The 108,280-nt window shown below is 53.9% G+C and overlaps 6 protein-coding genes across 13 annotated transcripts; 4 read left to right on the top strand and 2 right to left on the bottom strand.

The window, feature by feature from the left end:
* Positions 1 to 2,485: 2,485 nt before the first annotated feature.
* C26H1orf116 (chromosome 26 C1orf116 homolog) lies at positions 2,486 to 10,233 on the top strand. 3 transcript variants are annotated; one of them, XM_056511399.1, is made up of 4 exons: positions 2,487 to 2,995; positions 5,586 to 5,715; positions 7,716 to 7,878; positions 8,444 to 10,233. In XM_056511399.1, the coding sequence occupies exons 2-4, from the start codon at positions 5,629 to 5,631 to the stop codon at positions 9,463 to 9,465; spliced, it is 1,272 nt and encodes a 423-aa protein (XP_056367374.1). In that variant the 5' UTR covers positions 2,487 to 2,995; positions 5,586 to 5,628; the 3' UTR covers positions 9,466 to 10,233. The 3 variants fall into 3 exon arrangements, with proteins under 3 accessions (XP_056367375.1, XP_056367374.1, XP_056367376.1); XM_056511400.1 differs by lacking the exon at positions 5,586 to 5,715 and having other exon boundaries at positions 2,486 to 2,995; XM_056511401.1 differs by lacking the exons at positions 2,487 to 2,995; positions 5,586 to 5,715 and adding an exon at positions 6,241 to 6,900.
* A 2,549-nt stretch (positions 10,234 to 12,782) lies between these two features.
* LOC130263641 (polymeric immunoglobulin receptor-like) lies at positions 12,783 to 23,303 on the top strand. 4 transcript variants are annotated; one of them, XM_056511304.1, is made up of 10 exons: positions 12,783 to 13,983; positions 14,715 to 14,810; positions 16,980 to 17,318; positions 18,322 to 18,651; positions 18,745 to 19,068; positions 19,568 to 19,949; positions 20,969 to 21,081; positions 21,655 to 21,781; positions 22,203 to 22,248; positions 22,812 to 23,303. In XM_056511304.1, the coding sequence occupies exons 2-10, from the start codon at positions 14,774 to 14,776 to the stop codon at positions 22,845 to 22,847; spliced, it is 1,734 nt and encodes a 577-aa protein (XP_056367279.1). In that variant the 5' UTR covers positions 12,783 to 13,983; positions 14,715 to 14,773; the 3' UTR covers positions 22,848 to 23,303. The 4 variants fall into 4 exon arrangements, with proteins under 4 accessions (XP_056367279.1, XP_056367280.1, XP_056367281.1 ...); XM_056511305.1 differs by having other exon boundaries at positions 22,793 to 23,303; XM_056511306.1 differs by having other exon boundaries at positions 21,655 to 21,777; positions 22,812 to 22,854.
* Positions 23,304 to 25,509: 2,206 nt separating this feature from the next.
* Positions 25,510 to 40,743, top strand: PIGR (polymeric immunoglobulin receptor). Of its 3 annotated transcripts, none has more exons than XM_056511140.1 (11): positions 25,510 to 25,710; positions 29,117 to 29,212; positions 30,370 to 30,699; positions 30,837 to 31,166; positions 31,740 to 32,063; positions 32,901 to 33,215; positions 34,598 to 34,718; positions 35,184 to 35,308; positions 37,239 to 37,340; positions 38,152 to 38,273; positions 40,591 to 40,715. In XM_056511140.1, exons 2-11 carry the CDS (start codon positions 29,131 to 29,133, stop codon positions 40,615 to 40,617), a joined length of 1,878 nt encoding a protein of 625 aa, XP_056367115.1. In that variant the 5' UTR covers positions 25,510 to 25,710; positions 29,117 to 29,130; the 3' UTR covers positions 40,618 to 40,715. The 3 variants fall into 3 exon arrangements, with proteins under 3 accessions (XP_056367115.1, XP_056367114.1, XP_056367116.1); XM_056511139.1 differs by having other exon boundaries at positions 25,564 to 25,710; positions 40,640 to 40,743; XM_056511141.1 differs by lacking the exons at positions 38,152 to 38,273; positions 40,591 to 40,715 and adding an exon at positions 37,425 to 37,444 and having other exon boundaries at positions 25,564 to 25,710; positions 37,239 to 37,364.
* Positions 40,744 to 42,544: 1,801 nt separating this feature from the next.
* On the bottom strand, positions 42,545 to 45,261 carry LOC130263573 (interleukin-20-like). The gene is made up of 5 exons (XM_056511167.1): positions 45,060 to 45,261; positions 44,912 to 44,977; positions 44,367 to 44,519; positions 43,918 to 43,992; positions 42,545 to 43,820 (listed from the first exon to the last, which is right to left on the bottom strand). Exons 1-5 carry the CDS (start codon positions 45,216 to 45,218, stop codon positions 43,743 to 43,745), a joined length of 531 nt encoding a protein of 176 aa, XP_056367142.1. The 5' UTR covers positions 45,219 to 45,261; the 3' UTR covers positions 42,545 to 43,742.
* Positions 45,262 to 58,590: 13,329 nt separating this feature from the next.
* Positions 58,591 to 64,094, top strand: IL10 (interleukin 10). The gene is made up of 5 exons (XM_056511161.1): positions 58,591 to 58,759; positions 59,995 to 60,057; positions 60,282 to 60,434; positions 62,423 to 62,488; positions 62,741 to 64,094. Exons 1-5 carry the CDS (start codon positions 58,601 to 58,603, stop codon positions 62,831 to 62,833), a joined length of 534 nt encoding a protein of 177 aa, XP_056367136.1. The 5' UTR covers positions 58,591 to 58,600; the 3' UTR covers positions 62,834 to 64,094.
* A 9,358-nt stretch (positions 64,095 to 73,452) lies between these two features.
* On the bottom strand, positions 73,453 to 101,010 carry MAPKAPK2 (MAPK activated protein kinase 2). The gene is made up of 10 exons (XM_056511151.1): positions 100,553 to 101,010; positions 81,163 to 81,302; positions 78,104 to 78,168; positions 77,437 to 77,516; positions 76,635 to 76,761; positions 76,357 to 76,432; positions 76,136 to 76,260; positions 75,498 to 75,583; positions 75,088 to 75,168; positions 73,453 to 74,657 (listed from the first exon to the last, which is right to left on the bottom strand). Exons 1-10 carry the CDS (start codon positions 100,799 to 100,801, stop codon positions 74,514 to 74,516), a joined length of 1,173 nt encoding a protein of 390 aa, XP_056367126.1. The 5' UTR covers positions 100,802 to 101,010; the 3' UTR covers positions 73,453 to 74,513.
* Between the last annotated feature and the right edge of the window lie 7,270 nt (positions 101,011 to 108,280).

The following is a 108,280-nucleotide window of genomic DNA, read 5'->3' as shown; positions in this document are numbered from 1 at the left end:
CCCCAGTGCTGTTTGCCCTTCTCTTTGGGGTGCATGGGCAGAGCAGAAGTTCCCAGAGCCAGCCTGGAGCTCAGAGCTGGGGGAGTTCCTGAGCAATCAGACTGACACACGAGTGCTGAATCATCTGTGTTTGGCTGATTTCACTGCAGAACCCACCCATGGGCCAGCCCTGGGAGCCTCTCCCTAACAACTCTCCAGAAGAGGAACTAAAAGTTGTCAGCTTGCTGTTTGGAAAATTACACCTGCTGTGCAATTAAATGTCTGCCTGCATTTTAAATCAAACTTTACATCCAGCTCTAAAACTAACCCTCAGGTTTGCTCCAAATAAAACTCCTTCAAACTGGGTGAAGGCAGTCCTGCTGTTTCAGCTGTCTGAGCCCCAAATGCTCCCTGAAACAGGAATACACTGGAGGAATTAACAAAATCAGATTGTCCAGGATCACAGTGCCCTTGTCTATTATTTTTAATTAAAGTATTGAGGAAAATGTTGAGGAATTATTAAAGCTTGAGAGCTGCCTTCTCACTTCTGGTGTTAATGGCAAGCAGGCTCTGGGAACACCTCACCTCCCTTCTGCAGCTCTTCTCTGTAAAACACAGATAATAAATAGAGCTCCTTGGCCATGGGAGGTTTAATGAGTGCTGTGAACAGCAGGCATTAACTACGTGCTGTTTGATTTGTCAGCACACAGCCTGTGCCTGCAATTTGGGCAAAGGAAAGTGCCCAAAAGTCCCACAGAGTCAAAGAAATGTCCTTACCTTGACAGGAATCTTATCAGTGACGCCGTGTGGATGCTTCTCCTTCAGGGCCAGCCTGAGTCACTGCTGCCCTCGTGTTTAGGAACAGGGTGAGGCTCAGCAGGGCTGTGAGGCTGCCAAAGTCCTTCCAGGGCACTGGGAAGTTTTCTCTGCATCATTTGACTCCTCACATACCCTTCATGCCATCTATGTGAAATCACACCTTATTTTGGGTTGGAGCTATTTATATTTGTTGGAGGGAGAGGAATGTGGAAAAAGAGCCGGGCTCCTGATTCAGAGGAGCTGGAGATCTCTTCTAATGGATGGTGACACTGCCCTGCCCCACAGAGGGCTGCAGGCAGCCAGCCCTGCCTGTCTGACTGCCCAGGCTGCAGTGCTGCTGCTGGCAGGACACCCCTGCCCTGCTGTCACTCACACCCTGCTGGCAGTGCAGGAACAAAATAACCTGCCTTGGGTTTCCTCCCTGTCTCAGAGCAGCCTCAGCACCAGGCACAACTCAACAAAACCTGTACAACTCAAAAGCTTCCACTTAAAATTATTAATTAATTTAAAATCAAACCCACTTCATAAACTAATACCACATTTAAACTCTGTTGGTGCTGTGCCATCCAGCACAACTCCTGAAGCTCTGGCACCAATCCTGCCACTGTCACAATGCTCTGGCTGCTCCCAAGTGCTGCATCCCCATCCCTGCCTGCTGCAGCCAGCCTGGGAGAGCAGGAGGGGCTGCCTGGGGCTGCTTTGTTGATTTGCTCTCCAGCACACGTTCCCTTCTGGAACAGCACTTGGCTGGGCTCAGCACTGCCGGTGGGAGCCTCTGGCTCATCTGCTCTGTCTCCATCTTCCTGTGGCTTTAATTAGCTGATGTTTCCACTTCCCCCTTCTGTGGAGCAGGGAACATGTGTAGCAACACAGCCTCCTGCTAAAAATACAAATTAAAGAAAAAAAAAAAATCATTGGAGCGTTGAAATGTGAATGAATCCGGCAGCTGTGTCAGCCCTGGAAATTTCCTGCAGGGTGTTTGCAGATTTGCAGTGAGCAGCACCTTGTCAAGCAGGTACAAGTCCATGCTGTGGGGGGGAATGGCCAAGCCTTGTTCAGCAGCAGGAAAAGCTCTGATTTTAATATCAGAGCCCAAAGTCAGGGTGAGAAGGAGGCTCTGCTGTTCTCTGTGCACCACCTGGGCTGGGGCTCGGTGTCACCCTGCACAGGGCTGGGGACATCTGGAGGAGGCAGCAGAGGCGGCACCTTCGGCTCAGAGCAGGAGATTCTGCTGGAGAAATGTCCCAGCAGAGCTTCTGAGGAGGTGTCAGTGTGAAAATGAGTCTGATGGGCATCTTGGGGGGCTTCTGCTTCCACCAGAGCTCCAGCAACTGCCTGGGGAAGGAGTCCCCACACTGGGAAGGAGCTTGCAGAGGGTTTGGTGCCCGCAGGGAACGGTGCCAAGTGGGGCAAAAGCAGCTGCAGGTCGGGACAGGCAGACCTGGAGCTGCACAGAGCTGGGCACCCCGTCCTGCAGCACGTAAATCAACCTGTGCTGAGGCTTCTCTTCCAAAACCCTTCCTGCCTCTCTTTGCCTCCTCCTTCCTTTGCAGGCAGCAAACTTTTGGCCTCTGGGAAGCTGCGGTGAAATGCAAGCAGCGACCTGTCCCAGCCCAGGCTGTTTTGAGAGCCGAGCAGGAGGCGCCGCTGGGACATCCCTGCAGAGAGCACCTGAGAGCAGAATCCTGCCGAGGTGACGCTGCTGGCTGCGAACGCCCAGCCAGGGACGTAATTAGCGTGTGCAGGGCTGGGGTCAGGCTCAGCCCCTGTCAGGCAGCAGCTATGCAGCAGAACAGGATGTCGGATTAAGGAGTCCCCGTGCCCAGGACAGCAGGGGACAGCAGGGAAGGGAAGGAGCTGGGTGGGACCGGGCACTGCCAGCTCACACCCAGCGCTGGCAGGCAGCAGCCACGACCCTGAGCTCGGCTTTGAGGGGCTCGGCCGCGCCTGGAACAGCAGGGAAGGTCCTGGCAGGGCTGCAGCATGAACTGCACCGGCCCTGGCTGCAGGTGAGGGGCCAGGGATCACCTGTCAGGACGGACCTGAGAACCCACCTGGGCAGCACAGCCTTATCTGCAGCGGGGAGCGCAGTTAATGTGTAACCTGGCTGTGTTTGGTTAGCCCAGAAAAGCAAAGAAGTGCTGGGAGAGGCACGGCCGGGACAGGAATTGAGCAGCACGGAACGACGGACAGCCTGGTAAAACAACAAAACTGATTAATAATCATTTCTGCTCCTGTTTTTTGCTTTGCTCTCTGTGCTTTTCCTGCTGGAGGGGCTGTGCTGAGGGGCTGAGGGGCTCTGGGTTCCTGCAGGGCTCTGCTTTGGAAGGGTGAAATGTGGTGGGGGATTCACCAGCAAAGCTGGATGAGGTGGTTTGAAGGTGGTTGGAGGAAAGCTGGGGAAAACTGTGCTCAGGACACCAAACAGCTCAGGCAGCTGCTGGGGGGCTTCATTTACCTGTTGGAGATAGGAGGAAATTCAGATCTGCCCCCGACCCCTTTCCCCCTGAGCTGGGATCCATCCCCGGGTTGGTGCCTGCAAAGGGGGGTTTGCTTGGGGTTGTGTTTGGGGCTGGCCAGGGCAAAGCCCTTTGCCAGGCAGGAGGGGTCTGGCTGCTCTGCCCCAGACAGCAAAACCGAGCTCTTCTAACCCGGGATGAAGAGCTTGGAGTGGTGCTGGCTGAAAGAAAGTAGCCTCTGCTCTAAAGCAATTAGCATTAATTGCTACCCGGCACCTCTTTGATGGCTCCGTGGGCTTTGAAAGGACAGTTATGGCAACGGCCACAAGAGCTGAGGGACCTGGCTTTGGGGTTTGGATAAAAAATAACTTCTTCCAAATAGGTTTTTAGTTGGGGAAGAGAGCTCCACCACTGAAAGCTCTAAAGCAGCTTCTCGAGCTCCATTAAATCAAACGCTCAGTCGCGATTTTAGTTTGGGGCTGTTACTCACCGCAAAGAAGGAACTAAAATCCTTCTGAATCATTAAAACTGAGGGTTTCAACACTGATTTTTCCCTTTTCCTGAGCTGGGTGAGTGTGCTAGAGCTGTAATCACATCAGAGGACTAATGGGCAGGAAAAGGAACTTCTTGTTTCGGAGCAGATCCTCCGCAGCGCCAGCGGGCTCGGGCTGAACTTTGCCTCCCATGGGCTGGGGCTCGGTGGGTGCCAAAGCCTTGGCAGCTCTTCAGGTCCCTGCAAATGCTGTTTGAATGGAGAAAATAATTTCTTTAATGGACTGATAGTGGGGGGAATCTTCATTGAGAAAATGCCTCCCTGCTGGCCCCAACCAGCTGCACACTCGAGTTGCAGCAAGGCTTTCACTTCCCTGAAATCTGGGGGGGAGGCAGCACAACAACCATGGTCAAGCCTCCTGCTACTTAGGAGTCACATCTATAAATCTGTATCTCTAGTTTTGATAGAAATCTAAATGTTACATTCTGGATGTTCCAGTGCACAGCAAAACCCTGCAGAGGCCTGAATTCCCCCGAGCTCAGCTCTGCTTCCCCACAGCTCAAATCCCTGGCTATGAACAGATCTGAATTCAAAGAATCCAGAAAACTGCTGCTCCAAAGCCACCACTTAGTGCAGCGTCACTTAAGCAGTAAATAATGCAAAGCTGAGACTGAAATATTAAACTCCTCCTGCATGGAAGGATTAGATCTGTCAGGGCGTGGGTGTTGAAATCTGATTTTTGCGGCGTATTCCAATTACAAAGGAATTCTTTCAGGGTCTAACGCTCTGAACAAGCAGCCAGTTCTGCTCACTTATCGCTGGATCTAATTCCCTGATCCTGCTACAAGAAAAAAAAAAGCAGCAGTGTGTTCCTGCCTGCAGGTTACAGCACAAAGGGCTCCTCTGTCTCCCGAGGAGCAAATCCTCTCGTGTGGGTCTGTGAGTCCTGCAAGGGGTGTTGGTGTTTGTTTTGCTGCTCCCTCTCACCCCCACAGCCCAATTCCCTCCCCAGGAATGGGGTGGTGCAAGTGCAGGAGACTAATTGGTGCTGCCTGGAAATTTTGGGAGCTTTGCATCCATCAGCAATGACACGTTCTGTGGGTGCTCAGCAGAGCTCTGTGCAGGGATAACTGTCCCCTGTGCCACTCTGTCCCTGTGCCAGGGCTGGAAACCCAAATCCAGGGTGTTTGTCAGGGTCCCACTGGTGATGGGAGGTCTGGGCTGCACCAGGGGGACTCTGCTGTGGGCAGAGGGGACATTGGGGTGCTGCTTGAACCTGCCCTGCTGCCCACAGGCTGTGCCCAAACACACCCAGGCGTGCCCCAAAGGCCTGGGGACACCTCCCTGGGGACACCTCCCTGGGGACACCTCCCCAGGGCCCCCAAGGAGGGGTGGCAGAGGCAGCTCCTTGCCAGGAGGAAGCTCCTGACAGAGGGAGGATGGGAGTAACCAGCAGCATTTTGGGCCAGCACGTTCACGAGTTCAAGCTGCAGGGCTGGCACAGGGTGTGGCACAGGAAAGAGGTCCCATGAGTCAGGGCTGGGGCTGCTGCTGGGCTTTCTGAGCCTCTGTGGGGCTGAGCCGGGCTCAGCTTTGTTCTTGTGCTTTATCCGCCCCTCTGAGGTGATCACAGAGCCACCAACACCAGCTGCCTCTGCAGAGGTGACCCTGTTTCCAATTATTTTGAGGAAAACGTCAAGGCTGATTTTTAAAAGCCCAGCTGTGCCTTCTCCTGGAGACAGCAGCCTGAGATGGGGCACAACTCCTCCATCCAGCAGCTCGTGTCACCCCAGGGCAATCTCACAACTTTCTGCTTCTCCTTTCTCCTGCTGCAGCCGGGCCCTTCCCCCCGTGCCAGCCTCCAGGGCAGCCCCTGCTATGCCCAGGAAGGAGCTGGGGATGGCTGGCTGCAACTCTGGCAGCTGTGACAGCATGGTCAGCACGGCCTCCAACCACTCACAGCGGGTGAGTAACCCCGGGCTGCCCAGCCCAACCCGCCCCTCGGTTTGGGGCAGATCCCAGCCCAAATCTGCTCTCCATCACTGCTTTGGGGGCAGCTGGAGGCTCTGAGACAGCAGCAGGACTAGATAATTCCTGCCCCAGAGCACTGCCAGTGCTGTCCTGCCACGTGTGTGCTGCAGAGTCCTGTGCTGCTGCAGGGATCACACCAGTTGGGTGACTGGGCACACTGGCTGTGAGCAGAATCAGTGCAGGGATCACACCAGTTGGGTAACTGGGCACACTGGCTGTGAGCAGAATCAGTGCAGGGATCACACCAGTTGGGTAACTGGGCACACTGGCTGCAGGCAGAGTGGCTTCACCTGCAGGAGACAGCGAGCTCAGGTGGTTCCAGTTAAGGCAGGGGTGGGTTTGCACCCAGCTCCTCCTGCCTGGCTCTGGTGGCTCCCAGTTAAGGCAGGGGTGGGTTTGCACCCAGCTCCTCCTGCCTGGCTCAGGTGAGTCCCAGTTAAGGCAGGGGTGGGTTTGCACTCAGCTCCTCCCTGCCTGGCTCAGGTGGTTCCCAGTTAAGGCAGGGGTGGGTTTGCACCCAGCTCCTCCTGCCTGGCTCTGGTGGCTCCCAGTTAAGGCAGGGGTGGGTTTGCACCCAGCTCCTCCTGCCTGGCTCAGGTGGTTCCCAGTTAAGGCAGGGGTGGGTTTGCACCCAGCTCCTCCTGCCTGGCACAGACAGTTCCCAGTTAAGGCAGGGGTGGGTTCGCACCCTGGGTGGAGCTGTGTCATTTTTCACTATCTGCCCACTAAAGCTCGTTTGTCTCCCAACGCCGATTCCGAGATTGATGGGCTAATTACATCCTGCCTGCCTTGGAGCTTAATTGATACGTGTGAGAGCAGCACCCAGAGCTGGCAGCTTCTCCATTTGATGGATTGCAAACCAGAACCAAACCCTCCGAGTTTAATGGCCATGGAAGAACTGGTTGTGATCCTGCACGGTGAAAGATTTGGATCAGGTGTCTCTGCAAAACAGCCCCACCTGGGATGTTCCTGCCCCGTGCTTGTGATCTGATGCACATTCCATCCTGTCCTGGCTTTCATTTTGTTCAGGACAGATTGCAGGAATCACCTGGATATCTGATATTGCAACAACACATCTGGTGCTCGCAATACAACAAAAATTAAACAGCTCTTGCTCAGGTGTGAATGGAGAACAAGGAGAGTTCATCCCCTGCACAGAAACCTTCAGTTTTTATTGTGTGTCCTGGGATTCAGCATTGCTGAGCAGTTCTGGTGTCTGTACCCACAGATTTGTTACCCATCTGCTCACATTTCAATTTAAGGAACTCAAAGTTAGAGGCCAAGTTCCCAAGTTCAGAATAATCCACCTTCTGAGCCACAGAGTAGGGTAATATAAAAAAGGCTTGAAGTGTATATATATATTTATTTTTAGAGGAGGTTGTCTAGTTTTTTGAAGATGTAAATACTCATTGCTGAACAGCCACTGGCCAAGCAGCTCTCACAGGCTCTCTAAACTGCCTGGACATTAAATACAAATATATAAAATACTAAAATAATGTAGACTATATTATTGCAGAGATAATATTAATATATATAAGGTTATATATATAAAGTTATATAAAGTTACATATATATGTAGTATAAAGTAAACCTCTTTATATATTATATATTATATATTATATTATATATTATATATTATATATTATATATATTATATATTATATATTATATATTATATATTATATATTATATATTATATATTATATATTATATATTATATATTATATTATATATAGAGGTTTACTTTATACTATTATATATTATATTTATATATTATATTTTTATATATTTTATATATTGTATGTAATATATTTATGCAAAATATATGTAATATTTTTTATATTTTAATATATCTATAAAATATATATTTTTAAAAATATATATGGTATAAAGCAAACCTCTCTTCCTTACCTGCTTTATCTCCATTTTTCCAGAGTGACAACAGCTATGATTATTTATCTGTGGAAGAGAAGGAGTGTTTGATGTTCCTGGAGGAAACCATTGGTTCCCTGGATGCAGAGGGGGACAGTGGGGTCTCCACGGATGACACCGACTATGGGGAGCCCCCCAAGCCCAGGAAAGGCCTCGTGCCCCGGGGTGAGCTGCAAACCCTTCTGCATATAAGATTTTAATATAAAAATCGATTTATTTCTTTCCTAAATAGTTTCATACAGACCTTATTCTCACGTAGAGATATGTACAATGCATGTCCTATCTAGACATGAACATTTGACAAAATTTTCCGATACCACAACTCGATGGCTTTGAAATTCCACAACTTGCAGGTGTCCTGCTCAGTAATCACGGAGGTTTTGTCAGGCCCAAATTTCCCCAGCAGTGATGGATCAGGGTGGCCCTGGGTGCCTGTCGTGACCGGTGGTGCCGGCCCAGAGGGGTGAGGGCTGTTGGTGTCCGTGTGCAGTGACTGCAGCTCCTCTCTCCGCAGATGTGAGCCGGGATCAGAGGGGTGAGGGCTGTTGGTGTCCGTGGGCAGTGACTGCAGCTCCTCTCTCCGCAGATGTGGGCCGGGATCAGAGGGGTGAGGGCTGTTGGTGTCCGTGGGCAGTGACTGCAGCTCCTCTCTCCGCAGATGTGAGCCGGGATCAGAGGGGTGAGGGCTGTTGGTGTCCGTGGGCAGTGACTGCAGCTCCTCTCTCCGCAGATGTGAGCCGGGATCAGCGGCGTGGGGCTGATCAGAGCAGCGCCCAGAGCGTCCCTGCCTCCTCCAGCGCGGCGCCAGGCCTGCCCAGGAGCATCCCCGCCATTGTCCCGGCAGTGCCAGCAGGGAGAGCTGCCCAGGAGGTGCCCAGGGAGGGCCGGCTGCCCCAGGCCAGCGCAGCGAGCCACCCCAAGCCGGTGGTTCTGCACCCCCCAGACCCCCTCCAGGGGGACCTGCAGTGGTCTCGCAGCGCCGAGGGGGAGGCGGCCAAGGAGAGCAGGGTTCGGACTTGGTGGGGCCACGCAGAGAAACCCGGCCCGGACGAGCCCCCGCAGGACCCCGAGGCCAAGCGAGCGCCTCCCACCGCCCCCAAGCCGCGGCAGCTGCCCCCCAACATCATCCTGAGGGCCGGCAGGAGCGGCGCCGAGCAGGGCCGCAGGGCCCGGGCAGCCCCCGCTCCCTCAGGCAGCCCTCAGCCCGGCCCTGGCGGCGACTGCGCCGCGGAGAAGGGCAGTTCGGGCCACCTGGACCCCCGGGAGAAGGAGAAAGCCCGAAGGGAGGCCCTGCAGAAGCTGGGCCTGTCCCAGGACAGGAGCGAGCCCGGCGCCCACCTCCATCCCCAGCCCGGCCAGGGTTCGGCGCCGGGGCTGCGGCCCTTGGCCTTCAAATCCAACACGCTGGAGCGCTCCGGGGTGGGGCTGGGCAGCTCCATGGGCAGCAGCAGCAGCAAGGAGCAGAGCTGCAGGAGCAGCAGCAGCTCCCTGGGCAAGATGTCCTTCATCGAGCGCCTGGCCCCCGGCTTCCTGCGCGGCCGCGGCCGGCCCGCGGCGCCGGGCGCGGGGAAGGACTTTGCCGGCCTCAAGGAGCAGGAGGAGCAGGACAAGAGCAGCAAGAGGAGATCCCACCCTCTGCCCGGCTTCCCCAGGCCCGCTCGCTCCGCTGTCAGCGTGAAGATCTCCCCGAAGGGCGCCGCCGACGAGAACCGGCGCGAGGCGCTCAGGAAGCTGGGGCTGCTGAAGGAGTAGCTGCTGGAAAAAGGGGGTTTGCACCCCGAATCCAGCAGCCTGCACTGCCTGGCCCTGGCCACCAGCATCCCCTGCCACCTGCCACCCAGCCTCGGGAGAGCTGCTGGGAGCTTCACACCAAATACGGGACAGAATGTTTTGTATATAGCAGATGGACGTGAGCTATTTATACCAAGGTCTCTCAGCTGGACGGGGTGTGTTCTCCTGCAAGGGCTTGAATGCATTTGGGGATTCACCAGAACAGGGAAGCCATGGAATTAGGGGTTTGGCTTGTCTTCAGAGGGGTTGCCTGTGGATAAAGCGTCTCTGGGAGGAACTGCTGGACTTTGCTGCTCCTTTAGGACTTTTTTGGGGTTTTTTTATTAATTTTGTCACAGCCTCTGAGTCCTGGGCATTCACCTGCCACATGAAAGTGCCTCCCAAAAGCATCACTGCCTGCTGGAGGGGCTGGAGGGCTGCAGAGCCACCCCACTGCCTCCCCTGCCACACTCTGCTCTCCCAGCCAGCCCTCAGCACCTGGACCCAGCACCTGGCAGAGCCTTGAACTGCAGGAAGTGACAGCTGAGGAGGCCAGAGGCTGTGCTGGTGTCACACCAGAAGAGCTGCCCAAAATAGGGCAGGTGCAGGTCTGGAACAGCTCCAGCTCCTCCCTCCTGAGCTGTGCTGGCTCCTGTCAGCCCAGCTGATGCTGCTCACCTTGGGGAACAGGGGTGGCTGCTGTCCCTAATAAACCTGTGTGTGATCAGAAAGGGCTGTGTGCTGCAGATTTATGTCACAGTCAGGCAGATTTTAATAGTGGGGATTAAAACAAAGAGTTCTGAGACAAAGGATGAGCCAGGTCAGGTTCTGCTCCTATTGCTATTGCTATTGCTATTGCTATTGCTATTGCTATTGCTATTGCTATTGCTATTGCTATTGCTATTGCTATTGCTATTGCTATTGCTATTGCTATTCCTATTCCTATTCCTATTCCTATTCCTATTCCTATTCCTATTCCTATTCCTATTCCTATTCCTATTCCTATTCCTAGCCAGCCCACCTCAGCTCCACCTGCAGCACCTGCAAGTGCCTTCCTGCAACCCAGCTGCTCCTCCTGCCTCCTGCTGCTGGGGAATTTTCTCCTCCTGCTGTACAGGTTTGCATCAGGCTGGCCAGCCCCAGAATAATTCAATTACTTGCTCAGCTACCAAGCATTTCTCTGCTTGTTTCCCTGCATCAGTGTCTCGCATTCTTGGATTCTTTCTGTGTGCACACCTTCCCTGTGGTGCAGTTCTTCACCAGGATGCTCTCTCCTTGTGAGCAGAGCATCCCCAGTGATGTTTGGAGAGGGACTGAGAGCCTGGCTGAGGGCTGTGTCAGCCTGAGCCTGTTTGGTATTCACAGAGTGTTTTGGGAAGGTGCTGCTGCTGCAAGGTCAGGGATGGGAAGGGCTGGGTGCAGCTTAGTGCTCCAAGCAGTTAATTCATCAGTAAATTGTTCTGTGCAATTGCCTCCAAAGGTCAGCCCCCCTCTCTAAAGAAACCTGCATTAGTTTGGAAATTAAATTGCCTGTAAGCAACAAAGGCTTTTGCTTTGTCCTCATCTAAAATCATGGAATGGTTTGGGTTGGAAGGGGCCTTAAAGCCCATCCAGTTTCCTCCCTTCCACCATCCCAGCTTGCTCCAAGGCTGAGTGGGGGACAAAGCAACCCAAACAAAATCCAGTCCCAGGTTCTTCTCTGGGGACCCCTGAAATCAAAATCAGGCTTCATACCCTGGCAGGGGGTGGAATGAGATGAGCTGTAAGGTCCCTTCCAACCCAAACCATTCTGTGATTCTGTGAATCTAATTCTGGGCATATTTAACTTGATTTGTGCCTGGAAGGCAAAATCCCAGCAGAGCCCAGACACAAAACAGCCACAAAGAGAGATCACAGCCTTGCAGAAACAACAGGACTCAGAAGAGCTGGTAAATGTACCCTTAGTGTCCTCATGCAGATCATCCAGACTGAGTTTGTGTGCTAGCAATGTTCAAAACAACAGAGACAACAGCCAGCTTTGCATTTTGCACAGAACATTCATCTAATTCCTGACTGTCAGTCCCACCTGGCTCAGACGTGTCATTTCCATGTCTCCATGGGCCTGTCAAGACCTCCTGTCTCAGTTCAAACCATCCTTGTGCACATCTTGCATTACAAAGATCAAATTCAGGAGCAGTGCCTGGTGGGATTCTGGCACTGACAGGGAACATCAGCAGAAATAATTTGTGTTAATCACAGCTCTTGTGCCCTGGGGCTGAGAGATGGGGAAGGTTTGGATGCTGCTGAACCAGGCTGGGGAGCACCAAACCTGGGCTGCAGGATGGAGCTGGGCTCCCTGCAGCTCGTGGGAGGTGCTGGGGATGTCTGACCCTGTTCCAGCGTGGTTTGAGCAATAAGGAGCTGAGGCTCTGCCCTTTCCTTGCTCACAAGGAAACAGGGACCCTCTCCAGCCCCACCCATCATTTTTTCTCTCTCTGTTTTTTTTTTTTTTTTTGCCCCTGTTTTTTGTTTCTAATGGAACTGTAAATGAAAAAAAGGCCCAACCTTTCCCCTGCAGCTCCCACCCATCCTCAGCCCCACAGAACCAACAACCCACAAAGAGGAGCCCACCAGGGGCACTGCAGCCTTCTGCTGCTGAGTTAAAGCAGTCAGGGTTTCTTGGTTTGGGTTTTGCTTTCCTCTGTTTGCCAGGGATGCAAATGTACCTGATAATATCTGAAACCAGAACTAGACCTGGTATTCCTCGTCCCTGCTTTTAAATCCCAGTGGGTTTGGGATCACCCTGGCAGGGCAGGGTTTGAGGATCTGCACTTCCCCCAGATCTCAGCTCTTTCCTTCCAAACAGCCTTGGATCTGGAAGTCCAGGAAGAGACAGACAGGGGCAGTGTTGTTCCTTGCAGAGGGGTTGATGTGCAGCAAAACCATCCCTGGCTGGCTGCAAGCAGGGCTGAATCATTAACCAGGCACTGGAGCAGCCAGGGGTTTGTTACCATTCGTTCATTACACACAGGCTGTGCTGAGGTGCTGGCAGCAGCTCCACATCTTGGGAGGGATGGAGCTGGTGGGATGGAGCCTCTGCCTGTCCTGGTGCTGCTCCCAGGGAGAGGATTCCCCCTCCAGTACCTTTGTCAGAGGGAGGGAGAGGAATTTCCTTTTCAAGCACAGCCCAGAAGAATAAAATCTAAAAAATTTTACTCTCGTTTAGCAGTGCAAGGTGCTCTCCTGTAATTCCATGATTTTATGATTCTCTAAAAGAACACTGACTGTTCCCAGGGGGTTTCCACCACCCCTTGATTTTACTCCTCATGATTTTACTGCTCACACAAAGCCAATCCTGGTGCTTTGCTGCTCTCAGGGCAATATCTGCCCTCAGGCAGAGCAGTTCTGTGGAGCCCAGCCAGGAGTGGGGAATTTATGGCTTGGTTTGGTACAAAACACAACGATTACTGCAATACAAGGAATCATATCACGATTAACAGCACAAAACTGCTCGGTGGAGATTTATCTGCAGCCAGGGAGATTCCAAAGTGCTTCAAGGATTGATTTACCCAGAACACAATCTGCTCTTCACACCCTGGCTGACCCCAGAGGGGAAGATCAAAGCCCTGGAGGGCTGGGGAACAAAGGGGTTCCTCTAAATCTCGCTCTGAGCCCCCATCTCCCAGCAGAGATGTTGTCCTGCAGCTCTGGGGACACACCAGGTGCTGGAGCTCCCAGAGGTGCCACAGGTGGGTTTTGTCAACCCCTCCTGATGGAAGGAAAGCAGCCAAAGCCCCTGCAGGAGCTGAAATGACTCTGTAGCTTTGGAGCCAGCACATCCAAGCTCCTCTCATGTTTGTTCATGAGGAGGAATTGTGCTCATGAAGGAACAAAGGGCACCGAGTTCCATCCTCGGGCCCCGTGGTCTGAACCCGCCTTGTTCACATTTGGGACAAAAGGTTGAAGCACAAACCATCTTTGTGACCCCAAAACAGGATGAGAACACAGACATGAGGCCCAGCAAACCCCAGGTGTCTGAGGAACCTTCAGCAAGTTCTGCCTGTGAAGTTCTCCTGGAAGTGGCTCAGAGCAGGCACACCTCACTGCACTGTGTTTTGTATTAAAGCATTTTGTCTGGAGAGCAGGGGAATTCCTCTCAAACTCTGCAATTTCTGCTCCTGACCTCTTTACCCCTTTTTTTCCCCCTTCTGTGATGTCATCACATCCCTAGATAGCTAAAAAAAACCATTTTTGGGTCTTTTTAATGACATCTCTGCTACTCCCCTGAGCATTTTTTCCATCTCCACTTTGCTCAGCAATGCACATCAAGACCTCAGAAGATTTTTAGAGCACCTATTTTAAAATCTACACATCAGTATATGAAAAAAAAAATAATTAAACATCAAGAGAAAAGCAAAGGTTGAGTGAGCTGCAAGCTGCAAAAACAACTTTTTTAAACAAAATCTGAGCTGGAGGTGGAGGAAGAGAAAATTTCCAGCACCAGAAGCATCACAGTTTAAGGTAGGTGAGCCTCAATTTGTTCTTAAAATACTGTTTGGTTTTTTTGTAGAGTGATTATAGGAGAGAGATTTCACCTGCAGTATGCAACAGTTCTGAAATTCAACATAAAAATAAAAGGTACTGACTTAGGATAATTTTTCATTCTATAAAAATAAAGGTAGTGAGTTATGTTAATTTTTCTTCCCACTATACATTTATTTTTTTTTCCCTTTTAAAGCTACAAATTAAATTACTGCACTTTTTGGCCAAGAACACATAAAAAAAAAGATAAAATTTAAAAAATTATATATATTTACATATATAAATATATATATATATGGATGAGGTAAAATGAATCCCAGTTCTGGATGGTGGCAGGATAATGGTTTAGTCAGGTGCCAAAAATGGATCCTATAAACACTTTCACAATATGAGATTGAAATAAAGGCAGGAAAAACCCCACCACACACAATTTACTCCTGGGATTTCTCTTGCTCTTTCTTGTCTCTTTCTGCTTTGTATTTAATGCCTATTTGTGGGTTAGCATTAAAAAACAACTCCTTGCCTAAAAACAAACATTAAATGGTATTAAAATGGAGCTGAGGGTTCTGAGCAGCCCAGAAATGAGGAAAAAGGGAGTCAGAAAAGATGAAATCAGCACAGAAATCACATTTTTACTGATTTTTTTATTAAAAACAAAAAGCCATTCAGCTCTTCACGGGGCATTTTTGTTGGTTCCTCACTGGCTCAAGTGCTCCAGCCTGGTGGGAATTGTGACTCTGAGGGAAAATCAAAATTCCTTTTGCTGGACATGGTGCTCCTGCTCCTTCTGGCAGCTCTGCTGCAAGGTGAGTCAGCAGGACAGGGAGTACCAGCCCAGGTAGGAGCAGGTACAGCTGGGACTGGGGGCACTGGGGGCACTGGGACTGGGGGTACTGGGGGCACTGGGACTGGGGGTACTGGGAACACTGGGACTAGGGACACTGGGACTGGGGGCACTGGGACTGGGGGCACTGGGGACAGTGGGACTGGGGATACTGGGGACACTGGGACTGGGGGTACTGGGACTGGGGACACTGGAGACACTGGGACTGGAGACACTGGGACTGGGGGCACTGAGATTGGGAACACTGGGACTGGGGGTACTGGGGACACTGGGACTGGGGGCACTGGGGACACTGGGACTGGGGACACTGGGACTGGGGGCACTGGGGACACTGGGACTGGGAACACTGGGACTGCTGGGACAGGGGGCACTGGGACTGGGGGTACTGGGGGCACTGGGACTAGGGACACTGGGACTGGGGGTACTGGGACTGGGGACACTGGAGACACTGGGACTGGGGACACTGGGACTGGGGGCACTGGGGACTGGGGGCACTGGGGGCACTGGGACTGGGGGTACTGGGGGCACTGGGACTGGGGGCACTGGGACTGGGGGCACTGGGGGCACTGGGACTGGGGACACTGGGGACTGGGGACACTGGGACTGGGGATACTGGGGACACTGGGACTGGGGGTACTGGGACTGGGGACACTGGAGACACTGGGACTGGGGGCACTGGGATTGGGGACACTGGGACTGGGGACACTGGGACTGGGGACACTGGGACTGGGGGTACTGGGGGCACTGGGACTGGGGGTACTGGGACTGGGGACAGTGGGACTGGGGGCACTGGGACTGGGGACAGTGGGACTGGGGGCACTGGGACTGCTAGGACTGGGGACACTGAGATTGGGGACAGTGGGACTGGGGGCACTGGGGACACTGGGACTGGAGACACTGGGACTGGGGACACTGGGGGCACTGGGACTGGGGACACTGGGGACTGGGGACACTGGGACTGCTGGGACTGGGGGCTCTGGAACTGGGGACAATGGGACTGCTGGGACTGGGGACACTGGGACTGGAGACACTGGGACTGGGGACACTGGAACTGGGCTGAGTCCTTCCTTGGACACCAAACAAGGGGTGCTCAGGGAGGGCAAACCCCACATCCCAGATGGATTTTCTGTGACACCAGGGGCACTCAGGGAGGGGAAAAACCACATCCCAAATTTTCTGTGACACCCAGGGGTGCTCAGGGAGGGGAAAAACCACATCCCAAACTGAATTTTTGTGACACCAGGGGCATTCAGGGAGGACAAACCCCACATCCCAAATTTTCTGTGACACCCAGGGGTGCTCAGGGAGGACAAACCCCACATCCCAGATGGATTTTCTGTGACACCCAGGGGTGCTCAGGGAGGACAAACACCACATCCCAGATGGATTTTCTGTGACACCCAGGGGTGCTCAGGGAGGGGAAAAACCACATCCCAAACTGAATTTCTGTGACACCCAGGGAGGACAAACCCCACATCCCAGACGGATTTTCTGTGACACCCAGGGGTGCTCAGGGAGGACAAACCCCACATCCCAGACGGATTTTCTGTGACACCCAGGGGTGCTCAGGGAGGCAAACCCCACATCCCAGACGGATTTTCTGTGACACCCAGGGGTGCTCAGGGAGGCAAACCCCACATCCCAGATGGATTTTCTGTGACACCCAGGGGTGCTCAGGGAGGACAAACCCCACATCCCAAATTTTCTGTGACACCAGGGGTGCTCAGGAAGGACAAACCCCACATCCCAAATGGAATTTCTGTGACACCCAGGGGTGCTCAGGGAGGACAAACCCCACATCCCAGATGGATTTTCTGTGACACCCAGGGGTGCTCAGGGAGGACAAACCCCACATCCCAAACTGAATTTCTGTGACACCCAGGGAGGACAAACCCCACATCCCAAATTTTCTGTGACACCCAGGGGTGCTCAGGGAGGCAAACCCCACATCCCAGATGGATTTTCTGTGACACCCAAGGGTGCTCAGGGAGGACAAACCCCACACCCCAGATGGATTTTCTCAGCCCTGTGTCCCCTGGTGCCCCTCGGAGCCCCAGCCCTGCCTCGCAGGCGCCCTGCTGGGCTCTCAGGCTGGCTGTGACTAACCAAACCCTGGTGCTCCTGTCCCCAGAGCCCGTTTCCAGCAGCCTGCACGGCTCCAGGTTTTTGGCAGGGGCGCTGGGAGGCTCCATCACCCACCAGTGCTTCTACTCCAGCAGCCCGGCCAACCGGCACCAGCGCAAATACTGGTGCAGGGTGGCAGCCAGCGGCGCCTGCTACACCATCGTGTCCAGCAGCTTCACCTCCAGCCAGTACAGGGGCAGGGTGGCCCTGGGGGACACCCCCCAGAACGGCTCCTTCAGGGTGACCTTGACAGGGCTGAGCAGCAGCGACTCGGGCACCTACAGGTGTGGAATCGGCAGCACCAACCAGGGGCTCCACGTCAGCCTCAACCTGACGGTTTTGCCAGGTGGGATTTGGTTTTTCTCGTGGCTCCTGGGAGAGGTTGGGGTGCCTGGTGTTTGGGATTTTGGGGGTATGAAAGTGTTGCTGTCTGGGGGGGTCTCCTGAGTCTGAGATCCTCACAGCAGGACACAGGTGGGTTAAATCTTTGGATGAAGATTCAGGAGGATGTTCTCTGAGGTTTTCAAGGTTGTTTATTGTTTCTTATCTAAGAAATTCTTTCTCTAGCTGACAGCACTCTGTTAAGCTTGAGATCCACTGCCTGTCCTTGGGGCAGGACTTATCTTTTACACTATAAATTACATACCTAATATTTACAATTACTTTCCAATACATGACAATTTTATTACACTGTCCAACGCTGTCTCAGACCAACCCAGTAATGCCAGGCTGGCACTTAACATGGATGGCATGAAGAAGAAGAAGGAAAAGACACACCCCACCCAAAATCCTCCATATTAGCTTCAAACCCCCTAATATAAACATTTCTAAAAATTCACTTTTCTATCTTCTAACAATCTAATTTATGCTATACTTGTTTTTTGTGACTTGTAATCCTTCCTGCAATATTGGTAATTTTTTTTCAGGGACTTAAATCCAGTCCACAGGAGTCCTAGGCACCATGCAGGGTCTCTGAGACCCCTGCCAGGGGGGTCTAGAGGCATCCAGGGAAGCCAAGGGAACTCCCTGGACTCCCACATAAATCACCCAGGTTTGGCCACATCAGCTGTGGAGAAATGTGAGAAAATCTCTCCTGCCTGTTGGAAACACAGATTTGGAGATTCTGGGGAAGGGCACAGGGGAAATGTCTGAGTGAACGTGTTTTGGAGAAGTAAAGGGAATAACTGGTGGAATTTCAGGGTGTGTGGATAGTTTTGAGTTATTATAAGCTAAAAGGATGAATGTTTATTATCCTAGGAGCACGGCCTGAGGTAACTCGTGCAGCCAGAAGGACGGGGCAGGTTTGGGGCTGTGTGTGCTGACAGCCCCGTCCTGCCCTGTCCCCACAGATGCCCCGGTGTCCAGGCCAGCCCAGCTGATCCCAGGGGAGCTGCACGGCTCTGTCACAGTCCTGTGCCCCTCTGGGGACACCCAGGGCGGCCAGGAGAGGTTCTGGTGCAAAGTGGGCAGAAGCAGCTGCACTCTCGTGGCCAGCTCCGGTGGCTTTGTGGGCAGGAGGTACCAGGGACGGGTCGTGATCAGCCCCCAGGACAGCTCTGGAGCTTTCAGAGTCCTGATGAACGACTTGAAGAAGGAGGATTCGGGGCTGTACGTGTGTGGGACACAAGGACCGAGGGGGCAGGAGAGCCCACAGGAGGTGGTTCTGCAGGTGGCCACAGGTAGGACAGGGCATGGGGGGCTCAGTGCTGGGTGAGGGGCACGAAATGCTAATTAATTGTGTGCCCTCATTAACTGTGTGCCCTCCCCTGCAGCCTCCATCCTGCCCAGGAGACCCAAATTCCTCAGTGGCACGGTGGGGGGCTCGGTGACCTTCCAGTGCCACCACGACCCCCGGGGCACCTACGAGCAGCAGTACCTGTGCAGGTGGGAGGCAGGGAGCTGCCCCCTGCTGCTGGACCTGCAGGGCTTCGTGCTGGAGTCCTACCAGGGCAGGATCCAGATGTCCAGCAGCGGCCCCGGCAGCTCCACGGTGCTGCTGAGGCAGCTGAGGGAGGAGGATGAAGGCTGGTACTGGTGTGGGGCCAGGAGTGGGGACTCTGAGCTCACGGCCCCCCTGATGCTGCTGATCCACAAGGGTAAGCGGGGGCATGGCCTGGGGGGTCCCCAAACCCTCCCACAGTGAGAAACAGCAGCTCTGCACTTCCCTCTCATCATTAGCCAGCAGCTGAGGTGGTGTGAAGGGTGTGGGGGTGAGAGAGCTGAGCTTGCCAAAGCAGTTTAATAGGTCTGGGTGGTTTTATTGATTGCTCATGATGCAAACCCCCAGGATGTGACATCCCAGCCTGGCAAGTGCAGCACAGGGAGATGTTTGGCTCTGGAGATAAGCTGGAGGTTACCTTGCAGTTTGAGAAACTGCAGAGTGTAAATAGATCCATGGACCTGCTCCTCTGGCAAAGGCAGGGAGAGTGGGGTTGGAGCAGGGATGTTTGCCAGGTTTTCATTAATGCTCCCTGTGGCACAGGAATGCCCAAGTCTGGTGTTTTTTCACACGAGATTCGAGGTGAAATCTGTAAATCTTTGCTAAATCTAACAAACACTTTGGGTATTAAATATTTAAAATAATGTTCTCTGCAGAAACCTTCTCCTCACGAGACCCAGGAACGAGCCCCCCTGTGAGACCCACGGCACTAAATCCTGCTGCCCACAGCACAGCCTGGCACAGGAGCGTGGCAGGGATGGGCACTGTCCCCAAGGGCACCTCGATGGGCACTGTCCCCAAGAGCTACACAATGGGCAGTGTCACCCAGGACACCACCATGGGCACTGTCCCCACGGGCACCTCGATGGGCAGTGTCACCCAGGACACCACCATGGGCAGTGTCCCCAAGGGCTCCAGCATGGGCAGTGTCCCCAAGGGCTCCTCGATGGGCACTGCCACCCAGGACAGCAGCTCCCCACTGCCCACTGCCACCCCTGGCACCTCTGCAGCCTCCCCAGGTGAAACCTTCCAGGAGAGGTGAGTCCACAGCCACATTCCTGCTGTTTTCCAGCCTGGCTGCCCCATTCCCCAGGGCCCTGTGGAAGCTGTGCACAGCTGGAAACCCCTCCAGGAGACCAGGGAAGGGACCACAGGGTCACTTTGAACTTGTCTGTGACCCTGCTCCTGTGCAGCAGATGCCAGAGTCAACAGCTGTGCCTGAGCTGCTGCGTGTTTCCCTGGGCTCAGGACGGACACAGGACCTTGGGAAATGTTGCAGAGGTTTGAGCAATAGCCCTGGGGCACGTGTGGCTGCTCCCGGCTCAGGGCAGCCCTTCCCCAGCCCCGCAGCCCTCGGGCAGCGCTGGCAGCTCGCTGCTGGCCCGGGGGGAGCTTTGGGCAAGGTTCATCCAGAGGCTGGCAGTGTTTTGGGCAGGAATTATTGCCTGGTCGTTCCCCACACCAGTTCCTGTGTCTCAGCCCAGTACAAGTGGCTTCCCAGTGGATTTGCCTCCTGTGCTCCCAGTGAGCAGCTCCAGCTCCTCCCCAGCCGTGGCCACCAGCCAGCCCTGCTGAGGGACCTGCTGCAGGAATGGCAGGGTCAGCCAGAGCCCAGCTGGGCAAAGTCCTCAAATGCAGCTCAGCACTGACATGGGCACCTCACACCACCCCATGCTGCCCATGCCAGCCCCCAGCCTCAGCTCCCTGCCATCCTGACACAAAGAGGGGAGGCACCTCCCAGAAATGTGAGTGCTGTAACAGCTCACCCAAAGGATGTGTCTGTACTGCTTGTGGGTTTGTATTCTGCAGACAGTTGTATTTATTGAGCTCATTTTCCCTTTGGAGGGGCTAATTCAGCTGGCAGCACAAACCCCACTCAGCAGCTGTAGAAATCACTTCCTCATGAGCCAAACTCCAGATCAAATGATTGCAGCTCTCCTTGACTCTGTTGACTTTCCTTTGATTCAGTCAGAGTTTACAACTCCTTGGAACTCTTTAGTGTGAAAACAGTGAGGGTGGCTCCAAACCCAGTCTAACCCTGGTGGTTCACCTTGCAGCTCCTCAGGTGAGCCAGGGCTGCTCCCTGCTGTGTTACCAGCTCTGCTTCTGCTGATTTGTGTCACCATCACCATCCTCACCCTGGCCAAAATCAAGCTTCAAAAGCAGACAGGTAAACTGGCCAGGCAGCAGATTTTGGGTTGTTTTGCAAGGCTTTGCTGGTGATGCCCAAGGCTGGAGTCTGGCCCCTGGAGCGTTTCCATCTCCCAGACACGTGTCTGTTCTGCAGCTGGGCCTGCAGGCAGAGTCCTTGGGAAGTTGTTTGGTTTTGTTTTTAAATGCAAAGCAAATGAAAGGAATGGAAATGCTGGAGCCCTGCTGAAAGCAAGGCTGGGGTTTTGTGCACAGAGGATTTGTGGATTGGTGAGGGATAGAAAATCCTGGAGGGAGGGACTTGTGTGGTGTGAGGGGCCAAATCCTGCTCATTCTGTGCAAAGTTGACAAAGACAGGCCCAAAAAATCCCTTCTAACACCTGATTTGCAAAGCTACCTGCATCTGTCTTAATCCAGACCGTGTTCTATCCATTCAAATAAATTTAGGGACTGCAAACCTTCTGCAATGACAGCAGTGAGGTTAAACACATTATTCACAAAAGGAAACTGTGAAATAATGGCCTCATTTGACACCTTGAAGAGGTGCTGGTGGGGTGCTCCCTGCAGTGCATCCCTGGGTTTTGTTTTATAGGAGAAGAAAGAAGCACCATGGGGAGCCTGGATCCAGCTCAGGCTGGGCTGAGCCCTGGCAGGGAGGGAAGGATGGAGGAGAAGCCAGGAGAAGAGCAGGAGTTCAGGATGGGCTCTGGCAAATGTAGGTGGGTGTTTGCTGAGACTGGCACTGCAGGTCTGGCTTGATAACAGAGAATAAACTCCGATTTTGAGCAGGGAATTTGTGGCTCAGTAAGGAAAACACCTCCACAGGAGAGGCACCAGGTTTGCAGTCCAGGAATTACAATCCACAGCCCAAGAATCACATCCTCCTGCCAAAACCTTGCCTTGACTATTTACCAAGAAACGTTAAGCCATGCATTTCATAAGACTTGGATTAAATCCTATATAAAGTTTATATATTTATTGTAGGCCCAATTATAATTTTTGATTGCAAGTGGTAAAGCTGTTATCACTCTTCCCACCTCTTTCAGTAAATTCTGATTACTTATCACCTTTCTCAGCATTACACAGAATTATTGTTCACTGTGTTGCAACCATGTCACTCTTCTTTGTTCTATTGTGCAGGACAATCTCTGCTATCCTTGGAAATATCAGGATGATCAGCTTCTATGTAAGTCTCAGATTGTTGATGATTCTAGAGGAAAGCTCTTGTAAAAATCATCTGAGCAAATATTTTCTGATCTGTAGGAACTTGTATTAGTGAGAAGGACCCTGCTGAAAATAATTAGTGAAATAGTGGCTCAGAAATTTGGTGATTTCATGTTCTCCAATGCACTCAGAGCCAGCAGGGGTCTTCTGGTCCTAAATATAAAGAACAGAAAGAAAAATTACAAGTCCCCTAAAAACTTGAAAATGAACTATCTGTGAAAAACTCCTAAAGGGGAGAATGAAACCCAGAAATTATTTGTGCCTTTTCTTCCCAGATGTCTGGGCTGGGGTAAAGCTTGGGATAATTCTCTTAACTGAGCAGGAGGTTGACTCCAGAAGTTCCCTCTCCACCTTTCTGTTCTCAGAACTCCTTAAAGTATCATTTAAAGTACCAAGTTTGCCATAAACCCAGAAACACCTATGAAATGACTTGTAGAAATACCACAGAGAGGCAATGCCAGATCACAGCTTCTTTTCTGTTTCATTATTTTACTGTTACCCCACAGAGAAAAATTCCTTTTCCAGGTGCCTGATGAAGACTTGAGCCAGAACCTTCTGTGAAAGCCCCTGGGTGCCAGAGCTGGGAATTTTCTCTGTGGAAAGCCAAGTCCCCAACACCTCCCATTGCTCTCCTCAGAACCCAAATCCCCTTTGCTGAGAGCTGAACCCCCACAGTGCCCAAATTGCTCCTTGTTTTGCAGAAGAGAGAATTAAAAACCACTCCTGAACCCAGCTATTTGTGGGTTGTTTCCCTGAGGGAAAAGCAAATCTGGGGAGGGGTGAGGAGGGAAGGACCTTTGTGGTTTCAGGGGTGCTCATATCAGAGAATCACAAAATGGTGTGGGTTGGAAAGGATTGAGTTCTCAAAAAAAAAAAAAAATAGGATTTTCTATTTGGTTTTCTTTTCAATTCTGATCCATGGAGTAATTTTCCAAACCACGTCTCACTTCAGTTTCTCAGACACCCACATTCCCAAAGTGCTGTTTTTCCTTCACCTCTCCTGCAGGGATATCCCCAGCTTCAGACCCAGCTCCAATCCAGCCCAAGCACAGCCCAGTGCTGGTTAAATCCACCCTCGTGGCTCATGCTGCAATCTGCACTCCCCAAATAAAAGCAATCCGAAGGTTGTTTGTTTTCTGGAGATGCCAAAATGCTTTGGAACCTGTGACTTGGCAGGGAAACACTTCCTCGTGTGCTAAAGCAAGGAAATAAATTTCAAATATATTTGCATGAGGCAAGGGAATGGTTTTACTGGAAACCTTGAGGGTGAAAAGGGGGGTTTGGTTAAAAAAACCTGTTTGTTCACCTTGGATTAATTTTTCCTCCTTGAGATGCGCCAGCTGTTCCAGGTTCCCGTATTTCTGCCCTGGGCCATCCCACCTTCCTCTGCAAGGTCTTAAAATCAATTTCCTGCCTCTGCAGGATCCAGAGGGAAGCTGATCCCGAGGGATCCGTGCCTGGGAGAGTGGGAGCTGCAAAGGCAACGGTGCCCAGTGTGCTCCAGCAGCACAACTCGCTGGCCACGAGGCAGAAACGTGATGCCAGCCCTACCTGGGCAACCTTTGGGGTGCCCAGGGAAGCTTGCAAGGGATCAGGGTTTGCTACCATGGAGGAGAGGTGGTGCTGCCTGTTCTCTGCCTGTTCTCTGCCTGTTCTCTCAGTCCAAGATCCTCACCAAGCACAGCGACAGCCAACAGCTCCTTCCTCACCCAACAGAAATTACCTCACCCCAACAGCACCTTCCTCACCCTAAGAGCTCCTTCTTCACCCCACAGCTCCTTCCTCACCCAACAGAAATTACCTCACCCCAACAGCACCTTCCTCACCCAACAGAAATTACCTCACCCCAACAGCTCCATCCTCACCCTAAGAGCTCCTTCACCCCACAGCTCCTTCCTCACCCCACAGCTCCTTCTTCATCCCCACAGCTCCTTCCTCACCCCACAGCTCCTTCTTCATCCCCACAGCTCCTTCTTCACCCAACAGCTCCTTCCTCACCCCACAGCTCCTTCTTCATCCCCACAGCTCCTTCCTCACCCAACAGCTCCTTCCTCACCCAACAGCTCCTTCCTCACCCAACAGCTCCTTCCTTACCCCAAGAGCTGCACGTTCATAGAAAAAAAGGAGCTCAACACCCTCAGCTAAACTAAAGGTATTTCCAGGGCTGGCTTTAGGATCTGACGAATCTGTTAAAGATCCCAACTCTGGGTCAGGATCTCGCTGCTCCCAGGCAGTGCAGGAGCTGCCATCCTGTTCCAACACATCAGTGCTCACTGAGTGGATGAGAAGAGCTCCAGGTGACCCCCCAGTTAGAAGGAATTCCTGCAAAACAAGGCAAAGCAAGGAACCACAGCTGCCCTGGCTGCTCGGGTCCTGGCCGAGCAAAAAGGTGGCACAAGGTACCCAAAGGACTCTCCATGGACTTGACCCCACAGAGCCACCAGGCTCCTTCCAAAGGAGGCAGAGGAGCCCTGGAGCTTTTCTGGGAACCCCCAGCCCTGGAGGGGCTGTGATGAGGAGGGTGAGCAGAGGGGACGTCCTGGAGGGGGAGCAGAGCTGGGCTGGGCAGTGGCTGGACATTGACTGGGCATTGGCTGGACATTGACTGGCTGGACATTGGCTGGACATTGACTGGGCATTGGCTGGGCATTGATTGACTGGCTGGACATTGGACATTGGCTGGGCATTGACTGGACATTGACTGCGCATTGGCTGGACATTGGCTGGGCATTGGCTTGGCTTTGGGCATTGACTGGGCACTGGACATTGGCTGGACAGTGGCTGGACAGTGGCTGGGCATTGGCTGGACATTGACTGGACATGATTTGGCATTGACTGGGCATTGACTGGGCATTGATTGGACATTGGCTGGACATTGGCTGGACATTGACTGGACATTGATTTGACATTGACTGGGCACTGATTGGACATTGATTTGGCATTGGCTGGGCATTGGCTGGACAGTGGCTGGGCATTGATTGGGCATTGGCTGGACATTGGCTGGGTATTGATTTGGCATTGACTGGACATTGGCTGGGTATTGATTGGACATTGGGCATTGGCTGGACATTGGCTGGGCATTGATTGGACAGTGGCTGGACATTGGCTGGACATGATTTGGCATTGGCTGGACATTGACTGGGCATTGGCTGGACAGTGGCTGGGCATTGATTGGACAGTGGCTGGACATTGGCTGGACATGATTTGGCATTGACTGGGCATTGGCTGGGCACTGCTGGCCCTCCCCTGGGCAGAGCTCAGCTGGCAGCTGTGCTGGCTGTGGTTCCTTTAAGGCAGCACAGGTGGAATGCAGGGCTGGAGGTGCAGCAGTATTTAAACCAGGCTGGCACTGCCACACAGGACACTCACCGCAGGTCCTGGGTCCCTGAGGGGAAAAACAAGAAGTGCCAGGAGGAGGCTGAGTGTGAGTAAAGCTGCTTTGGCACCTTGGGGAATGCACAAACTTTTGTAGGGCCATGGTGGGATGGGGAAGAACACGAGTCCTGAGCCACTTTTGAGGACCCTTCCTCACACAGGAGCAGGTTCGGAGCTGTTTCATGTCAGGGCTCACTGGTGGGAGGCTGATTTCTTCTGAAAGAACCATAGGAACAGGCTTGTGACAGTTGTAGTTTCTTCTCTGCAGCAGTTTTTAAATATTTAATTTCTGGGGGAAAAAAAACCGAGATTAATTATCATTGCAATATTTGCATTAAGTTTTAACATAAGGAATAACAGTTAATAAATGTTACTGTAGTAATCTAAATTTTGTGACTCGGGTTGAGGTCGTTACTGGCTTTTGAACCCCAATAGGCAAATTTTGAAATTTTAGAAGAGAATTTCTGCAGTTGTGTCCTAAAGGAGCTGCTTTAGAAGCTCCCTGAGAAGTTCGTACAGTTACAGGAAGAGAAACTGAACCTAAAGCTTAAATAAATGGACAGGATGTGGTGTCCTACAAGTGAAATCACTGAAATCAGAGCAGCCTGGCAGAGCCTGTCCCTGTGAGGGTGTGGGTCCTACACACCTGAATCCCCCCTCTGCAAAGGGAACATTCCTATAGATTTAATACATTTCTGAAGTACAAATAACCATCACCTAATTGTTAATGAATCCACACTGGCACCATCCACCCCTCCAGACTGAGGTGAACAAGTGCCCTTGGGCCACGGGATGTTCCTGCTCTGTGCAGGCAGAGGAGAATTAAATTAAAATAATTTCATAGTGCTGAAGTTGGTTTCACTTTCCAGCCCAAGAAACAAATGAACCATGAAGGTCTGATCTGAAAAGCAACGAGCAACATGGAGGGTCTGGAAGGAACATAAAATCAGTCTCAGTTAGTGTAGAGTGGATCCAGCAGCTGAAAGGAGCATTAGATTGGGCCAGCAGCACAATCTCAGCTGGGATTTCAGTCACTGCCAAGACTGTTTATTTGATTTCTTTTCTGAAATATGTGTCTCATATGTTTAACTGACCCAAAATTCTTAGTTCAGAGGGTCCCAAGCACTGCAGGCATTCCTAAAAACTGCTGATTCCTTGGTGAATCCTGATAATCTTCAGCAAGTTCTACCTGAGTGTTTCTGCTCACTGCATCCCCAAGCGAGCCCCCTTCTTGTTCTCCCAATATTGTAAAGGAGGCATCTGCTCAGAACTGGAAATGTTTATTTTCTGACGTGTTTGGGTCAGCTCCATCTTTTATCTAGAAGTTCATTCTTAACCCCATGAAAATGGGGTGGATTGGTGGCTTTTCCCCATTCCACTGCAGCAAATAAATCCCCTGGCAAGGCAAGATCAGCAGTGACCTTGATGGGCAGTTGAAGATGGGAATAATCCTGTGCAGGATGGAATTTGTTGCTGTGCCCTTTTTCTGGGCACAGAAGCCTCCAGCACCTCCTCACAGCACAACCCTCTCTACAGCAATTTTCATCTGAGCAGCTTCCCCTGGGTTACAAGGGTTTGAGAGGGAAAATATTACCTATATATAAAATATACAGAATATATGCAATATATTACTTCTATGTTATTATTTCTCAACTATTTTAATAGCAGCAAACATTCCACAAAAAGCCAGAAGGGCTCCCAGGCTGGAATGGCAAATGTCACAATTAAACTTTTGTGTTTTGTCAATCTCATGGCCCAACCTTGACACTGGTCATTGTCAGGAGCAATAGTTAATATCTAATGGGCTGCACTGGGCTGATCCCTGCAGCAGGAATTCAGCAGAATTTGGGAATTGAACTCTGCTGTTCCATACCCAGACAGAGAAGCTGCTGGCTCAGGTTTGGTCTCTTCCAAATCCTCATAATTCTCCCTAGGACTGACAGAATGCCAAATGTGGAAATATGGGGGAATTCTTGTAATGGATGAGATTTGGAAGAGCCAGCCTGGCCACAGAGCACTGCTGATGGAAACCTGGAAAATACCAAAATTTAGGCATAAAATAGCACTGGAGAGGAAGGTGATGGTCCCAGCCAGGTCCAGAGGAGTGTCCTGGAATTGACCATCAGCCAATTTAAAGGGTAAAGACACTAAAATCACATCTATAAGATGTGGGACTGGCTGAGGGGGCTCTGCCCTCCCCAGCACTTCACACACAGCACTGAAATGTCCTTGCACCCAGTGGAGCTGCAGTAAGGTGCAGAGCCCAGCACCAAATCTAAACAGAGAGTGTTATTCATTCTCAGGACCACATGAAGACAACAGAACAAAAAAAATTACCTGTCCTGAGTTGGAAAGCAAGAGAAAAGGTCACTAGATTGTAATTTTTCCATTTGTATTTTAAGAGGATCTGAGAAAACAGGGCTGGAGGCAGCTCAGAGCTGCAGGTTGGTGGTGCAGAGCTCAGGCACCCCTGGTTTGGGTAGGCAGAGATCTTGGTAACCCTTCCAGGTTACCCCAAAACCAGCTGAACCTTTTGAAGAAATCAGAATTACAGAGTATTATATCAACTTTGCCAAAATGGGCAAGGCTGATGTGGGTCCTGCTTGCAGCACGGGCTGGAGGGCAGCGAGGTGACATCAGGGCACAGCTGTCAGGGGCAAACATCAAGGCCCTCTTTGTGCCACGTTGTTTGCTTTCTGCAGAATTTGTCATGTTTGCCTTGCTGGCTACTTCAGGGATGTGTTTGAAAGAGAATTTTTCATGCTCAGTGAGTTAATTATTAGCCAAGGACAAGTGGCCATTGAGCAAGGAGAAATCACAATACAAGGAAGAGGCACAACAGAACACCTTTCATCTTAACAGGGAAATAAAAGGTTTTTGCTTCTGCCGGGAATTACCCTCAATAAAATTGTGTCACTTGATGCCCTAAAATCAAATCCTTCTGATTGTTCATAAGGATTTTCCTTGGCACCTCTCATCAGCTCCCGTGGGTGGCTTCTGTGAGCTTGGAACAGGCAGGTGGACCAAGAGGTGTGCTCAGGAAATTCACATCAAATCTGATTTTTGGAGGAGCAGAACTGAGGTAAATCCCTACAGCTCACTCAGTTCCTCAGCAGCTGAGGAAAGAATGAAAAAGTAGAGGTGAAAATATCACCATTTTTCTGTTTTGTGTGTCCTTGGAGAGAGCAGGGAAACAGAGAGAGTCACTAAATCCAGGCTCCAGTCAGGAATTCTGTGCCAGAGAGAATATTGGGATGAGATCCTGTTCCTGTGCAGCAACCCAGGCAAGAACAGAGATACCAGCTCCCTTTTTCCCATCCAGTTCTTCAACAGGAGCAATTAAAAACCATATTTCTCTCTACTTCCACAACCCTCATATCCTCCAAGCACGAAACTTATTAGTTGATGAACATTTTGCAAATGTGATTCTTCAAGACCTTCCACGTCTTTTCCAGGGAATGCAAGAAAAATGACTTTACTGGCGTTCCTCTTCCTGCTCGCCTGGCTCCCAGCTGGGTCTGCAAGAGCCAGACACCTCCCCAAGGCAGCCAGTGAGTGTCACCAGCCTGGGGCACAGCTTTTGGGGTGGCCAAGGGCCAGGGGTGGCACTGGGAGGGGAGGAGGAGGCTCTAGGTGATGCCTGGAACAGGCTGTCCTAGAAACAGAGGCCAAAGTCAAAAAGATAAAAGTGGATCTATTTAATGAAGAGCTTTCAGGTAGATGGAGCCTCCCAAGAGGCTACACCCAAAATGGACAATGGACACAAGTTTCTCAGATATAAGTTTGGTTTATTTGTATATCAGGGGTTCACTCTCCAATTCCAGCTTCAGATAATGAAGTCACATTCCCCCATAATTCACTTTTGTTTATACTTTTCGGGCCCTGAGGATTTGGGGTGTCCTTGAGCTCCAGGCCCAGAGGGATTGTTTTGTCTGACCAAAATGTGAAGTTAGCACTTTATATGGAGGTAAGCATGAATGCAGTGCAGGATCTGAAAAATACAAAAGCTAAAATGTTACAGCATCATGGGGAGCATCTTCACCTCACGGGTGCCCCTCATTGCCACGGGGGCACACCTGGCACCCATGGCACTCACCTGCTGGTCTGAAGGCCAGAGAGGGTTCATGAATAAGGGTTATTTCTGAAAAGTATTCTATCCAGACTGTTGGCCAAGAGGAGAAGAAGGAGAAGGAAATAAGTGGGAAAGAAAACCTGCAGCTGGGAAAAGTATCTTTAGAAAAGTCTTGGGAAAAACAGAGGTGTAGATGGTTTTACACCAATGCACGTTATGCTGATCTATTGTTGCTGCATTTTGGTGGAAAGGATATTGCAACATTGTTCTGTGTATAATGGAGGAGCAAAAGAGAGATTTTATTTAAAAAAACAGCACAGTTAAATAGGGCAGTTTGTGCATAACAGGATAGAAAAGGCTCATTGGTCCAAGAAGGCAACACCTCTTTGAAAACATGCTTCGTGCAAAATGTCTCCAGCAGTTTAATCATTGTTATAAAATCTTGTCCTTGAGCAGCCTGAGAACCCCAAGGCTTCAAGGCTGCGTTTTCCCTGGTTCCAGCAGTATCCAAAAATATTGTAACCATGAACACAGCGTAAACGTTGTAGAGGGTACAAAAGACAGCGTGCTGTTGTGTTATTGCGGGTATTGCCGTGTGAGTGTGTGCTGGCCTCACCCAGCCCGTTCTCCCCGCAGTCTCCAGCCCCGTGTTCGGCCCTCGGCAGGTCCACGGCGTGCTGGGCGGCTCTGTCACCGTGAAATGCTTCTACCCGCCCACGCCGGTGAACAGGCACGACAGGAAGTACTGGTGCCGGCAGCTGGGCGCCAGGTGCAGCACCGTGCTGAGCTCGGACTACGTGAGCCCCGGCTACCAGGGCAGAGTGGCCCTGAGCGACCACCCCGAGGCTGAGAACTTCCAGATCAACATCTCCCAGCTGGAGCTGGGGGATGCTGGCACCTTCCAGTGTGGCGTGGGGGTCAACGGCAGAGGGCTGTCCCACAGAGTCACCCTCAGTGTCGCTGAAGGTAATGACGACCTTGGCACTCCCTAAAAAAAACATTTTCTTTGGGTTTTTCCCCCTCTCCCTTCCAAACGCTGGCGTGTGCGGTGCCTGGGAGCCGCGGGGGCTTTCAGGGAATTTCATTTCTGTCTCTGCGCCCAGCCCCTCCCGTTCCTGAGGCAGCTGAGCTCTTCTACGTGAAGCTCCGCAGCACCTGGACCGTGTCCTGCGGCTTTGGGGCGGACACAGCCGACCAGAGGAGGTACCTGTGCAAGAAGGAGCAGGACGGCTGCAGGAACATCGTCAACAGCCACCAGCAGATTGATCCGGATTTCCAAGGCAGAGCTCTGCTGACCTTCGAGGAGCCTCCAGGCTCGTTCAGCGTCACCATGACCCAGATGGACTGGGAGGACACAGGCCTGTACTACTGTGGGGCTGGTGAATATGGGAAGGAAGGAAAATCGAAGGAGCTGGACGTGTTTGTCTATGAGGGTGAGCTGTTCCCAGCGTGTTTTCACCTTCTTCCTTTAGAAGCATCACAAGCAGTCTCACTTTATTTAGCAAGAGCTTGAATTTCTCTTTGTTGTTATCCTATTCTCTCATCTCCATCTTTCTATTCATTTAACCACCTGTAAGGTACTAAACCACCACTAAATACAGCTTGTATCCAGACTTCACCTTCCCAGAACTGGATAGCTCTGCTCCAAGCCCAAAACTCCAGGAGACTAATTCCATCCCCCAGTCTGAGGCAAACAAGTTGTCTCTTCAAGCCCCCAGTTCCTTAAATCTCAAACTGACAGATGCAGATGGTCCCTCTAGCAAAGGGAACAAAGCTTTGGAATATCTGTCCACAAAGCCTACAACACTCAGTGAATTTGGGAAAAAGGAAGGCCTGACTGACCCTTTGAGATCAATTCCCACCAAACATTCTTGATGTTTGCACCCCTGAGCTTTGCCTGGCCTTCCTTCAGCCACAGAAGCTTTGCTTGATCTGATAATGTTGATTTTTTTGGGAGGGTCCCCCATGGACACTCTCACAGCCTCTCATTTCATTCTTACCAACAGACAAGAATTTCCCTCAGTTAAAGACCACAGTAACTGGAAAAACTGGAAGTTCAGCAACCTTCGAGTGCCTCTATGATCCCCTAAAGAAATCCTCCACGAGGATCTGGTGCAAGTGGAGACTCCAGGGATGTGACAAGATCATAGACAACTCTGGGTTCGTGAAGTACGGCTATGACGGAAGAGTGGCCATGTTTGAGAACCCTGAAAATAAAACTGTCACCATCATCCTGAACCAGCTGCAGGCCAAGGACGAAGGCTTTTACTGGTGCATGTCAAACGAGCTGAAGGAGCAGCAGTCATCAACAGAACTGAAGGTTGTGAAAGGTAAGAGCCGTGCACTGGCAGCTCTGCCTGCTCAGGAGGTACAGAGCCACCCCAAGTGAGCCAGCTGGCTTTTTGGGGAAGAGCTCCAAGCCTGAACTCACCCCAGAAAGTTCCAATTTTGTGAGAAAGCATTCACAGAAAATCCCCATGAAGTATTTCTTAAGCCTTGCAAGGAAAGAACCACAAGCAGCATCTTTAGTGTTAATTTAGGAACACAAGGAGCTCTTCCCTCCAAGCTCCATCCTCACACTGAAAGCAGCCCCAGCAGTCCTGCTGTCCTGTTTGCCCTCACGTGTGGGGGTTGTGTTGTTGGTTGGACAGTCACTGGACAGACTCAGGAGCTCTTTTCACTATTTTCTGTTCTTCAGGTTTGTAGTTTATTATAAGGGTGTGAGTGTAAGAGAGAGTGTGGAGAGTAAGAGAGTAAGAAGTCAGAGATGAGAGCAAGGGGGTAAGAGAGAGATTTCCCCTTCACAATACAATAAGTATTCTTCTATGATGAATATTCTAATTTCCATTAACCAATTTAATAAAATATACTAATTGCCTAATATTTGCATGCAACCTATAGAAACTACTAAATTACCATGTTTTCTGGCTTTCTTATCTATAACCCTTGTCTCCAGACCTTTCCTGCCAGGCTTGGGACAGGATGTCTGTTGGTTCTTTGGTATTTTTTGTGGCATTTGGTATCATCTAAACAAAGGGAGAGGCCTCAAGCTTTCACATGTTTTCAGCATCTATGTCAAAGGATGCCAACATCTCTATTTCATCTGTTGTGTCAGAACTACTTGCTAGGCACTCATAAGATTTTTCTGTTCCCTCCCCAACACACAGGGGAACCTGCACTGAATGGGATGAAGGAAGTGGAGGCACGAGTGGGCTCCAGGGTGGATCTGACCTGCTCCTACCCCTGCCAGTATTACTCCTACGAGAAGTACTGGTGCAGGTGGAACGACACCGGCTGCACCATGCTGCCAGCCCAGCAGCAGGGGCTGCCAGGGCCAGCTGCCAGCTGTGACACGGCCACCAGGACAGCTGTGCTGAGCTTTGACCCGCTGCAGGAGGAGGATGCAGGCTGGTACTGGTGTGGGGTGAAGCACAACGGGGTCTTTGGGGAAACCATGGCCGTGAAGCTGCTGGTGAGCACAGGTGAGCTCTGGGCAGGGCTGTCCCTGCTGCTTGGATTTTGGCCTTTTCTGACCCAGAGATGGGGAAACTGGGAGGTGTTTTAAAAAACTTTTATTCCATTTTCAGTCTCATGTGAAGGGTGAGACAGTACAGATGTTATAATTCATCCATCACAATCAGAGGCAGACAATTTCCTAATTACAAATTCATCTTCAGGTGGTGATTTAGGAGGAATGGTTTGATGCCAGAGGGGGCTGGAAGTGCAGGTCAGAGTGGGGAGGCTGGGCTGGGAAACAGCAGGAGCTCAAGTGGCTCATTCCACCAGCAGCCTCAGTTCCTACACTGGGCTCTCACAGGCCAGAAGGATCATTGTGGAAAATAAAATAATTCCCAATTACAATACACTATAAGCATTTCTTGGCCTATCAGCTTTTGTCACATCATGCTGTAAAATGCCTTAAAGCCAATCATCTAAAATCACCCTCGTGGGTTCTGTTACAATGCATCTTTCATAGTTCTATTTCTCCAAAATAACAAGTCTTATTTGCAAGGCCACCCTATGAAACTCTTTTCCTAGCTCCATTTTTCTCTCAACAATATCTCTCCTATTCCATGGCATTTCTAAGTGAAGTTTGCACAGATGCACAGTGTGAGCCTTCTGTCAGGCCCTGGGAACTCTCTGCAAACCCATTTCCCACACCTGGTGCCGAGGGAGTCTCTCCATCACCACTAGGCTGCAGCAGCTCTAAACAGAAGCACTGTGACCCTGCAGCCTCCCAGAGCAGTTTGCCTTTGGTGTTTTCATTCACTCAAGTTTTGACTCCCCAGTCATGAAAAACCCAGGCTAAAACCCACCTCTCTCCACACCAGTTTTGCTTTTAACCCTGTGCTGATTAATTGTTCCTGTCACAATGTGTAGCATCATTTAGTTTAGGCAGGTGAAGAATCTATCAAGTTCAGAGATTTTGCTCCAGGGAATTTCTTATCTTAATAAACTGGAAACCAGCAAGGAGAGGCTGACACCAACAGCAAGGGGCTTAGACTCAGCTTTGGACACTTTTTTTGGAATTGAAATGGTTTTGGGGGGAGGAATATGGTTAGAAGCAGAGAAAGAGCCGAGCCCTGGGTATTTGATATTTACCCATCCTGAGTGGGTGATGGCCAGAGTGAAACAGCGTTTGGAAAGGAAGGAGCCAGGAATAAAAGCAAAGCAAGGATGCAAAATTTGATCTGGAAACATTAGAGGCAGTAAATGATTTGGTGTGAGAGCATTTCAGGTCTCCAGCCCCCATTTTGAGGAGCCTCTCATGGAAAGCCAAAAGCCACAAAGCTCCATGTCCACCAAACACACCCCAGCAGTTTGTGTGTCCAGTTCTCATGGTGCTGCTCTCTAACCCCCACAGGGAGCGATGCCAAGCACAGCCCAGAGCTGCTGGATGTGGATTCCAGCCCTGACTCCGGAGCTGTTCCCCCAGGAGGAGCTCACAGCAATGCTGAGGTGCGGAAAGGAGCTGTCCCAGAAAGGTTGGTTCTCTCCATTTATCCTTTCTCTGAGGTTTACATGAGCCCACTGGGTTTGAACACCCTGTGTGTGTTGTTTAGCAACACACAAAAAAACTTTGTCCCCAAAGAACTTCGCTCTAAATGTCAGAGAAGATAAAAAGTGACAGCAAAGGGCAAGATGACTCACAATTAATCTCCAATACAAGAAGGAAATTGTTAGACATTCCATGTACAAAGCAACTATTTGAAAGTACTTCTGTTAATATTAGAGAATTTTCCTTCACATATTTTTAACCAAACTGCTGATGTAGCTGTTTCAGCCTGACCTCAGGACTATATTTTTATTTGGGTTTAATTTTATTCTATGTGCTAGAATCCAGTTAATTGATTGAATTGCTCCATGCTCACTCAGAATTACCATCTTACCCAAGTTCAGCCTGCTGGATTTTCACATGTATCATTCTCAGTGAGATGTCTCTCCCTCAGTTCCAGCTCTGATGAAAGCCACGGATCCAACACTCTGGCCTTAGTGCTGGGCCCTCTTGCTGGCCTGATCCTGATTGCTGTGACAGCTTTTGCCATTGTCAAATACAGGCAGCTGAAGAGATCTGGTGAGTCCCTGCCTCTGTGGGCTCAGAAACAGCAGCAGCACTGAGTTATGGCAACACCCAAGTGCTGGGCTGAGCTGCTGTTCTGGTACCACACCAGCATGGGCAGGAAGGTCCCAGTTCCTGATAACCCAACAGAGCTCCAGCCCTGCTCCTGTCACTGCCCCATCCAGAGCTCCAACCCTGCTCCTGTCACTGCCCCACCAGAGCTCCAACCCTGCTCCTGTCACTGCCCCACCCAGAGCTCCAACCCTGCTCCCATCACTGACCCACCCAGAGCTCCAACCCTGCTCCTGTCACTGACCCACCAGAGCTCCAAACCTGCTCCTGTCACTGACCCACCAGAGCTCCAACCCTGCTCCTGTCACTGACCCACCAGAGCTCCAACCCTGCTCCTGTCACTGACCCACCCAGAGCTCCAAACCTGCTCCTGTCACTGCCCCATCCAGAGCTCCAACCCTGCTCCTGTCACTGACCCACCAGAGCTCCAACCCTGCTCCTGTCACTGACCCACCCAGAGCTCCAAACCTGCTCCTGTCACTGCCCCATCCAGAGCTCCAACCCTGCTCCTGTCACTGACCCACCAGAGCTCCAACCCTGCTCCCATCACTGACCCACCAGAGCTCCAACCCTGCTCCTGTCACTGACCCGCCCAGAGCTCCAACCCTGCTCCTCCTGTGACCCACCCAGAGCTCCAACCCTGCTCCTGTCACTGACCCACCCAGAGCTCCAACCCTGCTCCTGTCACTGCCCCATGCAGAGCTCCAACCCTGCTCCTGTCACTGACCCACCCAGAGCTCCAACCCTGCTCCTCCTGTGACCCACCCAGAGCTCCAACCCTGCTCCTGTCACTGACCCACCAGAGCTCCAACCCTGCTCCCATCACTGACCCACCAGAGCTCCAACCCTGCTCCTCCTGTGACCCACCAGAGCTCCAACCCTGCTCCTGTCACTGACCCACCCAGAGCTCCAACCCTGCTCCTCCTGTGACCCACCAGAGCTCCAACCCTGCTCCTGTCACTGCCCCACCCAGAGCTCCAACCCTGCTCCTGTCACTGCCCCACCAGAGCTCCAACCCTGCTCCTGTCACTGCCCCATCCAGAGCTCCAACCCTGCTCCTCCTGTGACCCACCCAGAGCTCCAACCCTGCTCCTGTCACTGCCCCACCAGAGCCCCAACCCTGCTCCCATCACTGCCCCACCAGAGCTCCAACCCTGCTCCTGTCACTGCCCCACCAGAGCTCCAACCCTGCTCCCATCACTGCCCCACCAGAGCTCCAACCCTGCTCCTGTCACTGCCCCATGCAGAGCTCCAACCCTGCTCCTGTCACTGCCCCACCAGAGCTCCAACCCTGCTCCTGTCACTGACCCACCCAGAGCTCCAACCCTGCTCCTGCACTGCCCCACCAGAGCTCCAACCCTGCTCCTGTCACTGCCCCACCAGAGCTCCAACCCTGCTCCTGTCACTGACCCACCCAGAGCCCCAACCCTGCTCCTGTCACTGACCCACCAGAGCTCCAACCCTGCTCCTGTCACTGCCCCACCCAGAGCTCCAACCCTGCAACTCCACTGCCCCACCCAGAGCTCCAACCCTGCTCCTGTCACTGCCCCACCAGAGCTCCAACCCTGCTCCTGTCACTGCCCCATCCAGAGCTCCAACCCTGCTCCCATCACTGCCCCACCCAGAGCTCCAACCCTGCTCCTGTCACTGCCCCACCAGAGCTCCAACCCTGCTCCCATCACTGCCCCACCAGAGCTCCAACCCTGCTCCTGTCACTGACCCACCCAGAGGACTCCACTCCCGGTGTCCAGGCTCAATCACAGCCCGTCTCTCCGTGGGCTTTGCCCGCAGCATCCCCTGGCACAGCGGGTTTGTTCCTTCACGCTCTCCCCCCAACCTGAGCGATACCTGATGGATTCCCTCCTCCCGGCAGAGCTGGTGTCCGTGGGCAGCTACAGGACGAACATCAGCATGTCGGACTTTGAGAGCGTGCGGGACCTGAGCGGCGCCCGGGAGAACCCCGCGGGGCCGGCCGGTGAGTGCTGAGCGCGGCCGGTGAGTGCTGAGCGCGGCCGGACAGCCCGGGCACGGCCGGTGAGTGCTGGGCACGGCCGGACAGCCCCGGGCACGGCCGGTGAGTGCTGGGCACGGCCGGACAGCCCCGGGCACGGCCGGTGAGTGCTGGGCACGGCCGGTGAGTGCTGAGCGCGGCCGGTGAGTGCTGAGCGCGGCCGGTGAGTGCTGGGCACGGCCGGACAGCCCCGGGCACGGCCGGACACCCCGGGCACGGCCGGACACCCCCGGGCACGGCCGGACAGCCCCGGGCACGGCCGGACACCCCCGGGCACGGCCGGTGAGTGCTGAGCCCGGCCGGACACCCCGGGCACGGCCGGACAGCCCCGGGCACGGCCGGTGAGTGCTGGGCACGGCCGGACAGCCCCGGGCACGGCCGGACACCCGAGGGCACGGCCGGACAGCCCCGGGCACGGCCGGTGAGTGCTGGGCACGGCCGGACAGCCCCGGGCACGGCCGGTGAGTGCTGGGCACGGCCGGACACCCCGGGCACGGCCGGACACCCCGGGCACGGCCGGTGAGTGCTGAGCCCGGCCGGACACCCCGGGCACGGCCGGACAGCCCCGGGCACGGCCGGACACCCCGGGCACGGCCGGACATCCCCGGGCACGGCCGGTGAGTGCTGAGCCCGGCCGGTGAGTGCTGGGCACGGCCGGACACCCCGGGCACGGCCGGACAGCCCCGGGCACCGCCGGTGAGTGCTGGGCACGGCCGGACACACCGGGCACGGCCCTGCCCCACGCCCGCCCCAGCCCCTCCTCTCTCTGCCGCAGGGGTCACCGGCGCCGCGGACACGCGGGACAGCGCTGCGGACACGCGGGACAGCGCCGCGGACACGCGGGACAGCGCTGCGGACACGCGGGACAGCGCTGCGGACACAGCCCCGGCAAACAGGGTGAGAGGGGCAGGAGGGGCACTGACCGGGGAGGGGCGGCCACAGCCCGGCAGCGTCCTAAGGGCTCTCTGCTGCCAGGGGCTTCATTTATACCCGTGATATACATTTATTTTTATTTTTATTTTTATTTTTATTTTTATTTTTATTTTTATTTTTATTTTTATTTTTATTTTTACCTTTATTTTTTTACCCTTTATATATATTTATATTTATTTATATTTATTTATGCCCTTTATATATATTTATATTTATTTATACCATTTATATATTTATATTTATATTTACCCTTTATATATATTTATATTTATTTATACCCTTTATTTATATTTATATTTATTTATACACTTTATATATGTTTATGTTTATAAATTTTTTACCCTTTATATATATTTCTATTTATATTTATACCCTTTATATGTATTTCTATGTATTTATAACCTTTACTTATATATTTATATTTATACCCTTTATATATGTCTATGTTTATATTTATTTAAACCCCTTATATATATTTATTTAAACCCTTTATATATATTTATATTTATTTATACCCTTTATATATGTTTATATTTATATTTATTTATACCCCTTATATATTTATATGTATTTATACCTTTTATATATATCTATATTTATTTTTATTTTTACCCTCTATATATATTTATATTTATTTTTACCCTTTATATATATATATATATTTATATTTATATATATATTTATATTTATATTTATATTTATATTTATTCATACCCTTTATATATATTTATATTTATATTTATTTTTACCCTTTTTATATATATATATATATATATATATATATATATATATATATATTTATATATGCAACTTGTTAAAACCCTTCAAAGCCACTAAAATATAAATGGTGCTAAATTAAAAAAAAAAAAAAAACAAAAAAACAAACCCACCAAGATTAGAAAACCCAAAATAAAGGTGGATGGCAAAGCTCTAGGCAGGGACCAACCTAAAAAACTCGTGCACAGCACATAAACAGCATCGAACACCAATCAAAAAATGTGTGAATAGCAATCTTAAAATTTATCATTAAAACTAAAATGTAAACAATAATTTAGCTTCTACAGAATAATATTAATTTATTATCCAAATCATTTATTTATTATTTATCATCTATTATTTATTATTTATTATTTATTATTTGTTATTTATTACTTATTAGTTATTATTTATTTCTATTATTTATTATTTTTTATTATTTGTTATTTATTATTTATTTCTATTATTTATTTTTTATTTTTTATTTTTTATTATTTGTTGTTTATTGTTTATTATTTATTATTCATTCTTCATTATTTATTATTTATTGTTTATTATGTATTACTTGTTATTTGTTATTTATTTTTATTATTTGGTATTTATTATTTATTATTTATTATTTTTTATATATTTATTATTTTTATTTATTTTTTATTTTCTATTTATTATTTATTGTTTATTGTTTATTATTTATTATTCATTATTCATTATTTATTATTTATTGTTTATTATGTATTTGTTATTTATTATTTATATTTATTATTTGGTATTTATTATTTATTATTTATTATTTATTATTTATTATTTATTATTTATTTCTATTATTTATTATTTTTTATTTATTTTTATTTGTTATTTATTATTTATTGTTTATTGTTTATTATTTATTATTCATTATTCATTATTCATTATTTATTATTTATTGTTTATTGTTTATTATTTATTATTCATTATTCATTATTTATTATTTATTGTTTATTATGTATTATTTGTTATTTGTTATTTGTTATTTATTTTTATTATTTGGTATTTATTACTTGGTATTTATTATTTATTTCTATTATTTATTATTTGGTATTTATTATTTTTTATTTTTTATTTTTTATTTTTTATTTTTTATTTTTTATTTTTTATTTTTTATTTTTTATTTATTTCTATTATTTATTATTTATTATTTATTTTTTATTATTTGTTATTTATTGTTTATTATTTATTATTTATTATTCATTATTCATTATTTAGTATTTGTTGTTTATTATGTATTACTTGTTATTTGTTATTTATTATTTATTTTTATTATTTGGTATTTATTATTTGGTATTTATTATTTATTATCTATTATCTATTAATTATCATTTATTATTTGAAATTTATTATTTATTATTTATTATTATTTATTATTTATTTTTATTTTTATTATTTATTATTTTTATTATTTATTATTTATTATTATTTATTATTTATTTTTATTATTTATTATTATTTATTATTATCCAAACGCCCTGTTTCTGCCGCACTGTCCCAGCCTGCAGACTGTTCTGGGCTGCCCTGACCGTTCCCTCGTGTCCCTGCAGCGCTGCAGGGAGGACGCTGAGCTCTCCTTCTCCTCCTTCCCGGCCGCCTGCCACCAGCTGAGCCCGGGCAGCGCCGCGTCCCCTCCCCGGGAGCTGCCCTGAGCCCCAGCGAGCAGCCCCTGCACGGCTCCTCTGCTGCTGCAGCTTCAGCTTCTGGGTTTCTGCCGAAATTCAGCTTCAGGAATGCTTTGATGCTGTTGGATGCAGTTCCTACACTGAGCTCTCCCAGCCCAAAAGGAGCATTGTGGAAAAAAAAACAAAAAAAATAAAAAAAAAATTCTTATTTTCTTTTAAAGGCAGCTGGAAACCCTTTGGGACAGCTGATGCTTTTGATTACTCGAAGTTTTGCCGACCTGAGGGCAGCACCTGCAGGGCAGCACCTCTGGAGTGTTGGTGTGCACGAGAAATTAAATCCAGCAGATTAAATCCAGGCTCTCAGCAGATTGGGGAGCTCAGGGTCTGTGGGGACCACGGGAGAGCCCGCCCAGAGAGGCAGAAAAAGGGTGGGAAAAGCTGAATATTCCACAATAAACAGTGTAGGAAGCTGCAGTGACAGAGGTGACAGGGACAGGATGGGTTAGCTGGCAAACACTGAGTTTCACTGAGGATAAACACAAATTATTCCTGAATTGTGGATTCCAAAATTCCACTGAGGATAAAACACAAATAATTCCTGAACTGTGGATTCCAGAATTATTCCTGAATTGTGGATTCCAGGATAAAACACAAATTATTCCTGAACTGTGTGCATTCACTGCTGGGATGAGCAGGGCAGCATCTCCCTCCTGCTCACGAGTTCTTCCACCCACATTGCACCTTCCTGCCAGACCTCAAGGCTCACCTGCCCCAAACCCAGGGGCCCCTCTGCACCCCCAGGGTCCCCTCTGTACCCCTAGAATCCCTTTTGCACCCCCAGGATCCCCCCTGCACCCCCAGGATCCCCCCTGCACCCCCAGGGTCCCCTCTGCACCCCCAGGGTCCCTTTTGCACCCCCAGGATCCCCCCTGCACCCCCAGAGTCCCCTCTGCACCCCTAGAATCCCTTTTGCACCCCCAGGATCCCCCCTGCACCCCCAGGGTCCCCTCTGCACCCCCAGGGTCCCTTTTGCACCCCCAGGATCCCCCTCTGCACCCCCAGGGTCCCCCCTGCACCCCCAGGGTCCCCTCTGCACCCCCAGGGTCCCTTTTGCACCCCCAGGATCTCCCCTGCACCCCCAGGGTCCCCCCTGCACCCCCAGGATCCCTTTTGCACCCCCAGGATCCCATTTTGCACCCCCAGGATCCCATTTTGCACCCCCAGGATCTCCCCTGCACCCCCAGGGTCCCCTCTGCACCCCCAGGATCCCCCTCTGCACCCCCAGGGTCCCCCCTGCACCCCCAGGATCCCCCCTGCACCCCCCAGGATCCCCCTCTGCACCCCCAGGGTCCCCCCTGCACCCCCAGGATCCCTTTTTCACCCCCAGGATCCCCCTCTGCACCCCCAGGGTCCCCCCTGCACCCCCAGGATCCCTTTTGCACCCCCAGGATCCCATTTTGCACCCCCAGGATCTCCCCTGCACCCCCAGGGTCCCCTCTGCACCCCCAGGGTCCCTCCTGCACCCCCCAGGATCCCCCTCTGCACCCCCAGGGTCCCCCCTGCACCCCCAGGATCCCATTTTGCACCCCCAGGATCCTCTCTGCACCCCCAGGATCTCCCCTGTGCCCCCAGGGTCCCCCCTCCATCCCCAGGGTCCCCCCTGCACCCCCAGGGTCCCCCCTCCATCCCCAGGGTCCCCCCTGCACCCCCAGGGTCCCCCCTGCACCCCCAGGATCCCTTTTGCACCCCCAGGATCCCCCTGCACCCCCAGGCCCCCCCCCTTTTGCACCTCTCTGCCTCCCAGCATCATTCCCAGGGTTTTCTCCACCAGGAGTGGCACCTGTCATTCCTAAAGGAATGGTGGAGATGAGCAATCAGCTCTGCTGAGCACTGCCCGAGCTTGGGGGGACGTGTTCACCTGTTCCTGCCCTGACACCTGACAAACGAACCCTTGAGAAAGTGAATTTACAGAATCAAAGCCCTGAGGAGCTTTCCTTTGGCATCAGCAAGGATCTGAGGGAGGACAGGGAGGAGTCAGAGATTTTTTTCCTCTGAAAGTGAATCACCAGATGCCACCCAGCGTGACACTCGTGCTCCAGGGAGATGCTGGGATCTGGATCATGGGTACCAGCAGCACCCAAAATGGGAGGGAGCAGAGCAGAGCTATAAATAATGCACAGTTCTGGGGACAAACTGAGGGGATTCAGCAGCTCTGGGGTCTGAGTTTGGTGCTCCTGGCGTGCCCAGAAGGATCCATCAGCCCTGGGATGCTGGAGTGCAGCATCTGCTGTAAAAGGATTCAGCAAGAATCTCATAATTCCTCAGAATTTTGACAAACAGACTCAGCACAGTTTCAAGTGGGGTTTATTTGCAGTCATCACAACCAGTTTCCACAAAACTCACTACTGAGTGTCAGTAAATTGCACAACGCACTCAAGAACCTTTTTTCTATTCAGCAACCACATATCTTGCACAGAAACCTTTTTACTGATAAGGCAGAAAATATCATCTCAAGAGGAAACACGGATTTCTAAGGCCTGACATACCTGCTAGGACCCATTCTTGGAAGCATTTCTCACTCTGTACATCCCATTTCAGCCAGACCCAGCAGTGGCAGCAGCCCTGAGACCGAGCCCAGGTTGATGCAACATCAGCTGCACCAGAGTCCTCCCAGCCAGCTCTCAGCACTCATTCCCCACATTCCCTAGACAAAAAAAATCTGCAATTTAAGCAATAATTTTATGGCATGATCACAGCTTATGTCTGCCAGCAGGAGAAACCCTTGTGGGTTTTCCCTGGGAGCATCCTTTGGTAGCAGCGAGGGCGATGCTGATTTAATTTCATCCAACTCTTTATTTCCCTCTTCCTGAAGACTCTGCTGATGTCCCTGGCTGGCAAAGCTCTCTGTGCTTGCCTGGCTGCAGCTGGGGCTGCTGAGGAGCTGCACTGACTCTGATTTATTGTCCCTCCCACCTCTGCAGAGCCCCTGCAGCTCCTCAGCCCCGGCCGTGGGTAATTAAACCACCCACTAACGAGATTTCTCCATCCAGTCTAGGAGGATGTCCAGCTCCCCCAGGGATTTCATGGCTGCAGATGTGACATTCAGCTGAAATGAGAAATGAAGGAGTGAGCTGTGAGCAGAGACCCAACACAAAGAGAATTTACATGTCTGTGTTAATTACCAGGCTCGGTCACCAACTCACCCCTTCATAGTTTGCAAGTATTTGTTTGAATTTCTCCGTGGATTCCTCCCCACACACACAATTATTCTGCTCACGCTGGAAAAGCAAGATTAATTCATTAGTCTGGGCAGACTTTTAACTTTTAAAAATAAGATTTCAGTTTCTGGTTTTGCTGGGCATCACGGACTGAGACACTGTGGAGCTGTGGGAAAGGTGCAGGACCCTAAATCAGGATTTAGCTCACAGCAGCTGCCTTGACAGACAAGGGACAGGATAAAAACTGGGCTGGAGGAGCATGGGGGAGTTTGCTGCTGGGTGGGCAAATATAGAAACATCTCAGGGGACAGAACACTGTCCACACCACCCTGCTTTGTATTCTCATTAAAACCATTTCTATGAACACTTTGCAGCTTTATAACCCTCCAGGCTGCTTTATGGATGAAATGGATGGAGCAGAACCCAGGACTTACACACTGCCCCAGTTTCCTCCTGGCACTGAGGAAGGAGTTGGCAATGCTGCTGATTTTCCTGTTCACAAACGAGTCCTCGGTCCTGCAGTGCTTGAAAACTTTGTCCACGTAGAAGGTGAAGAGCTGATGAGTGATGCAGCACCTGTCTGAAGACTTAGAAAATGAATTTAGTGACTAAAAGTTCTTCCAAAGGGGTGCAGCCTGTGGTGGCTCTCTGGGATAAAGCATCTCTGACAGGAAATTCGTGTAGCTGAGCACAGCAGGACAGTTTGACTCACAGAGCTTCTTCAGTGGTGCTCGATTGAAGCTGATAAAATAGATGGGAAATCATTTCAGCCTGATTTTCCAGGAGATCCACCCTCAGCAAGTCTCACAAAATAAAACCAGCTGAATTTGCAGCTGGATGTCAGAGGCTGAGACCCAGTGCCCAGTGCTTCGGGGTGTGGGAAAGCTGAAAATTACAGATTTATGATAGATTGCACTTGCCAAGGTCACATCCACCTGCTCCTGGACCCTGTAAGGGCTGCCCAGGCAGGACCACCTACCTTCACCTTGTGGAGGGAGTGGGGGTGGTTCAGGATGCTCAGGCTCCGGATGGGGTCTCTGGATTGCTGCGGAGAGGATGGAGATGGGCGAGGAGCTGCTGGCTCCAGAGGGGCTCCCCCAGCCCCCAGCAGCCTGGCAAATACTCACAATTTTGGCTTTAATTGCTGTGAAGCCTGCCCTGATCTCTGCCGTGCTCAGGGAAACCCTGCAGGTTCCAAAGTGGAAGATTTTGTCCCCAGATGTTGGCATCAAATTCAGCCAGCAGGACACGGAGAAGAGGCAGAGGAACAAGGGGGATCCTCTCATGGCAGCTGCCTGGGAGACCTGCCCAAGGAGGAGAATATTCCTCCTTATATTCCTAAATAACTGTGATCCCTATGAAAATACACACTTTTTATATAAAACTTGTATATCTGCATTAAAAACCCCACACTCGTTAGTAACTCTCACCCATTTCTTTTTTGCTCCCCATGAGCAAGAGGAAAAAACCAATAAAACCAAATATTTAACAGAAGAGCTCAAAAAGAAAAGGAAAAATAAATAAAATATCAGTTGAAAATGCATCTAAACAGAGTTGTTCTGAAAAAAAATGCTATCAGAAAAAGAAATACAGTGAAATTAAATGTTTAAGTCTAATGGCCCAGAAGCAACAGGAGGTAACTGACTGAAAGTAACAGACCCCAAAGTCTTGTCCCAAAAGAAAAGTTTCCCTCTGGAATAGCATAAGGCAAACACAACTTTTGTTAGCACTGAAAATTAAGGTCATTGATGAAAAAAATATTTCAGAGGTAGGAATAGAAGGGAATAGCCAAAAGGACATAGGGGATAAATTCAGTGTCTTACCTTGCTTTGGGTGTGGGTTCTCCTCTCTCACCGACCTGGAGAGCTCCAGGAGGCGTTTTTATCCTGGTACCAGGAGGAAATAACTCTTGGATTAACTTTTGGGATTTCTCTTGCTTTCCCCAGCACGTATTTCCCTTTGTAATTCGCTGAATTAATGAGCTGGTGCAAGGGACCAGCTCTCTCCCCCACAGGTGCTTCCCTCACCTACGGAGGCGGAACCCTGGCACCTCTGGTTTCCTTTTGGGAAGAGGGATGTGACCAAATCCAGGGGCCACCCTGGGGGTCACAGCCCCAGAGCACCCCCAGATGGAGCAATGCTGGCAGTCCCCTCCTGGGCAGGGCCATTCCCAGCCCATCCCTTGCTGTTGGGTGCCATCAGCCCATGGGTGCCAGTGGTCCCAGGAGTTCTGGTAGAAGGGGTGACACTCAAATCCAGGGTTCTCCATCCTCATCCTGCCATGAGAAGCCTTCCCCTGCCATTTCCAGGGAATCCTGGTGCCAGGTTTAAGGAATCCTACTAGCAGGTTCAGGAAATGCTGTTCCCACTCTCAGCTCCTGGATGTTTCTCCATCCTGAGTCCCTGGTGCTGGAGAGGCACAGAAACTCCAGCTCAGGTTTTGGAGCACACAGCTCCCACCTGGGCAGAAGAGGTTTCAGAGGTGATGTAGGTGATCATCATTCACAGCCCAAATCTGTCACAGACAGAGATTTCACTGACACCTTCCCACGTCCCCCAGCCTGGTGACATCCACGATCATCCCACCACAAGCTTTCCCTGCTGGGCAAAACTGTGCAGCCAAGGAGCAGACACGTTTTCCTCCCAGGATTTCAGCCCCAGGATTTGTCAGCTGGGGCACAGGGATGTGGCAGTGCTGCTGCAAACCCCAGACCCCTGTGTGTTGGCTCTGAGGCTGGTTTGGATGTTTCTGGAGCCCCTTTGCAGAGAGCTTCGTTGGGTCTACAAACAAAAATGTGCAGCTAAATAAACTCCCTGGGGTTTCTGGGAGCAGGAGGGACGGTGAGCTGGACTCAGAGGGCACTGGGGTGGCAGAGTCACCCCCCAATGGCAGGGGCAGCCTCTGGGGATGGTTCCTGCTGGCAGCAGCAGCCCCAGCGTGTCCCTGTGCAAGGCAGGAGCACCTGGTGCCTGTGGGCCAGGGCTGTCCTGCACGGTGACTAATGAATTTATTGATAACCAAGCTCAGTCTTGAGCGCAGATCTGTCCCAGGGGAGGACTAGGCAAATGGATTTTCTGCCCAGGCTAGTCAGGGTGTTGCACACAGGGATGCTGGAACTGCCCCAGGTGCTCCCACCGTGCCTGGAAATCGGCCAGAGGGCAGGGCCAGGCTGCAGCAGGGTGGATTTGCCCTGGCTGAGGTGTTGGAGGGATCTGGGACAGCACAGAATCCCCGCCTGCCTCCCCAAATCCCAGCTGTGCTGGGAGCAGAGGAAGTGGCAGCACTCCTGGAGCACACCCAGCCCGGGAGAGGAAACAAGGCAAGAGGCTGTGAGCTCTTACTTCATTATGTAAATGGCAGATGACATGAAAGGATTTCATTCTTCTCGGTTTTTTTTCCTTTTGGTAACTGAACTGACGCCCAGGATGGGTCAGCCAAGTGCCAGAGGGCAAGGAAGAGACCTGGCTGTGGGGGAGTGGAGGAGAGATGCTGGGAAGACACAGGAAAGGGGAAATGTTGGATTATGGGGTCCAGGGCCTTGTACAGATCTCTGCACGTGCCACTCAGCCTCTCTGTCCTGTCATCAACCTTCTGCAAAGCAAAGGAACCAGCAGGACCCTCAGCACAAGGGCAAGGAGGAAAACTCCATTGGGGTGGGGGACAACCCACAGAGATGTTAATTTTGGGGTTTCAGTGTCTGTGAAATGGTGGTGATGGAGCACCCCAAGTGCTGGATATGGGGGATGGCCAGAAGCCTCTCATTTCAGAGCAGGTGGGACCAGCAGAGTTCCCAGAATGGTTGGGGTTGGGAGGGACCTCACAGCATCTCGTGTCCCATGGACAGGACACCTCCCACTGCCCCAGGCTGCTCCAAACCCCGTCCAGCCTGGCCCTGGGCACTGCCAGGGATCCAGGGGCAGCCACAGGGAAGAATTTCTTCCCAAAATCCCATCCATCCCTGTTTAAAGCCATCAGCACATGTTGAACCAAACCCAGATGGAAGCAAAACCACCTCAGCTTGGCTTTCCCCAGGCTGCCACCAACCCACCAGCTCCAGCAGTATGAAAATACCCTCAGTGAAACAGCAAACCATCCCTCCTGGGCTCTGGGAAGGAAGAGGAAAAGAAGGAGCAGGGATTTCTGAAAGTCAGCATTGAGACTCTGCAGATGAGCTCAGTGAAATGGGAAGTGATTCCCCAGGCAAAGTGAAACCCTTCGGGCAGTGCAGCTCTGGGAATGGGGCAGGGAAAGCTCTGCTCTCCCAGGAACACTCCCAGTTATCAGGGGAGGGCTCCTCCCTCGGGATTCCGTGCTGTGACAGGGCACTCCAAGGGCAGCGATGGCCCAAATAACAGGCAGAGGCAGCAGAGAGCCTGCTGAGCCAGCTGCCCTGGCAGCAGGAGTTCCAACTCACCCATCCCTGCGTGTGGTTCACTTATCTGAGAAATCGGTTATGCAAAGTCCGGTTCTCTTATCTGAGAAATAGTTTATGCAGAGCAGGGCCACATCACAGGGCACACGAGGGGCTGAGTCAGGATCTGAGGAAATATCCCAGAGCAGCTGGAGAATCACAGCTGGAATATCCCCAGAGGAGAATCACAGCTGGAATATCCCAGAGCAGCTGGAGAATCACAGCTGGAATATCCCACAGCATCTGGAGAATCACAGCTGGAATATCCCCAGAGCAGCTGGAAAATCACAGCTGGAACATCCCCAGAGCAGCTGGAGAATCACAGCTGGAATATCCCCAGAGCAGTTGGAAATCACAGCTGGAATATCCCCAGAGCAGCTGGAGAATCACAGCTGGAATATCCCCAGAGCAGTTGGAAATCACAGCTGGAATATCCCCAGAGCAGCTGGAGAATCACAGCTGGAATATCCCAGAGCAGCTGGAGAATCACAGCTGGAATATCCCCAGAGGATAATCACAGCTGGAACACCCCAGAGCATCTGGGAGGAAGGAGCCTCTTGGAGCTCGCTGTGTCCCAGCGCTGTCACTGTCACTGTCACTGTCACTGTCACTGTCAGTGTCACTGTCACTGTCACTGTCACTGTCACCATCACTGTCACTGCTGGGTGACAAAGCCTCTGCAGGCTGGCAGAAAGCAGCAGGCTGCTGCAGGCACAGGGTTTGGGGCAGTGACTAAGGCTGGACACGGTGCTGGAGAGCCCAGGAGCGTGACAGGGACCAGACTCTGCAAGGGGACAGGACACTGAGTCACCCCTGGCTGCTTCCGTGGGGAAACTCAGCCCTGCTCCATCCCCTGTCACCCACTGGTGTCACTGGGAGTCACTGCACTCCTGAGCCTGCCCCCACACCGCTAAATTAATTCCCAGTCATGCATTTCAAATTGTTCATTTCAAATCATTCATTTCATCCTAAAAAAAAAAAAAAAATAAAAATTAAAAAAAAAAATCCTTAAAGAAATTGTCATTGAGCTGTTCTGATCCGCTCTCAAGGACTGGTCCCAGCTCACATTTAACATCAGGTTTCCAGTAAAGTGTCTGGGGTGATAAGGCAGTTTCAATAGTTCCTTTCAAGGCATTTTCTGTTCTCTAAGAAGTTCTGATAACACTCGACAGCCCAGCCTTGGTTTGACATTCTTTGTCATCTCCCCTATTTCACAGCAGCTTTTGGCAAACCATCATTTCAGATATGAGCCTGATAATGGTTTTTCTCAGGTCCCCAGAGCCAGAGAACGTGAGTGAGAGAAATGCTCCCAGAAATTTTCATAAAGGAAGAATTGAGCCTTAATAACAACATCCAGCAACAATATCTGGGCTCAGGAACCCCTCCTGATCTCCTGCAGGAAAGATCTGCACAAACTTGGCCACATGAAACCAAAACAACTGTGAGGTGTTACCCCTGCCCTGATGATGCTGTAGCTCACCAAAACCCCTGTCAAAGAGTTGTAATTCCGTTTTCAGCAGCGGAAGAAAATATTTCAGCTTGTTTTTTCTGCACTGGAGCAATTTCTGTGACACCTGAAGTGATGTAATCTGAGCCAGCCCTCCGCGTAGCTGGGTGTCAATGGAAAAGTGAAACGCACTTCTCAGCTCCTCAAAAATCAATATTTCATTGTCAAGAAATCCCCGTCCCTCCCGGCCAGAGCCCACCCCTCGTTTGCAGAGTGCTGATCTGGCCGGCAGCACCCTGCAGGTGCCACCCTGGGGGGACTCTGCCCATCAGTGGGCACTCTGTGCCATGGAAATGCCCTGTGCCAACCAGACTGCTCCTCTCGTAATTAGTGCAGCTCGTTATGGGCAGAAAGCCTGGCCAGGGCCAGCTCCAGCCCCAGCTCTGCAGCGCTACTGACAGAATTAAAAAAAAAAAAATAAAAAAAAAAATTAAAAAAACTTGTTTTTCTCGGTAAACTCAACAAATGAGTCAGAAAACACTCGGTGAGGAGGTGCTGTGAGAGGTACAGCGTGTACCCTCTGCTCAGTCACGTTTCGAGCCACAACCACTCGAATAATTCTGAAAATCCAACACTGGCTGCTGCCTCGGGGCGGGCTGGGCTCGGGGAAACGCGGGTTTTATTCACCCAGAGCAAAAGTGCAGCTGCTCTCCAGGATTCCTCCCCAGAGCTTCCCGGTGCCCAGGACTCTCAGCAGCTTTAGGGGGAGCAGAGCAGCTCCTTCCCCAGCTCTGGGGGCTCGGGGAGCTTTGGAGAGCCTGGGACAGTGTCACTCACCCCAAAATGTCCCTAACCCCAAAACAACATCCCAACCCCAAAACAATGTAATTTATCCAAAATAATGTTCCAATCCCTAAACAATGTCCTTTATCCAATATAATGTCTCTCATCCAGGACAATGTCCCTCACCCCAAAACAATGTCATTTATCCAAAATAATGTCCCTCACCCCAAAACAACATCCCAACCCCAAAACAATGTCCTTTATCCAATATAATGTCCCTCAGCCTAAGACAATGTCCTTTATCCAAGACAATGTCCCTCATCCAGGACAACGTCCCTAACCCCAAACCAATGTCCCTAACCCCAAAATAATGTCCCTCATCCAGGACAATGTCCCTTGTACAAAGCAATGTCCCTCACCCCAAAACAATATCCCTAACCCCAAAATAATGTCCCTGATACAAAAAAAATGTCCCTAAACCTAAACCAATGTCCCTCATCCAGGACAATGTCCCTAACCCCAAACCAATGTCCTTAAACCCAAAGCAAAGTCCTTCATCCAGGACAATGCCCCTAACCCCAAAACAATATTTCACTCTGAAAGGGGAAAGAAATCTCAAAAAAAAAAAAAAAATTAAAAAAAAAAAATTCTTTTTTTCACCTCCTCTTGTAAGATTCACCTTTGAGGAAGAGGAAAAGCGTGGTGGAGGATCTCGAGCATCTTCAGCTGTTCTGCAGAAAATTCATTTAGTCACCAGGGTGGAGGGGTTGATAATTGTTTCCTCTGCTCTGGCAAAATATGAACTCATGTTTTGGTTATCATAAATGGCATCTTCCCCACAGAGAAATGCATATTTCAGGCTTTCAGAGTTAAATAATTCAGCTCAAAAAGCACTTTTTTTTCACCTATCCAGCACTTGGGTTTCAGCTGCCGCCTCTGTGTCCGTGTGAGTCCCCCCAAAGTGTCCCTGTGCCCAAAGCCAGGCTGGTGATGCTGCCAAGGACCAGCCCAGCTCACCCCTGCCCGCTTCAGTGACCAACTGGGGAATTAAATTGCCATTGAGAGTTTGGGAAACGTTCATCCCAAAACTGCAACAGCTCGGGAGGTGCCCGAAAAGGGGAGGGAATCACCCATCACATGCCAAGAGCAGCAGCACAGGGAGCAGCCCTGGGGGCTCCCAACCCTGCAGCCATCCCTGATTCTGGAGAACTAAAAGCTGCTGTGACAGCAGAAGTGACTCCCCAGAAACACAGAGTCACCCAAGCTGGAGGAGAGTTTTGAGATCACCAAGAGCCAGCCCCAGCACCCCCATAACCCCCCAAACCGAATTCCCAAAAGGATCTTTTGATGGAAAACCAGGCAGGGCCCGGGGCTGGAGCAGCCAGTGGGTCTGAGAGTCCCACCCAGCCCCCGGGTTTGCCCCGAGGCCGAATGTGCTGACACTGCCGGCCACAAATGACACCTAATGAAGGAGAAACCGAGAGCTGGCTGCTACCAGCTCCGCTTTTGGGCGAGCTTTTTGGGGAGCAGATGAATCACTCCGATAGCCAGGCAGGTTCAGCTTTCACCAAAACTGAAAGCTGTGTTTCAGTAAACTCGCTGCTGCCCCTGTGCACAGCCGGGTTTCGGTTTTGGGTCCGTATTCCCCTCTCCATTTCACAAGCCCCAGGAGCCAGGGCTGGTTTCGGGAGGGATGCACATGAGCCGAGCTCAGCCCTGGCTCTGCGATGGGCAGGCAGGAGGGCTGGCTCCGGGCTCCAGCCATTCCTGCCTCGTTTGATACCACACATCCTCTGGGAAAGGCGAAAAACAGGAAAATTGGGCACTGCTTGTTTCCCTCTGGGTGTAAATTCCCAGAAAATCAGGTGGGTTTTTCCCCCTGGGTAGCTCACATGGGGAGCACCAGCTTGGCCTGCTGAGCTCAGAGAACACTGAAGGATTTTTCCTCCCTGCACAACCCCTCTGGCCATCCCTGTACATCAGGGGCTCTGAGAGGATTTTGCCTCTTCATCTGACTTTGTGTTTTCAGCAGACACTGCTGAGGAGCAGGGATGAAGTTCCCATCCCTCCTTTCCCGACAGCAGAGGAAGTTCGCTTCAGATCATGTTTTCTTTCTTTTTTTTTTTTTTTTTTCTTCTTATTTTTAAACAGTGAAAGGGGTTTTCCACCATTCAATTTTATCTTCCACTTCCTAGTTACCGTCCTCAAAAGTGACAGGGAAGCAACAACCAAACAGAGACATAAATGCCTGATGCTGTTAATGAAGTAAATCTTCCTCAAGCTTCCACAGAAAAATAAATCCCAGGGAAATTGGTGAGGAAGCTCGAGGAGAGCAGTTCTGAGCAGGAGTGGAGCTGAGACCCAAGCCCCCATGGGGAGCAGCAGGATTTCAATTGAACTCTGCTGCTTTTATCACTCAATTTCTGCCCCCAAGGCAGGGGAGTGGAAATAAATGATCTTTACAGTCCTTTCCGACTCACAGCACTCTATGATTCCATGATTTTCTTTGGGTCTCCATATTAAGATATCTGTTAGGAGAAGGAGGTTGGATCATCTGATCCTTCTGTAAAAAAACAAAAACAAAAACAAAAGAGAAAACAGAAGGGGAATCTGAACACTTCTAAAAGCCTCTGAAACCTCTGAAAAGCTCATGTGGTGGGTCATTTTTTAATTTAAAAAAAAAAAAAAAAACACAGCAAAGCTTTTGGAGCAGAAAGACCCAGCAGAAGCAGGTGGAAAATCCCCTGGCAGCAGCGGGGATGCTGCAGCATCCCTCGAGCTCTGAGGATGAGCCACCATCCCCAACCCTTTGCTCTTTGTGGGGTGGCAAAGAAAACCCAGGATTTCCAAACCCTCTGCACAGAAACCACCCCAAAACCCCAAAAGTGAGCGAAGCTGGCTCTGAAATTCACCCCAGAGCTTCCGAGCAGCGGCTTGGCCTCCTCTGATTTCTCAAACCCTGATAAGGAGTTTCTGTCTTATGACCCCTGAGCACTATAAATAGGCTGGGCTTGTGTTATTGGTCAGAGTTTTGGTGATAAATCATGACAAAGTCAATATTCACCAGAATATTCCCTCCTCTCCCCACCCCAAGCAATACCAGAACTAGAAAAAAGAAACTCCTCAAAGCAACACTTGTGCAATGAGCTGCTCAGGGCAGGAGTTGCTCAAAATCGCTTCTGTAGAAGGCAAAAAAAAAATTTAAAAGGCAGTGCAAGTGATATTTGAGCCAATGGATTATATACTCAGGGGGTTTTTGCATACTTTTACACTTTTCAGTTGTCTGCAAAGAAAGCTCACAGTCCCCACTCCTGAGGCTCCAAACTCCAAACTGGTTTCTCTAAGGACGGTGCTGTGAGCATCATAAAACTGCTGATTTCAGGGCAGAATAAAAGAGATGAAAATACAGCAACAGCCCTGTTTGCTCTGTGCAGTGGGAAAAGCCCTGTGTGGGTGATGGCAGCATCACTGACCTCACCCACAACTCAGGCCCAGAGAGGGGCTTCAAATGGCAGAACAGGTGGGAAATGGGGAATAAAGCACAGCTCACTCTTCTGGGTGGGCAGAGGGCAGCCTGGAATTCCAGGGATATTCAATCTGGATGTTATTTCATCTCTGCCTAAGGCTGCAACAGAATTGCAAATATTGGGAGGTTTCTGTGTGCAAATGTTTCTCAGTGAAGTTTGTCACCAAAACTGAATCTGCAGAGGGGAGAAAGTCTCCATCACTTGGTTCTTTCATGTGGAAATTCCAGAGAGTTCCAGCTTAATTTAGATCACATGGAAGTTCTGGACCTTTCTAAGAACTTCTTATGTAATGTTCTGTCTGTGTCACATTAGAATAAAGTCCCAATGACACCAATCCATGATTAATAACCCATTTCTGGATGAGATAAACTGGTGACATTGGTCAAATTTCCAAAGAGCAATTTGGGATTTACCTGTTGAGGTCGGCCTGACTCACCCCACCAGCTCTGACCAGGTTTCCACATGTGAAATATCTAATGTCACACCCCATCAGCAGGAAAAATTCCTGAAAAAAGAACAAAGCAGAGCAGTTGGTGCTTCACAAGGAACTGTTAGTCACCAGCACTGGGCTGCTGAGAGAGCAATGCCAGTGCTTAAACACGGGGTGAAGGAAAGGCCACCGAGTCCCCACTTCCCCCAGGGCGTCACCGGCAGCAGATTGTCCAGCAGGGATGAGAAATGGGGAATTTCTGAAAGGGAAAGAACGGACAACACCACTGGGACAGCCTGGAAATGGAGGGGATCCTCCAAGTCACATCTAGAATAGACAGGGCAGAAAATCACAGAGTCACGGATCACTGAGGCTGGGAAAGAGCTCTGAGATCATCGAGTCCAGCCTGTGACTTGTCACCAGCCCAGAGCACTGAGTGTCATGTCCAGGTGTTCCTTGGACACCTCCAGGGATGGTGAAACCACTCCAAGGATGGTAAAACAACTCCAGGGATGGTAAAACCACTCCAGGGATGGTAAAACCCCTTAAGGGATGGTAAAACCCCCCCAGGGATGGTAAAATCCCTCCAGGGACGGTAAAACCCCCCCAGGGATGGTAAAACCTCTCCAGGGAATGGTGAAACCACTCCAGGGATGATAAAACCCCTCCAGGGAATGGTGAAACCCCTCCAGGGATGGTAAAACCATTCCAGGGATGGTAAAACCCCCCCCAGGGATGGTAAAACCTCTCCAGGGATGGTAAAACCACTCTAGGGATGGTAAAACCCCTCCAGGGATGGTAAAACCCCTTAAGGGATGGTAAAACCCCTCCAGGGAATGGTGAAACCCCTCCAGGGATGATAAAACAACTCCAGGGATGGTAAAACCCCTTCACGGATGATGAAACCCCTCCAGGGATGGTGCTACACAACATCCCTCTATCCAAAAACCAATGTAGAGACCAAGAAGGCAAATAAAAAGTAGAAATTTTTTGCATCGAACCTTGCCAAGGTAAGAAAAGCCCCTGCAATCATCAGGTGATGTGCCACCTGCTCCAGTGACGGGACCTGAGGACATCCAGCCCCAAACCCTGCCCAGGACCACGTCCAGGACCAGCCTTCGCTCGTGGCACACTGTGGGAGAAAGTGTCCACCCACGGGGCTCTGTTTTAGGGCAGAAGCAGCGTTTGCTGCTCTTGCGAACCTGCAGCAATCAGGAGTTTGTGGGAGGTGGGGTAGAATCGCACCAGTGGCTTTTGAGTAACTTTTCTCCTTCCTGAGCCGATCTTCTTGGCAAGGACGAAAAGCTGTTTCCTAAAGGTTCAGCGCTCCGCCCACGCCGCCCGGACACTCTTTAGGAAAAAGGTGTTTTCTTCATTCATGAACTCGCTGTAGTAGCGCAGCCGCCGCCTTTCCACAGCGCTCAGCAGGGCTGAGTCACAGCGAAACTGCACCGTCAAGATCTCTGACAGAGAGGAAACGCAGGTAAACACTGCAGGGAGGCAGAGAATCGCCCTGCGCACGCCAGAGTTTCCTCTGCGGAACGGGCACGGCTGCCTGACGCTGCTGGCAGCCCCAAAACACAGCCCCGAAACACAGCACGAAACCCTGGGCTGGAGAAAGCGCTCAGGAAACACAGCCTGGCACGTTCGGGATGTCAGAGGTGACTTCATGGAGAGCCCGGGCGCCTCAAAACAAGAGAGGTTTGGAAACGAGCGCTCAGCTGATGGGCAGGGTGGAAGGAGCCTCCAAATTCTGCTCCCCATCTCCTGCTGCTGCCAGGGCACGTCCCCGAGGCTGGACGTTAGGAAAAAGTTTTTTATTAAAAGTTTTTACTGAAAAGTTTATATTAAAAGAGGATAAAGTGCTGGAATTGTCTGCCCAGGGAGGCGGTGGGGTCACCATCCCTGGATGTGTTTAAACAAAGATTGGGTGTGCACTTGGGGCTGTACTTCAGCTGAGGTGTTAGGGCTGGGTTGGACTCGATGATCTTGAAGGTCTCCTCCAACCTGATGATTCTGTTTGTTCTGTTCTGTTTGCTCTGTTCTGTTTGCTCTGTTCAAAGCCCCTCTCCCACGTACCCATAAACACACAGCTCCTAAACCCACAGCTGAGGCTCAGCAGCTTTTCCACTGCAGGGAGAGCCTGGGGCTGCATCCTCCCCTGAGGGGAGCAGGATTAACTCCAGGATTTCAGCATCCAGGGTTGCACAGACCCACCTCACACATCAGCTTCCACTGATGAAGCTTCAGCAGCCATCCAGGTCTTGGCACTGAAGATTTATTGACCCCTGGCAGGTTTAAATTAATGCAAAAGAAGCAAAAACCTGTCCCTGTGTGGGGTCCCAGGGAAAGGTGGGGTCCTGCCTGTGGGATTGAGTTTAAGGCTAATTTTGTCCGAGCTTTCTGCTCTTCTCCTTTCTGATGGATTCTGCTGACAGTCAAGAGGAAAAACCCCACAGCTGTGTTAGAGCAGGGGAACAAAAATGGGCCAAACAAAAGCGTGACCCAGGCCATGATTCAGCTGCACTGATGTTCCTGCAGTGATTCCCCAGGAGCAGCTTCCCCATCACCTCTGGGAGACACAATACCAACAGAAAAAAGGAAAACAAATCACAAAATCCCACACTTCCCCTGCCTCAGACTCTCCAGTCGCTGGGGTTTCATCCCCTCTGCTCTTACACACCATTCCTCTCTCCTGCTCCTAAAAATAGAGTGAAAAACTCTCAGTGTGCAGGAACAAACAGTGCTTTGCATTTTTCCAGCTTTTTTCCCAGCAATAAATTCTCTCTCAGAGGTTCACAAATTCAACTTGAAAGATCAGAGGTTCACATATTCAACTTGAAAGAAGATCAGTGTGATGAAGGAGATGAGAATTTTAGGGATTTGTTCCCTAATGGAGGAAGGCTTCCCAGCTGGAAGAATGAACTCTTTTAAAATAACGTGAGGGATTTCAAAGAAAATCCCCTGATTTCAGAAAAGCCAAATTTATCTCCCTTCTCACTTTTTTGGATGCCAAATTCCCGAATAAATAAGTGAAATCTTTATCCCAAGGAAGCAGAGGGTGTGGGCTAAAACAGATAGAGAAAGAGAGGAGAAAAGAGAGGGAAGCGGAAAACGGGGACGTCACAGGAATTCTCTGTGGCTCCAAGGGACACTTTTATCTCTGCTGGGACAATAAGTCCCAGCTAAGTCAGGACACACTGCTGCTGGGATGGGGCTGCTGCCCATTTCTAGGAAATAAAGTAAGATTTAAAAGCCTGGAAAATGAATTTTTATGACCTGCTCATGCATTTTAATGCCAGGCATCAAAGTAGTGGCACAAATCCTGGTCCTGCCCTGGAGGATCCACCAGGGACCAGAGCAGGGCTGGAATCCTCCCCTGGGACCCACTGATCCCATTGGCACCCAGCTGAGCTTGCTGAGCAGTGAAAATTCACATTAGCTTCAGCTGACATGTGCATTAACTAAAAAAAAAAACAAACCAAACGAATTAAAAATGAAGATTTCAGATGGTGATGTGTGTTTGCAGATTAGGATGCCAAAGGAAGAGAATTTGTACAGTTCATGAAAAGCAATTCTGCTGAGTGATGCTCTCTGCAGGTTTGCTACTGAGATTTAAAAGTAGCAACACCTTTTTTTTTCCCCCTAACCATACAACATTCACCTAAAAATAAAAAATGGAACTGTTAGAATAAAGTAACCTCACGCAGCACCTTGGATTCTTTGTGTGTCTCTGCAGCTTTCCTCCTCAGCCACAGCTAAATTTACAAGAAACAAGCCATGTAAAAAAAAAAAATGCAGAGTCTAAGCACAAAAAATTTGATGGGGTGTGAGGAGAGGAGGGGGGTCACAGGAAACCCAAGTTGACGGGAACCCAAGTGACATTTGGGCTTAATGAATGACTTAAAACCCCAATATTGCTCCTCAGGAAATGGGGAGAGGAAACGGAGCGATGTTTTGAGAGTATAAATGAGGGGCTCCATCAAGGTGACAGCTGCAGATCTGCTTTGTCCCCTCCTGTGGGACCCAGAGCTGAGGCAGAGGGGAGCAAGCAGCCTTTCCCCAGAGCATGAGGAGCTGCTGCAGGGGCACAGCCGTGCCCGTCCTGCTGCTGCTGCTGCTGGGCTGCGCTGCCCACGCCCTGCCCTCCTGCAGCCACTTCCCCCAGCTCCTGCCCGCCAGGCTCAAGGAGATCAGGCTCAAGTTTGAGGAAATCAAGGATTATTTTGTAAGTATCATTATTTTTTTTATTATTTTTTTTTGTCTTCTCGTTTTGCCTTTCTTGCAAAGTTCTGGGATCTGGAGGAGGAGGAAGAGCTTCCTCCCAGCAGAAATGATTTGGCTGCTCTGAGTTATGGGTGAGCAAGAGAGGCTCAGTTTTGCTGCTCTCTGAGAGAAAATCTGCAAGGTTTTTCTTCCCAGTTTCAATGACAATGAACTCGAGATTTCATAATGAACCTCTGCAAACCTTTCTAGCCAGACTTCCCTCAAAATGTTGCAAACCAAGTTAATCACTGAATTAATAGGAGGAAATCGTTTTTACTTCAGAGCAACAAGGTCCAGCCCTGCTGAGGTCAGTGCCAGGCGAAAAAGGGAAATCTTTGGGTGCAGATTTTTGTTTTGAAAGAAGCACAAAACCTGCCCAGAGTGGAGGAGCACAGCAGGCACTGAGAACCTGCACTGGTGGCTGTGCAAGGTCCCTGCTCTGCATCATCAGGGATGCAAACAGCACTCGGGGCACTCAGAGCATCTGCCACGGCTTCAGCACTGACAGAGCTGCTTGGTCACAGCTCTGCTGCTGCTGCAGCCCATGCCAATGTCTTCTAGCAATAAAACAGGATCATCCTCCAGATTAAATCTGCAGCTAATGTCATGGCTTGTATTTGTCATCAAACGAACACAGCCAGGATTTTAGAAGTGGAGCTGGCTGTCAATCTCCCAGATAATATTGGGAAGGAATATTTTTGATCTCTCTGGGTGGTGGCAGCCCACTCCACTGCAGCAGGAGAACAGACCCCCTTTTGCCCATCAACAGGAGACTTTAGGGGTGCCCAAAGCAGGGGGATGAGCCCTCCTGCCCTGGCAGAGGGGCTGGGGTGGCTCCCAGGGCTCTGACACCTCTCTGGAGAGCTTTGCTGTCTGCAAAAGCCTCAGGCAGCAGCAGCCCGTGCAGCTGGGGAGAGCGAGGGCTCCAGCTCAGCCCCAGGAGTTTCACACCAACGAATTCAATGGCAACGAAGGTTGTGATTTCATTTTCGTGCTGGCCTGACCTGACAGTCCTTGTGCTGCTCTGTGGGCCAGAGCGGCTGCTCTGCCTGGTGCCACCGTGCCCTGCTCAGGGCTCACACCTTGCCTCTGCTGCAGGGAGACCCGAAATGCAAACAAGGGTCGTTTGTTGGGGTGAATGGGAAGGGCTGAGTGCCTGCCCGAAAAAGCTCATTTCTCAATTCCCTCCTCCCCCAGCAATCAAAAGACGACGACCTCAGCACTCAACTGCTCAGCTCTGACCTGCTGGAGGAATTCAAGGTAAGAATCTCGTTCCCTTGCAGCTCCTCCTCCTTGCCCATCCCTGGGCAGGCGTTTCGTGAGAAGGGAAGCAGCATGTGCTGCTGTCACCCCGGGCTGTGCCACCCTGCAGGGACACGTGTGGCTGTGCAGGGGCTGCACGAGGCTCCCAGCCCGGCTGTGCTTTGTGCAAACCCACAGCCAGCCTGGTAACTGTCCCCAACCCCTTCCCCTGCTGTCCCCAGGGGAGCCTGGGCTGCCAGTCGGTGTCGGAGCTGATGGGGTTCTACATGGAGGAGGTGCTGCCCAGCGCCATGAGCAGCAGCTCCCAGCACCAGCACAGCGTGGGCGACCTGGGCAACCTGCTGCTGAGCCTGAGAGCCCTGATGAGGCGCTGTGTGAGTGGGGACACTGCTGCGGTGGGCGGGCTGGGCTGGGCTGGGCTGGGCTGGGGTGGCCAGGGTGGGGTCCAGGGTGGGGTCCGGGCAGGGATGCATGCAGGGATACAGGCAGGGATACAGGGTGAGATGCAGGCAGGGATGCAGGCAGGGATGCAGGCAGGGATACAGGCAGGGATGCAGGCAGGGATGCAGGCAGGGATGCAGGGTGAGATGCAGGCAGGGATGCAGGCAGGGATGCAGGCAGGGATGCAGGCAGGGATCCAGGCAGGGATCCGGGCAGGGATGCAGGCAGGGATCCGGGCAGGGATGCAGGCAGGAATGCAGGCAGGGATCCGGGCAGGGATGCAGGCAGGGATGCAGGCAGGGATGCAGGCAGGGATGCAGGCAGGGATGCAGGCAGGGATACAGGGTGAGATGCAGGCAGGGATGCAGGGTGAGATGCAGGCAGGGATGCAGGGTGGGGTCTGTGCTGACATCAGTGCCCTGAGGATGCTGCAGGAGCAGCCCTGAGAGTCAGAGCAGATCTGTCCCTTACCTGGATGCTGGAGCTGCTGCAATCACACCTGGCCTGGCCATGAGCCCATCACTGGGGTCAGATGGGACAAAGCCTGTCCCTCACAGGGCTGGCAGCAGGGACACAGGGCTGGGGACAGGCTGAGAGCCCGGGTGGGGTCACTCCAGCAGGGCAGGGTGCAAACCTGGGGAAACACTGCTGGGATCAGAGCTGGGGTCACTGCTGGGATCAGTGCTGGGGTCAGTGCTGGGATCAGAGCTGGGATCAGAGCTGGGATCAGTGCTGGGATCAGTGCTGGGATCAGTGCTGGGGTCAGTGCTGGGATCAGAGCTGGGATCAGTGCTGGGGTCAGTGCTGGGATCAGAGATGGGATCAGGGCTGGGATCAGGGCTGGGATCAGGGCTGGGATCAGAGATGGGATCAGGGCTGGGATCAGGGCTGGGATCAGGGCTGGGATCAGTGCTGGGATCAGGGCTGGGATCAGGGCTGGGATCAGGGCTGGGATCAGAGCTGGGATCAGGGCTGGGATCAGGGCTGGGATCAGAGCTGGGATCAGAGCTGGGATCAGAGATGGGATCAGTGCCGGGATCAGGGGTGGGATCAGGGCTGGGATCAGGGCTGAGATCAGGGCTGGGATCAGTGCTGGGATCAGTGCCGGGATCAGGGGTGGGATCAGGGCTGGGATCAGGGCTGAGATCAGGGCTGGGATCAGAGCTGGGATCAGAGCTGGGATCAGTGCTGGGATCAGAGCTGGGATCAGAGCTGGGATCAGTGCTGGGATCAGGGCTGGGATCAGTGCTGGGATCAGTGCTGGGATCAGTGCTGGGATCAGTGTTGGGATCAGAGCTGGGATCAGTGCTGGGATCAGAGCTGGGATCAGTGTTGGGATCAGGGCTGGGATCAGAGCTGGGATCAGAGCTGGGATCAGTGCTGGGATTAGAGCTGGGATCAGTGTTGGGATCAGAGCTGGGATCAGAGATGGGATCAGTGCTGGGATCAGAGCTGGGATCAGAGCTGGGATCAGAGCTGGGATCAGGGCTGGGATCAGTGCTGGGATCAGAGCTGGGATCAGGGCTGAGATCAGTGCTGGGATCAGGGCTGGGATCAGTGTTGGGATCAGGGCTGGGATCAGGGCTGGGATCAGAGCTGGGATCAGGGCTGAGATCAGTGCTGGGATCAGGGCTGGGATCAGTGTTGGGATCAGGGCTGGGATCAGGGCTGGGATCAGAGCTGGGATCACTGCCCATGCTGGGGAAGGAGAAGGGGAAGGGGAAGGGGAAGGGGAAGGGGAAGGGGAAGGGGAAGGGGAAGGGGAAGGGGAAGGGGAAGGGGAAGGGGAAGGGGAAGGGGAAGGGGAAGGGGAAGGGGAAGGGGAAGGGGAAGGAGGAGCAGCAGTGACAGGGACAGGAGAGGGCACAGGACAGGTCCCCTGGGGAGGACCCCTGGGGCTGAGGCTCGTGTCCCTTTGCAGCACAGATCCTTCACCTGTGAGGAGAGGAGCACGAGCATGAAGCACATCAAGGAGAACTTCAGCAAGGTGAGGACACACTCAGGGCTGGGCTGGGAGGAACCTGCTGCCACCACGGGGCAGAGGGGAGGGAGAACAGAACCCAGAGGGGCTTGAATCACATAAATCACAAATCCAGGGAGCCAGGATTGAAGGGTGGAGGTCTGGGGTTCCCAGGGGATGGACAGAGAAGCTGGAGGTGCCCGTGGAAGGAGGATTTGGGCAGAATTTGGCATTGTACATCACGGATCTGTGACAGTCACACCTGGCTTTCCCCTGCAGATGAACAGGAACGGAATCTACAAGGCCATGGGAGAGTTTGACATCTTCATCAACTACATTGAAAAATACTTAACAATGAGGAGAGGGAACTGAGAGCACCCCTGGTCTGCATTTCCCACACCAACTCCTGCTACTTGTTTAAAAATCACTTTAGGCTGCAAGAGCTCAAATTAAGTTATCTCAAGGTTCAGGTCAAGAGTTACAGGTCAATAACTTCCAGCTTAATATTGTATTTAAGAGTTTTTTTTTTAATAGTTGAATTCATTATTTATTACTTCTAATACCTCAGTGTTGATGTTTACAGTATGTTTTGAAGAAAGGAGTGATGAGCTTGTAAATTACTATTTATTGTTCAATATTGTAATATTGTTTATTGTACTGCTATTTTATTCATAGCTTCAAAACAACCAAAGCAGCATTTTTCTGGAGGGCAGACAATGAGCTGATCTTATTCCACTCCTGATTAAGAGCAAGGCCAGCTCTGAGTTCAACAAAATTTAATTTTAGGCAAATGACCCTCACCTCATATCCAATATCTCTATTTATTTATGCAATCAGGTGGTTTTATGCTTAGGAGGAGAAAAAGCCACAGCAACAGCTTGGTTGACTCCACTTTAGACTTCAGATTAGTCCAGATTAAATTTAAAAAATTAGTAATAGGAATGAAATATTTGGTTCTAATAGAACTTGAATTAAATATTGCTCAGTGTCTGCCTTCCAGAGCTGCTGGGTCGGCCACTCTGCACTTTCCAAAGTTAACCTGTTCCAGTCTCTGATTGGGTTTTACTCACTGTTTTACTGCTGTTTGTTTTCTTTTAGGAGTTTTTTTTTTTTAGGATATTTAATTAACCACCATTTTAAGGTGGCTCAGGTAATTTGCATTCAAATCCGTGGGGCTGCTCCCAAAGGTGGGGTTGGATTTTTAATCCCCAGCAGCAGTGGAAGCAGTGGCTGATTTTGGGGCTCAGCTTCCTCCTCACCCCGGTGGACACTGAGCCAGAGGAAAATGCCACAACCCCCAGAGAGGCTTTTACTTCTAATATTTAGAAGTGGAAGGGTCCCCACTGATGAAACACTGCCAGTTTGGTGTTTGCTGTGCAAGTCCCAGCTGAGGAGAGGCTCTTTACACCAGATTTATTCTTGGTGGACATTTCTGGTGGCAGCAGGGAATTCCTGCTGATACCCCAGAGCAGGGCAGGAATGCTGCTCCTGCTGAAAGCTCAGCCTCAAGGGCAGCCAAAGTCTGTAAAACTTCAATTAAGCTTCTTACCAGGGCACATTCAGCTCCTGTTGAGCCAATTCTTTCTCCCTCCAAACACCTTCGATGTTGTGGGACAGCCCTGGAGCCAAGGACAATATCAGCACAGCTCCTGTCACTGGGTGAGCGTTCACCTGATTATCTGCATGAAGAGAAATCCTTTATTTTTTCTAATAAAGACTCCTTAATGAATCCAGCCTCTGTCCTGTTCTCATCAGCTCCAGCACAGGATGCTGTGCCCGGGGTCAGAAGGAGCCCAGCAGGCACAGATCCAGGTGGGAAGCACCACCAGGGAGATTTGTCTTGTGTTAATGACCAGGGAAGGGAGAAAACCTGGGGTTGTCACATTTAAAAGTGGATTTCTCACGAAATCCCTGTCACTGGTCTCTTACAGCAGGGAAGCTGGGGAGCAGCAATCACAGAATCATCCACGGGTCCTCCAGCAGCATTTTCCCATTGCTGGAGCTCTGCCCACAGCAGTGCTAAAAAAAAAAAAAAATAAAAACAGGGGAAAAGCTCAACTGGCAGCTTGGAGAGCTGGGAGATCCAGGGCACCATCACAGAATCCTGGCACCAGCATCCCCCAGTGTCCCTCCAGGCTGTGCTGTGGGCAGCAGCTCTGTGCATCCCTTAGGCCCCAACATCAACTGAGCCCAAAATCTCGGTGTTTTGGGGAGAAAGGCACCACAGACCCCATCCTCCTGCTCCTGCTCCCAAGAGCTGCTGTGAGCCCCAGTGCTGAGGCAGTTCCTGCCAATCTCAGCCTGGCTGTTACAGTAAGAGCACCAAGCCATGGCACAGATCAAAGGAGGTGGTTTCTGGTTTTGTTATCCCACAGAAGTTGGGTTTCCTTGCTGGGCACCCTCCCCCTGCCAGCGCTGCCAGCTCAGCAGCCTCAGAGCCCAGATCACCTCCTGACCTGGGCTGCTGCTGCTCTGCCCCAGGCTGAGCTTCCCTCCAGCCCAAATCCTGCCTCTCCTCCTGGGGCTGCCTCAGGGAGCAGCTTGTGCTTTTTCTCTCTTTAGAAACTTCCCTCAAAGCCATGAGCACCCAGAGCTGCACCTGCTGTAGGGACAGGAATTCACTTTCTTCATCATCTCCAGCATGAGGAGGGTGAAGCCCAGCAGGACAGCAGGGTGGGAGTGTCTCCTCAACAAGCAGGACAGACAGACAGACACCTCCTGTCGTGTACTGGGACTGAGGAACCAAACCTCTTTCTTGGAACAGGAAAAAAATTGTCTCATCACGAGGAAGATGAGCCTGTCCTTGACCTTCATCCTCCCAGGGTGCCACGAGGACCAGGTACAAGCCTTGAGGTGATATGAGGGACCTTAAGCACAAAAAGGGCAACATTAAAACAACTGAATTCTGCTAGAACTTCTTTTGAATTGCAGAAGCTTTCAGAACTTTCCTCATTTTGTTGTGGTTGTAGTTAGCACTTGTTATTTAGCTTGAACTGGCTGCACAGCTCAGGCCCACGCAGCTCCTGCCTTGCTGTGTCCCAGATTTCAGCAGCATGTGACTGAAATTGGGGCTCTTGTTGTGAGAGAGGCCAGGGGGAGCAGCAAAAAAGGGCTGTGAACCCCAGCTGGGCATGGAAACCCCCAAGGGAAGTGGGGGACACAGCCTGGACTTTGCAGAGCTGCCAAATCCTTCCCTCAGGTGAGGCTGAGTAACCACCAAGGCTGGGGATTGCTGAAGGTGCCACAGACACAGTGGTGCTCATCTGCATCCCCAGGGCCACAGCCCAGGGGGCAGCTCTGGAATCACCCAGCTCCTGCTCCAGGGGGGTGGAGAGGGGAGGCTGGAGCTGGGCAGCCCAGGATGGACACAGAACAGCCCAGGATGGACACAGAACAGCCCAGGATGGACACTGAACACACCAGGGATGGACACACAGAGCACACCAGGGATGAACACTGAACAGCCCAGGATGGACACTGAACACACCAGGGATGGACACTGAACAGCCCAGGGATGGACACACAGAACACACCAGGGATGGACACACAGAACACAACAGGGATGGACACACAGAACACAACAGGGATGGACAGAGAGCACACCAGGGATGGACACACAGAACACAGCAGGGATGGACACTGAACAGCCCAGGGATGGACACAGAACACACCAGGGATGGACACACTGAACACACCAGGGATGGACACAGAACACACCAGGGATGGACACAGAACACACCAGGGATGGACACACAGAACACACCAGGGATGGACACACAGAACACAGCAGGGATGGACAGAGAGCACACCAGGGATGGACACACAGAACACAGCAGGGATGGACACTGAACAGCCCAGGGATGGACAGAGAGCACACCAGGGATGAACACTGAACAGCCCAGGATGGACACTGAACACACCAGGGATGGACACACAGAGCACACCAGGGATGGACAGACAGAGCACACCAGGGATGGACACACAGAACACACCAGGGATGGACACACAGAGCACACCAGGGATGGACACACAGAGCACACCAGGGATGGACACACAGAACACACCAGGGATGGACACACAGAGCTCACAGGGATGGACACACAGAACACACCAGGGATGGACACACAGCAACACACCAGGGATGGACACAGCACACCAGGGATGGACACTGAACAGCCCAGGGATGGACCCAGAACACACCAGGGATGGACACACAGAGCTCACAGGGATGGACACACAGAGCTCACAGGGATGGACACACAGAGCACACCAGGGATGGACCCAGAACACACCAGGGATGGACACACAGAACACACCAGGGATGGACACACAGAGCTCACAGGGATGGACACACAGAGCTCACAGGGATGGACACACAGAACACAGCAGGGATGCACCCCCAGCTCCCCAGAGATGCACCCCCAGCTCCCCATCACCAAAACCCCCAGGCTCCCCCACCAGCAGTGGGGATTCCTCCCAGACCTGCCTGGCAGGAGCCTTGCCCCATCCCTGTTCAGAGCAGAAGAGCCCATAAATGCTCTTGCAGGGTAAATGCAGGAGGCTGGCAAAGCCCTGCACTGCTGGAGGCTGGCTGGCAGCAGGGCAGGGGCTCCCAGTGGGTTCCCAGTGGGCTCCCAGTGGGTTCCCAGTGGGTTCCCAGTGGGTTCCCATCAGGTTCCCAGTTGGTTCCCAGTAGGTTCCCAGCACGTTCCCAGTTGGTTCCCAGCAGGTTCCCAGTGGGTTCCCATCAGGTTTCCAGTAGGTTCCCAGTGGGTTCCCATCAGGTTCCCAGCACGTTCCCAGTGGGTTCCCATCAGGTTCCCAGTAGGTTCCCAGCAGGTTCCCAGCAGGTTCCCAGCAGGTTCCCAGCACGTTCCCAGTAGGTTCCCAGCAGGTTCCCAGCGGGTTCCCAGTTGGTTCCCAGTGGGTTCCCAGCAGGTTCCCAGCAGGTTCCCAGCAGGTTCCCAGTGGGTTCCCAGTGTGTTCCCAGTGGGTTCCCAGTTGGTTCCCAGCAGGTTCCCAGTAGGTTCCCAGTTGGTTCCCAGTGGGTTCCCAGCAGGTTCCCAGCAGGTTCCCAGTGGGTTCCCAGTGTGTTCCCAGTGGGTTCCCAGTTGGTTCCCAGCAGGTTCCCAGTAGGTTCCCAGTTGGTTCCCAGTGGGTTCCCAGCAGGTTCCCAGCAGGTTCCCAGTGGGTTCCCAGTGTGTTCCCAGTGTGTTCCCAGTGGGTTCCCATCAGGTTCCCAGCACGTTCCCAGTGGGTTCCCATCAGGTTCCCATCAGGTTCCCAGTAGGTTCCCAGCAGGTTCCCAGCAGGTTCCCAGCAGGTTCCCAGTGGGTTCCCAGTAGGTTCCCAGTAGGTTCCCAGTGGGTTCCCAGCAGGTTCCCAGCACGTTCCCAGCACGTTCCCAGCAGGTTCCCAGCACGTTCCCAGCACGTTCCCAGCACGCTGCCCAATTTCAGTGAAGCTCTGTTCACACGGGGCTGAGCCCCCAGAGCCTCCCCGGAGCTGGAGGTTTCACAATGACTCAGGGCAGAAGAGCAGCAGGGTAATTCAGACACCACTCGAGAGCAGCAGAATAATTCAGGCACATCTTGGCTGGACCCCTGCAGCCTCACACAGCCTCTGTGGAGGAGTCAGATCCAAAATCCAGGGGAGCTCATGATCATGGGTTGGGTTGGGAGGGACTTTATTGCTCATTTTTTTCCCCACCTCGTGCCATTGGGACACTTTCCACGATCCCAGATTGTTCCAAGCCACGTCCAACCTGGCCTTGAATGTTCCCAGGGACAGGGCAGCCACCACCTCTCTCAGGTGGTTTACCACCTCCATTTTAAAAAGTTTCTCTCTTATATCCAGTCTAAATCTACCCTATTTTAATTAAAACCCATTTTCCCTGCCGTCTCCTAATGATGTTGTCCCTGCAAAGCCCCTTTAAGTACCAAGAGCCCCCTCAGCTCACAAGGTGAGGAAAGAGCAGCACAGGTGACACCTCAGTGCCCTCCCAGGCAGCAGTGCATGAACGTGTGATTAACACATCAATTAACATTAATTAACGTTAATTACCACAGGCACTGCCCCTCCTGGGGCTGTTGGGGGGCGATGCAGGGCGAGGAGGGCAGGGGAGCTGCTCCCATCCCTGCCAGGTGCTGCTCAGACCCCTCTGGGCTGTCAGTGCAGCAGGAGATGGAGATCCCAGCCCTGAGAGCACCTCAGGGTGCTGATCTGGGGTTTAACACCAGCAGTTCTCCTTTCCTGACCCGCTGCCTCTGGCCTCTTGGCAGGGTCTCTCCACCATTTCATCACACCCTGAGGCAACCAAACCCTCTCCTTCACTCCAGAGCTGGACTACAAGGTTCCCTTCCTGGCACTAGCCCCAAATTTTCTTTTTTCCCAGCTGAAACTTGGTTTCCTGACTCTTTTGCAATGCTGAGCCCAGCTGCTGTGACTGGCACATCTCACACACCCTCTCCACAACCTGCTGGGGCTGATTTTGGAGCACTGAGGAGCAGCTTTGCCTTTCCTGGTTGGAAAAGGCTCTGCAAAAATCCTAGAGCAGGGTTCCCATGGGCCTGCTACATCCTGATGGTGCCATTTCTGGAGAGAGCCTGACTCTGAGCAAAAATCACATCTCATTCTTCTGCTTTTACAGCCAGATTTCCATCACCATCTGGCATTTCAGAGCCAGATTTCCATCACCACCTGGCATTTCAGAGCCAGATTTCCAGCACCACCTGGCATTTCAGAGCCAGATTTCCATCACCACCTGGCATTTCAGAGCCAGATTTCCAGCACCACCTGGCATTTCAGAGCCAGATTTCCATCACCACCTGGCATTTCACAGCCAGATTTCCATCACCACCTGGCATTTCAGAGCCAGATTTCCAGCACCACCTGGCATTTCAGAGCCAGATTTCCAGCACCACCTGGCATTTCACAGCCAGATTTCCAGCAGGAGCTGGCAGGAGCCCTGCAGCCCCAGGTCTGAGCAAGCCTGATGCCAATGGATCTTTCATAAACCCAAAAATTGCATCAAGCAATTGAGCTGTGCCCAGGCCAAGCCTCACACCAGAAAATCCTGACATCCCCTGATGTGCCTCATCCTAGTTTTTAGAAAAATACAACCATCAGCTGATTTTGCACAGAATTTTTGCCTTGTTGAGTTGTCCAGCTCACCAGGGTACAAACCAAGCCAAGGCTCCTTGGCCAGCAGAAGGCTCAGAGCAGCTCTGGGAGCCCAGGCATGGAAATAAAACTACTGCCAGGGGTAAATTAGGGCAGCAAAGAGTAAATAATGCTCATCAGCACAAAGCAAAGGGCAGCAGTGAGACAGCAAGCAGCTGAGGGCTCCTCAGTGCCATTGCACAACCTGCCTTCCTCCCACACATCCCCAGGACATTCTGTCCTCCTGGGGCTGTCCAGAGTTGACCAACAGCCTGGGAGCACAGCAAAGCACGGCTGGAGGAAGGGGCTTCACCTCCATCCCTGCAGGAGCAGCAGGTGTGATTCATCCCTCCCCAGTGATGGACCTGGAGCAGAGCCAGGCTTGAATCAAAATCACCTCAAAAGCAAGAAATTATACATGTATATATATATTTTTTTTCCTTAGCAGGAAGTTTGCTGCTAAAAATAAAGCAGGTGAGGAGAGATGGGTTATCTTTCTACTAACTAGTTCAAAATTTCAAATGTTGCAGTGAATCTTTCACAAATTCCTTTGGAGTCAGCAGGTCACAGGTGCCCTGCTCTGCTCCCACTGCAGCTGACTCCTGCAAATTCTTGTGGCCATCACCTCCCACAGGTCCCAGGCCAGGTTTTATATCCTGGCTGCCCTTGGGGTGTTTTTCTCAAAGGTGATGGAGCCACAGAACTCCAGAATGATTCTGGAATCTTGAATCTCACCCCCCTGCAGCCCCCTGCCACGGTGTGAATCCATCTCACCTTCCCCAGACAAAACCAGATTCCTGCAGCTTTTCCCATCCTGCCCTGACCCCACAGAGCCCCCAGGATTCCAGCACCTCTCTGCTGCCCTCAGCTGATTTATTTACAGCACCTTGTGAGCAGCTCTGCCCCAAAAATTTGGGTTTCAAACCTAAAAGCAGCAAAGCACAGCCCGGTGTGAGTAAGCCTGTTCTCACCCACCACCCACACTGCCCCAGCTATTCCTTTTAGTATCAACAGCTTCACAGAAAACAGCCCTGGGTTTCATCCACCCAGGCACTGAAAGCAGTGACAGAAAGAGAGCCTGGCTGCTGGTGAGGGTGAGACATTTCTGCTGGGGAGGAGGGAAAGTGGAGGCTGGAGGAGGTGACAGCTTCTTCTCCAGGGGTTGGGACATCCAGGGAAGCTTCAGGAGCAGCCTGAGAGACCTGCTGGGCTCTGCTGGCTTCAGCCCAGCCAGGGGAAGGGAGAGGGGAAGGAGCATCAGTGCCTGCTCTGCTCTTCCCTCCCAGACTCACAGAAAGCAGCTCAGGCCACAGATCTTCCCTCCGGAGCTGAGATCTGTGTCAGTGAGCACTGTCATTTCCAGAACAGGATCTGGCTGAGAAAAGAAACCTGAGCCTCGCCCGAGGCAGCCCCGGGGCTCATTACCAGGATTACCTTTGTTTAGAGAATCGTTGGGGGTTTTTCTAAAATGTTGAACCTGCACAAGCTCGTGAGACCTTGGGGATGGAAAATCCTGTGCCTCACACCTGTCTGTGTCTCACACCTGTGTCTGTGTCTCACACCTGTGTCTGTGCCTCACACCTGTGTCTGTCTCACACCTGTGTCTGTGTCTCACACCTGTCTGTGTCTCACACCTGTGTCTGTGCCTCACACCTGTGTCTGTCTCACACCTGTGTCTGTCTCACACCTGTGTCTGTCTCACACCTGTGCCTGTGTCTCACACCTGTGCCTGTGTCTCACACCTGTGTCTGTGTCTCACACCTGTGTCTGTCTCACACCTGTGTCTGTGTCTCACACCTGTGTCTGTCTCACACCTGTGTCTGTGTCTCACACCTGTGTCTGTGTCTCACACCTGTGTCTGTCTCACACCTGTGTCTGTGCCTCACACCTGTGCCTGTGTCTCACACCTGTGTCTGTCTCACACCTGTGTCTGTGTCTCACACCTGTCTGTGCCTCACACCTGTGTCTCACACCTGTGTCTGTGTCTCACACCTGTCTGTGTCTCACACCTGTGCCTGGGTCTCACACCTGTGTCTGTCTCACACCTGTGCCTGTGTCTCACACCTGTGTCTGTGTCTCACACCTGTGTCTGTGTCTCACACCTGTGTCTGTCTCACACCTGTGTCTGTGTCTCACACCTGTGTCTGTGTCTCACACCTGTGTCTGTGTCTCACACCTGTGTCTGTGTCTCACACCTGTGTCTGTGTCTCACACCTGTGTCTGTCTCACACCTGTGTCTGTGTCTCACACCTGTGTCTGTGTCTCACACCTGTCTGTCTCACACCTGTCTGTGTCTCACACCTGTGTCTGTCTCACACCTGTGCCTGTCTCACACCTGTGTCTGTCTCACACCTGTGTCTGTGTCTCACACCTGTGCCTGTCTCACACCTGTGTCTGTCTCACACCTGTGTCTGTCTCACACCTGTGTCTGTGTCTCACACCTGTCTGTGTCTCACACCTGTGTCTGTGTCTCACACCTGTCTGTGTCTCACACCTGTGTCTGTGTCTCACACCTGTGTCTGTGCCTCACACCTGTGTCTGTCTCACACCTCTGCCCGTGATTCACACCTGTATCTGTCTCTCAGCCTCACATTCGTCCGTGTTTCACACCTGTCTGTCTCACATCTGTCTATCTCACACCCCTGTGTCTCACACCTGTGTGTCTCACACCCATGTCTCACACCTGTCTATGTCACACCCTGGTGTCTCACACATCTGTCTGTGTCTCACCTGTCTCAGCCCTGTGTCTCACTCCTGTCTCATTCCTGTCTGCATCTCACACCTGTCTCACCCATCTGTGTCTCACCTGTGTTTGTCTCACCTGTGTGTGTCTCACCCCTGTCAGTGTCTCATATACCTGTGTGTGTTTCACCCCTGTGTCTCACCTGTCTGTGTCTCACCTGTCTGTCCCACCCCTGTGTGTCCCACCCCTCTGCCTGTTTGCAGTTTCCTCCCTGAGGCCCTGGGGCAGTGCCAGGGATGAGCTCCCAGCTGTGGAACCCAAGATTCTCCTCCTGGCTCAGGTGTGCAGGGGAGGCTGAAGCTCCTCTGGCTGTTCCCAGCTCCCATCTGCAGCATCCTTGTGGGATTTGACCCCTCTGCTGCCTAAACACAGGGATGTGTCCCCAAGCACAGGGATGTGTCCCCAGGTACAGGGATGTTGTGTCCCCAGGCACAGGGATGTGTCCCCAAGCACAGGGATGTGTCCCCAGGCACAGGGATGTTGTGTCCCCAAGCACAGGGATGTGTCCCCAGGCACAGGGATGTTCTGTCCCCAGGCACAGGGATGTGTCCCCAGGCACAGGGATGTGTCCCCAAGCACAGGGATGTTCTGTCCCCAAGCACAGGGATGTGTCCCCAGGCACAGGGATGTGTCCCCAGGCACAGGGATGTGTCCCCAAGCACAGGGATGTGTCCCCAGGCAAGAGGGATGTGTCCCCAGGCACAGGGATGTGTCCCCAAGCACAGGGATGTGTCCCCAAGCACAGGGATGTGTCCCCAGGCACAGGGATGTTGTGAACCCAGGCACAGGGATGTGTCCCCAGGCACAGGGATGTTGTGTCCCCAAGCACAGGGATGTGTTCCCCAAGCACAGGGATGTGTCCCCAGGCACAGGGATGTGTCCCCAAGGACAGGGATGTTCTGTCCCCAGGCACAGGGATGTGTCCCCAGGCACAGGGATCTGTCCCCAAGCACAGGGATGCTGTGTCCCCACAGAACACCCTGGGCAGCTCAGCCTTCCTGGTGAAAAAAAAAGAGCAATTTTAGGACACAGTGCTGGAGCACTGGGGGGATTCCTCACAACCACACAAGCAACAGGAGAGACTGGGTGACTCTTTAAGTGTCTTTAATCCAAAGGACTGAAGAGCAGACTGGGAAGATTAGTATAAGCCAACAGACAAAAAAAAATTAAAAAAAAAAAAAGGGATAAAAACCAGTTTTCAAAACAAATTAAAATTCCATACAGTGTCTAAAAGATTTCCTAAAAACCAAACATCGCCTTAAAAAATTGTTTTTCCCCATTCAAACACATTTAACGAAGTGAAACGTCGTGACAAATAATAATAATAATAATCATTCATGGACTAAAGACTTCAGAGCAGCTGCAGGAGCCACACTGAGGGGACAGGGCAGGCAGGGAGGGGACAGTGCTGCCAGTGCCACCTCCCCTGGCACCCCCTGCCCCAGGGACCCCAGGGCAGGGATGGGGGCAGGGATGGGGAGGGGGCAGAGCTGCCCACCCCTGAGGTCAGAGCTGCACTCCAGGCCCACGGACAGACACACAGCCCACGCAGACAGACAGACAGAGCTGCCAGGCACGGCCAGGCTCCAGCTCAGGGAAGGGCTGGGCTGCTGCTTTTTGGCTCCTGTGCTTGATTTGGTGGCCACAGGGACCCTCCCCCAGGCCAGCAGGGCAGCTCTCCTTCCCTGAGCCACTCCCAAACCTGGAGCCTGTCTCTAGCCAGCATCCACACAGGGAACACTCTGTCTGGGTTTCAGCTCTACAGTAGTTTTTAAAAAATATTTATATGTTATATACCCTAAAAAGGTCACCACAGGAGTTTCCATGTCTTTGGAAGGAAAGAGGAGGGGGGGGAAAAAAATATATATATATATAAACCAAAATTGTTTCACAAAAGAAAAATAAAAATCCAATTATTGGCAGCTTTCACCTACAGGACAAAAATCCCTGGCTGCAGGTGTGGATCTGAGGGGGGATCAGCACCTGCTCCAGCAAGGTCAGAAACACAGGTGAGTGCTAAAAATAACTAGTCTGGTATAAATGTCTGAATTCCATGCGCTGGATAGAACAGTCTGTTTCTTTTTGTCTTTCTTTTTCTTAAAAAAAATATATATATAGTTATTGCTTTGTGGAGGGCAGTGGGGCTGCTCAGTGGGGCAGCGCAGAGGGCTCGGGGGGATTGGCTTTCTTCCTCCTCTTCATCAGCAGAGGGTTCGAGGAATCCTCGATCTTCTTGATCTTGATTTGTTCATAGTCCACCCTCATGGTGGCCAGGGCACTGGTCATCTCCTCCTGCGGGCAGGGGGCACAGAGCCATCAGCAGAGCCCCCAGAGCAGCTGGCACTGGATGCAGCACGGCCTGGGGCTCTCACTGCCTGATTTTCCAGCTCCCTCCCAAGCAGAGATCTGCCCCAGAACCAGCACATGGGAATTGTGGAATTGCTGAGGCTGGAAATCACTGCAGGGTGAGGAGGAATTGGAATTCCCAGAGCAGCTGTGGCTGCCCCATCCCAGCAGTGCCCAAGGCCAGGCTGGCACAGGGGAGGTGTCCCCGTCCTGGCTGTCCCCAAACCATTCTGTGACTCCACGTTGACCCAACACAGACCCCCAGCACTCAGTCGTGTCCCCAAGTGCCACATGCAGTTTTCACACATTTCCAGGGACCCTTCCCTTCTGCAGCCCAGGTGCAGAGCACTGCATCAGGGACACAGGGAGGTTTTACCTTCACATCCTCCCACAGGTCCTTCTCCTCCTTCAGCACACGGCTGGTGTGCAGCGGGGTCTGGGGCACCTGCATGGATTGCTGCCAGGAGAGGGGGGTGTGAGCTGGGAGCCACAGGCACCCATCCCATCCCAACCCATGGACCCCTCCCATGGATCCCATCCCATCCCCTCCCCTCCCATGGATCCCATCCCATCCCATGGATCCCATCCCATCCCATGGATCCCATCCCATCCCATGGATCCCTCCCATGGATCCCTCCCCATCCCATGGATCCCTCCCATGGATCCCATCCCATCCCATGGATCCCATCCCATCCCATGGATCCCTCCCATGGATCCCATCCCATCCCATGGATCCCATCCCATGGATCCCATCCCACTGATCCCACCCCACCCCAGCCCCCTCACCATGATCCAGGGGTGGTTCATGAACTCCGTTATTGTCATGCGCTGGGTCGGGTCAGTTTTCAGCAGGTTCCGGATCAGCTGCTTCACTGCAGGGTTTGTGCAGGTCAGGAGGCAGCAGCTGCCAGGGCCCTGCTGAGCTCCAACCCCAGCCCAAAACCCTCAGGTGTGCCACACCTGTCCCTGCACACACCTGTGTGCCACACCTGTCCTGCACACCCCTCCTGTGTGCCACACCTGTGTGCACACACCTGTCCTGCACAAACCCTCTGTGCACACACCTGTCCCTGCACACACTCTGTCCCTGCACACACCTGTCCCTGCACAAACCCTCCTCCTGTCCTGCACACACCTGTGTCACACACCTGTCCATGCACAAACCCTGTGTGCACACACCTGTCCCTGCACACACCTGTCCCTGCACAAACCCTCTGTGCACACCCCTGTCCCTGCACACCCCTGTCTGCACACACCTGTCCTGCACACACCCTCTGTGCACACACCTGTCCATGCACACACCTGTGTGCACACAGCTGTCCCTGCACACAAGGTGCAGGTGCTGAGGGAGCCCTGGCAGTGCCAGGCTGCCCCAGCCCTCCCAAGGAGCCCTGGGCAGGGACAGGTGACAGGGACACCTTTACCTTCCTCGGACACCTCGGACCACTCGGGGTTGGGGAACTCGTACTGCCCCATTCGGATTCGCTTCTTCATGCCAGGAGAGATGGCCAGGCCGTGGTTGGAGTAGAAGGGGGGGTACCCACACAGCCTGCAGCAGGAGGGAGCAGAGTCAATGGCCACCCCAAAACCTGCCCAGGGCACAGGGCAGTGCCACAGCAGGAGGGACAGGAGCCCTGAGACTTACAGGATGTACATGATGACACCCAGGGACCACATGTCACAGGACTTGTCGTACTTCTCTGGGCCCAGCACTTCTGGGGCTGGTAAAAACAGACAGGAAATCCTAAATCCAAGTGCCAGCAGCACGTGAGGGGGCTCTGACACCCCATGGACACACCAAGAGCCACCTGCCTGGAGCTCCTGCTGCAGCTCAGGCTCCAGGCTGGTGCAGAGCTGATGGGCTGCAGGTGGCACCCCCAAACCCCCAGCTCTGCCCCCCAGCCCCAGCCCCCAGGCACTCACCCACGTAGTAGGGCGTGTAGCAGGGCGTGGCCAGCGAGTTGTGCGTGGTGGTTTCCTTGGCAAAGCCGAAATCCGTCAGCTTCAGCACAGCATTGGGTCTCTTGGAGGTGTACAGGAGGTTTTCTGGCTGGGAACACACGGGGACAAGGAGTGAGCAGAGGGCTGGGGCAGCCGGGGGGCACAGCCCAGGGGGCACGGCCAGGGGGGCACAGGGGGCACAGCCCAGGGGGCACGGCCAGGGGGGCTCAGCCAGGGGGGCACAGCCAGGGGGGCTCAGCCAGGGGGGCTCAGCCAGGGGGGCACAGCCAGGGGGGCACAGCCCAGTGGGGCATGGCCAGGAGGCACAGCCAGGGGGACTCAGCCAGGGGGGCACAGGGGAGCTCAGCCAGGGAGGCTCAGCAAGGGGGGCACAGCCCAGCGGGGCATGGCCAGGGGGCACAGCCAGTGGGGCTCAGCCAGGGGGGCTCAGCCAGGGGAGCACAGAAAAGGGGGCTCAGCAAGGGGGCACAGCCAGAGGGGCACAGGGGGCACAGCCAGGGGCACAGCCAGGGGGGCACAACCAGGGGGCACAGAAAAGGGGCACAGCCAGGGGGGCACAACCAGGGGGGCACAACCAGGGGGCACAGTCAGGGGGGCACAGCCAGCGGGGCACAGAAAAGGGGCACAGCCAGGGGGCACAAGGGGCACAGCCAGGGGGGCACAACCAGGGGGCTCAGCCAGGGGGGCACAGGGGGCACAGCCAAGGGGGGCACAGCCAGGGGGGCACAGCCAGGGGGCACAACCAGGGGGGCTCAGGTGGTACCTTCACGTCCCGGTGAGCGATGTTGATCGAGTGCAGGTACTGGATGGCTTCCCCAATGCTCTTCATGATCTCTGAAGCCTCTGCAGCAGCACAGAAACCACCAGGAGTTTTACAAGCAAGTTAAAAAGGGCACCACTCCCTGGGTAACTCCACAAAGCAGGAGTCAAAGAACCTGCCTGAGGGCAAAGGGGTTTCTCTGCTTGAAGCCCCCCTTCCCTGGGTAAGGAGCCTGCAGCTCCCAGAAACTGCAGGGGAAGGGATGGGGCAGAGCCCAGCCCCTCACCCCAACACCTGGGAGGGGCTGGCACCATTTAGGACACCCAAGCATCAGGAATCCATCCATCCTAGGATGGGAAGTCAAGGGGGCAGCAGGCTCAGAGTTTGGGTTGTGTGGTTGCTTTTCCTGGCCAGAGGAGCAGAGGGAATGAGATTAACGAGATCTAGGAGAACCACAGCCCATGGATTTAACTTTTTGAGGGAGGTGGGTGTTTCTGGCAGGACTGGGATGGACAGAGTGTGGGAGCAGCTGGGAAAGCACCCCCTAACCCATTCTCAAGTGAACAGGAAAAGCAGGGCCCCATGTTCCTCATGGACAAAACCTTGCTGAGGACTCAGGAGTCAGTGAGGGATGGAAGGGGCCGGGAGGCAGCAGGGGTGGGCTCCATACCCCGCTCTGTGAAGGCCTGGTCTCCCCTGTCCTGGATCCGGCTGAACAGCTCCCCACCGTCCAGGCTGCAAGAGAGCAGGGGAGTCACCAGGGGGTCACCAGGGGGTCACCAGGGGGGTCACCAGGGGGTGTCACCAGGGGGTGTCACCAGGGGGGTCACCAGGGGGGTCACCAGGGGGTGTCACCAGGGGGTGTCACCAGGGGGGTCACCAGGGGTGTCACCAGGGGTGTCACCAGGGGGCCACTAGGGGGTCACCAGGGGTGTCACCAGGGGTGTCACCAGGGGGGTCACCAGGGGGGTCAGGGGGTGTCACCAGGGGGTCACCAGGGGGGTCACCAGGGGGTGTCACCAGGGTGGGTCCAGGGGGTGTCACCAGGGGGGTCACCAGGGGTGTCACCAGGGGGTCACTAGGGGGTCACCAGGGGTGTCACCAGGGGGTCACCAGGGGGGTCACCAGGGGGGTCAGGGGGTGTCACCAGGGGGTCACCAGGGGGTCACCAGGGGGGTCACCAGGGGAGTCACCAGGGGGTCACCAGGGGGGTCACCAGGGGGGTCACCAGGGGGGTCAGGGGGTGTCACCAGGGGGTCACCAGGGATGTCACCAGGGGGTGTCACCAGGGGGTGTCACCAGGGGGTCACCAGGGGGTCACCAGGGGGGTCACCAGGGAGTGTCAACAAGGATGTCACCAGGGGGGTCACCAGGGGGTCACCAGGGGGGTCACCAGGGATGTCACCAGGGGGGTCACCAGGGGGTCACCAGGGGGGTCACCAGGGATGTCACCAGGGGGTCACCAGGGGTGTCACCAGGGGGTCACCAGGGGTGTCACCAGGTGCTGACACCAGGGTGGGTCCAGGGGGTGTCACAAGCTCTGGGTCCATCTCCCACTGCCCCAGGCTGCACCACACCTCTGCTGCTCAGCAGGGAACAATCCCTGCCCCATCCAACCCTTGGTTTGGTGCCTGTGGGGCGAGTCAGAGGCTGCTCCTCCCGAAAGCAGCAGGGCAGAGCTGCAGGCGGACGTGGCCACCCCAGCAGCCACAGCCACATTTACTGTAAAGGCAGCAAACGTGCCTTGAAGCTGGTGAGAGCACTCCCAGCACACGTGGCCTCCTTTTGCTCACAAGCAGCACCACGAGGCAGCACAGAAGTGCTGAGCAAAGCTCAGGCACGGGAGAGGCTCAGCAGTGTCACGGGGGGGACAAGCTGGGACACAGAGGCTGGACCCCACTGCAGCACTGCCAGTCCCATGGGAGGTGCTGGGGAACACTGGGGGTTCCCTCCCCAGGCACCCTCAGGGAAATGCAGCTCCCACAGGGATCAGGACTGAGGAATGGCAGAATTCTCCATGAGAGCAGGGATAAAGGCACTTCCTGCCCCTGCCTCATCTGACTGAGGCAGGAGCAGATTTGGCTTTCCCAGCATTGACAGCATCGCCTTGATATTCACTCAACATCTGCAACAGCAACAGCCTGAAGCCCTGGGGGCCCTCTGCTGCACTGACCTGCCAGGATGGATCCAGAGCCTGCCAGGATGGATCCAGAACCTGCCAGGATGGATCCAGAACCTGCCAGGATGGATCCAGAGCCTGCCAGGAAGGATCCAGAGCCTGCCAGGATGGATCCAGAACCTGCCAGGATGGATCCAGGGCCTGTGATCATGGATCCAGAGCCTGCCAGGATGGATCCAGTGCCTGCCAGGATGGATCCAGAGCCTGCCAGGATGGATCCAGGGCCTGTGATCATGGATCCAGAGCCTGCCAGGATGGATCCAGGGCTGCCAGGAAGGATCCAGAGCCTGCCAGGATGGATCCAGGGCCTGCCAGGATGGATCCAGAGCCTGTCAGGAAGGATCCAGGGCCTGCCAGGATGGATCCAGAACCTGCCAGGATGGATCCAGGGCCTGCCAGGATGGATCCAGAGCCTGCCAGGATGGATCCAGGGCTGCCAGGATGGATCCAGAACCTGCCAGGATGGATCCAGGGCCTGCCAGGATGGATCCAGAGCCTGCCAGGATGGATCCAGAGCCTGCCAGGATGGATCCAGGGCCTGCCAGGATGGATCCAGGGCCTGTGATCATGGATCCAGGGCCTGCCAGGATGGATCCAGGGCCTGTGATCATGGATCCAGAGCCTGCCAGGATGGATCCAGAGCCTGCCAGGATGGATCCAGAGCCTGTGATCATGGATCCAGAGCCTGCCAGGATGGATCCAAGAGCCTGTGATCATGGATCCAGAGCCTGCCAGGATGGATCCAAGAGCCTGTGATCATGGATCCAGGGCCTGCCAGGATGGATCCAGGGCCTGCCAGGATGGATCCAGAGCCTGCCAGGATGGATCCAGGGCCTGTGATCATGGATCCAGAGCCTGCCAGGATGGATCCAGAGCCTGCTCCTGCTGGAAGTCAAATCCTGCCTTGCAATGGGCATTACCCCTTTCCCATGCCTGGTCCCACAGACAGTGCTGGGACTCTCCTCTGCCCCTCAGCCACTCTTTCTTCCCCCCACACCCCCCTCTCCCAGCCCTGGCTGCCCAGAGTGCCAGGGTGGCTCTCAGGTGCCTGTCCCCCCAGGAGCTGCCCTGGGGCTGCTGTGCCACCCTCCCTGGCACTGCCCCTGCCCCCCAGACCTACCAGCCTGCCAGAGGAGAGGTTTTGGCAAGCAAGCTGCATCAAATCACAGCTGCGGTGGGGATGTGGTTTCAGTACTTTCCCCTTCATCCCTCCTCCTCGTCCCCAGGTTAATACCCAGCTCTAGCCGGGCAGAGCTGCTCAGCTGCTGCAGGAGTGCCAGGGCAGCTCAGGGCTGCCAGCTCTGCTGCCCCAGCGCCGTGCTGGGCTGCCAGGAGCCTCTGCCCAGCCCAGCCTCTGGGGACCAGGGGCAGTTTGGCTGTGACCCACCTGTGAGAACCACAGCCCCCGGGTCCCCGAGAGCTGAGCACGTTCCCAGGATGACTCAGAGCCAGCCCAGCCTCCCATCCCTGCAGCAGCATCCCTGCTGGGAGGTGCCCAGCCCCGCTCTGGCACCCCCAGCGCCCCGGGGAGCTGCTGGCCGGGCTCTCACCACTCCATGACGATGAGCAGGCACTTCCTCCCCTGGTACAGGTTCTCGTAGACGTCCATGATGCGCACGATGTGCGCGCACTGCGACGCTCGCCAGTGCAGCTCCACCTCCCTGCGGGCCTTGGGGCAGTCCTGCAGCATCTGCGGAGAGGTGGCAGCCTGTCAGCCCCGGGCCGGGACCCCGGGACCGGGCCAGGACCCCCGGGAGCCGGGCCGGGACCCCCGGAGCCACCGTGGCCAGCGCAGAGGCGGCGGGGCGAGCGCGGCTGGGCGCGCTGAGCGCTCCGGCAGTGCCTCCATCCCCACCTAGTGGGAACACCGAGAATCCGCTCGCCCTCAGCCTGCCCTTCTTCCCAAGGCTGCTAAAAGCTTATTCTGGCTGCCTGCCACCTCCCAGCGCCCCACCAGCAAGATCGACTGATCTACGAGCCGGCTTCTGCACCCCTGGGTGCCACCAAGCATCCTCATCTCCCCTTTGCTTTGCTGTCCCCCATCATTTCCCATCCATCTCCCTGCTGGCCACAAAAGCTCCCTCACCACAAATTCAGAGCCAGCAGCACCCGTGGCTGGGGAGGGGACAAAGCAAACATCCAGATGTTCCCTAAATTGCAGCTCTGTAATGAGCCCCCTGCCCTTCCCAAAGACAACTCGGAGTTCCCAGGTGCAGGAAGGATTTGCTTGTCTGCCACCATTAGTTATGATGTTTGTCAGGATAAACAACCAGCCTTAATTATTGTGCTCCTAAATATAGAACAACAAACGTGTCTATCTTGAGAGCAGCTCATTTTCCTTCCTGTCTCCAGCAGCCTTTGGGGCCTGGAGCAGCTCTGCCCCTTGTGTGCAAACACCCCCACCCTGCAGGAAACAGCAGGTTTGGTCATTTTACCAAGATTTAGACAGAAAAGTCCTTCTGACCCCTCTGACCTGTCCCTGGCACGCTCCAGGAGCAGAGGAGCAGCAGCCCTGGGATGCTTTGCAGGACCCAGGGTGGTGCCCAGGGCAGTGGGGATTTCACAGGAACAGGGATGAATTCCCAAAACCCACACCCTGCCCGTTTACAGCTGGAGCACTGATGGTGCTGCCCTGGCAGGGTAACCCTGGCTCAGGCAGGATCCAAACACCATTCCTGGGCTTTGGTCACACCTCTCCACCTCCTCTGCTGCTCCAGGCAGAGGAAACCTGGGGGAACCTGTGCAGCTGGGGGGCTGCTGGCACCAAACCATCACAAACTCAGCAAGGACAAAGTGGCCAAAGCCAATCCTTGCACAGCTCCTTGACATCCTCAGGGCAAAAGGAAGACAGAGCAGGAGGTTGGACAGCCCCTCCTTGCTCCTCTATTGCTTTATTACCCTAAAAACTGGATCCTGCAGAAAGCAAAGCCACAAGCAAGAGTAACAGCAGCCCCCCAAGGAGCCATGCAAAGGGGAGAACAGCCTTGGTTATTTGCAGCCCCACTGAAGAGCCTGGCATGGGGGGGCCAGGAAGCTGAACAGAAAAGAGAAAAACAAAACAATTTGTAATTATGTGCCAGGAAAATGGACCAGCAGGAAGCAGCTAGTTAACATCATTCTGTTAACAAACAGCACAGGTACAGCAAAATCCATCCCATTTTCAGAGGTCACTCCGAGCGCTTTTCTAGGAGATTAATTGGATTTCTAATGAAGTAGGAGGCCTGAATTACCTGCAGCAGCACAGCCCTGAGGTTTGTTTTTGTACCAGGGAGCAAACAGCTGCCCCAGCACTCTGGGAACAGCCAGCTGTGATCTAGCTGCTCCCCTGCTGCCTCTGATGGAGAGGTGATGGAGAGCCTTGAGAGGAGCAGGCTCAGCCTCATTAAGGGAATGATTTGGTTAATTTAGGAAATGTTCCCGGCAGCAGCGTCAGCTGAAGGCCAGAGGCTGTGTGGGGAAGGCCACTGCTGCTGCAGGATGGACAAGCCATGGCAGAGGCAGCCCAGAGCCCCAGCATCTCCTGCTGCACCCCAAAACTGCAGCAGCTCCTGTGCCCTGGGAATGACACAGTGGTGGGACAGGAGTTTGTCCTCTTCAGGTGGGAGCCAGCAGCTCCCACAGCTGTCAGCCCTCCCTCCCACTCCCCAGCCCCAGCAGCAGTGGGGGGATGTCCTGGCCCTGCTCTGCTCACAGGAACCCCACATCCAGCAGATTTGGGGTGTGCCACCACAGCCCACGGCCCTAATTTAACCCCGGGTCCAGGGCAGCAAGGCTTGTATTTCTTGGCTCCCAACAAGGAGGCTGGGATGGGAAAATCACCTCCTGTTTCCCCTGAGATTCAGCAAGGATGAACTGCCCCCAGCTGATTTTGCAACCCAGTAATCCAGAACACAAGCAGGGTTAACCCTTGCATGGCAGCAGCCAGGACAAGCTGCTGCACTCCCAACAGCTGCTCTCAGTTCAGCTTTTCCAGCTCTCATCTCCTGTTCCCCTGGGCTCCTGTTCCCCCAAAAGGGGCTCCTGGGAGATCAAACTTCACTGTTTCAGCTGGAGAACGCTGCACTACCTGCCTGCTCCTGCTGGAGAGCAGCTCAGCAGCTGAGCCCTCGGTAACCGGATCCCCAGTTACACAAGTGTCCCCGGGCAGGGCACAAGGGCAGCGCTGCCACCACCTCACAGCAAATCCAGGCAGGGGCTGCATCCCTTCCCCATCCCAGCCGCAGGGTGCTCAGATCTGCAGCCACTGCACAGCTCCAAACACCAGCTCGTGGTCACAGCATGGCAGGGGACAGGGGACAGCCAGGAGAGCTGTGCCAGCCCACACTCTGCCCCTTCCATCTCTGCTTCCCACTGGGCACCTCCCTGCAGGAAAGGAGGGCGAGCAGGGAAAGAGCCACTCCACCCTGCTGGCAATTAGGGAGGAAATCCAGCTTTGAGCTGCATTCCAGCTCCTCTCCCAGCAGCCTGACACCTCTGAGACTGGGGCAGACAGCGTTTGCTGCCATCCTGTGCCTTGGCTCAGCCCAGCTCCCCCAGGAGCCTTTCCATGCTGTGACAGAAATTAGTTCTGTGTCCCTCTAATCACCCTCATTAGCTCCATCAGAGCCCCCAGGCCGAGGGCTCCCATCAGAGGATGGCACAGCCCAGCCCCATGTGCCCAGGGACCCCAAGAGCAGCAAAGGCTCCTCACGAGCTCCAGCAGCACCTCTGGGCTTTTCCCCACCTTGGAAAGACAAACCCTGGAAGCAAAACAGCTCATCAGGGCTGCTGAAGGAGGACAGCACCCCTGAGAAAACCCAAACCCAAATCCAGGCTCCAGCCTGGTCCTGCAGGCATCAAAAATGAGCTTCAGCTCCAGGGAAGAGCTGAGTTTCCCCCATCAGCTCAGGACAAGCACAGCACAGGTGGGTGGGCAGGAGGAAGGAAGGAAGGAAGGGAAGCTCTGGAGCAGAGCAGGGGCTGGAGCTGCCCACGCTCACGTTCCCCTCCTGTCCTCAGGCACCTCTGATTCAGTCTCGCCGCCTCCTCCTGGGATGATGCTCCATGAGTCACCACAGGTTGGAAAAGGAAGCTCCCTCCTCCCCTGGCAGGCAGGAGGTCCCTGAGGACACTGTCCCACTGTCCCCCTTGTCCCACTGTCCCTCCTGGCTCTGGGTGCCACCACAGCCCCAAATATGCTGCTGCCCCTCAGCGAGCCAAGCCCACTCAGATGGGCCAGATATCCCTGTCCAAGGGGGAAAACTCACCTCCCACGGGCAATTTCCATGGAAAGCAAGGATCAGGCTCACACTGGGGTGTTGAGCTGTCCATTTTCCAGGGCTGCCCCGAGCACTCCAGCTCCCCTTGCAGGCAGGGTGGTTTTATTCCCGTGTGTATTTTGATCCCATACAATTCTCCTCAGAACAGCACAGGCCATGCAGCCCCCACCCCTCCAACAGGACCTGCAGGGGTGTACCCAGACCCCAAACCACCCCCAGGAGCTCCCCTCAGGGAGTTAAAATAAACTCTTCTTGAGCTGCAGTAAGAATGAACCTACACAAAGAGGGGGGGCAGGCTGTGATCCCCCAAATGATCAACAGGGAAGCAAAGCAGAGCTTCCCCCTGCCTGGGTCACACACACCCAGCCTGTGGATTCCCTGACCCGGCCAGCACAGGACAAGGAGCATTTTTTCCTAATAAAGCAAAAGGGTTTCTCCTCAAAGGATTTTCCTCTTCTAATCTTCCCCTGCAAACTCGCTGCCAACTGGCGTCAGCTGCTTTACACATTTGTAGGGCTGGAGCTTTGCACAGGCTGTTCCACCTCTCCCTGGATTGAGCTGAGCCTGGAATGCCAGAATTTTTGGGGAGCCCACAGGTAAGGAGACCAAAGCTGCCCCAGGCCCTGCCAGACACAGCTGGGAGGGAGAGGGCAGCAGAAGGACATGGAAGCAGCAGAGCTTGGTTCCGCTTTTGGTGTTTATGAGCAACAAAAGAGAAATAAAACCACGAGTCCCAGAGCCCCCAAGAGGAATTGTGTTACCAAACAGAGGGAAATTCATGGTTGAACCACAAGGCAGTAACAATTAAAGGTGCAGCTCAGGAAGCCTCCCCCACATCACCGTGGCTCTTGTACAAACCTTTACATTAACCCCATCCCCGCTGCCCTGGCAACGGGACTGCCCCGAGCTGGGGCTCGCTCCTGCTCTGCCCACGCCCACGGAGCCACAGAAAGAGTCTGAAGCCCCAGAGAAGAGGTGAAAGGCTCATCCTCACGTTTGTTTTGCCCGGGGAAAGGCGGAGAGCGGAGGTGACGTGTCCGTGGGTCCTGCCCGCAGCGTGCCCCGTCCTGCCAGCCTGGGACGGCTGATTGGAGAGGGGAACGCTGCTCCCTGATGGAGGTGGCTTCATCCAAGCTGTGTGCAAGGCCAGCACCAGCATCAGCACCCACCTTGGGAGGGATGCCAGAGCCAGGGGGACACCAAGGCTCTGAGCACAGCCAGCTCCATCCTCCACGTTCGCTCGCTTTGGGGAAAACAGGAGGGCTGGAGAGAGGATCCCAGCGAGGCAGGAGGAGTTAGATTGGACAGAGCAAGGCAGGAGAGGCAAACACGAGCTGACACACACACGCTCGAGCTGCTCGGCCGCATTCTCCCAGCCTGAATGATCCCAGCCTGCGAGGGAGACCCGGAGCCAGGGCAGCGAGCCCAGGGAGAGCCTGCCCACCTCACAGCAGCCAGGCAGCCATGAGGAGGCTGCCTGAGCCAGGGCAGAGCTGGAACCCTGCCAGCAGCAGCTGGGACCGAGGCAGATGTTGCAATGGGGCGGAGGATGGAGATGGGGCGAGGGAAGAGGCAGATCTTACAGGGCGCTTTCACAAGGGGCCCTGCTCCCTGCCAGCGTTGCACAAGCCCTGCTTCCCTGTGCCCCAGCTCCCCTGGGCCCCATATCCCCTGGGCCCCAGCTCCTCTGCTCCCCTGTGCCCCATCTCCCCTGTTCCCCAGCTCCCTGTGCTCCATCTCCCCTGTTCCCCAGCTCCCCTGTGCCTCATCTCCCCTGTTCCCCAGCTCCCCATCTCCCCTGTTCCCCAGCTCCCCTGTTCCCCAGCTCCCCCCTGTTCCCCAGCTCCCTGTTCCCCAGCTCCCTGTGCTCCATCTCCCCTGTTCCCCAGCTCCCTGTGCTCCATCTCCCTGTTCCCCAACTCCCCTGTGCCCCATCTCCCCTTTTCCACAGCTCCCCTGTTCTTCATCTCCGCTGCTCCCCATCTCCCCTGCTCCCCATCTCCCCTGTGCTCCATCTCCCCTGTGCTCCATCTCCCCTCCAGCTCCCCTGTTCCCCATCTCCCCTGTCCCCCATCTCCCTGTACTCCATCTCCCCTGTTCCCCAGCTCCCCTGTGCCCCAGCTCCCCTGTTCCCCAGCTCCCCTGCCCATGGGGGTCCCTGCTCGGTGGGTGATGCTCAGGACCCCTGCTCACAGCCCCCCCTGCCCAGGGCATCTGCTGAGCATTTCCTTGCCCCTCTCTCCCCCTGTGACAGATGCAGCAGCCATTCAGCCTTTTGAGGCAGCAACAAAAGCCTCTCGAGGCACACAAAGGCGAGGAGCAGAAGAGAGGCCTGGCTTTAAACAAGAGCCACCTGCCAGGGGCCCGTGCCCCCCGTGCTGCAGAGCCAATTTCCCAGCAGCAAAAATGTTCTGGAGGTGAAGTGTCCAAGTGGGTATCGAGGAGCAGCACCCTGGATGATGAGGGAAGGGTCCCAGCGTGGTAGAGGCACTGCAGGGAGGAGATGGAGGTGGGTGGGAAGGGGCTGCAAAACCCACAGGAAAAAGTCAGAGCAGGTAAATGGCAGCAAGGCAGCAGCACGAAGCATCCCCGCTGACTCACACCCAGCAACAGGCTGGGCTGGTGTTTAAAGGAGAGAAATAAAGAGTGTCGGCTTCATTTATCCGAGAAAAACAAAATTAGGGGCTTATTCAGTCCCATGTTTTTGTTTTGGGAGCCTCCTCTTCCTTCCAGCCCTCCCAGTGCTGGGCTTGGCTGACTCAGGCGATGCTCATCTCTCCAGGAGGCACCGGGACAGCAGCAGGAGCAGGGACAGGGACAGGGACAGGGACAGGGACAGGGACAGGGACAGGGACAGGGGCAGGGACAGGAGCAGGAGGAGCAGAAGGAGCAGGGACAGGAGCAGGGACAGGAGCAGGGGCAGGGGCAGGGACAGGGGCAGGGGCAGGGACAGGGGCAGGGACAGGAGCAGGGGCAGGGACAGGAGCAGGGACAGGGGCAGGGACAGGGACAGGGACAGGGGCAGGGACAGGAGCAGGGGCAGGGACAGGAGCAGGGACAGGGGCAGGGACAGGGGCAGGGACAGGGGCAGGGGCAGGGACAGGGGCAGGGGCAGGGACAGGGGCAGGGACAGGAGCAGGGGCAGGGACAGGGACAGGGGCAGGGACAGGAGCAGGAGCAGGAGCAGGGGAAGGGACAGGAGCAGGAGCAGGGGCAGGGGCAGGGACAGGGGCAGGGACAGGGGCAGGGACAGGGACAGGGGCAGGGACAGGGGCAGGGACAGGGGCAGGGACAGGGGCAGGGACAGGGACAGGGGCAGGGACAGGGGCAGGGACAGGGGCAGGGACAGGGGCAGGGACAGGAGCAGGAGCAGGGGCAGGGGCAGGGGCAGGGACAGGGGCAGGGACAGGGGCAGGGGCACGAGCAGGGGCACGAGCAGGGGCACGAGCAGGAGCACGGGCAGCAGCAGGAGCAGCAGCAGGGGCAGGAGCAGCAGCAGGAGCAGGAACAGGAACAGCAGCAGGAGCAGGGACAGGAGCAGGGGCAGGAGCAGGGACAGGAGCAGGGGCAGGAGCAGGGACAGGAGCAGCAGCAGGGGCAGGAGCAGCAGCAGGAGCAGGGGCAGCCCAGGCCCGAGCCATGGTCACAGGTCCCTCGTCCTGCTGTGCCACATCTGGCTGCAGTGACAGAGCCACCACCCTGCCAGGACCTCTCTGTGAATCCCACAGTGACAAAAACGGGGTCACCATGGCCAAAATGCTCCAGCCCATCCCATCCCTTCCTAAAGACATCCAAGACATCACTGCTCACCAGGAGCCACAGCACTGGGTTAGAGCAGGAGGAGACCCCTGGGGCCAGAAGAAGCTCCAGCCCAGCTCTGCATGGAGCTCAGATGTTCTCTGCAAACCAAACCCTGATCCCACCCACCTCTGCTGCCTCTGCCAGGTGGTTTATCCACACAACTCAAACTGAAAGGAACACCAGGAGCCATGGGAAGGGCAGAGATCTTCCCAGCCACAGCTGGTTCTGCTGCACACACACCACCTTCACCTCCCAGCTCCCTGCAGGGCTGAGGTCAGCTCCTCCTCCCAGCCCCTCTCCTCGCCAGCTTTGCTATCAGAGCTGACAGCACCAGTGGAAAAGCACACAAGTGCTTTTATGATGGGAAGTGGTTGATATTTGCAGGTGTGATTAATACCGAAGTAAACACTGATGTAAACCATTAACTTAGGCCTGACCTCTGTCCTTTGTGCTTCCCTCCCACAGGCAGAGCTTGAAAAAACCCCTTCTCACCAGCACTGCTGCCTCCAGCAGCCCTGCACCCACAGCCAGGGGCTTCCCCTTGGGGACACAGAGCACCCAGAGCATCTCTTTGTGTCCCCACCAACCCTGCCTGACCCCAAACCAGGGACAGCTCTGGATTCCCCACACCATCATCCCAGAACTGCTTTTATTCTTGGACCCATTCCCTGAGCGTTTCAGCTGGAAGTGATTCTGGGGAGAGGCCCAGCCCCACGCCTGCAAGAGGAGCAGCTCTGCCAGAAGCAGCCCCACAACACTCACAGCTTCCCAGCAGCTCCTGGGCTTGAGCTCTGCCCAGAAATGAAATTTCTCAGGGCTCAGCCCAGAGGCAGGGCAGAGGAGAGGCTGACACCCACCCCCCAGCACAGGGATCCTTCCAACACAGATCCTAGTGCAGCACAAAGAAATACACAGATAGATAAAGAAAGGAAAAACCCAAACTGAGCACACAGCTGCACCAAGGCCAGCCCCTCCTGAAGTGCCCTGGCCCTGGAGCAGGATGGCCTCAGGACGTTTCCTGCACAATGCCAAGCCTGGGGAGGGTTTCACTTACGCACCCCCGAAGCTCGTGGTGACGACAGCTCTGCTTTGCATCATCCTGTCCTTCCTCAGCTGTTTATTTAACACAGTTTCAGCCCTGCCATGGACTGTCAACAGCAGGGCACAGCAAACACCTGGCTGAGATAAGCCCAGCTCTGTGGGGATGCAGGGCACAGCATCCCACCCTGGCAGCACCTGAGCAGTGCCAGGGGCTGCAATCACCCAAAACCACAGCAGGCACCGTGCCCACAGCAGCCTGGAGGCTGCCAGAGAGCTGGGAGCAGGAAAGGGCCAGGAGCAGCTCAGGGGTTTCATAACAGGGCTTTGTCTGTGCAGGTGCTCAGCCCTGAGGCCACCAACAGTCCTCTTCTTCCTCCTCCTCCTCCTCCTGCTGCTGCTCCCCTCTCAGGGCACAGCAAACACCAACCTCTGTCACTGCAGATGGAGGGCAGGGAGAGCAGCAGTGTGTGTCAGGAGAGGGGATGGCCATGCAGGACAGGAGGGGAAGGCACCCTCGGGGTGATGCAGAGCTGCTCAGGGGCACACATCCCCACCAGCCTCTCCTCTGCCACCCCCAAACACCCCGAGGCTCTCTGCAGGCTCAGGCTGTCCCTGCCCCACAGGCTGTCCCCCTCTCCTTCTGCCCCCACGCTGAGGCTGTACAAGCCCAGCACCTAGCAGGACCTGCAGAAGAGCAGCTGGAAACCCCCGTTTGCCACGAGCACAGAGGGGTGAAGAGCCAAACAACACCCCAGACTGGAGCCCCAGCAGCACCCAAGGCTGGTACTCTTCCACTCCACCCACCCAGGCAGCATTTCAGGGAATCCTGGGCTCTGAGGCCAGGCAGTGACAACCTGGGGGGCTCCAGCCAGCCCAGGAGCCCAGCAGGGCACTCCTCCTCCAGCAGCCACCCCAGACTCCTGCAGCCAGCAGGAAAGCACAGTTGTGTTTCTATTTTAGACAAAGCCCTTCTCTGCATCCTGCTGGCACCACATGAAAGCTTCAGGACAGGGGGGCTATTCTCAGCTCCCCCCAGAGCCCCCAGGGCACCTGTTGGCAGCAGCAGCCGTGCAGCCCCAGGGCTGGGGAGGTCTGGGGAGGCTGCAGTCCCAGCCAGCACCATCACCTCAAATCCTCAGCCAAAACTCATCTGAAGTGCTGGGTGCACAGGCTTTCCAAAAATACCAGAGGGGAAATTCCCCCCTGTTGGTGTTACAGAGCAAGGAGTCACTGAGTCAGTGGTTTGGATTAAAAATGAACCCTAAAGATGATCCCATTGCAACTCCCTGCACTAGAGCTGCTCAGAGCCCCAGCAAACCCAACCCAGCCTGGGCTGACAGCAGAGGATTTGTGCTCTCACATCTCAACACACAGCAAAAACACGTGTAAAAAATGCACAGGAAAGAGTCACTGCTCCTGCCAGGGATGCTCAGTACCCCACTGCTTGACAGTGTTTACCAGCAGGCTGCTTGGTTTCCTACCAAATCCCACAGGCAGCAAAGTGCTTTGGACTCATTTCGCCTGCTAGGTTAAAACTGGATGGGATAAAAGGATAAATGCACGGATATTTAAACAAACTAACAGAAAAATCTCCTCCTGCAGCTACTGCTGCTGCCTTGGCACACAGCCTGGCCTCCTTGGGCATTCCCATAGCCAGTTTTAAAAAGAAACCTCTCCCCTCAGCCAGCCCATCCCAGGGCAGCGCTCCCCAGCAGCCTGGGCAGGGGTGAGCAGGGGGCAGCTGCTCCCTGGGGTCAGCCCAGGGCTCCTGGGCCCTGCTGGGTATGAATTTAAGCGTTTTCAATCCCACTTATTCACCAGAAGAGCTCAGGGCTGGGGGAAGCCAAAGAGCAGACAGGGCAGCCTTTGTGTGGCTGGGCAGCCCCCGCATCCCCCCAGGAGCTGAGCAGGGAGCTCAGGGCTGGGACAGCCCCAGAGAGGCTGCAGGGACACCCCAGAGAGGCTGCAGGGACACCCCAGAGAGGCTGAACCCCATCTCCTGACACACACAGGCTGTACAGACACCCCAAAGGGCTGAACCCCCCTCCTGACACACACAGGCTGTACAGACACCCCAAAGGGCTGAGCCCATCTCCTGACACTCACAGGCTGTACAGACACCCCAGAGAGGCTGAGCCCCTCTCCTGACACACACAGGCTGTACAGACACCCCAAAGGGCTGAACCCCATCTCCTGACACACACAGGCTGTACAGACACCCCAAAGGGGCTGAGCCCATCTCCTGACACACACAGGCTGTACAGACACCCCAAAGGGCTGAACCCCATCTCCTGACACACACAGGCTGCAGGGACACCCCAAAGGGCTGAACCCCCCTCCTGACACACACAGGCTGCAGGGACACCCCAAAGGGCTTGAACCCCCTCTCCTGACACACACAGGCTGTACAGACACCCCAAAGGGCTGAACCCCCTCTCCTGACACACACAGGCTGTACAGACACCCCAAAGGGGCTGAGCCCATCTCCTGACACTCACAGGGAGAAATGAAGCCTTGGGCAGCCCCAGTGGGGGCACCCACTCTGCCCTGCCCCAGCTCTGCACAGGGTGAGGCTTTTCCTGGACTGGATCCCAGGGGTGCATGACCCAGATGTCCAGTGATGGTCAGTGTCACTAAAACCCCTCCAAGCATCAGCACCGTGCCCCAGGCCAGCCCTCCTGCAGTGACATCTGCCTGGCTGTCTCAGGGCAATCTTTGAGGAGAAGGAAACATGAAAGGAATGTTTTGGTTAAAGCCAGAGGTGCTTGACCCGCTAAGAACCCGCTGCCCTTGCTGCTGGCACAGCTGAGCTCAGGGGATGCTCTGAGCTGCCCAAACCCTCTCCTTGCTCCCATCAGCCCTGCAGCTCCTCCAGACAAGGTCAGAAATGGGGATATACCCCCAAAATCCTGCACTGAGGCACACAAACATCATCTTCCACAGCCCCTCCGACCATGGCAGAGGCACAAACCTCAGACCTGCTCCACAGCTCCCAGGAAAAGCAGCTCTGGCTCTCACCCAGCACCTGCCCCAGCTGCTGCTCACTGGCACCCAACATTTTAACCCCCCCAGAACCTCCTCAGCTTGTTCCTCAGCAGCTTTCAGCAGCCCAGCACAAGGACATGCAGGGCTGGCTGTGTCCTGCAGCAGCAAGGAGCTGGGGAATGGCAGCACCAGGACTCTCCCAAACCCCCAGGGACCTGCAGCACTTCCCTGCTGAATGCCACCCCCACAGAACATCCCATGTCCTGTTCTTTACAGCAACTCCTCCTGACAAGGAGAGACTGGAGTGTGAGCCCCGAGGAGGAATGGGCAGGCTGGGAGGGGATGGAGAGGAGATGCAGCAGAGCTGCTCACCAGGAGCAGGGTCACTCCTTGTGGGACACTGGGGACAAAAGCAAAGGGCTCCCCAAGCTCTTCCAAGCTCCTGGGCCAGCAGGGGAAGATGTTTCTCTCCAGGAGCCTGGGCAGGCATCCAGCAGGGCTGCAGCACCTCCAGGCTCCCCAAAACAGCCCTGTCCCCGTGCCAGCACTGCTCTGCCCCAGGCACGGGAGGCACCCAGCTGAAAATGCCAAATTCACAGCTCTGATGACTTCCAGGAGATAACCTGGGTTTAAACTTCCTGGCAAACCCGCCCTTCCCAGCACAGCACAGCCTCTTGTGCAAGCACTGCCTGCCCGGGGCTCCTTCTCTCAGCACATCTGCCCAGCACAGGGCACAGCTGGAAATGCCCAGCAGGAGCACAGAGAGCCCCCAGGGCACCGGGCAGGCAGGGGGAGGCTGCTACAGGTGACAGTGGCTCCATCAGGAGTCCCAGAGTCCAGAGCCGTGGTGACAGCAGGTGACACCCACAGTGGCTCCTGCAGGCCCACTAAAAATAGTGGGAATAGAACAAGCTGGAGATGCCCATAAAGATCATTGCTGCTGGAATTCAAAACACATCCCTGCTACCAGACACCTCCCCTGCTCTTTATTTTATTTACTGCTTTTGTTAGAGCAAGCTGAAGATAACAGGCATTCTTTGGGGTTGGTTTGGCCCTGATTGCATCTGCTTTTCCCCCAGGCCGGTGCAGATAGCCGGGATTCCAGCCACAGGGATTCCAGCCACATTCCTGAGCAGGAGCTGCTCCCCCCCACCTGCAGAGCTGCTGCTACTGCAACTGGGACACACTGCCAAATTTCCACATCTCTGCTCCAGCCACATCCCCCTGAAAACACACACTTGGCAGGATGGGCAAGAGCCTTTGGAGAGGCTGCCTGGCTGGGTGCTGCACTCAGGGCTGGGGGTGCAGGAGGACAGTGGGCACAGAGGGAGCACAGGATGCTCCCCAAGCAAGGGACAGCACAGAGCCCCAGCCTGCTGGGACACAGCCTTAGCCTGACTCAGTGTGAGGCACACAGTGACCCCAAACCTCCTGGCCCCCATTTCTGGAAAGGTTGAGCTCAAAGCAGGCACCCACCTGCAGCCAAGGGCGGAAAGCAGCAAATTTAATTATGGTGACAAAGGACATGAATCCATCCCTGCCCTGATCCCAGTCTATAGCCAAGCTGGGTAAGGACAGCAAGGGCAGAGCAGCAAAGCCCAGCCTGGCTGGGAGCCCCAGGAACATTCAGATCTGGGTTTGTGTTTTGGACTTTATCTCTGCTGCACGTGCAGCCCTGACGCCACCAGCCCGAATAATCCCATTACACAGGACAGCACAGGCTGTGCCACTGCAGCACCCCTGAGCCCTTCCATCCCATCAGACACCAGAGCACATCCCAGAGCTGGCTGGAAGAGAGAATTCCACCTCACCAGACACCAGAGCACATCCCAGAGCTGGCTGGGAAGACAGAAGTCACCACCTTGATCCCTCAGGCTCCCCCAGCAGGAACCTTCCTTTTCATCACCTGTGCCCTCCCCTGGGACACCTGCACAGCACTCAGGGACCACGAGGAGATGCCACCACCCTCCTGGGCAGCAGCAGAGCGAAGGTGGAGCCACAGGGGAGCTGCCAGAGTGCTCAGAGCAGATCCTGTGTCCCCCCTCCCAGTGCCACTTTCCATGTGACAGTTCTGTGGCTCGCAGCATCTCCAGCAGAAGTTTTTGTTTCAGGTCATCTGAGGTCCAGCAGCACTCGGGGACTGTCCCCTCCCCAGGCCACAAAGGAGCAGTTAATGCAGCCATTCAACCTGGCAGCTGCTGCAATCCCCACCTCAAATTGGTAGGAACTTGAAAGGCTGAAATCTTTGAAATGACTCAGCCACGGGCTACAAAGGAAGAAAGGTTTAAAAGGCTGTTCTCTCATTCAGACCTGCTCTTGTGTGCCCTGCTCCAACCCTCCCACCATCCATCTCCTTTGGGGAACTGCCACAGAGCAGAGTCCTCCAGAAATGAGCCCAAAATGAGCCCAAAATGAGCCTCCAGGCAGCACAGCCCTCGTGCCAGCCAGAGCTGAAAGGAAAAGGCATTTTCAGAGAGCAAGAGAGTCACGAAATGGTTTGGTTGGAAGGGACATTGAGGGTCATCTCCTCCCAACCCCCCCACTGTGGGCAGGGACACCTTCCACCAGAGCAGGCTGGTTTTTCATCCTGCAGCAATGAAATGGGACCCAATTTCTGTGGGATCCAGGTTCCAGGGGCTGTTAAATCCAACACAGATATGACCACGATGCTCAGTGTGACTGCCTGGGCTCCAAACTGGATTTCTGGGGAGTGGTCAGGCCGAGCTGTGCTCCCATGCCAGCCTCTGGAGCTGGAGGGACTGCCCTGCTTCAAACTCTCCCTCCCCCAAAATCAGCCTTGCAAGATCAGCCAGGTCCTGAAGACCACAAAGGGCAGAGGAGCTGAACAGCCTGGGGTGGGCACGGGGCTACCTGGGACACCTGGCACGAGCCAGAGCCTGGGGTGGGCATTGGGACACCTGGGACACCTGAGACACCTGAGACACCTGGCACACCTGGCACAAGGCAGAGCCTGGGGTGGGCACTGGCACATCTGGCACACCTGGCACACCTGGCACAAGGCACACCTGGGGTGGGCACTGGCACATCTGGCACACCTGGCACACCTGGCACACCTGGCACACCTGGCACAAGGCAGAGCCCGGCACTGGCCCGTGCTGGGCTGTGGGAGCCACCCTGGCCCCGCAGGCAGCCCCGGGGGGAGGCTCAGGGGAGGCTCAGGGAGGCAGCAGTTATTCTTGGAAACCAGGAGGTGAGGTCATGCTGCCTGAATGCTGCAACTCGAGGCCAGTTGTGCTTGGAGAGCAGCCTGGGCTCTGCAGCAGGGCTGGCTGCAGGTCGGGAGGCCGCCCGCGCTCCCAGCAGCAGCACAGGGTTCAGGGGAGGAGGGGGCTCTTCCCTCTCAGCTCATCAGCGAAACCACAGCCAAAGAATGGGCTTGGAAAGGGCAAAGCCCTCGGTGTGGGGCACAGGAGCCCAGCAGGAAGGCAGAGAGATGGCAGATCATAACCTGGAGTGATGCTGCTCCCGTGCCACAGGACCCAGCCACTCCTCTGGATGCCTCCCACGTACCTGCACCACCCTGCAGCCCAGCAAGGGCCCTGCCATCCCATCAGACACCAGAGCACATCCCAGAGCTGGCTGGGAGAGAGAATTCCACCTCACCAGACACCAGAGCACATCCCAGAGCTGGCTGGGAGAGAGAAGTCATCCCCTTGATCCCTCAGGCTCCCCCAGCAGGAACCTTCCTTTTCATCACCTGTGCCCTCCCACCGTGCTCCAAACGTGCCAGACCTTCTCTCAGGGTGCACAGCCTCAGCTGTTATTTACACCCAGGCTCTGCTCTGCATCAGTCTCAGCCCCACCAACCTGTCCTGTCCTGTAACACTTTCCTGGTGCAAAGTGATGGCACAGAAGGCACCAATCTTGCCAAAGGCCAGCAGGGCTCGGTGTGAATGGCAAAATCATCGTTTCACCCGGTGGCACTTGGCTCTTAGATCACACATGCAGGGCTGTGTTCTCATCTGTGTGCCACAGGCAGCTCAGCTCTCAGCCCTGTGACGTTCAGCAAATCACTGCAGCTCAGTTCCCCCCTCTGAAAACATGGGAGACATCCTCTGCAAGAGCCTGGCTGATGGCATTAGATTATTATTGAGAGGAAGAGCCCCACCACTTCCTGAGCACGTACCAAAGAGAAAACCCCTGCTCCAGGGCCTTATCAGCCCATCACAGTCGTGGCTCTGACTGCTCAGAGCATGTGAAGTGTTTAAAAGAGATTATGGCAAATCCTAAATCGTTTAAACAAACTCAAACCCCAAGTCAGTAGACTCCTTTGGTCAATGAGATAATAAACCACTGCTCTGGAAAAGTCCCAGTGATGTCACTGCAGTTTCCACAGCTTGTCAACCACAGCTTGCACAGAAGGCCGTGGCGAAGACATTTGTGATTATATAAAATACATGGCAGGGCTAATAAAAAAAACATCTCTCCACTGAGGGAGGGACAGAAGAACAGCAGACACAGCAAGCTGCTCCCCATGAGCACGAGCCCAGGATCTCCATTTACTCCCTCACTTCAGGGATGTTTTTCCAGATGGATTTTTGGGAGGACACAGCTTTTGATCTCACAGGAAGCTGCAGGACACAGGGTGCTTTGGCCACACAAACTCCCCTGTCCACAGAGCTGCTCAGCTCTCAGCTGCCTGCCCTAATTCCACCACAGGCACCTTCCCAGAACAGCAAACCACAACAGCATCCTCCTTCCCCCTTCTCCACCAGGGGAACCAGCACTCACAGATTATCAGATGAGGCCAGGAGCGAGTCTGGGAGTGTTTCACCAACACCAAAGCACCAAGGATGCTCCAGAAACAGGGGCAAACCCACGAGCAGCCTCCAGGGCCTGAGCTCCTCCAGCCCTTCCAAAGCCCCCAGTCCAGGTGAGCATCTCCTGCTCTAAAGCTGAAGTCAGCAGCAGGGTTTGTTCACTGATTTTAAGGAAACCTGCTCCACAGAGAGCTCCAGTGCACACAACAGAGAAAAACTCATCACCTGCAATACCAGTCTCCACGCTCCAGCCTGCCTTAGCTGCCATTTCCTTGTGGAATTAAGGCAGCCAGCCCAAAGATTAGTCTTAAAAGTGGAATTTGCAGCGGGCAAAGAGCCCTCACTGCCAGCCCCACCACAGCAGCCTGACCAGAGCCAACCCTGCCAAGCCAGGGCAGCAGTGACCTACATAGAGCAGCCTCCACACAAACTACAAGCCTAATTTTGCCTAATAATAAATCACACCAAGGTACAAGGAAGAAGCAGGTGTTTCAGCTCCATTCATCACCTCTCCCTGGGCTCTCTGCTCCCACCCTGCTCCAGACTGGGTCAGGACACGGGTGGCTGGGACCACACCAGGTAAATCAGGGATGCCAAAAAATACTATAAAATCAGGGGTGGGAAACAGAAAGATGAACAAGAATCTATCAGAAAAGTAGAGGGATCTCTTGTTTTCACCCAGGTACTACACAGCAAGCAGAACTACCATCCATTAACTCACACACAGCATCATTTTATTTAATGATGTGTCTCTGCTGTGCACTATTGCTCTGGAAGGAGAAGAAAATTGTCCTCAATGTTTTCACTGCTGCTAGAACACTGTCCCCAACCTCAAACTCTCCTGGAGCACTGAAAAGTTCTCTTCAGCAAAGTGACTCTCAGCAAAACCCTCACCAAAACCATCTCTTGATTTGGGAGAAAGAGCTTTAACAGCACAACAGTTGCTTGTGACCCAAGAGGAAGCACAACATGACCAGAAGAAATCATCCACGTCAGGGAGAGACACAACTGTGTCTCATCCTCCAGTGAAGGATTGCATTGTTAGACAAGATTTTGGAACAGCAAACCTAAAGAATGACACTCCAAATGGAAAGGTTCACTGCACAACCAAAGCAGGCAGCAGACAGATTTCAGCTGTGGCTCCTGGCGATGGGCCATCAGGATTCTTTTAAGCATCATCTGAAATATGACAACTCGATGCAATCACTTCTGTGGATGCTGCTTTAGGTCATCTTTCCACTCTGATGCAGCCCATGAGTAATTTGGACCCAAATACCTCTCCACAGGTCTCCAGCAGAGACGTCAGCCCGGCTGTGTACCCGAGGAGGGGATGAAGTCAGCACACATCATGTCTAGGGCAGTCACCCACACCAAGTTTGGGCTCTGCAGCTCAGCCCAAACATCCCCATGGACTAAGCCAAGGCTGGAGCTCACACTCACGAGGGCAGGACAGGAACCCACGGGCTCGTCCCAGAGCCCAAGCTCCAGCAGGCAGTTTGGAAGGTGCTGGAGGGAATCACTTACAGTAGCAGCTGTGCTGCTCTTTGGGAAGCCAGGGACACGTCCAACCACTCAGCTGAACTCGTCCCTCCCCGGCAGGGACGCCAGGAGAGGCCAGGACAGGGGACAGGCAAGACAATCCCTTTTCCTAAAAGAGATTCAGTGTCGAATATACCTCACCCTGCAAGAGCCACACACGCCCTGGGTCACCCTCCTCCAGCCCAGCTTCAGCCCTGCACTCCTGGAGGCTGCTCAGCGAGCCAGGGGACCCGAGTGACACCGGCACAGAGCCTGGGCCCTCCTGTGGCACGGCAGGGTGGCAGCTCCAGCCCCGTGCCCCGAGCTCCTCCGGCCTCCCCCGTCCTTCCCCTTTCAGGGTGCGAGAGGGAAGTGCTGGGATCCGTGCTTGAAATGTGTGACTCAACTCCAGGGGCGAGGAGGAGCCCGTCTGTCAAAACAGAAGAGGATTTCGCTCATTTTCAACCCAAAGAGATGACAACACAATGTCACCCTGGAGTAGAACGCAGGGCGCCTCACGAGACACGTATTTGGGGTTTCTGAAGGAAAAGCCAAATTTTTAACACCTAACTGACCGCCCCTTCCTCAACCACAGATATTCAGCACTGTAGCCTGCCCACCCCACCACCTCTGCAGCACAACCTGTACCCCCAAAGCCCCTCACTCAGGTGAGGAACCCCAGACACCAACAGAGGGGCAACCCTAAACACAGAAGAAGTGGGGTTACAGGTTTAGCTGAGGGTTATGGCTTTAGGTGGGGTGTTTTTAGCCTTCCCAGTTCTCAGGGTAACGCCAAGGATTGGAACAGCTCATGTGTGGGCGCAAATTGCACGGATGCTGGAGAACACGGCGCTCCCACCGAGCAGCCAGCCCTGCTCCCGCGTCACCCGGCGTGTCGGGAATCCATTCAAACTTCCCCAGCCTCGCTGGCAGGGAGACACGCTCCCCTCTTTGCTCAAAAACCTCCTTCGGAAACAAGGAGAAGGGCGGCATCACCTAGAGCGGGCTCAAGCACACCTCGCTGTTTATCCACGCCTGTCAAAAAGAAGCAAGTTAGGGACAAGGGGTAACATCGTAACGCTGGAATATTCCCGGTGGGAACACGGGAGGGGACACGGAACGGGGACAGCGAGCAGCTGCCGGGGCTCACACCACACCGAGGGAACCCCCCGTTCCGCGGTGTGACCCCCACACCGGGGGATGCAGACCCCGCATCCCAAACGCGCATCCCCGGGGGGATCCCAGCCAGGCCACGGTCTGCTCTGCACTCCTGACCCCCCACCCAAGCTCAGCCTACGGAGATGTCATTTCCCTTCGCTCCCCACCACAAAGCTGGAAAGGCGCGTCTCGCTGCTCTTCACGGGGGGAAAACCGAGATTACAGCGCGGCCGGAGGGGCGGGGGGCAGCTCATTGTCCGGCCGGCCCCGCTCCGCCCGGGGCCCCCCGGGACCCCCTTCCCCGCAGCAGACACGCTCCATCCCCGCCAGCAGCGCCGCCGCCCCTCCGGGCCGAGCCCCGCGTCCCCGGTACCGGCGCGGGGTCCCCTTGAGCGCACCTTGAGCGCGAACTTCTCGCCGCTCTTCTTACTGAAGATCTCCAAAACTTTCCCGTTGATGCCGAGCCCCAGCACTTGCGTGGTGACCTTGTAGTCGTCCGTGATGGCATTCTTCCGGATCTGCAGGCCGCCCTTCCCCGGGAACGGCGGCGGCCCGTGCGGGGGAGCGGCGGGCGGCGGCGGCGGCGGCGGCTGCGGCGGCGGAGCGCTGGGGAAGCCGGCGGGCGGCGGCGGCGCCCCGGAGAGCATGGCGGGCACCGGGCGGGCTCGGGCAGGGCTCGGGCAGGGCTCGGGCAGGGCTCCGGGCGGGCGGGCGGGCGGCGGAGCCCCGCGGGCCGTGCGGGATGGGCCGGGGGTGCGGGGGGTGAAGCAGCAGCTCCGCCGCCGCCGCCCCCCGCCGGTGCGCCCCGGCCCCGACAAGAGCGATGGCTCCGGTGCGGCGGCGGCTCCTCCTCCTCCTCCTCCTCCTCCTCCTCCTCCCGCCGGGCCGGCTCTGATGTCAGCGCCCCGGCCGCCGGGGGAGGGACGGGGCGGAGCGGCCCCGGGGCTGAGCCTGCGCCCGCCGGACCGGCCCCGCCGCTGCCCGGGGGTGATGGGGCTGATGATCCCCCCGGAGGTACCGGAGACCCCCGGCCCCGCCGCTGCCCGGGGGTGATGGGGCTGATGATCCCCCCGGGGGTACCGGAGACCCCCGGCCCCGCCGCTGCCCGGGGGTGGTGGGGCTGATGATCCCCCCGGGGGTACCGGAGACCCCCGGCCCCGCCGCTGCCCGGGGTGATGGGGCTGATGATCCCCCCGGGGGTACCGGAGACCCCCGGCCCCGCCGCTGCCCGGGGGTGGTGGGGCTGATGATCCCCCCGGGGGTACCGGAGACCCCCGGCCCCGCCGCTGCCCGGGGTGATGGGGCTGATGATCCCCCCGGGGGTACTGGAGACCCCCGGCCCCGCCGCTGCCCGGGGGTGATGATCCCCCCGGGGGTACCGGAGACCCCCGGCCCCGGCGCTGCCCGAGGGGTGATGGGGCTGATGATCCCCCCGGGGGTACCGGAGACCCCCGGCCCCGCCACCGCCCGTGTCCCCGGGAGCGGCCGTGGGATGGCAACAGGTCGTGGTGACCCTCCAGTGACAACGGGCAGGGGCTGCTCGTCAGAGCCTGGAGCGACAGGACAAGGGGGATGGGCTCAGGTTCGAAGAGAGACGGTTTAGGTGGGATATTGAGGAAAAAATTCTTCCTGTGAGCGTGGGGAGGCCCTGGCACAGGGTGCCCAGAGAAGATGTGGATGCCCCATCCCTGGAAGTGTCCAAGGCCAGGTTGGAGCAACCTGGGAAAGTGGAATGAGATGATTTTCAAGGTCCCCTCCAACACAAACCATTCTGTGATTGTACAATTCAACCAGTAACAGCGTCCCACCCACACCTGGTGTCTCCTCCCTGTCCCACGAGCATCCTGAGGTGACAAAGGGCTGCTCTGAGGGGTGGGTGGCTGCTGGTGCCCAGCACCTCCACAGCCACTTCCCAGGAGGACAAGGGATGTAACCAGCCAGTCCAAAAAGAGTAAAGCCTGTTCTGATGATAACAAACAACTCCTATGGCAGTGTTCATCCCAGAATCCAACAAAGATGAGGCCAAAAGAGAAGGGATCCACACTGAGGTGCAACCTGCCCTTGAGCTGCCTGACATCCAGTAAAACCCAATGAGCATTCCTTCTGCTAGAGTGCCACAGGAAATCAAGAGATTTAATTTATGGACATAAAAGGCACCCTGATAATCCCTGTTTTCCAGGTGAAGAACATGTGTTTTTTGCCATCCATCCCTCTTACCCAGCTGTCCCACAAAAGGCAGGGAGTGTGGCCTGGGGGAGGGATGAAGGAACACCACGGTGCCTGGACCCACGCCACGTCCTCCTCAAGCAGCTGCCACCACAGGAAAGAAGAATCCAGGTCCTAAAAATGGAGAGGACAGTGAAAGGCAGGCCAGGGAAGGGCACACTGTGGCCTCTCTGTGTCCCTACACACAGGCAAGGCCACCTAGAGCAGGAGGCATCTGCTCCACCTCTGCCACCTCAGCACCTCCTGAGATCAATAAAATCCTCTTAGGTTTTTAATCAAACCCATAAAACAGCTCCCTGCTTTGCACAGGCAGTTCTTAGCCCGTGGCTGATCAATAGCTGGGTGAAGCAGCAGATCCAGCTAATCAAAGCACGTCATTAGCAGCAAGAGACTGAACGTCTGTCAGGAGGTGGCAGTGACAGTCACCAGATGGGAGAGTGAGTAAACCTACACCAGGCACTGGCAGCTTTATAAATAAAACTCTTGTCGAGCTCCCCGTGCCTCTCACTGAGTCCTGAGTTTCCCTGAGAAACCTGGAGAGCAGCAGAGTCCTCCCACTCCTGGCTAAGCGTTGGCTGCAAGATTTCCCACTTGGGAAAAGGATTCATTCTGGGCCTGGCAGCATCTCCCAGAATGTGATCCTGCACCCTTCAGCCTGGCTAACAAGGGGTTTCAGGGGGTGGGAGTTAAACCCAGCAGACCCAAAACCACAGATCAAAGCTGCTGCTCTGGGGGGTTTTCCAGCTCTGGCGTCCCTTGCTCGGGCTGGTCCCAGCACGTCTGGGGAAAGGAGCCCTTCAAGCCAAGTTTTTCTCCACAGAGGAATCCGGTCTAAGGAAAACGATTGACCCATTTTGTAGCTCTGTTTCCTTTAGTTTCATTCATATTTGCTTTGTAACCCGACCCTTCAGCTATTTCAAAGATAAACACCAGAGCAGGGGAGGCACAGTTTGGGAGCCTCGGGTCCCGGGTTTCCCATGGAATCCTCCTTGGCTGCTCACTCGAGGTGAGGGCTGGGGCAGCAGAGCCCTGCTTCCCTCTGCCTTCAGCCTGGGGGGTCAGGAAACGCATCAGTTAATCACAGATTCGTGGGATGGGTTGGGTTGGGTTGGAGGGGACTTCAAAGCTCAGCCAGTGCCACCCCTGCCACGGCAGGGGCACATTCCACTGTCCCTGCTGCTCCAGCCTGGCCCTGGGCACTGCCAGGGATGGGGCAGCCACAGCTGCTCTGTGCCACAGCCTCCCCACCCTCACAGGGAAAAAATCCTTCCCACTGTCCAATCTAAAATCCCATCTTTTAATTTAAAACCATTACCCCTTTAGCACCCTTTAACTATTTCTAAGCTAAATCTGATGCTTGCAGGGAGTTTGTCCTTGCTCTATTTCAAGTCCTGTTGCTGACAAGCTTCCTCTTACAAAATTCATGTCGTGGGCACAGATGTTTGTGTCCATCATGACACCTTTTACAAGGTAATTGCAGTGACAATCTTCCGCTGGAGTCAGTGGGAAGCAATGAGCCCTCAGGCGTGAATTTATTAAGAAATAAAGGATTTATTAAAGCAATAACCGTGGAGGGGCAGGCAAGGGATGGCCCAGTGTGACCATAAATATTTCATTTACAGCAAACGGGAGCAGCGGAGCCTCGGAGAGGCAGAATTAGAGAGATTTCCCCAAACCATGCAATCTGCGGATGGAGGGGGGCAGGTCCCTATCCGGGTGTCGGGGACTCAATGCCCGGCTCGGGCTGCTCGCCACCAGCCGCCACGAGGTGGCCCCCGGGCCCCGCCGAGCGCCCGTGGCCGCGGGACGGAGCGGAGGGTCCGGGGGGACCCCGAGGTGCCACCTCGCCCTGTCCCCAAAGGGAGCCGTCCCCCCACGGAGGGGCGGGCGGGGTGTCAGAAGGTTCTTCCCCCCGAGGGTGGTGGGGCTGACATCCCCCCACTGCCCTTCCCACCCACCCCAGAGGAACAGCCACGTGTAGGTCCGGTATGGCAAAAACACACCCGATTTTGCTCCATTTTTATAAAAAAAAAATTAAAATCCCCAAACGAACCAACTCAAAAAACACCAAACCCAGCAGCAGTGACCTCCAATCCTCAGCCAGGAGAAAAATCATCCAGGTGAGAACGGAAACTGGTTTTTCCCTCCTTCCACTCCCATTTCCAGAAGCACTGGCTGGCAGCAGGCTCGGCCTTTACGTGACAGAAGTGGCTGATCCATGAACAATCCATGGCAAGTAATAAACCAGATTGTTATTTGATTAAAGCAGAGTTACCAGGAAAAACCAGACCACGAAGATGAGGGTATTGCTCATTTAAGGCTCTGTGCATCCTCTTCTTCTCCCTGGGTGGATTTGTGGGAGCACGAGGCTGGTGAAGACTATCCCCCTAAAAAATGAGAATTCCTTTAAATAATGCTTTTAGGAGAGGGGTAATAGAGCTGAAAAGATGTTGTTAATCACCATAACAACTATCAATGCCTCTTGTAAAGCAAAGGAAGGATTGAAATAAGCACAGGAGTCGCACCGGGGATTTTTCCACCGTTCCCGGAGCTCCAGCTCAGCTCCCCGCAGCTGCTCCGCTCTCCCGGGAAGCGGCTGCATCCCTGGAAGTGATCCTTGTGCACGGTTTGCAAATCTATTTATAAAGCACTGTGGGATCCTGCAGGATGAAAGGAGCTATTCTAACTCGGGTTTATTGCCCAAAAACGCAACCACAAACTTTCTCACACTGCTCCAACTCAGGGCGAGTCTGAGCAATCGCGTTTTTATGGAGACCCTCCGTGCCGCGGGATGGGTCTGGCCGCTTCCCAGGGATATTTTACCACGGGCACCGCCCTTGTGCGGCAGCAGGAGATGGAGCGATGCCCCTTGGCACAGGGTGGGGAGAGCAGCAGCTCCAGGGCCGGGATTCCCGTCGGGGATTATCGCCCGCGGGCTCCGGCGTTGCTGACATTCCCGATCCCCAGCCCCTTCCCGCTGGACATTCCCGAGCTGACACACAGAGCCCGTGAGTGCGAGACATGTCAGGAAATGCTGCTCGGGATTAGAGCTGTCTGCCTGCTCGGGGTGAGGGTTTTCCTGCCCCTTTCCCGGCCAGCACAGGGCGGGGGACACACGGTCCCTAAGGGACGAACCAGCGTGTCCTGGGTGCATCCTACAAGCGTCCCCACATCCAGGGAGGGTTTAGCACAAGGAAGGAGAACTAAAAATACCCAAAATTCCCCCAGCACTGAGCCCTTACTCTGCTTTTCCCAATATAAAGGTTTTCCCACCTGGAAACTGGATCCTGATTCATGGCCCACCAGATGATGCCAAATGTACTTCCCTAAGTCACAGTCACAAAAACCATCACTCAGAAACACAGAAACGTGCAGGCCCTGAAATCATTGGCCTTTAAAGGGATGGAGCCCAGCTGAGAGGTGACACCACAGATCTCACACTGGGAAAAGGCCAAGGCAGGGGCTGGGGCAAAGGGACAGGGTTTAAGGCCAGCACAGCTGTCCCTGGATGGCAGGTGACAAGGTAAGACCCTGGAGCAGGAGCAGGATCAGCTCCAGCCCCAGCTGAACCCAGCCTGGAGGGCCCCTGTGAGCCCTAAATGTGCCACCTCGCTGTGCCACCTCCCTGTGCCACCTCCCCGTGCCACCTCCCCGTGCCACCTCTCTGTGCCACCTCTCTGTGCCACCTCCCCGTGCCACCTCCCCGTGCCACCTCCCCGTGCCACCTCCCTTTGCCACCTCCAGAGCCCTTCTGTCTGCTGGCATCCACGCCTAACCCAAATCCGAGCTCTGCCAGCACAGAGGAGACATTTGTGTGACAGGATTGTGCAGATTAGCTCCATTAGCATAACAGCTCCTGGGCTGGCCCTAATCCAGAGGGACAAGTGCAGCCCATGCACTGCTGCTGCCCTGGCTGTCCCGAAGGACCTGTGGCAGCTGGGGGACACGATTGTCACCAATGTCCCTGTGCCAGGGTGGGCACCGTGTGCCAGCAGGGAGCCACAGGCTGGGGACAATTCCAGGGGTGGCAGTGACAGCACAGACCTGGGATCAGGGGTTGGGGACAATCCCGGGGGTGGCAGTGAGAGCACAGCCCTGGGACAGGGTTTGGGGACAATGCCGGGGGTGGCAGTGACAGCACAGCTCTCGGACAGGGGTTGGGGACAATCCCGGGGTGGCAGTGACAGCACAGCCCTGGATCAGGGTTGGGGACAATCCCGGGGTGGCAGTGACAGCACAGCTCTCGGACAGGGGTTGGGGACAATCCCGGGGTGGCAGTGACAGCACAGCTCTCGGACAGGGGTTGGGGACAATCCCGGGGTGGCAGTGGCAGCGCTGCCCTGGATCAGGGTTGGGGACAATCTCGGGGTGGCAGTGGCAGCGCTGCCCTGGGACAGGAGTTGGGGACAATCTCGGGGTGGCAGTGGCAGCGCTGCCCTGGATCAGGGTTGGGGACAATCCCGGGGGTGGCAGTGGCAGCACAGCTCTCGGACAGGGGTTGGGGACAATCCCAGAGGTGGCAGTGGCAGCACAGCTCTCGGACAGGGGTTGGGGACAATCTCGGGGTGGCAGTGGCAGCGCTGCCCTGGGACAGGGGTTGGGGACAATGCCGGGGGTGGCAGTGGCAGCGCTGCCCTGGATCAGGGTTTGGGGACAATCCCGGGGTGGCAGCGGCAGCGCTGCCGTGGATCAGGGTTGGGGACAATCTCGGGGTGGCAGCGCTGCCCTCCCGCCCCGCACAGGTGCCACAATCCCGGGGCTGGCAGCGCTTTTCGGGGTTTCTGCGCGAGGCTAAAAGCGGCGGGTCAGGGCGAGCAGCTGCCGGGGCCGCCCCGGGCTCAGCCCGGCCGGGATTGATTGCACAGCCCCTGGCACGCGGAGCCGCCAGAAATAAACCTGTTTGTGTAGCAACTGGGAACACAGCAACGGCGGCGAGGTGAGATGGGACTCTCTTTTTTGGGTGTTCCTTCAGGGTTTTTTTGTTGTTGTTTTAGACTTATTTCTTTGGGTGGGAGAGATTTGTTGTAAGGAGGTTTTTGCTTGGGATGTGAGCTCCCCGGAGCATCCACAGGCTGCAGGATGTCTCCATGGAGGTCTGGGACTCCCAGCAGCATCTTCACTGCCCTGCCATGTACCACAGGCTTGGGGATGCTGGGGTGTGTGGAGAAATGCTGGATACAGCACAAAGCAGAGCCAGGGGGAGGCAGGACAGGCTGCAACCAGGTGCACCCCAATATTTGGGAGCCATCACTGACCCTGCTGTGTTCTAATCCCTCTCCAGCTGTTATTGCACCTTGTGGACTGGGAAAGGGAGTCAGGAATAATTTGGGCTTCTTCAGATGGACTTCTCCAGGACTGTGCCCACAAACCCCTGCAGTGGCAGGGTCCAGGAGGACAGAGCAAGTTGGCAGATAGAAAACAGGGAAAATGGCCTGACTGAAGTGCCCAGAGGAGTTATACCTGAAATAACCTTCCTGGAAGCACAGGGCAAAGCACAAGGTCACCCCGTGGCTGGGACAGAGCAGGGACAAAGTTCCCACCTCCCACACCTGCCAGCCCTGCTGCTGCTGGCACCTAACCCAATCCCCTGTGTGGGAAGAGCTCTGCCAATGGCACCAGGGAGCTTGGAGACAGGGAAGGGACTGAAACTGGGCCCAGCAAAAGCTGCATTTGTTGTGGCTCTGGGACAAGGTAAAACATTTTTCTATAACTCTGCCAGAAAGGGCTGTGGAATGGGACCAGAACCTGAGCAAGCAGCTCATAAAGGCCAATTTCTCCATGGTGTGGGACTGGACCCAGCAGTGTGGGTGATACATGAAGCTCTGGGTTTAGTTTAATAGGGAAAAAAAAAAAATCAAAGAATATTTAGGAAGGTTTGTGTGATTCTGATGCATTTCCTA

The sequence above is a fragment of the Oenanthe melanoleuca genome, chromosome 26 (genome assembly GCF_029582105.1).
Source record: "Oenanthe melanoleuca isolate GR-GAL-2019-014 chromosome 26, OMel1.0, whole genome shotgun sequence".
NCBI classification, from domain to species: domain Eukaryota; kingdom Metazoa; phylum Chordata; class Aves; order Passeriformes; family Muscicapidae; genus Oenanthe; species Oenanthe melanoleuca.
The sequence above is the reverse complement of the archived record's forward strand: the minus strand, read 5'-3'. Positions and strand labels throughout refer to the sequence as shown.

Excerpts from the sequence above, each read along its gene's own strand:
- C26H1orf116 (XM_056511399.1), top strand. The coding sequence starts at position 5,629 with ATGCCCAGGAAGGAGCTGGGGATGGCTGGCTGCAACTCTGGCAGCTGT. Across the intron at positions 5,716-7,715 it reads CCTCCAACCACTCACAGCGG|AGTGACAACAGCTATGATTA; the intron begins GTGAGTAACCCC and ends CCATTTTTCCAG. Across the intron at positions 7,879-8,443 it reads GAAAGGCCTCGTGCCCCGGG|ATGTGAGCCGGGATCAGCGG; the intron begins GTGAGCTGCAAA and ends CTCTCTCCGCAG.
- LOC130263641 (XM_056511304.1), top strand. The coding sequence starts at position 14,774 with ATGGTGCTCCTGCTCCTTCTGGCAGCTCTGCTGCAAG. Across the intron at positions 18,652-18,744 it reads GGTTCTGCAGGTGGCCACAG|CCTCCATCCTGCCCAGGAGA; the intron begins GTAGGACAGGGC and ends CCTCCCCTGCAG. Across the intron at positions 19,069-19,567 it reads GATGCTGCTGATCCACAAGG|AAACCTTCTCCTCACGAGAC; the intron begins GTAAGCGGGGGC and ends TGTTCTCTGCAG.
- PIGR (XM_056511139.1), top strand. The coding sequence starts at position 29,131 with ATGACTTTACTGGCGTTCCTCTTCCTGCTCGCCTGGCTCCCAGCTGGG. Across the intron at positions 32,064-32,900 it reads AGAACTGAAGGTTGTGAAAG|GGGAACCTGCACTGAATGGG; the intron begins GTAAGAGCCGTG and ends CCCAACACACAG. Across the intron at positions 35,309-37,238 it reads CAGGCAGCTGAAGAGATCTG|AGCTGGTGTCCGTGGGCAGC; the intron begins GTGAGTCCCTGC and ends TCCTCCCGGCAG.
- LOC130263573 (XM_056511167.1), bottom strand. The coding sequence starts at position 45,218 with ATGAGAGGATCCCCCTTGTTCCTCTGCCTCTTCTCCGTGTCCTGCTGG. Across the intron at positions 44,978-45,059 it reads CAGCAATTAAAGCCAAAATT|CAATCCAGAGACCCCATCCG; the intron begins GTGAGTATTTGC and ends TCCTCTCCGCAG. Across the intron at positions 43,821-43,917 it reads TACTTGCAAACTATGAAGGG|CTGAATGTCACATCTGCAGC; the intron begins GTGAGTTGGTGA and ends TTCTCATTTCAG.
- IL10 (XM_056511161.1), top strand. The coding sequence starts at position 58,601 with ATGAGGAGCTGCTGCAGGGGCACAGCCGTGCCCGTCCTGCTGCTGCTG. Across the intron at positions 58,760-59,994 it reads AGGAAATCAAGGATTATTTT|CAATCAAAAGACGACGACCT; the intron begins GTAAGTATCATT and ends CTCCTCCCCCAG. Across the intron at positions 60,058-60,281 it reads ACCTGCTGGAGGAATTCAAG|GGGAGCCTGGGCTGCCAGTC; the intron begins GTAAGAATCTCG and ends TGCTGTCCCCAG.
- MAPKAPK2 (XM_056511151.1), bottom strand. The coding sequence starts at position 100,801 with ATGCTCTCCGGGGCGCCGCCGCCGCCCGCCGGCTTCCCCAGCGCTCCG. Across the intron at positions 76,762-77,436 it reads TCGCTCACCGGGACGTGAAG|CCAGAAAACCTCCTGTACAC; the intron begins GTACCACCTGAG and ends GTGTGTTCCCAG. Across the intron at positions 74,658-75,087 it reads ACCTGTGGGAGGATGTGAAG|GAGGAGATGACCAGTGCCCT; the intron begins GTAAAACCTCCC and ends CCCTGCCCGCAG.